Below are 144,179 nucleotides of genomic sequence, written 5' to 3' on the forward strand. Positions count from 1 at the left end.
TCCCCACAACCCATTCTTGCTATGTTTGTCTCTATAGCTCTAAGTCGTAGAAATAAGGAACCTTCAATAACTTGCAAAATCTCTTAATAGGGCCTATTGATTCCTTATATACTTTGTTTCTATTGACCAAGGCTCAAGTATTTTCTAGGTGTTAGGTATCCATTGTGTTTGTATATTAAATTTTTAGAAAACCCCTATTTTGTGGGTTTCAAGGGAAAAGTCAACAATCCAACTTCTAAAATGGTCTACGCTATGCATCAGACCTTCTCCTCTAGTCTATGGACACCTAGAACCCTACTCCATAGATTCCCAATCAAGATTGGCATGTGTTAACCCTCCAATCCATCTATAACTCTCTTCCAAGCATCTTCGAGCCTTACCAAGCTCCCACTAGCATGCCTAGGGCTTGCTTACAAAAATAAAAAATTGACTCCCACAACCTCCAAAATTGTTATTTACATAATGTACATAGAACATTACTTTATTACAATGGAATTTCAAGCTTTATCCATTTTAGTGAAACCCCATCAAAACTGAGTAGCAGGAATGAAGAACTTAAAGAAATTTAATAAACCTAATAAAATGAAGACTAGTGATCAAAAAAAGAATGTATAGAGTTGTTCCATGTTCACAAGATATTGATCCATCCAAAACTGAAAACAAATCAATCTAGTTCTTGAACTGATCCTTCAAAAACTCATTTTTTGTTAGCAATTCCTCCTTCTCACATGAACAGTCCATAAAAATGCATAACTAACCCATTGTAAGGAGTTATTTCTAGTTTAAATAGACTTCTGTAACTACCTAGACCCTTGTGTCAAATTACCTACTTCCATCTTTCGTAAATGGGATTCTCTATCATGGATCCCCTTGGGATAGAAAACTACTAACCCTTAAACAACAGATCAACCTGTAATGTATATTCAAAAAATGGACTATGGAAATAATTTTCAAAATTTGTAAGCCTCTAAGAAATTAGGATCCTCATCATACATGTCCTAGAATACCTTTTTCCCTATGCTCTATAGCTTGAATTCTTGAACTGTTAAAAATATTTTTCTTAAAGCATTTGTAACCTTGTTATTAGTGCCCTTCTTGTGTTTGACTGTAAAGGTGTAGGATTGTAGGAATTCCATCTATTTGATTTCCCTAAGACTAAGTTTCTCTTGTAGTTTATTAAAACGTATTTTTTGTTTTTAGTGAAGATGACAAACTCCTTACGAAATAGGTAATGCATCTATTTCTTAAGGGCTTGAACAATTGCATAGTGTTCTAAGCCATATGTTGAATATCTTGTCTTTGCCTCATTGATTCTATCATAGAAAATTGCCATAGGCCAACCCTCTTGGCTTAATACTACCCCCACTACAATGTTACTAGCATCATAGTCTACCACAAATGGTTTCTTAAAACATGGCAAAACCAATACTAGCTAGGCTAGTAACTCCTTCTTCAACCTTTCAAAGCTCCCATCTATAGCTTTGGTCCATGAAAATTTTGTGATCATGCCTCCCTTGATAGTGTCATTTATCGGTACAAAAATCTCACTAAACTTCCTCACAAACTCCCTATAAACTTGTGCTAGGCCATGAAAACTTTTGACTTCAGTAGTAGATCTAGGAATAGGCCAACTAAAGATTGCCTCTACCTTACTCTTATCCATTTTTAAGCTTCCTTGAGAAACTACAAAACCCAAGTACACTAGTTGTTCTTTGATGAATTCATTCTTCTCAAGGTTCACTAACAACTTCTCCTCTTGAAGCTTTCTCAACACCATTTCTAGGTGTTTCATATGCTCCTTTTTTGTCTTGTTGAAGACAAGGATGCCATCTAGGTACACAACAACAAACACTCCTATATAATCCTTCAAGAATTCATTCATAACTCTCATGAAGGTGCTTGGTGCATTGGTAAGACCAAATAGAATTACCAACCACTCATAGAGATCCTCAATAGTTTTAAATACAAAATTCCATCCATCACCCTCCTTCATCCTAATCTAGTAATAGCCACTCTTATTATCAATTTTATAAATGTATCTAGCTCCACTAGGACAATCCATTAGATCCTTTGTGCTAGGAATAGGGAATCTATATCTAGTTCTAATCCTATTGGTTTTGCCAGAGTCTGTACACATTCTCCACTTAGCTCCCTTTTTAGGAGCAAGGACAACTAGGACTCCACATGCATTGATGCTCTTCCTAATCAAGCCTTGATCAAGCAATTCTTGGACTTTCCTTGCTATCTCCTTGTTTTGATATGGTGTCATCTTGTATGTAGCTTTGTTTGGCAATGACACACCTAGTATGAAATAATTTTGATGACTTATTGCTCTCTTTGGGGGTAATTTTGGTGATGCTCCATCACATATGATATCCTTGAACTGATCTAGTATTTCTTATACTTTTTTAGGTATAGGTGTGTGTGTGTTGATGACCTCTCCTCCTTTGGCTTCATCATGATGACATACCCTAATCCTTCATCTTCCTTTGAGTATTTGAGGAACTCTTTCCCACTCATCAATAATGTCTTAGTAGTAGCCCTCTCTACCTTTTCTTCTTCCAAAAATTATTGTATCCTATAGGTGACTCTATCCTTTTTGAAGAAATATTTTTTTTCCTTCCCATGATGCTACCGCTCTATCATACTACCAAGGTCTTCTAGCAGTAGATGGAAAGCATCCATTGGAAGTACATCACACTGGATCTTGTCTTGGTACTTGCCAATAGTGATTTCCACCCATACTTGTTCATTCACCAATATATTCTAGCCTTTATTTGGCCAGGTTAACCTATATGGACACACATGTGGAATTCTTGTCAAACCAAGCTTGTGTGCTACTTTCTCTAATATCACATTATTAGTAGACCCTGAGTCTATGATCACCTTACATACCTTTCCAAGTTCCTTACATGTAGTCCTAAAAAGTGCCCTCTTTTTTTTAGTTTCTTCCTCTGCTAGTTCTTGACCAAACATCTATTCATCATTATGTTTTCTCCTTTCTCCAATTCAAGATCAACCTCATTTTCCTTTTGACTACCATCTTCTTGCACATATGTAATTTTATTCTCACCATAGGATTTTGATGCTTTCTCTGGATACCTATAGGTAGGATGCCCCAACTTGCTACATTGGCAACATTTCATGTTGCTAAAATAGGATTCCTTACTACTATTCCCATATCCCACCATTATTGGGACCTCTTCCTCTATTGGTGCTTCCACTTTGATTGGTCTCATTGACTTGCTTAGTCCACTTAGAATTTCCATAGCTCCTTTAATAATTGTCCTTCCACTAGAACCTCCCCTTAAGTTACCTCTAAAATCTTTACCTCTACCCCTACCTTTAAAGCTTGAGTCATTCTTCTTTCTCAACTTGTCTTCCATTTTTCTAGATATTTGGAAACAACTATGTAAGGTAGTTAGGTTGAAAAAAATTAGTTCATCTTGTATAGCCCACTTAAGGCCACTTAGATATCTTGCCACCTTGATTTTTTCTGCCTCTTGCACCCTTGACCTTAGAGCTAGTTGTTGGAACTCTTCAGTGTAGAAAGCCACATCAAGGTCCTCTTGTTTGAGATTTTTCCTTTGCTTGTGAAGTTGGATCTCATAATCCTTTGATAACTATGTCACCTTGATCTTTTCTACTATAGCCTTCCAGTTAGCTATTTTTTTCTTTCATTCACTCTCCCTAGTTTCCCAATCAATATTAGCATGTGTCAATCCTCTATTCCATCTAGAACTCTCTTGCAAGCATCTTTGTGCCTTGGCAAGCTCCCATTGGCTTTTCCAGAGCTTGCTTACAAAAACAAAAAATTAACTCCCAAAACATCCAAATTTTTTATTTACATAATTTAAATAGTCAATTACTTAATTCCCAAAGGTCATAGATTTTCAACAATAGGAATTTAGGCTTTAGCCATTTTAGTGAAACCCTGTCAAAATTGAACAATAGGAATGAAAAACTTGAAGAATTGTAAAAACCTAATAAAATGAGGAATAGTTATCAAAATAATAATTCAAAGAGTTATGTTCACAAGGAATTAATACATCCTCAAAATAAAGCAAATCAATCTATTTCTTGAACCAATCCTTCAAAAACTCATTTTATGTCAACAATTCCTCTTTCTCAAATGAATTGCCTATATACAAGAATAACCAACCCCTTCTAAGTATTTCTTTCCCATTTAAATATCCTTCTCCAACTCCCTAGACCCTTATGTTGAGTTACCAACTCCATCTATCCATTTCCTAGAAAAGAGCAAAAATTGTTAGTGCATTTTTGTAAAGTTTTCAATGAGCAATTTGACATCTTTTGTCAATTTTGCATTTTCGGCCTCAAAACTTATCTAGTTTGGGTTCAACCATTATAAAGTGATCCCAAAACTTTTAATGACCCTTCCTAAACACTTCTTGGCCCATTTTAGGCATTTTTCCATATTTTTCCCTTTAGAGAAATTCTGAGCTTTTATAAGCATAACAAGACCTAAATGCTCAAAACATGACTCAACCCTAACTCCTACTTAATCATACCTCCTAAAACTACCAAGGGACTTTATCCTTATTCCTTATTCACTATATGGTTGGCTAGATCATTTACATGCCAAAAATGTACTAGGGATTTGCCCTTCCCTAAGGTGCTTCTACACCAAATATGATTTTTCTACCACTCATATTTGAGTATGATAACCTCTTCTAATCAAGCTTCTAGTTTTCAAAATTTTCTTCCATAGAGAAGAGTTACCATTGGATTTATTCTTGCTACAATATCAACAAGAAGGTCCATAAGATAAGTATTTAGCCTTTAGGGTTTCCATCCAATCTTTAACTCCTTCTAAAGTTAACCAACCAAACTTAGAGACAAGAGCTTTGTTCATACTTTTGATATTTTTGACACCCAAGCCACCATTCATATTGGGTTTGTGAACTTGATTCCAATTTATAAGAGCCATTTTGGACTCTTTTCCTATACTCCCAACCACAGAAATTTATTTTGAATTTTTTAAAGCATATCTGCCACTTTTGGAGGAATTAAGGAAAAAGACATAAGGTACATTGGAATACTTTGGAGGAATACTTTAAGAAGAAGGAACTTACCATGAAAACTCAAAAATTTTCCTTCCTATCCAAAAAAATTCTTCTAAAATTTCTTGATGACACTATTCCAGTAGTTATGGTTGGGTTTTTTTACAAAGAAAGGGAGACTGAGATACATATTTGGAAGACTTTGCATTTGGCATTCCAGTTCAACAAAAATTATTCCTTGCATGTCTTGTTGAGTATTGAAAAAGAATATTTTTGTTTTATGAAAGTTTATATATTAGCTAGAAAATTTGGCATAGTTATCTAACTTGAACTTCCAATCCTTAGCTTCAGAAATGATAGCTTCTCCAAATAGGATAGTGTTACCCACACATTTGTCATGATCTAGTGGTGGGGATATTGGAGGCCACTTTGACACCATAGATAGCTTTAGAGAGTATTAATCTATTCAATTTCCTAATTATGACATCCACCACAATTATAAATAGGTAAGGGGAAAGGGGTTCTCCTTGTCTATGGCTTATACCAATAGTAAAAACCCCTAGGGGACACCATTGACAAGAATAAAATAGCTCCTAGAGGTGACACAATTCATAATCATCTTTTGGAGCTAACTAGAGAAGTTAAATATAGTTAACACTTGAGCAAGGAATGACCATTTCACCCTACCATTTTCTATAGAAATGTTGAGCTTGAGAACCATTGGTGGTTTAACATTGGCATTCATAGAGTGTAAGGTTTCATGGGTCATAATGATTGCATCCATAATATTCCTCCCACCAACAAAACCTTTATAGTTTTTTGAAATGATATTTCCCAAGATAGACTTCATCATGTTCACTAGAAGCTTGACTATAATTTTGTAAATAGTACTACAAAGGCTAATAGGGTGAAAGTCTTCCATACAAATAGGACCAATTTTTTAGGAATGAGCACAGTGTAGGTTTAATTTATTTTATTTTCCATATTACTTGTTTAGAAGAAGTGATAAATGACTTTGAAAACACCCCCACCCCCCACAATGTCCTAGTATTCATGGAAAAAATTTAGGGGAAACCCATTGGGGCCTAGATATTTGAAGCCTTGGAAGGAGAAAGAATCAATTTTGACTTTTTCACTATCAATCTTTTTGGTCACTGCAACATTCTCCTTGAGAGAAACAAGATCATGAACACAATCTAGCAAAACATGGGTGTCTTCATCAGCATCATCAAAACCACCTCTTTAATGAATGTAGTTAATGAATTTAGTATTGATATCAACTTCATTTGTAACCACCCTACCATTATCTACTTTAAGAGATCTGATTTTGTTTCTATTCTCATGTTGCAAAGTGATATGATAGAAGAATCTAGTATTCCTATCTCCTTAGTAATCCACTATATCTTAGATTTCTAGTTCTAAAAGGTTTCTTCTTGGGCCGTGATGGAGAGACATTGGTCTCTATAGGATCTTTCCAAAATTTGGGAGTCTAAATCATTTAGATTATCTTCTAGATTCTTCTAGGATATTAAAATTTTACTTTCCAAGTTCTTTTTCTTATGAAATATATTTCTAAAGGATAGTTTATTCCACTTCATAACCTTATCTTTGATAACATCCAACCCAAAGTTAAAGTTTAAAGGAGGAGGAAATTTCACTGGTGTCTTCCACCATCCATCTATTAGGTCTCTTAACTTGTCATTAGATTGTCACATTATCTCAAATCTAAAATCATCGACTTTTCTTTTTCCTACTTTCCATTCCATGATAAAGAGATATATGGTCAGACCCCATTCTAGGTTTTGCCTTGAGGAAGAAGCTATGACAAGGTAAAGCTATTCAATCGAACCTAGATTAGGATTTTTCCTTTTCTTTGATTGGATCATATAAACCTTTCCCCTTTGAGGTCCACATCTAATAAACCAATCCCTTGAAAGAAGTCTTCAAGGTTTTCCATAATACTAGCAAAGTCCTTAGAGCACCCCAATTTCTCCCAAGGGAGAAGAGTAGTGTTAAAATATCTAGTTATGATCCATCTAATATTTTGGTTATTTTTCATCACATTTCCAAGGGAGTCCCATCATTTTTTTCTTTTCCCTTTTGAGTTTGAAGCATAGATGTTCACTAAATTCAAATACTAACTAATAATAATGTCATGGAATACTAAAATAATGGATTTCACATCAAATTAAAAAGGACTACCTAATATTTTTTTCTCATTCCAGATGATAGCCAAATCTATAGAAGTCTCATTGGCCTATTGAGAGACCCATGATGTCATTGACCAATGTAAGACATTGCCTTGTCGAAGTTATCTTTACTCATCTTAGTTTCTTGAATGAGAACCATATAAACCTTAGAATTAAGCAAGGCTATTCAGTCCTCTAACATTTTTTAACATATGCTTCTTAAAGTAGCTATTCAGTCCTCTAACATTATAGGAAGGTATTCTAACCATAAAGACACTAGTGAATTCACTTTAGTTTTCTATAATAATCTAGTAGTTAGAGGTGTCATCTTTATCAGAAGTTTTCCATGGTAGTCTAGTAGTTACAAGTGTCATATTCATCACAAGTTTTCCATAATAGTCTAGTATTTGGAGTTTCCATCTTCATCACAACATTTCCATGAAAATCTAGTATTTCTAAGTGTCATCTTCATCATAAGTTTTTAATTATGGTCTAGTTCTAGGAGGTGTCATCTTCATGACAAGTTGTCTATGATAGTCTAGTAGTTGCGGGTTCCATCTTCATCAAAAGTTTTCCATGATGGTCAAATAGCCTAAAGTGTCATCTTTATAACAAGTTTTCCATGACAATTTAAAAGGTACTATAAAGGAGGGGTCCTAGTGTGTCAAAAGGGACATTAGGACCTCTTAATATCTCATAAGATCCTTTAAAATTTTGTTTCTAAGTACTTGTGAAATTTCAAGACCTATCAATACTTGAGCTACTAGTTGATGGTAAGCATTCATCATCATCATTGTTTCACATAGGCTCACACGCATCATGTGTTAAGTGAAACTAAAATGAATGTTAACTAGGTCTTCCCAAGATTAACAATCTTAAGAATGAAAATATTACCAAATTATTCATGATTTAGATACAAATCCCATGTGGTTAATGGAAAAGAGTTAGAAGAGACTTTTGGACCCATGATAGAAGTTACTAATGGAATATTAGGACAGATAGGATGCTAATAGTGAGGGGAGGGGGGATAAATCAATATCCTCTAGAACTTAAAATTATAACAAATTTAGTATTCTCCTTGATTCCTCTATCATGTGGTAGTCACATAACATTTACTGGATAGTTCTTGTAAATAAAATTAACTTTCCTAATTCAACATGCATCAGTCACAAACTTATAAACAGTAAATCATAACACATAAAACACATATTTGGTTATCAAGAAACACTTAGTCAAAGGGAAAATTGCAGTGGGTATGATACCCACAAATCCATCACTAGTGCAGTAAGAGTTATCCTTCACATGGATACAATGTTTTTGTAATGTTTGGTGGATTACTTTATTAGGAGAATAAAATCAGATCTAGTAGGATCTACCATCTTCAGGGATTTTCCAACACTATTCCAAGTGTGTACTCAATTAAGAGATTTATATAGAAAACTATTAAGTCTACATTATTCAAGGATTTAGAACAACTATAGTGATTAGAAAGTAGAAACAAATGATCAGTATGATAGAAACTTACTTTTCTTGACTAGATCTCACTTTTTCTCATCTTTTTATCACCTTCTATGAGTAATTAATGATTCCTCTTTGTACAACTTGTGTCTTTGACCTTTGATATCCTCAAAACTTCACTCTATCATGAACTTATGTTTCTCACTTCAAAACTCATCTCAACAACAACATAACTTTTTTCTTGTTAGGTCCTTTTATATTTTCCCCTTATCTCTTTGATCTCTAACGTAATTAGAGTTTGGGAAATTTCTAGAATACATCATTAATAAAAATCAATAATCTAGAATAATCCATCATTCCATACTATTTCCTTTAATTAGTTTCATTGGTATTTTCTTCCTTAGAATCATAAAACAATCAAAACACATTCTTCAAGAAATATTTGCAAATCTTTACCTTAAACTATGTAAATCATTTTTCTATTCAATATGATCATGTTAAATCAAATTTTGTGCCAAATCAAACTCATATGCAGCTATTTTTCACTTGATAAATGTTTTTTTTCTTTCTACTACAATTGGGTGTTATCTCTTCTCTATTACAAGTGTCTAGATCGATGATCTCTTGCCTGACTCAGCGAGGTCTTATGCTTGGTGAATACTAATCTCGATATAACTATATAATTATCATTATCTTACATTAAAGACATGGTAAATATGTTCATCGACCATTATTGGCTCTTCTTCCTTTCCATATTTTGACACTAAATGTCAATATAATTACCAATGGGCTTATCAATTACATATAAATATATGAGGAATTGGGAAGTTGAAAATAGTAAAGAAAAGAAGTAAGATATGCACGTGAGCCTAGGTTAGGTGATAATAAAGATGATTACTTTCCCAATATACTAGTATCTAAAGTAGTGGTAGAAGGTCTTTACTGCACATGCACTCAAAAAGAAAATTCAGATAGAGAAGTGAAAAGTTTTGTGGAATTACTTATAGAGAAATTTGAATCTCTCTCTCTCTCTCTCTCTCTCTCTCTCTCTCTCTCTCTCTCTCTCTCTCTCTCTCTCTCTCTCTCTCTCTCTCTCTCTCTCTCTCTCTCTCTCTCTCTCTCTCTCTCTCATGCAATGGAGCTTGGTATAATAAGCCTTAAGAGACTAACTAGACCTTAAGATCCTTTTCATTGAAGGTATGCCCAATAATAGTGCCTTTAGTTCTTCCATAGTGTTCAAACACCAATCACAAGTGCTCAATAAGAGGTTAAGGTTATCACAACCTATCCCCATCCAAGAAAATTCCAATCATAAGGAAGACCCTTACATAGAAGACAACCTATCACAAGTTACTCTTAGTAACATAATGAAAAATTTGACAGAAGACCCCAAAAACATAAAATAGAACTAGGAGAAACTCAATGGTGAACTTGTGGTTTATTTAGGTCCATTACAAGGTTGATTTATGGTTAAAACCAAACTATGCAACATTTAGACACTATTTTCTTTACAAACCCACTCTTTAATCTTATGGCCCTTTTTCATGAAAATGAGACTTAATTTCAGAAATATCAACATAACCCCATGAAAAAATCATATCTTTAAAGATACCCTTGTGGGGGTTTCTAAAAATATAATAGCACTAGGATTAGAAGTTGTAAGTAAAGTAGGTTAGACCTAGTTTTTTCTCCGATCAATTAACCCTATTAGGTCTCCAAATAAAAAGAATGTATACTTTCTAAATGCCCAAAATTTAGTCTAACAATCAGATGATGAAGGGACATGCATAATTTTTTTATAAAACTGATTATAAGGTCTGATGACTCTTTCGGAGCAAGTTATGGGAGAGATTGACCAATGCTATAAGCATGCACATGGGCCTTGCATGCCTAGGGCATCAAATTTCTCTTTCTCACCCACACATACAAACCTGACACCAAAAGCATCATAATTTTCATGGTTAATACTTGGATTTCAGCAAAGGCCATTAGATTTCCATGGTGGAATCCCAAGTTATGTCAAATTTTGACTGAAACCCTAGGTATGACAACTTTTTAGAATTACTTCTACAAAAATTATAATATCTCGAGTTAGGAGATTGATCAGGACATTAGACCAAGTGCATCTAAAATATATTTCATCAAAATATCTAGAAATATACATTCATCCCCATGGTGTGTCTGTGCATGTTCGTACACATTGCTACAGCATGAAAATTATAGGAAATTTGAGTTATTTTATTGATTAGAATGAAAAAGTACATCATGTTGTCCTACCACCAACCTGAAAGAGCTTATGTAGGCATCCAAAATGTTCACAATATATTGTAAAACCAAAATTGGCTATTGGGAATCAAATTACAAGATTATGCATTTTTTTGCTAAAAGTTGCTTGACAACTTTTTAATAATTTTTGCATTTTATGCAACTTTTGTAAATTATGATTCAAACATGGTCGAACCTTATCTAAATGATGCAATTAGGATCAAAATATGCGAAAAACATGAAAATATGAGATATCCTAAGATTTCAAGTCATTTGGATAGCTTTGACCATAGTTGACCAAGGGCTTATAATTATGCCAATCTTTGAACTAGGCCTTACAGATAGGTCCAAATGCTTCGATACTATTTCAAAAAAATCCTATAAGTTCTTAGGGCCTTGAAGATGTCTTTGAGTGTATCAAGGTTCTTCATTTGTTATGGGTGCCCTTGTACCATACTCCACTTTTTGAACTCAAGTTCCCACTTAAGGTTAATTTCTCAACAGAGGTACCATGTTGCTTGATTTGTTTCAGCAACTTGGTGTTCAATATGGCTTCCAACTCAACTAGTCTTCTTTGATGGAGGTTAGTAACATATTTTTCATCAACTTCAGTATGTTAACCTTGTTCACTTGTTGAACCTATCATTCCTTTGTAAGTAGTGAGGTTTGCAATACTTAATATTGGAGAAATATACAAGGTAGGGAGAAGAGATATCTCATAGACATTCACACCCATTTTTTTGAGTATAGTACATGGCCCAACCTTCTTCATGTGAAGTTTTCTATACCTACTCTTAGGCAGTCTCTCTTTCCTCATGAATGCCTAGACCTTGTCTCCAATCTTGAAATGGACTTCTCTTCTTCTCTTATCTACCCATTCTTTGTACTTCATAGTGGATTTTCTTAATACTTCATTCTACACCTTGGTGATTAGCTTTTCAAGTTCATCTCCTTGTGGACTGACTTTGAAATCCCATGGTAACTCTACCAAATCAAAAGGACCTTTAGGAAGAAGTCTATAGATAGTTTGGAAAGGGTTTTTTCTAGTTGACTTATCATTTAGTCATTGAAGGAAAATTCTACTTGAGGTAAAAGAAAATCCCAACTTTGAGATTGTTTCTTGGTTAGGCATCTTAGGAGGTTACCTAATGACCTATTTACCACCTCAATCTACCCGTCAATTTGTGCATGAAAAACAGGTCTATAGATAAAATTAGTTCCAAGATTCTTGAAAAGAGTCCTCCAAAAAATTACTTGAAACTTTACATCCTTGTCTAGTACTATAGTTTGAGTTAGGTGATGTATTTTGACCACTTATTTGAAAAATAGATGTGCAATATGAGATGCATCATTTGTGCTTTTGTAGTGTACAAAGTGGACAATCTTGTTGAAGTTATCTAGTATGACAAAGACACTATAAAATCCTTATTTTGTTCTAGGTATACCCATTACAAAATCTATTTAAATTGACACCCAAGGTCTTATGGTAATTGGTAAAGGATGATCAATATGATCTTTGGTTTTTGTATACTCCTTTTTCGTTTTGAAAAATTGTACGAGTTTCAATGAATTTCTTGACATTGTTCCCCATCTTTGGCTAAAAAAACCTAATCTTTACCATGTATGTTGTCTTGTCTATTCCAAAGTTACCACAATTCTTCTCCCTAATAATTTTTTACCTCATGGAACATTTAAGGATGCATAGTTGAGCCCCCTTGAATATGAGTCCATTCTGAATCAAATATTCAGAAAAATAAGTATCATACTTACCAATCATTTTAGTAAAAACTTCAAAAGCTTCTCCAAAATCTAGATCATTGGCATACAAGTGCTCTAGTGAGTCTATTCCCACACTCTAGAGTTTTTCTTTAATCAATCCAACTCTTCTGCTAAGGGCATCTGCCTTATTGTTTTCCACTCCCTTTTTGTGCTTGATATTGAATGTGTATGCTTGTAGTTGTTCTATCCATTTAAGATTCTTGACTAATAACTTTTCCTAAGAATTAAGGATACTTAATGCATGATTATCAATATAAACTACAAACTCCTTAGGGATTAGGTAATGTCTCCATTTATTTAGGGCTTGTACCATGGCATATAACTATAGATCATATGCAGAGTACTTTTTCTTTGCCTCATTGAGATTTTTGAAAATAATGCTATAGGTTTACCTTCTTGGATTAGGACTACATGCCAAGTCACTTGCACCAATCTCAATAGTGAATACCTTATTGAAGTTTGGGTGCACCAAGATTGGATATTGAGAAACTCTATTCTTCAAGTATTGGAAAGCATCACTAGTCTCTTTTTCCTAACCAAACTTGTTCTTCCTTCCTCCTTTACTAGTGTCTAGCATAGGAGCACATACATGACTGAAATTCTTGATGAATCTCCTATAGAAAGTGGCAAGTCCATGAAAGCTTTGTACATCACCTTGGTTCTTTGGTGGAGACCAGTTGACAATGGCTTTTACCTTCTTAGGGTCCATTGTGAGGGTGCCTTCTGAGATGACCAAGCATAGGAAAACAAGTTCCTTCTTCATGAATATGCACTTTTCCAAGTTGATTACCAACTTGTGCTAATGAAACCTCCTCAAAACCTATTCTAAGGTTCTTCTCTTCTATAAATAAAGATTAGTATACCATCAAGGTATACAAAAACAAATTTTCCAATGAAATCAATGAACATCTCATTCATGAGTCTAATAAATGTACTAGGTGCATTACTTAACCCAAAAGGTATTACCAACCATTCAAAAAGGCCTTTAGTGGTTTTGAATATTGTCTTCCATTCATCTCTTGGATTGATCCTAATTTGATGGTAGCCTAAATTTAAGTCAATCTTTGTAAAGTAGCAAGCAGGTCTCCTAGTTGATCTAGAGGGTCCTCAATCCTTGGCATGGAAATTTGTACCTTATACCAATCTTGTTTATAGCCTTGCTATTAGTACAAAATCTCCACTTTCCATCCTTTTTAGGAGGAAGGAGTGATGGGACTACATAAGGACTAAGACTTCTCTAAATCAAACCTTTGTCAAGAAAATCATTGACTTGTTTTGCAATCTTTTCATGTTGGGCTAGAGTCATCTTATAGACTGATTTGTTAGGAAACGATGAGCCATGGATCAAGTCAATTTGATGACCAATATCTCTCAAGGGAGGGGGCCTTGAGGGAAAATCACAAGTAGTCACATCAATATACTTATGTAGAAAATCTTTGATTTTGTTTGGTATAGGCTCTTTGTCTTTAGAACTAATGTTTTTCTTAAGCATAGAAATAAGTATGAATCCTTGGGACTAAGGTTCTTTCAATTATTTTAGAATTTCCTTCTCTCCTATGGTGACTATAGTAGACTCTACCTTATAATTATGCAACGGTTTCATTGTGAAGGTTACCCCATTCTTTGTTATGGAACAGTTTTTCTTCCTACAATGGTGTCTAAAATCTACATCAAATTTCTAGGGCCTACCAAGGAGAATGTGGGAGGCATCTATCTCAACCATATCACAAAGAACTCTATCCTTAAAGTCTGCAATAGAGAACTCTACCCAAGCTTTTTTAGTTACCAATGTTTTCTGACCTTTTGTGAGCCAAGAGAAATGACAGAGGAAGGGTGAGGATTCTTAGGCAACTTAAAATTCTCAACCATTTTAGAGGACAACAAATTTTTAGTTGAATTGAACCAATTAAAAGACTACACACCTTGCCTTAGCATTTGATCTTTTGTCTGAATAGGTTCCTCCTTTGGGTTGGCTCTTGGGTTTAAGGGATTTACAAGAAAGCCTATCTCACCATCAAACATGTTCCTTGTTTAGGTTCAAGATCTTTGTTGTCGTGTTTATCTTCCTCAATGAGTTGAGCTCTCCTCTACCCTTGATTGTTGTTCCTTTTTTTAGGACACTCAACTACATGGTAATCCAATTAGTTGTAGTTGTAGTATTTGATGGAGCTATTGTCGCTTCCTCTACCTCTATTGAAGGACTTATCTCCTCTATAGTTCACTTTAGAACTAGACTCTTCCTTATCCTTGTTTTGATTAGAAGTCTTATTGCTATTATTCTTACCTTTGCCCCAAGATTTTTTTTTGACCTTGAAGTTCTTATTAGTGTTATGTTCCTTCCCTTTTATTTCTTCTTTCTTCATTTTCCATTTCTCCTCTAATTTGTTGTCTAATTGATAGCACTTATTCATAGAAGTAGGGGTGTGTAGACTTAGTTCCTCTTGGATGGGTACCTTGAGGCCTTTCATGTATCTAGAAAAATTTTATTCCTCATTTTCCACTCTATTTGTTTTCATACACAACTTTAGGAACTCCTTTGTATAGGAACTCACGTCTAGGTCTTTTTTTTAAGACTTTGCTTCCTTCTATGGAGTTGCACCCCATAGTCTTTAGGCACATAGTTTTATTTGACTAGTGTCACCATCTTATCTCAAGATGAGATCATGCTTCTTCCTTTCTTCATCCTTTCAGTTTGGATGAAGTTCCACCAAGTTAGAGTTTCTACCTTCAACTTGGACTTTTCCATTTTTACTCTGTCTCTCTAGAATGTCTTCAAATTCAAAGAAACTTGTCAAGGCCTCAATCCAATCTAATGGCACATCTACATTCATTTTTCCATTAAAAGTTGGTAGTTCCAACTTTCTTTACATGGTCCTCTTATCCATGGATTTGCGAGAATTCGATAGAGGTCTCTATTCTGCATGCAATTTACCATTCTAATCAAGGTCTTTTGCTTCTTCATCCCTGTCATCTTCATAATGTGTCTCTTTGTTCTTTTCCATCTTGCTTTCAAGTTCTTTCAACCTGTTTGCTAGAGCAGCATTGGTTATCCTCTATTCTCTCATGATCTTTCCAAGTTTTTCATTTTATACCCTTGAAGGTATTTCTTCTTCTTTAGTAAGAGACATGGCTTTCATATCACTTCATGCAATGGGGCTTGGTATAGTAAGCTTTAGGAGACTAATTAGCCCTTAAGATTCTCTTAACTAAACGAATGCCCAATAACAATGTCTTCAACCTTGACAAAGTGTTCAAACACCAAACACAAGTGTTCAATAAGAGGTTAAGGTTATCACAACCTATTCCCAACCAAGGAAATCCAAATCACAAGGAAAACCATTACACAAAAGTTTCTCTTATGAACACAATGACAAATTTGACACAAGGCCTCAAAAACACACAGAAAGACCAAGTGAGACTCAAGGGTGAATTGGCGGTCTATTTACGTCCACTAAAACATGGACTGATGGTTAAAACCAAAATATGACACATTTAGACACTAGTTTCTTCACAAATCCACTCTTTAGGCTTGTAGCTCCTTTTCATGAAAATGAAAATTAACTTCAAAAATATCCACATAACCCCATGAAAAAATCATATATTTAGATACCTTTTTGGGAGTTACTAAACATACCAAAGAACTAAGAATGGAAAGTGTAAAAAATGAAGGGTATACCTAGTTTCTTCTCTATGCAATTAACCATATTAGTATCCAAATAAAAAGGAGGTATACATTCTAAAGGCCCAAACTTCAATCTAACAATTGGATAATGAAGGGGCATGCATAAAAAAGTTATAAACCTAATTACAAGTTTTGGTGAATCTTTTTGGAGCAAGTTATGGGAGATGTTGACCAACACTATAAGCATGCACATGGGTTTTGCATGCCTAGGGCATCCGATTTCTCTTTGCCATCTGCACATACAAACTTGAAACCAAAAGCATTATAATGTACATGGTTAATACTTGGATTTCACTAAAGACTATTACTCTCTCTCCTCCCCTGTATCTCTTTCACCCCCTCTCTCTCTCTACATGTTACTCTCAATCTCTCTCATAGCTTTTGGCTATTCATAACCTAATGGGGTATAGAGAACTTGATGCAATTATTATGGCTATTCATAATAGGGTCTCATTTTACTAGATTAAAAAAAAAGATTATTTTCTTTTCTCATTAACGAGCCAAGCCCTATTTTTAAAACTGACGAAATATACACAAAAGTAATCATGTTATTTGTACTTATGACTAATTTTTCATGGTGTCCACATATTTGCATACAACCTTGGTGCATATTCCCAATTAAAAAGGAGAAAAAATATTGAATGAATAAGGAGTAAAAAGATAGAGGAAAGTGTTGAAAGGAGATTATTTAAGTGAAGAATATTGATGAAACCTATTATGGAACAATCATTATTTTATCACTGATGTCAAACTTGATACTTTTTGGTGAGACAATTGCTTACTTTAGTATGAATACTAGATCATTTGATTAATTAATGAAGAGGATTTTAAAAGAAAGAATGACAAGAGAAGTTAGAAATAGGTTGCGTTATATGGTGTATAAAAAGAGCACTAAGACCAAAAAGGACTTTGATGATATAGTGTATTATTTATCTACTTGAGGCTATAATGAAAGGATACTTGAGCAAAGACTCCAAAGAAGAAGGCTAAGTAAAGAAATGTGTCTACCAAGACTCATTGACTAAATAATAGAAGTTGAGTAAGTTAATGCGGGTCGAATAGAAAGTTAGTGGAAGAAGTAAGTTTAGTATGTGTCAAAAAAAGAGAAATTTAATAGGTGTTAAGTGAAGAAATCATAGTATGTGTCGAGCATCAGAAGATGGCAATAGTGACCAAAATAAACTTAATGTATGTTGAGCAACTCAATGTTGACTGAACATCAAAAGACAATGTTTATTGAGAAAATAACTTGCTATTAAAGAATACTAGTAAAATGAGTTACATAAAATATTTGATTAATCTGAGCCAAAAAAGTTGATTTCTTGAATTGTAGGAAGCATTTAAAGATAACTATGATGAGTTGGTAGCACATAATTCAAGATAAACAATTTTTAGATGAATTCATAGAGGATTATAAAGGAAGTTTCTAGAGGGAATAAAATGTAAATATGGGAAGATTCAATGAATTTGACGTAACCCTAAAATGGACGGTTGTGGTTAAGCAAAAAAGACCTAAATTCACTATTTAAGGAGACAGCAAGCCATAAGCAACTTGTAATGTGTAAGAACCTAAGAAAGACAAGAACTCTAGGGTGTTTCTTCATACGGTGGTTGAATGAAAGAGTTTGTAGTTGGCATACTAAGAAAGAAGGATTAAGGAAATGAATGCTTGAAGGGTGAACAAGTAGTCAAAGATGAATAGGATGAATTCCCAATAGGATGAGAGTTCTGTAATCTACAAGTGATTTGTTTCATTATCAGATCAAGTCATGTTTTTACTCTCTAGAAATTGTATTGATTTGGATAAATCCATTGGAATAAGGTTTTCCTAATAATCATTAGGAAATCCTTTAATGGGGTGATATTCTAATGGAATGTTCTAAAGTTCTCTAACAAGGCTCACTCCTCATAGGGTGATTGAAATTCTTTAACAAGGTCACATTTAACAATGTGCATTGTAACCTTTAACATGGTTGGCTCCTCACAAGGATCACTTAAAAAGAGTGAAAATTTTTAGCATGTTATTGGTGGGTTTTCCTAAATTGGGTTTTTGCATAAAATTCTCATGTCAAAATGTGTGATTGATCTTATGGTATTGCATATTTATGTTTGTGCAAATTTATTTTGACCTAGGATAACAATATGCATATGTGTAAGATATTAAATGATCAATGCATGCATAAGTACAATTTGAATTACTAAAAATTTGGATTTGTACATTTAGACATTGGATAACCAATTCACCCCCACACCCCCCCTCCCCAAGTTATTATAAACATTCCAATAGAAAGAAGCCATTTTACATTGTTGAGGAAGAACATGTCATGTCTAGATCAGATGATAAGAATGAAGGTGAGGATATTGTATATGTATTTGTAAAACAAGATTTAGATGAGGAAAGGTATGAGAATAAAAAATCCCTTATTTCTCATAATAGAAAAAATGATAGATGGATTATTGATAGTGGTTGTTCATATCAGATGACAGGTAATATTGATAAGTTTTATAGGTTAGAAAAATATGATGGTGGAACTATTATGTTTGGAAATGATATTTTATATCTTGTGAAAGGTAGAAGATCTTTGATGTTGATTGATAAGATCAAATTTCATGATTCTTATATGGTTCAAGTTATGAAATATAATATTTTGAGTTTTCATAGTTGATTAATATATGCCACCAATTGGAGTTTCTGGACATAAAGATGAAATTATATGATGCTGATGGAAAATTGGTTGGAACTGGAGAATACACAAGAGGTAACTTATTTTATCTAGATTCTACTATAAGTGCATGTCTATTTTATAAAGTTGAGCATGCATGTTTGTGGCATAAGAGACAGTGTCATATGAACTTGGATAATATAAATAAACTAATTAGAAAGAAGAAAGTGATAGATTTAGAAAACTTGCATAAACCTGGTAATGGTATGTGTAAACAATGTCAACTCGATAAAATGAAAAAGTCTAGTTTCTCAAGAAAGTGACATTCATATTATGATATTATGGAGTTAGTTCATACTAGTTTGTGTGGTCCTATGAAAGTTGAGGTTTATTATGATTATAGATACTTTATTCTATTTGTTGATGATTATTCAAAGGTGATGATTGTGATATTTCTAAAAGTTAAATTTGATGCATTTCAAATATTCAACTAGTATAAGGGAAGAGCTGAGAAGGAAATAGGTAAACATATGAAATTTTTGAGATTTGATAGAGATGGTGAGTTTGAGCATGGAATTAAAAGGTAATTGTTAGCACCAAGGACACCACAACAAAATAGTATTGCAGATAGAAGGAATAGACCAACTATTGGTTATTTTAGAATACCACTCATTGAAAAAGGAGTTGGAAATATATTCTAGAGAGAAATTATAAGCGCTACACTATACACTCTCAACTAAATTGAGTTGAAGAAAGTAACAAACATTATATGATATAAACTTTGGTATGGTCATCCACTAAATGTAACTTGTTTCAAAATCTTTGGAAATAGGTTTTATATACAAAAATATGAGAGAAATGGATAATTTAGGTGAAAATGAGATGAAATTATATTCCTAGGTTACTTTACAAGGAGAAAAGCATACAATTTTTTTAATAAAGTGACTAACATAAAGATTGAAAGTGCAAGTGAAAGAACTAATCAGTTTGTAGATAAGAATGATGAGGAGAGAAACAAAGAGCCAAAATCTTACAATAGATATATTTATGTACAAGATGATGCACATGATACTATACCTATGCACCTAACCAAGTCATTACAATTACATACAAAGTAATAAAAAAGAGAAACCAATAAACAACAAAGAGCTACTAAACAACTGCCTACACTACCTGAGCCATAGATAGAACAACTCGAGAAGAATGTTGTTCCCCAATTGAGTGATGATAATGATGGATAAAATAGAACCAAACCTATCTTAGAAAATTATGTGAGAAGGTACCTTATTAAATATCAAATTATTAGAGATAAGAGTTTTAGAGTGATGACAAGAAGTAAGCTAAGACCCAATACATGTTAATATGATCCTAGAATTGTCAGAGGCGCTCTTGAGAATGATGATTCAATTAATGTAATGATGAGGAGATAGATCAGATTGAAAGGAACAATACATGGAAAATTTAACCAATATATAGAGATAATATTAAAACACAATGGATGAGTTAAGACTAGTTGGAACCCCTATGGTCAATGGATGCAAATTATCTAAGGAAGACAATGCTACTGAAGTAAATTAGACATGTAATACATATCAATAATTAGAAATTTATAGTATATACTAGACAATAGACCTAATATTGTATATGAAATTGGTACATTTATAAGATTTTCATCCAATCATAAGGAAATAGATATAACTTCAATAAAATCGATATTCAAATATTTTAAAGAAACAAGAATTTAAGGATTATGGTATAAGAAAGAAGGTGATTTTGAGTTAAGAATTTATGCTAATGTTGAGTGGGAAGTAAATATTGATGATAGAAAGAGTACAAGTGATGGAAGTTTCTTTTTAGAAGAGAGATTGGTAACATGGATGAGTAAGAAACAAAGTTGTATTTCCTAGTTCACTAGTAAAGCTAAGTATGTTGTTGCTACTATTAACTATTCAAATATTGTATGGATCAAGAAATTATAGGAAGGTATGCAAGAGTAAGTCATAAAATTTATTACTATCTATTGTGATAATACAAGTGCTATTAGAATATGCAAGAGCCCTATAATTCATGGAAATACAAATCATATATCTATTGAATTATCACTACTTGAGAAATAAAGTTCAATAAAATAAAGTTAGATTAGAGTATGTAAAGTCCAAGAATGAGATTAGAGGTATATTAAAAAAAAAATTCTCTAAGGATAAATTTAAATATATGTAGGTAATTTAGGGGTCTTTTCCATATCCAATATTCACTTAGAAAAGATGCATGTTGTATCAATTCAAGGATGATTGGAATATCTTAATGGATTTGATGAAGGAGTTCATTCTATAGGGGCAATTCCTAGAGTTGTGAAAGTGTTTATAATAAAGATGATATAATCAACAAATGCAAGGTTCTATAAGTTTTCAATTGAAGCTTAGAGTTAACTTTCACATTGATTTCAAAGGGGGGAGAAGTAGAAGAAGGTTCAAATGTATGAAAGAAGTAGAAGAAGGAGAAAATGTATGAATAGTGAAGTGTTGAAAAGTCAAAGGGGCTGAGACTTCATGAAATACAAGAAAATTAGTATGGAGATGAGTAAAGGGAGAGAGTATGAAATAGATTGATTACTAATGTAAATGAAACAAAGATGCAAAATATATGAAACAAGAAATATGTTTATTTGCATCAATGGGGGAAAGAACATGTTGTAGAATATCTAGTACACCCAAAGGGATAAATTATTGATTTATACTATTGAACGAGTTTAGTATATCCGAAGGCGGAGCATAAGCATGTTGTAAACTAAGTTGATAACCTAATAAAGAATAGAGGACCTAAGTGAAGTTAGAGAGCCAAAGATGTGTTGGTATGTTGTTTCATAATAGATTTTCATTCAATAACATCTTGTTCATGTCATATATTTTTATCAATTCTAAATGGGGAGATCATTAGCCCCAACTGATAATATTGCTAATATATATGAAAGAGTGATTTAAGTTTTTATGTTGTCATTCATGTTAAGCCTTAATTGGTGAGGCATTATGCTAATTTAATACAGTGCCATATCATTTTATTGATGAAGATGTTTTGATTGATGAGGAGGATTTAAAGTAAGTATAATGATGATTTAAGTGTTGATAAGTGTAAGGTATTTAATGGGAACTTGATGAGTTAGACTATGAGATTACCATGTTTGTTTAACATTTTAACATTATTTGATTAAGTGCTAAGATCATGTATAAGAAAGATAGTTTGGTTAGTGAATGAAGAATCCTAGTATTAATGGAGCTACTTTAGTTTTCAGCAAGTACATGATGATGAAGTGATAGATGTCGAGTACTGATTGGTGAGAACAATGTTAACCAAGTGTAGTATTGACTGAGAAATGAAAGGATGATCATTTTGAAAAATATTTAGTCTAAGTCCTACATTTTGTAACAATTAAGATTGTTTGAGTAGTTTTGAAGATAAGTATGTGGTTAGTTATGATATCAATGGATGGAAAAAATCAAATAAGATTGGGTGAAAGAAATATAATAATTTGAATTGAAGCATAAAGTTCAAGGTAAAGGTATGAGACCCAAGTGTCATGATTTAATAAATTTGAGATGGATGACAATTAGACAAGTTTCATTAAGCCAAGAAACATGTGACAATAAGGTGAAGTAGCAAAAATCTCTAACCATTGTATTAGAAAACCTCTTAACCAAGTAAACCTAATAGTCTTAATAGAAATTCCATTGTATAGATGCATTTTGTTGAATTTTTTGTAAGTCCTTTAGAGTAAGTCATTCTATAGATATTTAGGAGTGATAAACTCTAGATGGTATTTGGTAAAAACCCTCTAACAATGTCGCATTAATAATGTATTTATAACCTTTAACAAGGTTGGATCCTCATATAGCTCACTTTAGAAGAGTGACATTTTGGGGTTGCTAATCCTAGGTGTTTTATTTGTTAACACGGTTTCCATGTTAAATACTTATTTCAAACTATGTGGATTCTTATTGTGTTACATATTTATCTTAATTTTTCAAATTAGTATAAACATAAAGTTTACTATAATACTTGGTATATGAAATGAAGGATTTATTGGATGATTAAGTTTCAATGTCTTATATTTTTACCAAGTTAGTGATTTGGAACTTTAGAGAGTTAAAGTTTTTACAAAAGTGTTTAAAGGCATGTAGGATATTAGTTATAACTAATTCACCCCTGCTCTCATTTATCTAACATATTTTCATCCATATCCCTCTACATAAGGTTATGGAGGAGGCATTGTTCTCTTGGATCTCATGGAATATCTTAAAAATGACATCACTTGCCTCTCAACCTTAATAGGAAAATTATATTTTGCATATTTTTATGCCACTCTACTAGAATAATGGATGACCTACCTTTAAAAACTATCAATCTCTTTGATCAACTAATCTATGTATTAGTCCCTCTATGTTGGATGACTCTAAGCTATTACTAGTTGAGTCTATGGTTCTCTCCACTCACTCTTTAGTGATCTAGTGACCTCTTCTATTCTAGGACCATCACCAACTATCTCATCTTGGACCTCCTTATCATTTACCATGAAAACTATTTCATATATATGTTTTCATACATGTTGAGTAGCCTTCTTAGCCATGAGAAAATCTTCTAGTATCCCTATCATGATATTTGCCTAGTTTCTCAATGTTGAAAAAAAAAAACTCTTATAGAACCTAGTGTACTATGCTCTCCCAACTACCTCTACACGCATCTTGAAGGCTATGCAGTACTACTAGAACCTAGGTGTCCTCTTTTTCCCTTGGTAGAAATGTTTCCTAGAACAACTCTCTCATGACTTAGAGGTCTCTTCTTAAAAGTCAAGCATCCTTATTCAATACAAGGTTCTCAAATTATTGGGTATATAGGCCTTAGAAAGGAATATATAGAAAAATAATACCTCTAAGGTTGTGTAGCTCTAGCATATACAATCTTAGGTAGGTAATCCCACCTTTATCGTACCAAGTATTTAATCTCCTACTCTACCTCTAGGAATGATAACCAAGGAGCCTAGCCTAGGTCCTCAACCTTTGTAAATCTGGCATATGTGGTAAATGTGACTAAGGAATACTTCATGTAAACACACTATGACCAAACCATTGAAATTAAAAATATTTCCATGAACTATGGAACATATCTAGGTAAAGTTCAAGAAGTAAACATATAGTGAAGCTAGGACTGGGCATCATTTTAGGCCTTTGGTCCACTATATGGCCACCAAAGAACATATATAAAATTATCCAACTTCCTCTATCACTAAGAAGTCTTCTTAATGTGAGGTTGATTAATCAAAATAAATTAATTAGAAATATGAGGCTTCCCATCATAATATTGATTGTCAGGCAATAGTCCAACAAGAGGAATATGCTCCCATGGCCATATGTGCAAGAGAATATTATTAATTTCTATTTTCTTTACACCTTGGTAGGTGACCTTGTACATCTAATGATACATATTGGGAAGAATAGAAGACCCGAAAGAAATGATAGTAGGAGGAAAAATAAACCTCTCTAGCATATGAACCCACAAATTAAAAAAGAAAACCTTGTTGGCCTCTTTCTATAATCCCAAAGCACCTAATGAGTCTAGCTAGAATATAATTAAAGAGACTATGTGGATCATATCTCTAGATGATGTCATCCCCAATAATTGATCTATTGAGGATGATATTTTCTTGGACCATATGTTAAAGAGCCTTTATACAAATACAAGTCATCGAGTCAAAATCTTAATATTTTCCATAAAATCCTATATATGTCCTCCAACGTGATCATAGGATCACTTGTGTGAGGTGAAATATATTTTCTTTATATGGAAATTGTGTACAAGCATGGTAAGTAATCCATGATTCACCTAGCTAGAGACATCTGAAATAGATGCCTAAGACCAATGTATCAATCTAACCTAGATATGCATTTGAAATGTCTCTCACCAACCTCATAGTTGTAAGATATGTCTATATAAACTTAAAATATAGCATATTAATATACAAAATAAGAAAATTAAATTCAAATGAGAACATAATATATATATACCTATAAAAATGTTGAAATCAAATGTAACAAACACATGGAAAGCTTCTAAACATCCCACAATATGTGTATATAAATTTTAAATGAGGAAAAAATGTGATAAACTAGCTTAAAAATAATAACTATTTTTTATAAAATAAACATGTTCGAAAAATTTTCTCCAAAGTCTCATAGAAGTAGTTACGAGATATAATAAAACTATAGGTGACAAAACAATAACAATAAAATATATACACACTTAGATTATATATGAGTAGTTTGAGAATGAAAATTTTAATGGGTTGAAATGATAAATTATTGCATAAAATCTCTAATGAAACCATACCAAAAACATTATAGGTTAAAAATGATAAGACATAATTTCTAATCCAAAAATGCAAGAAACATAATTTTTTAACAAAAATCAATCAACAAAGGATTGAAATGAAATTTTCAATGGTATAGAAAAGGTAGGTAAGTGTGGGGTAGTTATTCTACCAGTATGTCTCAAAATGATGGCTCTCCAAAAGCTCCCTAAAAGTAAAGTTAGTGAATAATTTGAAAATGATATTTTTGGACCTTTTTTATAAATTATGACCTTATTTTGAAAGGGCTTCAATTACATAAAAAATCACACCCCTATCTAGTCAAACGATCCTAGTCCATTTTATGAACAAAATTGATATCTAAGATGATTTACCTAGTCAAAATCATGATTTAAAAATTCAGCTCAAAGGTTGTTGAAAACTTGTGAAATCAATCTACATAACATCTAATTGGTCAAGGAATTTCATCATTTCATTTTTGGATTATTTGAAATAGATCAAATGTCAAGTGGGCAACTTGGTCAACCGAGGTTGAAAATCTAGTTATACTTTGTCCATAGTACCTCAATAAATAGAAGAACACATTTTTAAAGTGTTTTTGTTTTCACTATAGATCCAAATTTTGCACACACAAATCTTTAATAAAATACCCTTTTTAGGCAAAGATCAGCTACATAAGGTTATTTTTCCCCTTTTTTTCTCCTCAATTGTGTCTTCTTAGTATTAATGGAAAAAATTGAAACCTTCTATCATCCACAGTCATGAAATAGAATTTTATAATCTTCAAATATATGAAAGTATATCAGAAGTTCTAGTGATACTTCATTTATCATTGGACCATTAATATTGGGATTGATGTAGACCATATTAATCTATTATGTATTTATATTCAATTCAAAAGCTAGTATAAATGAATCACATTGAACAATTGCAACACACATTCTTACAATATAGATTAATAGATAATTTCAATGGCTACCCTTTTTTGGACTATAAAAATTTTCTACTAGACTACACTTTCTAAATGAAGGAAAAGATATATCTTTAGGTGAATTCATCTTTCTCAGCCTTTCAAATTCTCGCACACATCAATGCACTTTTAATAATCCATTGATAAAATTATTTACCAATATAGAAAGAATATAAACTCTAACTAAATGACAACTATTTGCCAAGTATATTAATTGTAATTTTAGATTCTCTACCAAAATTGATTTTCTTTCTTGAATAAATATTAGAGATGATCTTTTTATCTTAAAATGCAATTAGAAATTTGACAAAAATTCAAAATGTTTATTTGATATAAGAAAAAAGTATTTGAAATAATGATTTCTTTCTAAATGTTTACTTGGTATGTATATTTTAGTGGTATAGAAATATTATAATATATGGTCATACACAAAGTGAGATCTCTTTCAAATCTAGTGAAATGGAACTCACTAATATTTTCAAAATTATATCTCAATAAAAGTTTGAATTAATTTTCAATTGAAATTGGGTTTTTGTATAATTTGAAAAGATATCTTCATATATCTACATATTGACAAATATTTCTATCTTTTCTGAACATGCACCCATTTGCTATTAAATACCTATATTCTAATAAATTCATCCTATGTTTTAGTTTAGCACACAAATTTTTACATAAAGAATGTAGTTGTAATCTTAGATAGCTCAGTTTTTTACCTATACAAAATTTAATAATTGGTAAACCACTTGTATTTTACTATCTTAAATTAGAAATTAAATTTTTGACTTATTGGTTCCTTATATTTTATTTCCCCAAAGGTGCTAACTCCACAATTTTCTTAAATTTGATGCTACTTGCTCGTTTTCAAAAGTATAGATTATTGTTGACCCTCTCTCATCTTATCCCATTAAATCATTAGTCAATTGAAAAAATGCTTACGCACTACAAGGAGTGACAAATATCCCTACCCTATTCAACCCTTGCTTTCATCTTTGACCATCCACACAAATTGCAAGTCTTGCGTGTATTTGACTATGAGAACATGTTTTCTAACAACATACTTGTGACTAATTCCAATATTTTTTGAAGTATATGAAATCATTATCTATAATATAAAAAGAGTCTTCTATATCAAGTTAAGGCAATAAAATATTAAATAAAAATGTCTATTTATTAGACCTAGACAAGGAGGAGTTTGTGACTATAAATTTGAACCAAACAAATAGATTAATCATAAACATTACATTAATATAAATATAAGATAAGTTCTATGAAAATTGTCTAAATTCAATACCATATTATCTATGGAAAACACTTGACCAATATCCATTTTAATCAATAGAAAACCATTTAATTTTGCATTCACATTTTATCCAAGTGATAGTCTTACTGATTGTCTTAATCTTTGAAAAGTTTGTATGGACAGATTTAATAGTGGCATATTGTGATGGTTAAGTTATTGAGTTGTTATCCTTGCCATCAAGGTTCAAATCTTGCAGAGATGAGGTCTCCTGTTTGTGGCCTAACTAGTTCATAGCTCAAAGTCAAAGCGTTTGCGTACACGTTCTATTCAATTGATAGTCATACTAATTGTCTTAATCTTTGAAAAGTCGGTAGGGAAGGATTTAATAGTCATCAAATTTTATTTCTGTTTTGAACGAGTTCTAGTTTTTCAACTCTTCGCCGTAGATTCTTTTGGCGGTGGAATGCTTCGAATCTCAAAGGTTCAATATTATGAATGCGAATTTGAACTTGAACATTATATTTGAATAGCGTTATTCATTTTTGCTTGGTATTTTGGACCCCAATATAAATCAAACGACATGGAAGCTTCTCATAAGTTAACGTAATCGTTTAAGACGCAGCTGCAGCTCTCAGAATGTTGATCGGGAGTGAAAGGAGGGCCCAGATGACAACCAAGTTCATGGTTATTATCCGTTTCATAGGAAGAGATTTAATTGTATACAATATCTTTACAAACCTGGTGATCTTTGGAGAATATTCAGCATTTCGTAGGTTGACATAGACAGTTGACAATGGAAGGAATGGATATTCCAGATCTATGTTTCTGAATAGTCATACAGGTAGGATTGCTTATTGAAATTTTATCGAAATTTTAGGGCCACACTTTATTTCAATGGATTGTTTATCTTAATGTACTTGAGACGTGACAAAGATATTCTTGTTTACATAAACATATTTGATCTAAATATTATGAAAGTTGGTATATTATATTTTAGATTCATGGTAAGGACAAACATAGAAATTCCATTTCGTTAATTTACTAATAGTTTCAATATGTAGGCTTTTATATTTTTAATATTAAAATAATAATTAAAAGATATTATTGTTTTCTAAGATTTATCAAAATTCATTTTTAATACCCTTTATCACTTTTTTATTAGAAAGTTATTTTAGGGAATTGTTGGAATGATTGTTTTGTAATGAATAGTAAAATATGAATTTGAACATTTTGAAATATTGTTATTATGATAAAAATTATATATTTATTTGCAGTCATATTTGTATTATATATATCAAGTGTAGTACTAGATCATTTCTATGCCAATAATGAATCTTTCTTAACTCTTATTATTTAGGATTGATCTATTTGTTCACCACTATTAGGACATTTATCCACAAGTATTAGTGATTTGTGATCATTTACACGAGTGATTATTGATGTAAAGTGGGTTCTCTATCAATTGACACATTCTTTTACCTTTTTTGATCCTATCACATATAGTTCCCCTTATAGAGTGCATTGTTATTGGCCAAAAGTAAAAACCTACATAGACAATAAAAAAGAATCATAACAATCTGATATAGTTTTCCACCTCAATTAAGCACACAAAGTTAGTGATAGAAACTAGTATCCCCTTTTTGCTAGAACATTAAATCAAAAAGTAACTATATGTATTGGTTTTGTAATCTATTGGCAGTTTATGTGAAGTGATTAATATGAGAGCATTGATCTCTCTTTATCTTTATTTTAATCTATTCCATAAAAAAAACCGATATCACATTTGTGTACTATGCATTCAAAGTTTATTGTCATTCTATTGTTTCCTAATTTTCTTACTTCACTTTTATCCTCTATATGAGCACTTAAAAAAAAAAAAAGGATTTAAATTTCTATGAATGAGTAACAATGTTAACATATTAAGGAAACAAAACTTTAAGTATCACATAACATTACAATAAACCTTCTCTTATTTTAAAACTTTTAGTTTTGTATGTGTACATAGGATAGAAAGGAAGGCTTCTTTGTGCATGGATGTTTAAAATCATGACATGTATTAGAGAGGACATTGAGTGATTCAAAAGTTAATGTATTATTGGCCATAAATGCACTTTAAAGACAATAACAATCTCGCCATTGTGGTTTAAAATTTGTAAATATAATTTCCATCTCTTAAATTTGTAATACGGTTGCATACAATGACATATAATATAGCTTAATTAGTGATTCTAACTCTTATTTATCTTATTTTTCTAGCATACATTCATAACTCTCCTTTTCAAAAGAACGGTCTTGTATCCTATGCTCATATAATACAAATGACCAAAGATGTTTGTTATGTTGTCTACAATTTCTCAAAGTGAAAAATTGATAAACTAAAATATATTGTCATTATTATTTTTCCTAAAAAGGGATGGAAAAATCATTAATGATAGAGATAGGAAATCACAAACATTTGAATTCAAGTCAATTTTAGGTATACTAGAATCTTGTACATTACAATCCAATAAGAAAAGAATTCTAAAAATGTATGACAAATAATAGACCTATCCAAAAACTAGAACCTAGAGGAAAAATTAACATATAATAAAACTAACTTAATGAAGGATACAAGAGAACCCAAGTTTCAAATTAGAATGTATAAATAGACTTTATCCTACCACCATTTATACTACCTTTCTCACAATATGAAGAATAATTTGGACATGTGAATCTGTAAGGATATCTTTGTTGAGATGAGATAAGATACTCAAATTGAGAAGGGATCTTAGGTCAATAATATGGATAATAAGGTTAGTGTAGAAACACAAAAAGGTGTCAGAATAAGTATATGGGAAACAAGATATTGAGAGGGGGAAGGGATGGGTGAATCAGGATCTTAAACTTTTCACTTCAAAACCATTTTCATAAATCCACACTTGATTCATCTCACATAATAGATCTACCATTAAAATTGTATTATTAAAACATAAATGAAATACACCACATCCATAAAATAATTTAACACATAACACAATGATTTTTCAATCTAGAACACTTTAAGATGAAGGTAAAACTAGGGTGGGGGTTAAACCCACAAATCTTCACAATTACAACAATAATGTTAAACTAATAGGGTTACAATGTTTGATCATAAGATATGATCTGCTGTGTGATGGGGCTTCCTTGTTAAAAGCTTAAGAGATTATTAGGTCTCACCTTGTTAAAGGATTTTACACTCACAATGAAGTAAGGACTATGTTAGGAGATTTAGATAGGTCTATTAAGACCACTTTGTTAAGAGATTTACCTTGTCTCAATTAATAATAACTAATTTATTATCTCACCCTTGGTTTTCTTTGTAAGATGATCTTTGGTCTCCTCTTTATTGTATCTATCATCTGATCTAATCTCCTGATAACCCTATTCAGTCCTTCATTATCTCTCTCTCTCTCTCTCTCTCTCTCTCTCTCTCTCTCTCTCTCTCTCTCTCTCTCTCTTCTATGTGGTCTATAACACCCCGCTCGAGAACTCAAGAGAAATTAAGCTAACATGTTACAATATTTACTAAACTATTTTTTTTAAAGGTTTAAACAACATCAAGATAACATTAATGTGGAACCAATATGAACATACATATCAAATACACATTAACTATTATAGATATATTTTCAATTTCTCAAGGGTTCCTTTATGTTGAGTCACATTTAAGAAGTTTAAATTAATTAGTTTAAGTTTTCAAGTACAATGTCTCATGATCATAAAGAAATAATAGATACATAATTGCGTAAGCAAATACATAAGTATATCTAATACAACGAAAGTACATCCAATTAATAAAATCCACTGCACATGTTGCAAGGTATGTGAGAATAGATACAATACATCAAAATAAATGATAGCATTATTACATTAACTGAAAAGAAGTCTATGAGATAAGAAATAAGAATGATAAAGATACATCTTCTACAATGAATATCCATCAGTTGGCAATATGAGGGAAAACTTAAATGGTAAGAAAACACTACCTCCCAGCCATGTGGTTACCTAGTCAAGCTTCCACTCCCACTGTGCAGGGAAGATAATGAATGATCCACATACGACTAATCAAACATAAAACATTCCTAGGCATGGAATACCTAATAGCCAAAACTACCTCAAAGGTAACACATGCTACTCAAGAAAATAAGATAATCCAAAAAGAAAGAACACTCATTCCAATACCAACACCACATAACCAAACATCATAGATGAACCTAGTATAAATTGAATACCAAGATCATAAGATAAAGTCAACAAATTATATTCATCTCAAGTCAAAAGCCACATGTCAAAAGTACATCATCCATGAATCACCAATCATCATCAATGAAAGTAAATAACCACAATAAACACATCAACAATAAGTACACCACCAGAGGTACACAAAATCTACAAAAGAGACTCAGGCTACATACTAAGGAGTGTCATCACATGGTCAAACTACTTGAGTTACCCTGGACTGGTCTCTCAATGTACTCTGGACCCTCAAGTGTTGAGTTACCTTGTACTAGTTACTCTGAACCCTGGACCCTCAATGTGATACATGTGGAACTAGAAAACCCCTCTCAAGAAGATGATACAACCAGTAATACTGTCATCCCATTCCCATCCTTAGTCTATACAAGCACTCAAGGCATGGGTGGATCAAATATCTCTAACTTATATTTTCAGTGTATTTTCCCCCCAAAATATTATTTACTAGTTTATCACTTATTACATAACTTACAATAGGTTACCCTGGCACTAACCACTTTGGGTCTCTGATCCCTACTGCAAGCCACTCCCAAGTCATGTACCTAGACAACCTCTCCTAAGAATATAAAACATAGTTATGTCCCATACCACAACACCCATAATGATCAAGATTAGTTCCTTAATAGGCAACCTAAAAACAAGTTGGTTCTCCAAACCTAAGTACACATAAATGCTCCACAAAGTAAACCTCATAAATAAAATTTCAATTTGAATCACAAGACATATTATGACACCCATCCACATAAATGGTATAAAAGAAATCTCACAAAACCTCTGGTGTACAACCTAAACTAGTCAACATCTAATTACTCCACAATCCAAAATCATAGATAGAACAAACAAACAATACAGTTCATAGTTGGGTTTGACTTTGAAAATACAGAGTTGAGTTAAACAATAAGGATTTACCCCATAATAATTTAAATCAATTTTCTACAATACTCTAAGGGTAAATTTTGTTTAAACCATTAAAATAATAACTAAAGAAATAGTCCCAATCCTATTGAAAATCATTAGCATTATAGTATGAAATCAATTTCATTACATACTCCCCTTTTAGTATTTAAACCTAATTAAACTAGGTTTAAATTAATGTTCATGCAATTTAAATCCCTATATTAACATTCTTAATAAAGGCTATGTTTAACAAATTTAAAATAAACTCATTAAAATCAGATTTATTAATAATAATGAATTAAATTTAAATCTTTCCCGACATCTTATTAATTATTAAATATTAATAATTAATATTAATCTATTTAATAATTAATTTAATAATTAAAAACTTATCTAACAAACATTATGATATTAACACTTATCAATTTATTTAATTTAATAATAACGAAATTAATATTAACATTCATTAATAAAAATTTGTTAAATAATAATTAAATATCAAGAAAGTTTTTTAATAAAATTCATTAATCAATGTTTAACTAAATTTAAATATAACAAAAAATATATATTAATTAATTAATTAATAAAATGTTTTAATTAAAATTATTATTAAAATAACATAATAATTAAATTTTAAACAACTTTAAAACAAAATATAAATTAATTAAATAAACTAAATAATACTTAAACTACTTTTACTTTCTTTTCTTTTAAAAAATAAATAAATAAGGGAGACCTACATCTGCTTTTTACCTCCTACTTACGTGGAGTAAGAAATACATGAGCCTTGATCTTTTAAAAAGGCAATAAATTTTAGTACTCCTTCTGTCAATTTATCGTCCAATAAGTTCGATGTCGGATACAATGAGATTTGATTTATGTTTTATTTAATTTTTTTTTTTTGTTTTTTGTTTTTTTTTTTTTTAAATGTATTGAAATCTATTTTATAAAAGGCTTTTCAATAATTTTTTTTTTTTTTTTTTGTGCAGGTATAGATTTGATACAAAAACTTTCCACCAACCTAGTTTTTTTTCGTTCTTTTATATCGAATATATATATATATATATAACAAGACTACAATTTAATTGTAGATCAATTTTCTTAATTTTTTTCAAACAAACAAGAATAATTCTAAAATAAGTTGTAAATTCGAAATAATCATATTTTAACCAAACCCTAGCTCACAATTTCATTTTCTCTTTAAATTTTCTTTTATAAAATAATGAGAAACTAATTTCAATCAATCAAATCTGGAAAATAATCAACATGATAGACATAATTTCAACCACACAATCAAGCATGGATCAAACAGATCTTTTCCAATTGAAAATGCATTCATGTGATTTCAAACCCTAACTCACACCGATGCTAAACTCTGACAATTAGATGAAAATTCCTACAATAGGCAAAATCCTTCAAGTCATGAAAAATTCCCTTCATTTCCAAACCCTCCAAGTTGTTCTCCAAAACCTATGTGTGTCCTGAAACTTGTGTGTGCAATAATGACCCGAAAACCGTCTAAAATAAAATCTAATTAACTATTAGGGTTTCTGTCTCCACAACTCTAAAATTATAATTGTTTTATTTAATTATTTCCTACATGCACAATTAGTTAGCTTTTTAATTAAAATATTATTTTATTATTCCTTTCATGAACATCAATTAAATTATTATATCACTTTACTTAATGCTCCACTTGACTTAGCTTTAAATTAATTTATTAACTTTTTAAAATCTCATGCGCACTTTAAAATATCTTTATTAACTTCACATATTTTATCTTTTAATTAATTTCCTATATTTTTAAAGCTCATGCACGCATCATGCGAACTTATAACTTTTTCATAAATTTAATATCTTTCTCCTTTTTTTATATTTTTGAAACTTAATTGATAAAATATTTATCAACTTAATTAATAATAATATTTAGCATTTATTTAAAAATGAACTCTAAATATATTATTATTAAATTAAATAAATATTATATAGTTCTAAAATTTATTCTTATAACTTTTATCTTCGAATTCAATTCTTTTTATTTAATTAATTTCTCAATCAATTAAATATAATTAAATATTAAAATGTCATAATAATTTTCCATTAAATTAAGTCATTAATTTAATCTTTTAATTAGACTTAATTAATAGAAAATTCATCAAAGTGTCATAAAACAACATAAACACAAAAGACTCATGGGTTTTAAAAAGGGTAGAGAATCTGTTACGAGTCCTCCTTGCAGGACAAGTATTTTAGGCTATGGCTGGGATTGGACCTGATCATTATCTTTCCATTCTCACCATTTGAGTATTTGTAATTGGGCACGCTCATCCTGACAATTCAGGGAAGTCAATGCCTCGTACCTGCAATCCTGCATAAAAGATGAGCATGTACATGTATATAATATATATCTAAACTAAACAGACAATGGCGGGGAGTGGTTCAACGTGTAGATCCTGACTAGTAGGTGACTACGACTCCCTCCCTTAATCACATCAAACACATTAGACAGAAAGATAAAAAAAACATGTGCACCATACACATTCAAGTATGGGGTAAGTATCATGAAAATCAAAAATCTAACATCAAATGCTCAGGTATAGTAATGCATCTCTATCAATACAAACATAGTCATCATTATGGACATCACGTTAACATTGTTATGAAAGAAACCACATTTACTGATTAGGAATTATCAAGACATCATTAACAATACGTGAAATGAAATCAACTAAGCAATTATCATTGGTATATCACTAATCCAAGTCATGAAATAATATCATAATATTGTAAATCCAATATCTCTAAAACTAATCAATGCACAAAATTGGCCTAAAAAAATTTGATAATTAGAACATAAAAGTAAACTACAGGTGGACATTACATGGTCTGCTTTGAAACTTAGTCTCCCCTTCTTCACCTGCATAAGAATACTCCTCCTTCTCCTTCACGCACATAATTTTTTAAAAAACTTTTCTATTTTCTTTAAAAAAAAGAAAAATTGGTATTTTGACCATCAAAATTGGGATCAAATGATCTCCTACTATAAATCAATAAATTTCAAATTGTGCCTTTCAGAGCAAGCTTTCCAATGACTATAGTTTCAATAGGTATTACATTCATTAAGAATTTCAAAAATGAGTTTAACTCATTATAAATTTATTAAGGATTAAACATCAACTAACTTCAACACTTCAGGAAAAATTGTGAATTAGGTCTTTTTTTTTTGAAAAAAAATCTAGGAAGTAGGTTGTTGAGATAGCTTTTTCTTAAAAAAGGAAAATTTGATTTATGTTATATTGAGTTCAAGTTATCCTAGTCAAAATGAACCTATGTTTGAATTATGATTAATGTCACTTCAAACCTTCATAAACTATACAAAATTCAACCAAATGCATCCTCCAGATGTTGATGTTACAAATCTAACATTAAAAGAGTTACCTCATTATCATTTCTAGAAAAAAAAGTTATGCCTATCAAGTGGAATGTCACTCTTTAAAACTTTAGATTTTTTATATGTAACACTTTTTGAAGGAGAAGAAAAAATTGACTTCAATCATTTTTTTATTATAAAATTAAATAATATGATTACAAAGTAGGGATAGACTACTAAAAATCACTAGTTTACATCATCTTCAAATCATTCATATTTTGAGAGATATAGTCACTTGAATGTGAAATTTATTTCAAAAATATTGATTTTAGTGTCAAAATTGGTCAAAAAGAGGAACCCATTATTGTGGGAAAACTTATAGGTTGTCTAGACCCTTCTCCTTGCTCCTTATTTCCACCCTTAGAAACATTTCTCTTTCTTTGCTTCCCTACTTTGGGTGTGTTAGATTCAATAGTCAAATTGACAATTAAAGTTTCATATGTGTCAAATTGCTTGGCACTAGCATCTATGTCCTAAGTTAAAAGTGAAGTAATTGCTACACTTTGCCCATCTAAATTTACTTTGGAGGGCATTTTCCTTAGCCATGTTACCCTTGGCACAACTGTTTGAACATATAGAAAATCTATATCTACAATGAAGCATACTTCATCATAGTATTTATCCACAATTGACTTAGGAGTTATCATTTTATTCTTCATATTTACCTTGAATTCTTCAAACTAGTTATCCATTATTGCTTCAAAGTTTTCATCCAATCTATTGATTAAATCACTTATGTAATGCCCCACCAAGGAACCGAAAAGAAATTAACCTAAAGTTTCACAAATTTTGTCAAACACTTAAAAAAGAAGAAGATAATAACTTAACAACAATAGATATAACTGTAGCGGAAGCAATAACATATACATAAGCACATACCATAAAATAAATTACAATTCTTAAGGTCCCATGATGTTGAATCACATTTATGTTTAATACATACTAAAACAAATTTATAACACATCCACAATAAAGAATAACTATAAGTATAAATCCATTTACATTATATACAATTATAGGATGTCACTTGGCAATAAATAGAATGCACAATCATCCATTGTACAAGTCACTAGTTATGAGAGGCTAAAATAATATACATCATGAAATAGATTACATCATCTTGTAAGATCTATGCAATCAAATACAATACACTTAGAGTATAACTATCCATCATAGAAATAAAAGACAAGTGAAAAGGAATATTTGCACAATCACATCCACCCAATCTCAATGGTATAAGAAAATTCACTACCACTCGACTTCGAGGAACCCAAAAAGGTCCACTCCCACTATGCTGAGGAGATTTAAACTCAAGTCCCAAATAGGATAACAAACTCAAAAGTCAAAATCAACAACTAGGTTCAAGGAATCACCTAAAAGAAAACTATCTCAATGGTACCAAGACAAAAGTATCAACTAATCCTAGAGATAACATAGACACATAGGAAATCTACTATGCAAGTGTGAAAGTGTCATCACATGAGCCAAATCTAAGGCTACCCAATAGTGTTTTAATTCTCCAACCCCCTAGTGTCTCTATGTGATGTTAGTGTCCTTTCGTATAGACAAGGCATACTAACAAGTCATATCTAAGGTTACCTTGGTAGTCTTTTAATACTTTGACCCCCTAGTGACTTTCTGTGGTACCAATATCTTATTAATTCATTTTAAACCCATTTAAACAAATATTACTACTTATTAAAATAACCTACAATGGGTTGCCCATCAGCCTCTTTAGGTCCTTATCCTCCATTGCAAGCCACTTCCCAACATGATGTACATAAAACCTACCCTAAGCTTAGAAAAAGGAAAAGATCTCAAATGATTATAAACCACACATTAGTTCTTAGACAAGCATCTAGAAAGCACGAAAATATTATTTATCCTTGCAAATAAAATACACATAAACTAAATCCATGTCATAACATGATGTCACTAAGAAAATAAATTATTTAATCACATTAGTCCTATACAAGCAATTGGGAAGCAATCAAGGATAATTGATCAAAAACTCAAAGGTTATATTAGGAAAGACACATCATCCACCTCAGTTCTACACAAGAATTGGAAAGCACATCAAAATATCTAATCAAACTCATCATAGCACACAACATAACACATCACCATGATCAGGTATAAAAGATCATAATCAAAACATCATCATGACATCACTAAACAAAACTCCCAAGCCTCTAGTAAACATCCTAACTGGTCAAAGCTAAGTCAACCTAAGCCCAACATTAGTAAATCACACATCACATATAGTACATACAATAGTAAGTTTCATATCTCATTAGGTTTTCAAGAACACACAAGTTTAATTTTCACTTAAAGATTTTCAAGTTTTCAATTTCATTTTCAAAACACAAAGATTAAATAATAACAAGGGTTTTACTTTTTTTTCCAAGTATTATTGTTTATAGAGTTTTCAATTCCAAAGAGAGTTCACATTTTTTTTTTCATTTCCAAATATTATAGTTCAAAAGATTTTTGATCTCAATTAGGGTTTCAATTTCCATTTCTCTAGTTACTAGGTTCGCTATGATTTCCAAGTTCACTAGAATCCTAGATGATTCAACTAATTCATCTAAAGTTGTTTGAAAATTGTTTCATAGTTCAATTCATTATCAAAACATAAGAGTTCAATAAACATACACAACAATAATCATCCTTTTAAAGTATTACACTTGTTAATGGTTTTTGAATAATCAAAAGATATAATCAATCTCCCAAAATAATAGAAATCATTTCCATAAAGACATCATCAAGTGAAATCCAAGTTTACTTCTAAATAATTATTTCTCAAATTTCAATTATCAATTTACTTTTCAAATCCTTTTTAAATACTCATAAATCATTTCATATCTAAATTAAACCATCAGGTAAAATCTGAGTTTACCAAACAATCAATTTCCCAATTTCTAGTTACCATTTGCCTCATAATTATATTGTAATAATAAATGAATTAGAATTTTAATTAATTATAATTAAAAAAATCTCATAATTAAATATTATTATTAAAATTTTATTATCTTTTATAAAATTATTAATAGTAATAATTATTTAATTTATTAAAATACACACACACACACATATATAATATTATTTGTTAATAATAATTATTAAATTAACTAACATAATAATGTTAATAAAATATTGATAATAACAATAAACTTTATTTATAATAATACTAATAAGTAATAATTATTAATTAAATTATTAATTAAATAATAATAAAAAGCACAAAATGCTTCATGCGATTACAAATTGCATCTCCTAATAATTGGGATGGCTACCTAGGGCCTCGACTACCCAAGGTATCATACACTACCTTGGCAGCAATATATTGTCTTTAGACAGTGTCAAGCTGCCATAGCAGCGTGCTCTCCTTAGGATTGTCACTGCTTAATGGTAGTCAAGGGTGGGGGATGGGGTCCTCGCCCCCCTACAAATTATTATATATATTTATTTTTAAAAAAAATAAACAAACACCCCATCCATACAAAATTGCAATGTAGAAAATTTAATTTTCATTTCTTTAAATTTAATAATGTGATTACATAGTAATTACAAATTTTGCTATGAAATTACATTACTTTATATATGAGTGTGTGTATATGTATATACATATATATGTATGTATGTATATACATATATACGTATATATATATATATACATATATATATATATATATACATATATGTATATATATATATACATATATGTATATATATGTATATATATATATATATATATATATGTGTGTATGTATATATATATATATGTATGTGTATGTATGTATGTATGTATGTATGTATGTATCTATATATAATACATATATATGTACACACACACACACACACACACACACACACACACACACACACAAACGCGCCAATATAAACCTGGTATACAAATCGAGATTAAATAGTCAAAATTCATAATAATAAAAAATTGGTTTTCATCAGAAAACCCACATCCCGATTTCAAACACTCAAACAAGGGTTTCAAAACTAAAATTCATCCACAAACATTTTCAAGAAATGAAGAACAATAATTTCAATATGAGGGTTACAAATTTCTAATTTACATATAGATGATCTCCAAATGAAGAATAATAATATCATGAACAAAGGTTCCAGATTCAATTCATAAGTTGAGGTCTCTCAAATCAAGAACGATAGAATCACATACAAGAGTTTCAAATTCAATTCAATTTTGGAGAAAGATTCACAAACATGGAGAAGATAGAGAAAAAACAAGAACAAGCATCCACTGCTCAAACCTGCAAGATCCTCCATGGATCTGATGCGAAAATAATGAACATACAAAACATACAAACAATTCCCTTTCCTTTCAAAAAATCCCTCCTCTTGGAAATTGGCACCTCCAAGCCTATGTAATTTCACAATGAGCTCTAGATCTCTAATAAAGAGTTTTACCCTAAATTTTGGGCTTCGATTGTGCAATCATGCGAGAAGACTCATTGATCAATATCTTTTATTATTTTTAAAATTCTATGCACACCCTTTTTGGCAATTTAAAATATTTTTATTAAATTAATTTTCTTTCTCGCTTTAATTAATTTATTATATCTTAATTTCATTCATATGCTTTATACAATTTAATTAAAATAAACTTTATTAAATTTATGTTTTCTCTATCTTATTAAAATCATGAAAATGCTTTTAATATAATATTCATTAATTTAACTAACAATATTATGTAGAGTTTACTAATTAAAATAAGACTCTTAAATAAATGATTATTAAATAAAATAAATTATACAAAACACCAAAATTAGAACTATAACTTTATCTTTAAATTTAATTCTTTTATTTAATTAATTTCTCAATTAATTTTTTATGATTTTAAATATTGTTTTTTTCTTATAAAATTTCCATTAAATTAAATCATTAATTATCTTTTCATTTGATTTAATTAAAACAAAAAACATCACATACCCACAAGACTAAATATGAAAATCCATCATAAAGTACATAATACCAAAATAGACTCTAGGGTCAAAATCTTGAATTCATGTCACCTGATGAATTTGGAAAGGTAAAATTAACTCAGATACCTATCCTATTTTCTAGGACAATTGGCTTAGGTTAGGATTTTGACTCAAGAGTTATCTCCCCACTTATACCATTGAGATATTGTGATAGGGTATGCTCATCCTAACAATTCAGGGAAGTCAATACCCAGTACCTGTAATCTACATAAAATTTATGCATGTACATAAACATTTATTCTAAACTAAATAGGCAATGGTGGAGAGTGGTACATCATATAGATCCTAACTAGAAGGTGACTATGACTCCCTCCCTCGGTCATATTAGGAATGTCAATCATAAAGTAAAATAGATAGGTACACCATACACATGTAAGCATGGGATAAGTAACCATAGAATCGCATATAAGTAATTCATCTACTAATCATCATGAGATAAATGAAAGTCATTAATTGAGCATATATATCATCATCGAAGCAATCATGAAATAATTGAAATAACTAACTAAACATACATATATCATCATTAAAAGGATAAGCATAAATACATGAAATAACTGAACAACTCATCACATAAATCAACTTAATATGAAATGACATGTAATCAAATCTAGTAATCAAGTACCAATAATCATAAAACACAAATAGAATACTAGCCTAAAAGAATCTGACAATACAATAAAAAATGTCAACTAGGGGTAGGCATTACAACTTATATGTTCCATAGTTGTTTGGTTTCTATCCCAATAAACTATTCCAATCATAGGAAAATTATTTTGTACATAGAAAATGTACAAACTAATAAGGATCAAAACTTACAAGAGGTATTCTTCACTTTCTTCACTACCTCTAAGTTCTCTATAAGCTAGTGAAGTTACACCTTGGCAAGATCATAGGAATGATCCTCCTCCACAATTTTGTAGCACAAATCCATTGCTACACAAGGTATGTTATTCAACCTACTAGATTGATAAAATTTGTGTGCTATCACATGGATAAAAAATTTAATTAATGGGTCCTTAATTCCATCAATTGACATACCATGACCATTCCACTTTTCCTTGGTCATATTTTTAATTTCATCCTTGATTTTGCTTCTAATAATCTTTGGTTGATCCAAGGTAGGGTACCTAGCTACCCTGTGAATGATAGCCTCATTGATCTTGATCGGCCCACCTTCTAACCATATTTTGATGTCATCAATATCAATGAGCTTAATCTTTATCCATTCATCTTAAAAGCTTTTGGAAATCCTAGGACATGTGTAATCCCTTTCTCGGCAATGATCTTGTATTCATCCTTCAGAATTTCATCAAAACATAGTTTATTATAAGATGCCCTAATCTCAAAATCTCCAATTTCTCCAACTTTAAAGAGATAACATGATGTTAAATCTTTAACACTCAAAACTCTAGGTAAAATTGATGATAAAGCTCCAATATCATTAATAGTATTTTTGAGGTTAACTAAATTTCTGAATTTAGGTAGAGGACTTTGATCATTTCTTATGATTTGTGCATTGTTGTCATTCATCAGTTCACTTCCAGATGCCTTTATGAACTAGGGTTTTAAAAAATATTTTGCAAATATCTTGACCAAATATTTAACTTGACACTGAGAATGATACTTATATTTTTTCACAAATTCACTAATAAACAATTGTGATTCTTTTGCTTTGGTTGCTAAAATTTCTTATATCACCTTGAAATATTCTTGTAAGCTCTATAATCTCTTGGTGAATAAAAATGAATGTCCAAATTCTTTAATTACCTTCAAGCTTTCATTTTAGGTCTGGAATTAATGTCTTTGTACTTGGTTGGTGTATGACAACTAGCTTGGTCTCCCCTTTAGCTCAGTTAAGGTTAGCCACTCATCCATAACTAATTCATTTAATCAATATATTACCTTCCTTGATCACTCGATCTATACTACAAAGCTCAATCAATATAGACTTTACCACTAGTGCTCAGTACTTTATGATTTTCTTTTTCTAATATTCTTAATGCATCTTTACTTATGCAGCCATGAACTTTGATGACTTCTATGCTAGGAACTAATGTAAAATATAATAATGAGTATATAATTACTACATACCTTCCTTCTTTAGTGAGATGTGATGTGATCACCTCTTCCATTAGATTGGGTGATCATAGTTTGATTTTTTGTACTACTTTTAGCACTTACTATCTCTATCCATATTTTATTTCCTTTAGGTTTTTCACTTTCATTAATTGGTGCTAGTGCTCACATTTTAGTTTTGCAATTTCTTTTGATGTATTCAACTTTGAGACAACTGAAACATAATATTTCTCTATTTAGCCATTTCTTGTAATTTTCTCTAAAATATTTTTTGATGTGATTCTCTAGAACATGTCCATATTCTCCACAATAGTGACAAGTGTACCATTTATTACAATCCCAATTGTAGGAGTTGTCTTTCCTTGATTTATGAGTTTGTTTTTCAGGTAACTAGTTTGACTTTTTCTTGTATTTGCACTCATGAGCTCTATGTACATACTTTTGAAAATTGTAGCAATGACCTTGGAATTTAGATACCTTTCTGGTTGAGTCATTATTCTTTGATCTACATTCATGTGCTTGATGTCCTCCTTTCTTGCAATTAAAACAATTATGACATAGTTTAGGTTTAGGAATTTTCTTACCATTTTTTCTTCTACAAATTTTAGTTGTGTGACCAATATTTCCATAGTGATGCCATGTAGGTTTTCCTCTAGATTTTGTATTCTTTTGTTTTACACTTTTAGATGATTCTCCTTTTCTTCTCAATGAAGAGTGCTTGTTGTATCCAAGTCCATAGGTATCTTTTTTTCTAGGTGACCTAAACATTTCTTCAAAGTGTTTGATTGCTTCATTTGGTTTATTTAATCTCTCAATGAGTTTCTTTTTATGCCTTAACTCACTTTTCAATTGCTCATTTTGTAGCCTTAGATTTGTGATCTCAAAATATTTCCTATTTGCTTCCTAATTTATAAATACTAAATAATTTATCATATCCAGGTGATTATTTGTAAACTTTTGTACTTCAAATGATCTCTCTTCAAGTTTTCCAATCATTTATCTTTTGTATTCTTCATCCATAAGATTTTCTTCAATTGATTTCTTCTTTTGTTTGATTGCTTCACATAGTGTAACTAATTGAATTTCTTGTTCTATATTTATATCTTTTTCTTTTTTTGCTAGAGCACTATTCTTCTCTAGCAATTATGTCAATGCTTCATTATTGTTACCAGTCTTTCCACTATCAAGAAGTCCTATGTCAACTTCTTTATATTGAGTGTCATTTAGCTAAATTGATATCTCTTTTCTTCTTTTTATGGTTTTATTTAAGTCCTCTTTTGCTTCTTCTAATTATTGCAATAAAATCTAGATCTAAATCATTTGATTCTCAATGATTTTTCCCATCTTATACACTTCAATCTCTATGATCTAATTGATGAAGGAGCATCTTGTGGTGTAAGGGAAATCATGTATCACCCAAAAATATGCTTAGTGTTAGTTTCTATTTAATGTTTTTTCATTTTGGGATACCCATTTGAGTTCAGTAGAGATTCCAACACTCATAGTCCCACTACTGGTTTTTTGGCTTAGAGTTTTTGAGCACCTTGGAATACCTTCCAATGCACAAAATAGGTTATTTTATAATTGAGCCATAATTATGATGATTTAGAGGGTGTAAATTTGAGGGATGACTATAATCATAATTTAAAGCACTCCAAAAAAAAAAAAAGGTCAAAAGGCTTTATGGTTTGAAAGTTATTGTACTTTTAAGTTTCTTGGAGACCTCCTAAGAGCACTTCAAAGTTAGATTTGAGGGAGTAAGCAGCCTTGTACATGCCATAAAAATGGGGGATAAACAATGTTGGTATATAGAGCTATAGAGCACTTGGAGATCTTTCTAGAAATGTAAATAGTTCATCAATCAGTGTCCTGGATCAAAAGTTATGTCTCCTGAAAGTTAGCCTACCATTTTTGGATTCTTCAAATTTTATACCAACTTTTGATGAGATGTCTAGAACCTTCTATTTTGTTAGTGGATGCCAAATAGAATATTATAAAATTTATTCCTAACCCTAAACCTAATTTGGGTTACTTAAGAGCATTTCTGGCATTATAAGTGATATTTTTGGTGGAGTTTGGGAGAAGGTACTCAAGGAGGGTTTTCTCTATAATCAAACAATATTGTAAGCACCTAGGGCATGTCATTGGGTTTTTTTTCATTGTACTAAATGTAATAGAATATCACTTTTGATAATAATATTTCCCTTTTCTTGTTATGTTCATTTTGGTCTTGGATTGTGCACTCATCAAGTGGTATCAGAGCGAGTTTTCCTTAGTGTGTAGACAGAGTGCCGACTGTGAGGTAGTTTACACCATGACTATGTGGTTGTGAAATTTTATATAGTGAGAATATGCCTCTGTGAGGAGAGTGTGGTGATAGGGTCAGAGTTGTTCCTCTTGAGGTTAGAGCCCTCCAGAGACAAGTTTAGGCATTGCAAGAGGAGATCTATAGAGGGATGAATATTGCCATTGGCAATGGAAGTGAGGAGGAAATGAAGAAGAAGGAAACATTGGGTAAGAATGGGAAGGAGATAGAGAAGTCGTAAAATAGGTAGAGGAGAAGCTTTTTAGGCCCATTTCCAAGCTTGGAAAAAGACCTAAAATTGATGTTAGCATGTTTTCAGGAAATCTAAACCTAGATGAGTTGATTGACTGGATCAATGAGCTAGAGGAATATTTTTAGTATGAGGATATTGGGGACCCTGATTGGGTTAAGTTTGTAAAGGCCAAAATGAAAGGCCATCCCAAAATATGGTGGCAAGAGATTTAGTTGAAAAGAAATAGAAGAGGAAGTGAGAAAATCACAAGATGGGATTGCATGGTGCAAAAACTAAAGAAGCAGTTCATTCCTATTTATTATGAGCTTGATTTGTTCAATAAGATGTAAGGGTTAAAGTAAAAGGGAAAATCTATCTAGGAATACATACATGAATTTTATTGAATACTTATTAGAGAGGGGCATGTAGAAGAAAACAAGGAGAAGGTTGCCAGTTACCTTAATGGGTTAAGATCTAGCATTCAGGAGGAGTTAAGTTTGGTTAGAATTACTAGCATTGAAGAGGCATACTATTTTTCTTTGCAAGTTGAGGAGAAGCTTAAAAGAAGGTTTGATGAAAGGAAAAGAGGGCTTAGTCAAGGAGGAAGGGGTAATGGTAGGTCATTTGGGGGCTGAAATGAGAACCAAAAAAAATGAAGATGTGGGTATGATGTAAGAGCCTTCTGGGTTGCCTTGTTATCCTGCTCATTTTTGTTCATTCTGCAAGTTGGTGCCTAGCAAATCCTTCATGTGCCTAGTAATTTGTTCATGTACTTAGCAGTCCTTAATGTGTCTAGTAGTCCTTCATGTGCCTAGCAATTCCTTCATGTGAGTAGCAGTCCCTCATGTGCCTAGCAGTTCCTTCATGTGTCTAGTAGTCCTTCATTTGCCTAGCAGTTCCTTCATGCGCCTAGAAGTTCCTTCATGTGCCTAGTAGTTCAGTTGCTTCATGTGCCAAGTAGTTCCTTCATGTGCCTAGTAGTTCCTTCATGTGCTGAGTTATTGTAGCAATTCCTTCATGTGCCGAGTTACTGTAGCAATTCCTTCATGTGTCGAGTTACCCAGTGTATGCCGAGTGACTCTTCATGTGTTGATTTATCTAATGTATGTTGAGTGACTCTTCATGTGTTGAGTTATCTAGTGTATGTTGAGTGTCATTATTTGGATGTGATTTCTACGAGATGACTTGTGAGATCTATTTTGATTGTGACATTTATGTTAAGATCTTTTTTTAGGGATGTGTCCAAACCATTGTTGGGTTGGTCCTCCTCTTATTTAATTTTCTAGAATAATTTGTAAGCCATATTGGCAAGTATATATAGAGCATTTAGGCTTAGGATTAGGAAAGTTTTTGGGAAGTAGATTGGGGAGCAGAACTGAAAGTGTGAATTCACAGTTGGATCTTTGAATGTGAATGTATTCATAATTGGTCGTAACCTAGAAGGCCTTATAGTTGGACATGTACGTTGAGTACTTGAGGAATCAATAAAATTTTATCATCCTTTGCCTACATCAGTTGGTATCAAAGCTTGAGGTTCATCCTTGTGGAGGTTGGATGGTGTAGATCCTTGATTCAGATTTGGTTGTAGGGTTGTAAATTTGTGGATTTGACCTATAACTTGCAAAGGGTTATGATCTTGTAGGAACCCAATTTGTAAAGATGGTTCATGGGAGAACAAATGTTGATGATGCTATATTCGATTAGTTGAGACAAATTGCAGCCATATTAGATGCTGTTGAGATAGCCCAAAGGAGAGGAGCACATCTTGATGATGTAAGTGATGATGAAACAGTAGCACCAAACCATAATCCAAAACTTGCATAAGATCAAGATGAGGAAAGATTGTTGCAAACATTGTCTAGGGAATATTCAAAGCCTGCTATGGAAGTTGTTCCTTATGATGGAAAATTGGATACCAATGTTGTGTTTGATTAGGTCTCTAATATGGAGAAGTTCTTTGAGTATGAAAACACTCTTGATAATAGAAAGGTGAAGATTCCAGTTATTAGGTTGAAAGGTCATGCATCACTATGGTGGGAGCACTTCAAAACTGATAGACAAAGAAGAGGAAAGGAGAAGATCAAAACTTGGCCAAAGATGGTAAACAAGGTAAAGAAAAAATTCCTCCCTACTAATTACCAAGTTAGCTTGTTGAGAAAGACACAAATTTTGAAACAAAAGGACATGACTGTGAAAGAATATACCAAGGAATTCTATAGATTGGACATCAGGTCTAGACATGTGGATGATTATGTTAAGAAAATTGCAAGGTACATTAATGGATTGAGATCTAGAATTCAAGATGAAATAAGTTTTGTGAAGTTGGAAAGTGTAGAAGAAACATATCAATATGCCTTGAAAGATGAGGAGATCTTGACAAAGAAGCATGGACAAAGACAAGAGGTACAGGTGGCAGATTCCAGAGAGGCAGAGGTAGATCTTATGGAGAAAGTAGTAGATCCGACAGTTCTATGCAGGATAAAGGCAAACCTGAATGGAAGAATGATGACAAAAGAAAGACCAAATGGAAAAGTGGTAATTCTTATCAAGGAGGCACTAATTATTACTGAGGAAGAGGTAGTTCCTATTCTAGATGTGGATTTCATGGTAATTGTTTTAGATGTCGTAAAGAGGGACATAGATCTTTTGAATGTAGATCCTCTGAAAATAGGCAAGGTAACAGAAATGCTATGATTCAATAAGATGATGAGGGTTCACCAAGTGGACTTGAGGCTGGAAAAAATTTGATCATGAGAAGAACCTTATGTAATAAGGGAAGTGATGAGGAACCTAGTTTAAGGAGAAATTTTTTCAAGACAAGATGTAAGATGGTTGGAAAATGTTGCAAAGTGATCATTGACAATGGAAGTTATACAAATCTGACATCAAATGAGCTAGTTAAAAAGTTGCAATTTAAGAGGCTGAAACATCTCAAACCTTGTCATATTTCATGGATCAAAGATGAGCATGAGATATTGCTAAGTGAACAATGCCTTGTGAAGTTCAAAATTGGACATTGCTTTGATGAAGTTTTGTGTGATATTATGCCCATGGATTGTTGTCATATTTTGTTGGGTAGACCTTGGCAATATGATGGATATGTTGTACATGATGGAAGATTGAATCAATATACTCTTTGGGTAAATGGGAAGAAACAAATATTGCTGCCTTTAATTGAAAGTCTAGATGAGGTTAATTGTATTGCTGTAAAAATTTGCATGGTTAATTGGAAACAATTTGAAAAGAAAATGAAAAAGAATCAAGTATGTTTTGCCATAGTTCCTAGAGGACCAAGTGTTGCTAGTAATGACCAAGCAACATAAGCTAGTAATGACCGAGAGACAGTAGATAGTGATAGCCAAGTACCAATAGAAATTATAGAATTGTTGAATGAGTGGAAAGATGTTATTGCTAATGATATTCCTGACGGTTTACCTCCAGTAACAAGTATAAGTCATTGTATGGATCTGATTCCTAGAGCTAGTTTGCCAAAAAAAGCACCATATAGATTGACACCTATAGAGAATGAAGAACTTAATAGACAAGTGCATGAGTTGTTGTAGAAAGGTTTCATCAGAGAAACCTTGAGTCCATGTGTTGTACCTATTGTATTAGCACCTAAAAAGAATGGAGAATGGAGATTGTGTATTGATTCCAAAGCAATTAACAAAATCATAGTGAAATATAGGTTTCCTATGCCGAGGATGGATGGAATAATGGATTTTTTGAGTGGAGGAAAGTATTTTACCTAGATTTATTTGAAGAGTGGCTATGATCAGATCCGAATGAGAGAAGGTGATGAATGGAAGACTACTTTCAAGACAAAAGATGGTTTGTATGAATGTTTGGTTATGCCTTTTGATTTGACTAATGCACCTAGTACTTTCATGAGGTTGATGAATGAAGTTTTGAAATTTTTTTTGGGTAAGTTTGTGATTGTTTATTTGGATGATATTTTGATATTCTATAAGATTAAGGAAGAATGTCTTGATCATATTAGACAAGTATTGCAGAGGTTTAAAGAGGAAAAGTTGTTGATTAATCTGAAAAAGTGTTCTTTTATGCAAGAGGAGATTATGTATTTGGGATATGTGATTTCAGCTGATGGATTGAAGATGGATCTTGAGAAGGTTAAAGCAATTTTGGAATGGCCTACACCTAAGAATGTGGGTGAGGTAAGATCATTTCATGGTTTGACTAGTTATTATAGAAAGTTTATAAAGAATTATAGTGTTTTTTATAATGCTATGACTAAAACAATGAGGGGAAATATAAATAAATTCAAGTGGACATATGGAATTGATAAGAGTTTTGAGACTTTGAAACAAAAGGTTGCTGAATTACCTATATTGGCTTTGTTTGATTTCAACAAAGTATTTCAAGTTGAGTGTGATGCAAGTGGTAATGCAATAGGAGTTGTATTAAGTCAAGAAGGTAAACCTATTGCTTTCTTTAGTGAAAAGTTGAATGATGCTAAAAGGAAGTATTCTGTGTATGATCAAGAGTTTTATGCTATTGTCCAAGCATTGAAGAAGTGGAGACACTATTTGATTCCTAAGGAGTTTGTGTTGTATACTAATCATAAAGCTTTGCAATACTTGGGAAGTCAACATAAATTGAATCAAAGACATATGAAGTGGGTTGAGTACTTGCAGAGTTTTACATTTGTCATCAAGCATAAGAGTGGAGTTACTAATAGAGTTGCTGATGCATTGAGTAGAAGACACTTATTGTTGACTAAGATGAAGTTGAACTTCTTGGTTTCAATGAAATGAAAGAGTTGTATGAAGTTGATCCTAATTTTTCTATGGCATGGAGAGAGTGCAAAGTACCAAATTTGACTAATCACATAAGTAAGTATGATGAATATTTCATTCAAGAAGGTATGTTGTTCAAAGGCATTCAGTTGTTTATTCCTAGAAGTTTTATGAGGTTGAATATGATTAAGAAAAAGTATAGTGGTAGATTAGCTGGACATTTTATTATTGACGAGACATTGAGTTTTCTGAAAGAGAAGTATTATTGGCCACAAATGTATAAAGATGTTCAGAAATTTGTAAAGAGTTGTGGAGTTTGTCAAATTGCAAAAGGGGTGAATCAAAATATTGGTTTGTATACACCTATTACTGTTCCTGAGAAACCTTGGATTGACATTAGTATGGATTTTGTTCTTGAATTTCCTAAGATAGTATAGGGGTATGATTCCATATTTGTTGTAGGGGACAAATTTTCTAAGATGGTTCATTTCATACCATATAAGAAGACATCAAATGTTGAGCATGTTGCTGAACTTTTCTTTAAAGAGATTGTGAGATTGTGTGGATTACCAAGAAGTATTATTTCTAATAGAGATAGTAAGTTTGTTGGTTATATTTGGAAGACCTTATGGAAGAAGATGGATATTGAGCTGAAGTTTAGTTCTACATTCCATCCACAGACAAATGGATAGACAGAAGTTGTGAATAGAAGCTTGGGTAATTTGTTGAGATGTTTAGCTAGGAATAAGCCAAGTAATAGGGAGGTGGTATTGGCACAAGTTGAATTTTCATATAAATTTTTTTTAAATAGGAGTATAGGGAAGACACATTTTGAGATTATTACTGAAATGCATCCTACAGGTATATCAAATTTGAGAGATGTTGCTAGTGAAGAAAAGAGAAGTGCCATAGGAGAAGAATTTGGTAATTTTATGGAGTCTTTGCATAATAAAGTGAAGTTGAGGTTGGAACAAAGTAATCATAAGTATAAGGAGAATGCTGATCAGTATACAAGACACCATGATTTTCAAGTTGGTAATGAAGTGATGGTTCATCTAATGAAAAAAAATTCCTAGCTGGAACATACAGTAAGCTGAAGATGAAGAAATTTGGACCTTGTATGATTTTGAAGAAGTTTGATAGTGGTAATGCTTATGAAGTTGAGTTACCTAATGACATGGATATATCTCCTATATTCAATATTGCTGATTTGTATAAGTGTCATGAGTCAGAGGATGAAGTTGTTGTATCAGATAATTGTCCTAAGAAGCAGATTGAAGAAGTTGAATAGATATTGGATCAGAGAGTTGGCAAGAGCACAAGAGGAAAAATTACTACAAATACTTGTTGAAGTGGAAGAACAAACCTATTAAAGATGCTTCATGGATTTCTCAATCTGAGTTGGATTCAACTTAGGTTGTGACATCTCAATGATTCAAGAGAATTATTTCTTTCAACCCTGGTTGTCTAATGAAAGAGCATCCTAGGTTGCCTTGTTATCTTGCTCATTTTTGTTCATTCTATAAGTTGGTGCCTAGAAAATTCTTCACATGCCTAGTAATTCCTTCATGTGCCTAGTCGTTTAGTCCCTTCATGTGCCTAGCAGTTCAGTTCCTTCATGTGCCTAGTAGTTCATTCATGTGCCTAGCAGTTCCTTCATGTGCTGAGTTACTTTAGCAATTCCTTCATGTTTTGAGTTACGTAGTGTATGTTGAGTGACTCTTCATGTGTCAAGTTATCCAGTGTATGCTAAGTGACTTTTCATGTGCCAAGTTATCCAGTGTATGCTAAGTGACTCTTCATGTGCTAAGTTATCTAGTGTATGATGAGTGTCAGTATTTGGATGTGATTTATGTGAGCCAACTTGCCAGATTTATTCTGATCATGACATTTATGTTAAGATCTTTTCTTAGGGATGTGTCTAGACCATTTTCAGGTTGGCCCTCCTCTTATGTAATGTTCTAAAATAATATATAAGCCATTTTGGAAAGTATATATAGAGCATTTAGGCTTAGAGTTAGGCAAGTTTTTGGGGAGTAGATTGGGGAGTAGAACTGAAAGTGTGAATTTGTAGTTGGATAACCCAGAAGGCCTTTTAGCTAGGCATGTATGTTGAATATTTGAAGAATTAATAAAATATTTGTAATTGGTCATAACCCAAAAGACCTTATAGTTGGGCATGTATGTTGAATATTTGAAGAATCAATAAAAGTATTTCATTCTTCTTCCTACTTTGGTTGTTTTTCCTTGTGTTTTCTTTCATTGTGTTAACTCTTGCAGGGTGGTTTGGATAGCTAGGTGAGCCTTTTGCCCTAGTTATTCATCCTTTTCCTATGTCATGGTACTAGTTGAAACTACAAGAATGAGAGTTTCAACTACTCCCATGATCAAAAATTTGGAGATTAGAGAGGAAATGAGGATGTGGACAATGTTCAGGAAGAGGAGGTTTCCATGGTACCTATTTTCATTACAATGAAGAAGGTCATCATGCCTACAAATGTTGTTAATGCCAAGGAAGGACAGATAAAAGAGTTGATGGTCAAGCAAGTATTGCTCATGTGAATGATGATGCACAATTATGGAATTCAGAGGATGTAGAAAAAAGAGAGGTTCTAGTTAATGAAAGGGTCTTACTAAGTGATGAGACTGAACCTTGAAAAAGGAGGAGTTTGTTTCATACCAAGTGCAAGTACAAGGGTAAATGTTGTGATGTGATTATTGATGGTGGAAGCGCTGACAACTTGGTGTTAGAGGAAATTCTCTCAAAGCTAAACCTCAAGAGGGAGAAACACCCCTAATCCTATCATATTGCTTGGGTACCAGATGATCACAAGGTCTTGGTTAGTCAGCAATGTTTGGTAAAGTTCAAGATTGGGAGTTACCATGATGCAGCTCTCTGTGACATCATCAAAATGGATGTTTGCCATTTATTTTTAGGAAGGTCGTGGTAGTTTGGTAGGCATGCTATACATAATGGTCGTGCAAATACATACTCTATGACAAAGGATGGAGTTTGACACAAATTGAAGCCCTTGATAAAGGAGGGTGAAAAGGTATGCAATAGTGCTATGGTATGTGTTGTTGATGGAAGAAAATTTCTAGATGACATGAAACATCAACATATGTGTTATGATTTAATTCCTAGAAAGGATAAGGAAGGTAGTAGTGAAGTTCCACTCGAAGTTTGAGTTCTATTAAGTGAGTATGGAGATGTCATCTATGATAATTTTCTAGATGGGTTGCCACTAATAAGACAAATTAGTCATCAAATAGATTTAGTCCCTGGAGCTAGTTTGTCCAATAAGGCTTCTCATAGGATGACTTATACTGAGGCTGAGGAGCTAAGCAAACAAGTTCAAGAACTATTGGGGAAAGGTTTAATTCAAGAGAGCTTGAGTATATGTGTAGTACCTATAGTGTTGGCACCAAAGAAGGATGGAGAGTGGAGAATGTGTATAGACTCTTAGGATATAAATAAAATAATCATCAAGTATAGATTTCCTTTGCCAAGGATGAATGGTCTTATGGATTGCTTGAGTGGAGCTTAGTACTTCACAAAGATTTTTCTCAAGGGTGGTTATAACTAGATACAGATACAAGAGGGAGATGAGTGGAAGAATGCATTCAAGACTAAGGAGAGTCTATATGAGTGGTTAGTCATGCCCTTTAGAATAACCAACACACCAAGCACCTTCATGTAGCTTAATAATGAGGCACTAATTTAATTCTTTTGGAAAATTTGTTATTATTTATCTAGATGATGTTTTAATTTTTAGTATGTCTTTGGATGAACATTTATTGCACATTCATATTATTCTTGAAAGTTCTAGGGAAGTAAAGTTGTTGATTAATTCGAAGAAGTGTAGCTTTGTCAAAAGAGAGCTAATCTATTTGGGGTTTGTTATATCAATGAAGGTTCTTAAAATGGACCTAGAGAAGGTGAAGGTCATCTTGGAATGGCCTAATCCAAGGTTTTTCACTGAGGTGAGGTCATTCCAAAAACTACTAAATTCTTTAGTAATTTCAATGGTATATGTGCACCTCTAACTAAAATAATGAGGGGGGATAGAAAAGATTTTAAGTGGATTATAGGAGCTACAAGGAGGTTTAAATTTCTGAAGAAGAAGGTGACAAAGCAACTTGACATAGGGAGAACCACCATGCAAGAGTTAAGACAATGGAAGCAAACACAAAAGAGACACCACCAGAGAGAGAGAGAGAGAGAGAGAGAGAGAGAGAGAGAGAGAGAGAGAGAGAGAGAGAGAGAGAGAGAGAGAGAGAGATTATTTATTGATTCATGAAAATATCATCATACATGCCTACTTGTAAGGCCTTCTGGGTTATGGTTAGATACAAAATACATTCAAATCCCAAATCTAGCTTCAAGTTTGGATTTCTAGACACATATGCTCTCAAATTCCTATCCTCCTATCATCTATATTTTTCCAAGATGGATGAATAATAATCACTAAAGACTTCACCACAACCCCTACTTATACAAAATTAAGCTAGAAGTTTCCCCAAAATGCTAAGAACTAAATAAACCTAACGTTAAATACTTAGATAGCCACAAGTCAACCTCCAATAGAAATTAAATGTCTAAAAACTAATACTTGAGAAAAATCATGATTTCTCCTAGCCCCAATTGATTTATAACTTTTTCTTTGAACTAAAAGTAGTACTTTAGGTCCTCTACAAATCCTTAAGGGTGCAAAGGCTCATTCACCAAGGATAGGTGCATATCCATTCCAAAAGTTAAGAATAGAAACTCATCGCGCAAATTGTTATAAATTGATACCCTAGGAGAATTTCCATATCTCCAAACTGATAATGAATTAGGACTTGGACTTTTGATAATAGGGATTTCTCTAGGCCCTTTTCAATATCTAAAAATTTCAGCCTCTAACTCATTGTACAAAATGAGTTAGACAACCCACAACAAGCACCTAGAAACTAGAAAAGCATAGCTCCAATAGCAAGGTAAAAACAACTCAAACCTTAACATAATAACTCCAATCTCTTTGCGCACAAAGGAAAAGGTTCCCCAATGTGCCTCCAACACTTGAAAACTCAAAAATTCAAGAAATTACAACTTTAAAAAATTAGTAAAAACGTAAATCATGCAGAATAGCTATGCAACCCAAGATGCTCCTACATCACAACCTATGTTGGCACTTCCTAATTTCAACAAAGTGTTCTAGGTGGATTGCAATGCTAGTGGTAGTACTATTGGGGCTATGTTGAGCCAAGAATGTAAGCCTATTGCCTATTTTAGTGAAAAATTGAATGATGCAAAGAAGACGTATTATATTTATGATCAGGAGTTCTATGCAATAGTCTAGGCCTTAAAGAAATGGAGGCATTATTGTTGCAAAAAGAATTTGTTTTGTATACTGATCACTAGGCATTGTAGTACCCAAATAGCCAAGGTAAATTGAACCAGAGACATTTGAAATGGGTAGAGTTCATGCAAAGCTATATATTTGTATTAAAACATAGAAACAAAAGGTCTAATAAGGTTGCAGATGCATTCAGTAGGAGACAGTTGGTGTTGATAGTAATGCAGGTTGAAGTGGTTTGGTTTGGTGAACTCAAGAATCTCTACCCTAAGGATTCTAATTTTGTAGAGGCTTGGAAGGCTTGTAAAGAACCCATTACTCTAGATAGGAGTAGGTGGCTAGATTACATGATTTGGGATGGTATGTTGTTCAAGGGAAGTCAATTGTGTATTCCAAGGAGTTCCATGAGAGAGAAATTGATCAAGTAGAAGCATAGTGGAGGGATGATAGGACACTTTGGTTGAGATAAGAGCATTTCCATTATTAAAAAAACATTATTTTTGACCTCAACTATCATACGATGTGAAGAAGTTTATGTAGAGTTGTCAAGTATGTCTTTCAACCAAATGATTCAGTCAAAATACCTGACTTTATCAGCCATTGTCTGTTCTATCAAAACCTTAGGAGAACATATGTATGGATTTTGTTCTTGGATTTCCAAGGACATAAAGGGGAAATGACTTAGTATTTGTGGTGGTTGATAGGTTCTCCAAGATGGAATATTTCACTATGTGCCACAAGACTCGTGATGTAGTGCATATTGTAAATTTGTTTTTTAGAGAGGTGGTGAGGCTAAATGGTCTCCCAAAAAGTATTGTTTTAGATAGAGGTACTAAATTTGTTGGGTATTTCTAGAGGACTTTGTGGACGAAGTTGAAAACATAATTAAAGTTTAGCTCAATAAATCATCCGTAGATTGATGTACAAATAGAATTAGTAAATAGAAGTCTGGGAAATTTGCTAAGGTGTTTAGTAGGAGATAAGCCAAAGGAATGGGATTTGATTCTAGTAAAAGAAAAATTTGTTTACAATAATTCTATGAGTAGGAGTACTAGTATATCACCATTCCAAATTGTGTATGGGAGTAGTCCATGGACTATACAAGATTTGAGGAAGATGGAGCAAGTGGAGAGGACAAGTGTTGAGGCAAAAGACTTTGTTGAACATGTCAAGAACCTACATGAGGGGGTACATGCACATATTGCAAAATGAACCTATAGTATAAGGCTAGAGAAAATCAAAAGAGGAGACATAAGGAGTTCCAATTTTGGGATCTAGTTATGGTATACTTAAGGAAGGAATGATTTCTAGTAGGTATCTACAACAAGCTGAAGATGAAGAAATTTGGCCCATACAAAATTTTGAAGAATCATGACTCAAGAAAGGCATATGAGGTGGAGTTGCTAGAGGGGATTCACATTTCTCCTATTTTCAATATTGAAGACTTAACATAATATTTTGATGATAGTGTAGATGAGGAGTTGATGCTAGAGCCATGTCCAATTCCTACTTCTGAAAAGGAACACATTGAAGAAATTTTGTATAGTCGTGTGGGCCAAAGTAACAAAAACATGTAGTATGAAGAATACCTGGTGAAGTGGAATGGATGACCAGTAGAAGATTCAACTTGGATATCCGTAGTGGAGGTTTCCCATTTGGGTTTCCCTCTAATAGCTATAAACTGATAGGGTCACATTTCAATCTACCCTAGGTGTTTAATGTAGGAACATCTAGTGGTGTAAGGGCAATCCTATATCACCCAAAAATATGCTTATTGTTGGTTTCTATTTGATGTGTTTTCATTTTTGGATACCCATTTGGGTCAAATAGGGATTCCAACTCTCATAGATCCACTATTGGTTTTCTAGTTTTCTAGGTTAGAGTTTTTGAGCAGCTCGGGATATGTGCCAATGTAGAAAATAACTTATTTTATAAATAAGACATAATTACAATGAGTTAGAGGGTGTAAGTTGGAGAGATGATTATACTCATAATTTAAGCTTTAAAGTTTAAAAGTTATTGCAGTTTTAAGTTGCTTAGAGACCCCCTAAGAGCACTTCATAGTAAAATTTGAGGCACTAAACTACCTTGTACAGGATTGAAAAATGGGAGACAAGCAATGGTTTTCCATAGGGATATAGAGTGCTTGGAAAGCTTTCCAAAAATGTAAACAATTTGTCAATCGGAGTCCCAAATCAAAAGTTATGTCTCCCAAAAGTTGGACTACCATTTCTGGATTCTTCTAATTTTACACCGACTTTTGACGAGTTTTCTAGAACCTTCTGCTTTGATAGTGGATTCAAAATTAAATATTAGAAAATGTATTCATAACCCTAAACCTAATTTGAGTTACTTAAGGATATTTCTATTATTGTAAATGCAGTTTATTATGGAGTTTGGGAGAAGCAACTAGAGGAGAGTTTTCTCTAGAATCAGACAACATTTTAAGCCCCTAGGGCACATCATTGGGTTTGTTTTTAATGTACTAAATGTAATAGCATATCAATTTTGATAATAATATTTTCCTTTTCCTATTTTTTTCATTTTGGTCTTGGATTTTTCCATCATCACTAATCCTCTAAAGTTGTTAGGCTTCCTAATAAGATAATTGAGGTTTCATACAAATTTTTGGAGAAAGGATATGGGAAGAAAGATATTGAGGAGTGGGGTGAATCAGGATCTTAAACTTTTCACTTCAAAACCATTTTCATAAATCCACATCTAATTAATCTCATATAATATATCTACCATTAAAGTTTTAATGCTAAAACATTAATGAAATACATCACATCCATAAAATATTTGGTTATTCAGAAACATTTCAAGATGAAGGTAAAACTGGGATGGGATGAAATCAACAATTCTTTATTTTTGCAACAATAAATTTAGCCTATTAGGGTTACAATGTTTGATCATGAGATATTATCCACTCTGTGAGTGATCTTCCTAGTTAAAATCTTAAGACACTATTAGGTATCACCTTGTCAAAGGATTTTACACTAACAATGAAGTAATGACTCTATTAGAAAGTTTACATAGGTCTGTTAAGACCACTCTATTAAGAGATTTACCCCATCTCAATTAATGATAACTAATTTAGTATTTGACCCTCAATTTTCTATGTAACTTGATCTTTGGTATCCTCTTTGTTGTACCTTTGATCTAATCTCCTAATCTAATACTTGTTTTTTAGTCATTCACTACTCTAATTTCTCTCTCTGATCTTCTTTCAAACTTAGTATTTTCTTCTTCATTCACATAAGGATACTCTTCCTTCTCCTTCTCTCTACTCACATATATACATGATTCTAGGGTGACAATTGTAAGAATTTGTCTTAGGAAAAATTCATCCAATACCAAAGAATTCAAACACAAGCACAACTGTAGACCAAAAAGAGTATGATCAATATATCATAGCATGTCTTGATACATCACTATGTGTTTAGATGAGAGTATAAACTAGGAGTGCCTGTATATAAAGGCCTCTAAGATGCATCTAGAATGTCTCTAGAAGGTGCCAAGAGATAAACTTGAAAACTAAGCACACGTCCTCCATTGTGCATGAACTTGCATGTAACAATGAGAGGATAAGCATGACAATGTGTCCCGCATGTGGAGATGTTGTAGACACCATGTGCTGAAATCAAGTGCTTACTTATGTGTTGTAGACACCATGCTTATAAGGTGTGAACTCCTATGTTGTCAACATGACAACTCACAAGAGTATGCATACTCCTAGGTGACTAATAAATAAATATTAAAATAATACATTAACCTAAGTAAACTTAAGTAAGGGTAAATAGTAAATACTTATTTACACCAACACCCAACCTTAAGTGTAACTTAAGGGAATTCCCTTAAGCTTAAAAAAACTAGAATGAAATGCATAATGGGTCCCAACTACTAGGTCATGTTAGGTACCCATGTACATAATGTAATGCAATCTCTCATAAAGCGGAGAAAGAGGGAAAACCTCATGGGAAAAACCCTCCACAAAAAAGAGAGATGAAAAGGGTTGCATGGATGGATGAAGTAATCAAGATCCCCTCATTAAAAAATACATTAAGTATATACAAGAAAGAAATGGGAGGACAAAACCTCTTAAGAGGAAAAAGTCCCCCCCATAAAAGAGAAGAAGAAGGAGACAAGGTAGTCCCCCCCACCTAAATGTAAGGTGCCAACTAGTGAGAAATGCTCTAATGTAGAAGCTGATCCATGATCATTGAATAATGTTTCTCCCCTTTGGAAGAAAAAATGGCAAAGGTACTGGAGAGAGGCTTCCCTTATGTGTGGAAAGAATCTCAATGATGAAAGGTGTCTTTCAAACTTGTTCAAGTGTCCCTATGTTGATAATAATGGTGGTTCCTTCTGAAACTACTAAGAAGAAGTGTAGATCTAGCAAGGATTGTTATAGAACCTATTTCAAAGAACAATCTATCTCCTTAATTGATAAAGAGACCTCCTACAACTGTTGCACATAAGAATCCACAACCACATCAAGCTGTAAAGATTAATCATGTAGAGAATGGACATGAGGGTCAAAGTGAGCCCTCACAAAAAATGTAGAAGGATCATTCTCATCAAAGAGAAGTGGTATATCATCAAAAAAGTCTCCCAAGTCTGTGATGTGTGACTCCACAAAAAAACTTGAAATGTTAGTCAAGAAGTCATTATCGAAGGTTGGAACTAGAAGACAAATTGTACCCTACTATGCTAAAGTACATGAATTGGTCACTGTGGCAATAGATGATGAATATCATCAATGGTGTCTCCCACATCTTCATTGTGAGACTCTAGAAATAGACTTGCAATGTCTAGAAGGAAGTCGTGGCATGAAGGTAAAGTAGGAAGACATAAAGTTTCCTGCTGCACTAAATCCAAAGCATCTATGACTGGAACAAGATTAGTAGGAGCAATAGGAGCATCTGGAGGTGTGATCTCACCTAGAGAGGATGAAGCTACAATTTTAGGTACAAGATCTTTGGGGAATGGACGGATGTGTGGATCTCCATATGTCTCCCAAAGATAAATTCAAAAAAATATGGATCAAATGACTTAATGTCAATTAGTGAATCCAAAATCTCCATATCCACATATAGAAAGAGAGTACTAGTAATGATGGAAAAAGTGTCAACATCGTATGTAAGTCCTCTTGCATATGGTAGTGTATTGTGTTGATTGAGATATTTGATAGCCAATTGACTCCATTCTTGATAGTTGTCTAGTGTCAAGATAATTAAATCTTCCTCTTCCATGATGTACTAATCAATGTAACCCCCAAAGATGCAAAAAAAACCAAGGAACCCCCCCCCCCCCCCCCCCCCCCCCCCCCAATTGAAGATTCAATGCTTTGTAGGTGGTGCATGTACAATAGGCCACTCCTTAAAATATACAAGATGAACTTCTAATTTTTTGGTTACAACTGCCTTTTGAGGCCTAAATTTGGAACTAAGCATTGTAGCTCAAATGTACAACAATTTTGAAAAGAAATGAAAAAAATACAATGTAGAAAAGGCCCTATGTTTTGAAAGTGATATTTCTATCCACACAACCCTATTATCCAAGTGCAGATCTAGAAAGTAGATGAAAAATAACACACTTTCAAAAAAATAGAACCTAAAAAGGAGGCCAAATGAGCTCGTATAGTGCATTTCAAGTTGTAAATTGTAGGATTGGATAGGTAAAGTCCCTAAAAGACACAAATTCTAACAAATTCGTGCGCCAAAACTAGAAAAAAACAAAACCAATGAAAATTTTAGGAAATTCTACCCAAAAAAAAAAAAATTGTACCTAATTTAGAGTCTAGATGACTAAGTTATGGCCTCTCCAAGTTGGGCTACCAAATCAAAACTACAAATAGAGAGGGGTTTGGGTAGAAAATTGTAAGCTTGAATTTGATTGTCAAACAACCATTATAGTAGTTTAAAAATGCCAGGAAATGATGGTTAGATGACCGTCAAATTTAGCTTCATGTCTAGATGATGTCAGCCAAAAAAGATAGCTACTTGGGTGAAATGGAAAATTTGTACTGTACAATCACATGAGGTGGCACTGACATGGAAGCTTATGTGGACACCTATCATACACTGACATATCTAGGTCTACATGGTAGTCCATGTGACAGAGGGGCTGTCTTGGCCTAAGCTAGCTCATTGACAACTAATGGTCTTTTCTGAGTCACTATGGCTAAGCGAGGATTGTAGTCTACATGGACAGAGGTCCATGCCACATGGCAAGGAGTTGATCCTGAAAGGGAAATGTGGCCAAATCGTATGTTACTCTAGAAACAATAGTAGCACCTTGGAAGTCCAACATGGATGTCTTTCACGAGGCTGGAGATGTGTAGTCTAGCATGAGGTTTAAACTATTGACAAGAGCTAGATGGGCCAGAGGAAATTTTCTAGCAGAGAGAACTATAATGATCACTTAAAATTTGGCAATACTTTCTAGGAATGGAGAGTGCATGAATCTTCAATGGAAGGACTACATTAGAGATGCAGTGAGCACAAAAAAATTAAAATGTTGCAATGCCAGAAATATGTTTGGCAGATGCCAAGATATTATTGCAAGTGGGCTGAAATTTTTTTTAAATGACATTGAAAAAATGTATATCAGAGTCGGGGGTTTATCAAATGTCAAGAAGAGCAAGGTATCACTGATGGTGTTAGGATTTAATCCCACATTGCCTATGTGAGCGGGCTTGGGAATGTTTAAAAGGCATCGCACTCGGATACTGTTGTCACAAAGGTTTGTACTCATATCCAAAGTTTTTACCTAAGGACAACCTTGTGAAACATGGAAACAACCTCCAAGTTGTGGGACTTGAACTATGAGGTTGAGTCTCTAGAGAAGGCTAGCTTCCTTTACCATTAGGGTGCACCTAACTACTCTTAAAGAGGAAAAGGGAGAAGGAATGCATGAAAAGAAAATCTACCTATTCTAACCTAAGTGGGTGATGCACCAAAATAGAGTGTTCAGACCAATCTCTGCCCATACATGCACTATTGAATCATCATGACACAAAAAGATATACACATTCAGACTTTCTTTAATCTAACAATCACACAGATCAGAAAACCCAAAATGAATGACACAAGAAAAGAGAAGATTCACTTATATATCATTCATAGGCCAAAAGAGATATAGTCATGTAGATTGCAAATCTCTACAAAACACCAATGAGAGGCAAATAGCTCTAACACTTTCACATTAATGGATAAAGGAGATAAGGTAGAATGTCATACAGTTCAGAGGCAAAGGAAATTTACACTGAACTTGTAGAGCAATATTAGAGAAGTCAAAGAAGAGTCGACCTTTACAAAATTTATAGAATTTTCCTTTATAGCTCAGGCATAACTAAGATATTTTATAATTGAAATTACTCTACAACTACTACCATTAAGTCCTACCAAGAACAATCATGTAAATCTCAAGAAAATCTTATCTGAGTACAGATCCAGATGTAATGATATCTGATCTTTGTTGGAACAGGGCCTTGAGAAGACATAAATAGCACCATTAAATTGTCTGACCAAGTAGATGGGTTAGATTAGAGGTGATGGAGTGTTTTCCCATGTTTACTGAGTTCAACATTTATCTAAGAGTGGTTGGCATTGATCACAAGGATGAGATCACACAAAAAAACCTTGATATCCCCTATATCTAGCTTGTGAATCAACAAGATTAGCAGGTCAACCAGATTTTGGCACCAGGATGAGCTATGTGGACCAATGATCTTCTTTTATTTTTCCACTCTGCAAAGTTTCTACATGGTTGACCATATCTTTATACCTGACTATGCCACCTCCTCAAACCCTAATTGCATTGTAACTACCAACCACCGACCTTAACTACACTACCTTCACTGTTAATCCTTGGCCGGGCCCACTAGGACACGTGTCATTTAAGTGCTTGCCTACAATATTTAACTTCCTGGTAACTTCAAAATGTGGGAAAGCACTGATTGTTGATCTCTACGAGATCAATGACCATGAAGATTCTCCATATACTATGCCTATCTTTCAAAATTTTGGGGCCCACAAAACACTTCAACATCTGACTTAGCCTAACCTGGCCCCAACTGGCATCACTTTGGCATACAATTGGCACCACGTTGGTGACCCACACAAGATATAGGTCCCACAGAGACACGCGACAGCAAGGTGCTTGCCCACATTATTTAAAGCCCTTGCATCTTTATCTTGCGAGAAAGTCCCAACCCTCAATCTCATTTGAATCTATGGCAATCAAATCTTTGCAAGATTGCATACCTAACCAACTGGATAGGCTAACGAGATCCCATCTTCATTCCACCTCACTTGAAAATTGCCATGGAAGACAAGCTATTTAATTTCCTTCTGAGAAGGGTGGGCCCCATGATGTCACAATAGCCGCGTCTCGCGAAGGTGCATACTTACATCACTTAAAATCCTCACATCTTTATCTTGAAGGAATGCACTAGTCATTGATCTAATCATAGTGGATGGTGGAAGGTGGAGTTGGGAACATGTGAGGTTGTGGGATAGGTGTCACAAAGGGGCATGCCCACAATGTTTAATTTCCTTGCAACTTCATCTTGTGGGCATGTGCTAGCCATTGATCCTGGGAAATTTGACGGTGCTCATAACATGCACTTTTTGCACCTCTATGACTATCCTCTATGATTTCATATGGATGTATGTCACTAGGGCACTTGCCTGCATTATCAGAAAGTCTGTAAAAATAAAATGCGAGAAATCGGGTGCCAACCAAACTGCCAGCTCACCCTACCACCTTGTCTACCCTCTACAGCCCACAAGAGAAGATGGACCCATCTACCATGTGGCAAAAAAGAACTTCCTTGCATTACATAAAGGTCATGCATTTGGAGAATGTGGGAATGCGCCCATCGTAGATCTGCAGAAGATTTGCCAATGCAGAAAGCATAGGCCAGCAAAAATAATATAGAAAATAAGGAAATACCATAAGGTTTTTCTCATTTTAATTTTTTGATATTTCTATGTCATTAAATAATAAAATAGTGGGAAGTAGCCATTGGGTGAGGCAAGCATTCAAATTCAAATTTTGGCAGGAGGTAAAATGGGTAACATTTCTGGAGACTTAAAGAGGATGCAAGCCTACTATACGCGTGACCAGTGGCCTTCTACATCCATTGGGCTATGAAGTCATAAAATTTTTGGATCTATCCATTGTAAAAACCCTAACCCTACCTCCATGGTAGCAAAACATTGAAAGCTCTATCTCTGCAACCTTCAAAATTTCAAAAAATGGCTGCCTCACAGAGAGACAACTTGTGCTCGTGCACTTTCTAGAAAATAGGAACTACAAGAAAAAAAAATAAGCTACATATGTACATGAAACTTCAAACCTTATTAGAGGCACGGCTTGATATGGATCCCATTGACTAGGATAGGTAAAATTTGACCACCAGGCTTGCTTAATTGAAAAGCATTGGCCTGCTTGCAATCAACAATCAGATAGGGACCACTCCATAGTACATCAAATTTTGAGTGTCTACTAGGTTTTTCCCTATCTTCATCCCATTTCAAAACCAAGTCACCTTCTATAAAGGTTCTGACCCTAGCCTTCTTGTCAAAACTTTTTTTACCTGTTGTTGGTGTGTTTATGGCATCTGCATGGCCTGACCTCTTTTTTCTTCTAGCTCCATCAACTCTGCCATTCTTATTGTCATGGCATCATCTTCAATTAGCTCTAGTTGATGAGCTAACTCTAGGGATGGGAATTCTAATGAAATTGAAAGCCTTGCCTCTCTGCCATATACCAACATAAATGGTGAATTTTTTATTGACCTCTTAGGGGTTATTCTGTTAGCCCATAGTGTAGTCCTTAACCTTGGATGCCAACACCTCTAATTATCCTCTATATTTCTTTTCATAATCCTAATAAGGATTTTGTTAGAGGACTCAGCCAAACCATTGCCCTGAGGATAGTAGTTTGAGGATGTGCTCAAGTAGATATTATGATCAATTGCCCATGCACAAATCTGAGCTCCAACAAAAGATTTTGCATTATCTGAAATGATAGTTGAAGAGGCACCAAACCTAGTAACAATTCTATCAAGGAACTCAACAACTAAAGATTATGTGGCATCCTTCAATGCGACTACCTCTGTCCATCTAGTGAAGTAGTCTGTAGTAACTAAAATCCATTTGTGACTAGCACTAGAAGGAGGATTGATAGGGCCTATGAAATCCAATCCCCATTGAGCAAAAGGCTGGTCCACCTAAATGGGATGAAGAGGAAGAGTTACAAGGCTTTTCTTGCTAGAAAAGAATGCACATTTTTCACACCTTCTCACATACCAATGACAATGATGGAATAGGTATGGCCAGTAGTAACTAGCTCTCATGACCTTCATTGCAGTTGTCCTTGCTAAGACGTCACCACCATCAGGACCATCATGAAGCTCTTTGATCATTTTTTTAGCCCGTCCCTTGTTAATGCACCTTAATAGGGCTCTATTAAAATCTCTCCTAAAAAGGATACCATCAACTATGGCATAAGGGATTGAATGTAATCTATATTGTCTTCTTTTAGTTCTATCTAACCCTTGAGGATATCCATTGCCTAATAAGAAATTCTTCATATCATCCATCCAGTTCCTTAGGCCATTACTTCTTGCTTCTTGTTGCTCTATTAGTATAATGACAACTTCCTCATCTGATTCTTGAGATGATATCATTTGTTTACACAACCCTTTCCCTCTTACCAACTTGGTGATCTAGATGTCAACATCATATTCCATTACTTTAGTAACCCAACTAGCCCTTTTCTCACTAATATCTTTGCTCAAAAGAAAATCCTTTACACTGGCATGGGGTACTAACAAATGGAACTTATTATGAGATAGGAGGTGTCTAAATTTCTTTAAAGCTCTAATGACTACAAGGGCTTACTTCTCAACATAGCTATATTTTTCTTCATACTCTTTGAGCCCTTCACTCAAGAAGGCTATGGGCTGCTCTTCATCTTTGTCATTTGTTTGAGTCAAGACAGCAGAAATACTTGACTCACCACCCAGGGTATAAAGGATAAAATCCTTTTCAAAGTTTGGATTAATGAGAGTAGGGGCTCAGGCTATGGCTACCTTGATCTCTTCAAAACTTTCCTTCCCTTCCTTGGTCCATGCAGAAACCATACTTTTCTTGAGCATAGCTATAAGGGGTTTTAACATGGTAGCAAGATTAGGGATAAATCTTCTCACAAAATTTATCCTACCAAGGAAACTTTGCAACCCTTTCTTATGTTTAGGAAGAGGGCTCGAGCAATTATTTCTTTTGTTCTTTCTGGATCAATGGTTAAACCATCCTCAGATATAATGTGTCCTAATAATTTTCCTTGATTGGTGGCAAAGACACACTTGCTTGGGTTAAGGGATACCCCAAACTCTCTACACCTTGAGAACACCTATCTTAAATGATCAAAATGATCTTCTACACTCTTTGAATATACTATGATATCATCAAGGTAAACTAATACAAACTTCTTAATCATGTTTTTGAAGGCCATCTCCATTGCTTTCTGAAATGTAGCACCTGCATTGGTTAGCCCAAATGGCATCTTACAATAAGCATAGGTACCCCATTTGGTGGTAAATGCAATCTTGTACCTATCAGAATCTTTGACCAACAATTGATTGTAGCCAAAAAATCCATCAAATAATGAAAACCTCCTTGAACCAATGACCTTGGAAAAAATATGCTCAATGGAAGGGAGAGGATGGTGATCTTTAAGGGAAGCTTGATTAAGGTCCCTAAAATCCACACACAATCTAATTTCTCCATTCTTCTTCCTAACAGGGACAAGATTTTCTACCCATGACAAGTACTTGATGGGGAAAATTATATTGGCCTCAATCAATTTTGATAGCTCTTTTCTCATTAAGAGTTCAATTTTGGGATTTACTGGCCTCTGTTTTTGTCTTACTAGTTTGACATTATCAATTAAATCTATGGTATGCTGAAACAACCTTGGGTCAAAACCCTTTAAATCATCATACGTCTAGGAAAATACATCATTAAATTCTTGACATAGATGAATAAAACTTTTCTGCTCAGTCTCAGAACATACCTTCCCCATGTTTAAGAATTTTCCATCAGCAATCATGACTAGAGTTGATCATCTTGGTCAGTAGCTAAGTTCATGAATTTTCCTCTTACTTGGTCATCAGGATTGAAAACACTCTCTAAGGTAATGAGACCTTTAGGGAATTTTTTGGAACTTAGGTTAATGATTTGATCACCATACTGATCCTATAGTCTTGACTTGTTTCTATCTAAAATTTTTTCTTCATTTTACAAGAAGCTCACAATTTGTTCATCATATTCAAACACTTGCCAATGGATGTTATTGTCAAGGATGGTAGGTCTTACTACCATCCTAATTTGTTGCTTCCTCTTCTCCTCAAGATTCCTTGGCACATCATAATATGCACCTATTGCTGCAAGTCTATTAACATGTCTATATTCTCTTCTAGAGATGCTTTGGATATTAAATGCATTGAAACCTTCAAGAAAATCCCATACCCTATGTTTATAAGACTTGAGAAAACCATTCTTGGTGATATTCTAATTTCTCACTTGATTAACCACCAACCCACTATCTCCATATACACTTAAGGTTTGAATTCCTCTCTTTTGGGCAAGTAGGAGACCCTGAATCAAGGATTCATACTTGGCCACATGATTAGTGCAACTGAACTAAAGCCTAAAGGAGAAGTAGTACCTTACTTGTGAAGGAGAAATCAACATCACTCCAACCCCTTATCCATTCTTATTCCTTGAGCCATCAAAGTACATGCTCCATATCCCACTCATATCTTCTTTAGTCTCCACAAGATTGTGAACTAGAGCATCCCTCTCTAATATACAATATGTAATGAGGCCTATCTCAAGGGTTTCTAACATAGGATCAAATTAATATGCTTTAGCCAATTCATATAATTTAGAAAATTAGGTATCTCTACTAGGGAAGTAGTGGGCTCATTCACTATGTCATTCTCATCCATTTCTAGGATAGTGCAATTCATGTTGATGAGATTAGGGGTGTAGGGTTTAGTATAATGGAGGGCTAGAGACTTTGCTCTAATTGAAGATTTGGCCCCATATCTGGTCCTAAAAAACATATATGACCAATTAGAAGATATGTAACCACCTATTTGGGTAGTGAAATCTCTTGACAGACGGATAGCAAAATGTGGCTTGACTTCAGCAACAGATATATCTTGAGTTATAATACAACTAGGAAATGCATGTAGAGCCATTTCCATATTCCTAAGGATCCCTATAGTCTTGACAATACTACCATCCAAGTGTAACACATCCTTAACAATGGGTTCATATTTCATTCCCAAAGCATCAGCAACACACCTAGACATCACTAAACTACTAGCCCCTAAATCAATCATGCAATTGTGGATTAGTTTATCCCCTATAATTAAAGAAACATAAAATGGAGGGGGTCTAACCTTTTTACTTGTTTCTTCCTTCCTTGATGGTTGTACTAGGCATGTGGCACTTTTCATGCCAGGTAGCTGATCCTTTTGTTCAATACTTTCCAATTCTTGCTGCAGCAACCTCTTTTGCATAGTTATAGTAGCAATAACATCCCACATGGAAATATTCACATTTGTCTTCTTCATTTTTTATACCACACTAAATGGTCCAGGAGGTGCTTTGGTAGAAGCCTTAGGAGTTGCATTTGTAGGAGGTTGAGGTGGAACAACTTGAGGATCATTCACATCCTTCTTGCCATTATTTTGCCACTACTATTGAAAGATATTTGATTGATCATTTGTTGATTGATCATGGGGTATTGCATTTTGAAGTTGAGGCCTGATTGGGAGGAGGAGGGGTAGCATCTTCAATAGCTCTTCTTTTTCTCCTAGTATTGTGAGCAATGGAATCCTAGTTTACATTACAATGTTCCTCCACTTGATGATTCATAAAAGAGCAATCTCCTTGTCCTTGCATATATGGGGCCTCTTTAAATTGGTCCTCCTTGTATGATTGTCCTGTTGTAGGCCCTCAGATGGTCAAAGACAAATAAGATTTAGCCTTCTGACACATACAACAAGCATAGAAGTAGTTATAGGAGGGACAAAAATATTGATCTTGGGCCATGTTGTTTTTAGGGAATATGGCCCTACTTTGGTTTACATTTGAGATTGAAACATGACTACTCTGCCTATTCTGGTCAAAAGAATTGTTCCCATAATTATGATTTGGAGGCCTACCACTGTTCATAGTTTGATGCTGTAATGGATGAGCCTTACTACCTTGAGCTTGTTGTCTTTCTAAAGTCACCACCTTATTAATCATTTTCAGCATCACAAAGAAACTATCCTCCAACTTCTTCTCTTGGCACTGCAATCTCTTATTTATTTTTCAACATCATAGATTTCATCATCTCCTTGATTTTATCTATTCCAATTGAAGATGTGGAAGCTTGAGGGACTAGACCAAGGGATTGTGATGTGGAATTTGTGGGAAGAGGAGCCATTTTTGGTTGGTGCTTCGAAATATCAGGGAAGAAGGGCATAGGAGGCCTTGGAGCTAGCTTACCTCCTTGTATTAGGATATTTTCTGACTTTATTGCTATATCATAAGCATTAGGCAAGGTATCTCCTCCCATAGTTTGGATTATAGTGGCAATGTCACTGTTAAAAGCTCTGAGGTAATGCAAGAAGGTGTTGGTGTTTGAAAATGTTACCCATTTCTAATTACCCTGATGAGAACAAAATGCATCTAGGGGCATCTAACTCCCATTATCAACACATCCATTCAGACATCAGGCCAACTATAAGGCTATACTCCTTCTGCACTTCAAGCTCTACAAAACCTAGGTGGGTGAACCTATAGATTCCTTATATGGTACCAGTTGTCAAAGCATACACTAAATGTAATAAGAAGCAGATAAAGCCCTTATTTCTCCTATTAACTCATGAAATAACATCAATCTACAATAGCTAAATGCAAATCTAGGAATTTTAGAAGCTGAGTGAGGGCATTCTATTATAGCTCTTCAACATGAAAGGGAAAAGCGTTTGATTAATGATGTTGAGTATCAACAAATCCTCAAACATGCAGCAATATAACAAGTGATCTTAAAACTGATCAGTGCCTGATCCATTGGGAAAATCCATGAATTCAAAACATACATCTATGACATCAGGACATATTTTATATACCTAGATATCAGATCTATCTATTCACCTTGTGATTCAGACATCTGTGTTCATTTAGATCTCATTCTCACAAAATATCCTTCTCAACATAACCAGTAACCATGTCAAACACATTAAGCATTTACTTGGCAGTTTGTTCCAATAGCAAAATATACTAGACATACAACCTTAAGGGGAAGAAAATTGATCTCAGCTCTTCGTTCTAGGACCACATAAGACTACAGATTACTGAGACGGGAGATGAGAACCAGAATGAAACTAATGAAATGATTGCTCATATGTATTCATTTCCTTGAAACAATACAATCAAATGCATGAAATTAAAACATGAAACAACCTAATGTATCAGAACTATCTGTATTATCTGCACTACTGCTATTCACATGAGAGAAATTCCTGAAGAATGGAGGTGGAATCACAGTTCTGGATCCAAAGAAATGGTCTCACAGAATGACTGCCAATTCTCTACCAATAGTGGTCTGACAGTAACCAAAAAATTGGAACCCTTCAAAATGGAAAAAATAAAGAAAAATATAGGATAGATGAATTCTCGGATTGAAACTGAAGATGACAAGTGTCCACTTGGAATCCCATCTTGTGCAACTGAAAACATCTTTCATCTTTTACCCATCTAATCTGATTTTCTGTTTCATCATTATACTCTAACTAATTGGAAAATATCTTTGTTCAAATGATGAAAACCTTTTATGCATCTAAAATATTTGAAACCTTATGCAATTCTAGTGAAATTGTAAGTTTTTACTAATTTTAATGTGATCAATTCAACCCCAACTGCATTTTTACCATCTTTAATCCATATTTAGCTCATTACCATGCTAGAAATCAAAATTGAATATTGACACCTAAATTCGATTGCAATCTGGGATTTTGAAAGAAAACCTCTTGTAGCTTGAACTAGATACTACATGTGCAAAAACTAACCTTGGAATTAGAAAATTTAGATTCTCTCGATTTCGGTGATATATAACATTGCCTATCTGGCCTTCAAGAAACCCCCTGAATCTCATTTTGAAAAATGCCTCCCCTAGCTATAAAACCTTGTTTGCATTCCTTTGAAATTTAAATTTCAAAAAATTTAAATTTATCTAAAGTAAAAACTTTAGGCTAAATGTCCCCTTTTGCAAATTTTTCTTTTAAAAAAAAAATTTGAACATACCCACTTGAAAAAACAATAAAAAATATATATTTTATCATTTTCAAACTTTTACCCTTGCCCTTCAAATTTGGTGTCAACCCATGGTTGACTGAGCCTCTCTGCCATATGGAAATTTTTGATTAGTTAACCTCTGATGCTAGACTGCCTCGTCATCACCTTGTCTACAGTGCCACGTCAGCGCCATAGGGACCCAGTGCCACATGGCACTGAGGCGCATCCCCACATTATTTAACTACCTCGCAACTTTTTTTGCGAGGATGTGCATGCTGTCGGATCAATCCATGTGTCAACATCTGCAGCGATCTATAGTTTTGGCACCACATAAGTGTGCTTGTACTCTAGTTTAAAATTTTTCAATGGCTTCAAATTTGGCGTCATCTATCCAACCACGGACCCCACCCTCTGACCTACATCTTCTCAAAAGCCCCTGCCTTCAATTCACAATGCAATGTGACTGCTTTGGTATTTAAAATTTTTAAAAGCTTTCCTCCTGTCAAATGTGGGATATTAGCTTTTATTGTCCTTGGTTGTCCTGCGGTTTTCATCTTTTAAAACAAAATGCCTTCTTTACTTGTTGCGTTGACTACCCATCTTTAGATGAGGTGCCCCTGTTTTAAGCTGGTGGATACTCTTCTTTTAAAACGCTGGCAACTTTGTCTTCACTGCGACTCTTTCCTCTTAATATGCTAATTTTATCTCCTCTGGTGGCATGTGAACTTCAAACGCTGTGAGCTCCTTTCCTGGCAGATGCTATAAGGCATGGACTACATTTTATTCAACAATACGTTTGACCTGCGGGTTCTATTGTTAAACACTACCCCCTGTTCTTCAATATGCCACCTCCAAATGCTCTTGTCGGCTGCTCAAAATTTCCTATTTTTTGTCACCCTTTATACTACATGTTGCATGGGCAGTTTGTTAAGAGGCGTGAGTTTTTGTCCATGGACGTGGGCTCTTTGTTATTAACTGGAGTCCCTCACACCTTCTGCCTGCGTCTTACTTGGTGTTAGGTCACTCTGTTTTTCCTTTCGTAGGGTGACTTTTGTTTGGCCATGGTTGCTTGCATACAACCTTTGTGGTTTTATGTGCCTTTCAATGGAAATAACATATTTTGGAACTCATTTTGAAAAGACTAATACAGATGTCTGCACATAATTCTTTACTCTTATTTGCAGTCATCTATTCAACATCCTTGTTGATATTATTACTTTCTTTACTATTTTTCACTTCCCCCCAATTGCTCTCTGGATTCTTGTGCTGATGCATGTAATCCCGTAACCAAAACAATCCAGCCCTCAATAGATCTCTGTGGGCCAAAACCACCATCAGGATCAAGAGAATCAAAGTCTCAAGCTGCAAATCGGGTATTGCATTCAACATCAATTTCTTCCTTGTAACCCTCTCCTTTTGTCTTATTGAGTGAACCTTGCTCATGCTTATCAACTTATATCATAGATGGGGCTGTGATAAGTTTAACATTAAGGTTTTCTCTTCATCGTGGGTGCTGGTCTGTGGAATCCCCTACTATTTTTTATCGTGGGTGGCTTCTTTCATTTACATGTCGCTTCCTGTCATTTCTTTGTCTTCACTTCGATGATGTGTGGCTCTATCAATCAATATGGATGTCTTTTATTTACATGAAATCCTTATCACTTTGAGATAACAAGTGTGGCATTCATCATCCATGCCAATGTCGTGATGTCATAAATCTCATTTGTTACTCTATTACTCTCCATTACTTTTAGGCCAATTAATACTTGCCCCAATTTTGAGGAACTGTGTATAAATTTGTTAGATGGACACAAGGGCGTAAGCCATGATTGGATAGAGCCTTTCATAAATGTTTTTCTTCTTCCTATGTTGAAAATTTTTGATCCCTGGTGACTTGTTCATTGGATGAATTTAGCTGGGCCTGAAAGTGGGTCTGGCTAAAAAAAATTTGAATTCAAACACCTGAAAAGCTGAACTGATCTACTGCTCATCTCAGACTTATTAGGATCAACTTTGATCACTGACTAACTGTTAAAAACTTATTTTATTACTTTTTTGTAACTGTCACTTTTGTGCCAGGAGGCCTGTTGACTGGCCTTAAAAACTAATCCAAACACCCGACTGAGCTCCAAAAAATGACCCACTGAATCTTTGTTCTGCATTCTTCCATCTTATCAAATCTCCTCTCATGAAAAATCCTTGGTCGAAAGATATTGACTGTCAAAGTTGCCCTCTCAAATTTATCTGCAAGAAAACAAGTCAGAAAATAATAAACTAGGTTTGAATTAGGGTTTGAAAACTGGGCAAATGGACACTTTGAAAGATGAAAACTGGGGCATTGGTTCTCTGTTATGAGGACATTATGGATGTATGACTTGGGATCATGATGAATAATAGGGCATAAATGGCAAGCGTCTGAAGTTGGCTACTCAGAATTGCAGGACAAGAGACAACAGTAGAAAAAGTGTTTTTTGCAAATGAAAAGGCCCTGGAAAAATGTGGAAACGGATTCATCAAGTTTTATAAACTGACACACTTAGAGTATTTTCAAAGGATAATACAGGGGTAGAATCCATTCGATCTTACCAATCACGAATCTCAAGTTATAATGTCTCGAATAGGGGTCCTGACAAATCTGCAAATACTGACACCAGTAAAAGGTTACAAATTGCATTTGGAATTACGTTGAAAAGCATATCAAATGGATTCATCAAGACTTAAAAATTGAAACATAGGAAGTCTGTAACGTCTAAAATGAAACACAAGAGGAGTTTTAGCATTTTAGTTAACTGGTCAACAGTTATAACTCGTCAAACAAGGCTTCCCATAATTATGAACATTTTGCAAATGTGTGAAAATAGTAACTGACCAACTTTGAGGGATTCAAAACCTAATCAAACGAACTCAAAACAACTCAAAATCTGAAACATAGGTTCTCAAGTATGGACATTAGATATTGTCAAAGTGTTGAGTCCTAAAACATTTATGGGTATGAGATATTCATTAGCAAACACAACCTCTTGTCATTGTTTGACACTTAGGTGAAAATGCAAATTTGGAACTAGCTCAAAACAAGACTTTGCCAAATAACTCGGAATGACAATTGATCTTCATGGAATGCATAAACAGGCTGAATGGAGGGTGTTAGAAACATTAAACACCTCAGGGACCTCATAGGTACAACCAGGTACACATGCAATTATGGGCATTCATAGGGCTTGATTTGACTCAAAATTTTAAATGGTCGCTCAAAATGAGAATGCAATTTTGAGCACCAACAGAAGGCATTACCAGGGGAAGGTTTTACTGAAGCAGGTATTCTATCCCATGTCTTTTAAAATCTATAGTTGAAATCAATCATACATTCATGGGGAGCTCTTTTTATAGTAGTCAACTATTCTAAAAGTGACAAATGATCACTTTTGTCCTCAAAATGTTTGCATAATCCTACTCCTAATCCATCCCAATCTATTATAGAACCATGAGCCAAACCTCTATACCATTTTAGTGCTTTTCCTTTCAAGGATGAAGCAAGAAGCCTAACTAAAACATCATCCTCTATAATACCATGGATATTATAGACATTCACAACTTCTTGAATGTGTTATGAGGGAGAGATAGAAGTTTCACCAATAAATTTTGGTATACTTTTGAGTGCAGCTATTGGTATGTCATGTCTTTAAGCCAATAAAAGAGGACTTCCACCATTAAAGGTGGCAAAAGTATGGGCTCTAGGTTGTGCCATATAGACAAGTGATCTATTGATATGTGTTGATGGCAATCTAGGCTAAGATCTGGCAATAGGAGGGGTAGAGATAGATCTTGTAGGTGTATTCATTGCTATTGCACTCCTAACTAGTGATAAAGATACTCTAGTCCTCCTTCTTCTAGGATTTGAAAATGAAAGCTCTTGGTATTGAAGCTTACCTCTAGAAGATTCCCTTGTTTCAACTTTGGGCATGAATTATTGCAACTTTGGTCTGGAACCAGATGTATTTGAAGCTCAGAGTCGCCAAGTACTTGAAGAATGAGCCTCTTGAAGGTTTGAGCACTGAAGCTACTACTATCTCTTTAGTATTAATCTTGAAATCTTCTTTTTGACACCAGTAGTCTTAAATTTCTTTGAATAGAGTCCCACCAGGCATGCTAAAAACTGTTGTGACAAAGGTTTCCACCCACGTCCAAAGTTTTTACCAAAGGACAACCTTGTGAAACATGGAAAGAACCTCCAACTTGTGGGACTTGAACTATGAAGTTGAGTCTCTAGAGAAGGCTAGCTTCATTTACTATCAGGGTGCACCTAACTACTCTTGGAGAGGAAAAGGGAGAAGGAATGCATGAAAAGAAAATCTACCTATTCTAACCTAAGGGGGTGATGCACCGAAATAGAGTGTTCGGACCAATCTCTGCCCATACATGCACTATTCAACCATCATGACACCAAAAGATATACACATTCAAACTTACTTTAATCTAACAATCACACACAAATCAGAAAACCCAAACTGAATGACACAAGAAAATAGAAGATTCACTTATATATCATTCATAGTCCAAAAGAGATACAGTCATGAAAATTGTAGATCTCTACAAAACACCAATGAGAGGAAAATGATTAATGGGTAAAGGAGATAAGGCAGAATGTCATACAGTTTAGAGGCAAAGGGAATTTACACTGAAGTTGTAGAGCAATATCAAAGAAGTCAGAGAAGAGTCGACCTTTACAAAATTTATAGAATTTTCGTTGATAGCTCAAGCATAACTGAGATATTTTTTGATTGAAATTACTCTACAACCACCAGCATTAAGTCCTACTAAGAAAAATCATGTAGATCTAAAGAAAATCTGATCTGAGTATAAATCTAGATGGAATGATATCTGATCTGGGTTAGAATAGGGCCCTAAGAAGAAAAAGAGGTCACCATTGAATTATCTGACCAAGTAGAAGGGTTAGATCAGAGGTGATGGAGTGTTTTCCTATGTTTACTAAGTTTAGCATTTATCCAAGAGTGGTTGGCATTGATCATGAGGATTAGATCATGCAACAAAACCTTGATATCCCTTGTTTCTAGCTCGTAAATCAGCAAGATCAATAGGTTAACCAGATTCTAGCACCAAGATGAGCCACATGGACCAGTGATCTTTTTTTATTTTGCCACTCTGTAGAGTCTCTACACAGTTGACCCTATCTTTATACCCAACTGCACCACCTCCTCAAACCCTAACCACAATGTAACTGCCAACCGTCAGCCTTAAATTGCGCTACCTTCACTGTTAATCCTTGGCTAGTCCCATTGGGACACGTATCATTTAGGCACTTCCACACAATATTTAACTTCCTCATAACTTCATAATGCTAGAAAGCCCTAATCATTGATCTCTGCGAGATCAATGACTATGAAGATTCTCCATATACTATGCCTATCCTTCAAAATTTTGGGGCCCATAAAACACTTTGACATCTGACTCAACCTAACTTGGCCCCAACTGGCATCACTTTGGCATACAACTAGCACCACCTTGGTGACCCACACAAGAAATAGGTCTCACAGAGACACGCAGTAGCAAGGTGCTTGCCCACATTACTTAAAGCCCTCACATTTTTATCTTATAGGAAAGTGCCAACCCTCGATCTCATTTGAATCTATGGTGATCAAAGCTCTGCAGGACTGCATACCTAACCAACTAGACGAACCAATGAGATCCCATCTTTGCTCCACCTCACCTGATAATTGCCACGGAAGATGAGTTGTTCAATTTCCTTTTGAGAAGGGTGGGCCCCATGACTTCGCAACAACCACATGTCATGAGGGCACATACCCGCATCACTTAAAATCCTCACATCTTTATCTTACAGGCATGCGCCAGTCGTTGATCTGATCACTTACGATGGTGGAAGATGGAACTGGGAACATGTGAGGTCATGGGATAGGTGTCACAAAGGGGCATGCCTGCAATGTTTAATTTCCTTACAACTTCATCTTGTGGGCATGCGCCAGCCATTAATCCTAGGAAATATGACGGTGCTCATAACATGGGCTTTCAGCACCTCTGTGACTATCCTTTGTGACATCATATGGACGCATGTTGTTAGGGCTCTTACCTGCATTATAAGAAAGTCTATCAAAAAATAAAATGTGGGAAAGTGGGTGCTAATCAAACTACTAGCTCACCCTACCATCTTGCCTACACTTTGTGGCCCACAAGAGAAGATGGACCCACCTGCCACATGGCCGAAAAGCACTTCCTCACATTACATAAAGGTCATGCATTTGGAGAATGTGAGAATGCACCCATTGTAGATCTAAACAATATTTGCCAGCACAGAAAGTGTAGGCCAGTAGAAATAAAATAGAAAATAAAGAAATACCATAAGGTTTTTCTCGTTTTAATTTTTTGATATTTCTACGGTGTTAAAATAATAAAGCAGTGGGAAGTAGCCATTGGGCGGGGCAAGCATTCAAATTCAAATTTTGGCAGGAGGCAAAATGGGTAACAAATACAAAGAAAACAAGCAAGGTAGTTAGGTTTGCAATAAAGTTATCTGGTCGTCCAAATTTGTAAGAAATACCACTAGATTTGTAAAGCCATTATGATGAACCCATTGAAATGTAGAAGGAATATTCTACACAGGGCTGATGTGTGACTGCCTGATACTTGTGCAAAAGAAATTTCTCTACAAGGCTACCTAGCCTAAATTTTTTTCAAAAATTCTATCTTAAAAAAGCAAAGAAAAATTAGATATAAAAAATAATTAAATAGATCTAAAAAATTACCATACCCAAATTGCAAATGGGGGCCTTTGGGTGTCGATTTGCAAAAAACATTTGCCTCACGATCGACTTTAGTCTAGGGTAGCTAAATTTATAGTTGATTTTCACTGAATTGACATTCTGGATGTAATGGCAAGGTCAGATCTAGCTCTAGATGCTCCCAATGACTGTGATACTCCAGATTCAGGCTGAGGTGCTTAAGCAAGAAAATGGTCTTGAATGGCTATGTGAAGAGAGATTCTCTAAGAGCTTTGATACTATGTAAGAATTTATCTTAGGGAAAATTCATCCAAGATCAAAGAATTTGAACACAAGCACAACTATAGACCAAAGAGAGTATGATCAAAATATCATAGCATGTCCTGATACATTACAATGTGTTCAGATGAGTGTACACACTAGGAGTGCCTGTATATAAAGGTCTTTAAGATGCATCTAGAATGTCTCTAGAAGGTGCCAGGAGATAAGCTTGAAAACTAAGCACACGTCCTCCATTGTGCTTGAATTTACATGCAATAATGAGAGGATAAGCATGACAAGGTGTCCCATGTGTGGAGATGTTGTAAACACCATGTGCTGAAATAAAGTTCTTACTCCTATGTTGTAGACACCATGTGCATAAATAAGGTGCAAACTCCTATGTTGTCAACATGACAACTCACAAGAGTACACATACTCCTAGGTGACTAATAAATAAATATTAAAATAATACATTAACCTAAGTAAACTTATGTAAGTGTAAATAGTAAATACTTATTTACACCAACAACAATCTTTCTTAAATAGGTATTATGTTAAGGTTCTACATATTGATCGATAGTTTAAACTTCATCATCTTTTGTCATTTCTATCGTATTTTCTAATTGGTTGAATAAAAAACCTTGGGATCATTACCTTCTAAAATGGCATGTGATCATCTTCTTAGCTAGCTCTACAAATGTTAAATATCATAGAAAAGTCAGCCAAAATGGTTTACATATGTGTTTGTGTCATTACAGACTTATATGTCAAAACTAAACTACATGACACTTGAATGCTTTGACAGTTGGTCATGCTTCATGTTGTGGCTCATCTTTTATATTCCTACATGCTCGACACTTAATAAATTGTAAACACGATTGTTCTCAACTATAATGCTAGGTGCGTACATCTTCTTGATCACTACTGAATGCTCAATAATCACTATCTTGCTTGGTATAATCATTGTATGCTCGACCTTTACTAGATAACTTAGTCGCATTAATGACCTTGTAATCTTGCCTAGTTAATGACTAAGTATTTAGACAGTAATGGAAAACATAGCCTTGGAGATCAACAAAAGGGACATAATCTTTTTATTTCCTCTAAATTTGAGTATTTGCATCATTTAATCATTCTCTGATATTAAATAACTAATTTTATTAGAATCTAGTGAAGAGCCTATAAGACAACGGTAATTTGTGAGCCTCTCACATGAGAGGTCTTAGGTTCGAATTTGCTTAACACATAAAAATAATTAATTACAAAAAAAATTTAATCTAGGCTTCGGCTATTTACCAATAAAAACAAAACTAATTTTATTAAAGTCTACATATAGTGGTAAATTGTCATCTTCTTATCTAAGAAGTCTTGTGTTTGAGTCTATAAGAACTTAACAATTAATAATAATTAACCTTGGTTTCATGCTATTACCTATAAAAACAAAATTAATTAAATAATTAAATTAAATTAATTAATTAATCTTTAATTAAATTATCATTATCAATTAATTAAAGTAAATTTCCATTTTCCCATAATTTCAATTATTATCATAAATTTTTTATATTAGCTAATTTATTCTTCTTAATTAAATTAATTTTCAAAATTAATTAAATTAAATTAAATCTCAATTTCCCTCAATTTCAATATCTAATTAATTTCATTCATTTTCATTTAATTTCATTTAATTCTATCTTCCTAATTTAATTGAGTTATTTTATTTCATTAAATCTTCTAAAAAACTAAAAGATCCATTTTCAAAGGAATTATAAATTTTAAAAATTTTAAAATCTTTGGAAACCTTTTTTCTCTAAAATTGAAAATATCTCATACTTAATCCTCTGCATTTTTTACTTTAAAATTTGAAAAGCTCCAATTATTTCTCTAGTTTTTAAAATCTTGTCTAAAGATCACAATATTTCCAAAATCCATCTCAACCAATTATGAGTGTCTTGAAAATCTATTTAAACAACCCTCCTATCTCACAATCTCATCACTAACTTTTGCATCTAACTCCTATCATTTTAGTATGATTTTTCTATCGTTTGAAATCATATCTTTGATTATTTTGTAGAACTCGGAATCTAAATGTTGCCAAAATCACAACTGAGTTCAAACTTCATACAAAAAATGGAGAAGTAATTGACGCTTGAAGGGCTTATATATTTGAATGCATTCGTTTGTTTGTATTTTATTTTTTTATGGCCATGCTTTCATTTTTGTTGTTTGTAGGGTTAAATAATTATGTTATTTTAGTATTATGATTGAATCAATGCTACTTATAGTTTTGTTTCAGTCTCGTAGATTTCCCCTACAATAGTCAGGAATATACTAATGATTTGTTTTGTGAGAATGAAAATTCTAGCTAGAATCTTGTTGGGGTGTCATCCCCCATTTTTTCCCCTTTTCGTTAGGATCTATTTAGAGTTTTTGGTTTGTTTTTTTGGTTATTATTATTATTAATGTAGTTGTGGGTTTATTTGTTCTTCATTGTAAAACTAGTTTTCCTTTAATCAATGACATATGATGAACATTATGATTTAGGTTGAACAATTAAATTATGGATTACACTAGAGGCTAAATAGAAATTTTATTATCTAATGTAAGAAAAATAAATAAAAGGACAAAGAATCACAAATAATTACAAATGACTACAATTGAATTCAATATATTTAGACTACACTTTTCTAGGATTATGAATTTGATCATGCTAAAGTAGAGAATCTAGTTGGAAGAAAGGAAATAGAGAGAAAATATGTTGTGAAGTCAATAAGAAGAAATCCCCAAACCTTAGGACCATATGAAATTACACAATTGGATTAAAAAGGAAATATAAAAGTACAAGAAAAAAAGTAGGAAAAAATGACAAACAAGAAAAGAAAAGGACACACAAACTAGTTAATACCAAGAAAAAAGGCCCCAAGCCAAGAAGAGGTTAATTTTATGATATGAGTTATCATTACCTTATAATGAGTTGCCTATTGGAATAAAATCATTGATGAAAATATTAATAATATCATTTTCCTATTAAAAATATCTAAATATAAATGAGAAAATAATAGTTTATTTCAACATCATTTGCCATAATAGTACTAAAGGTGGAACACAAAAAATTTACCAAATCATTTATGAAATACTAAAATAAAATGCATGGCAAGGACATCCTTTAAATTCACATTTTGTATCACAGGAAAATGTAATGAATCATTATAAGTAATGGTAAATTAAAATGCTTCTTTTAGTCAATGACATTTGTAAAAGTAACAAATTAGCAATTTAATCAATTTGGAAGTGGAAACACATAAATTTTAGCCATAATTGTGAATTATTTAAGAGTAATTTCATATAATGTCTATTGATCTATAAGAATATATTATATCAAAATCTAGAAAAAATGATGCATATTTTTTATTAAAGGAGAGACGATAAGGGTTGTAAACTTGAGTAACAACAAATAACCAACATAACTTTTATGCTATGGGTTGTTCCATCCATGTAGTAGAAAAGACCATCTCTAACACAAACCTCTAGAGACCCACCAGAGAGAAAGACCTTTATAAAAAAATAAACTAAAGTACTCTAAGAATCATAGTATAAATTATCATCCAAAACATTGTTGATAAACCAAAAATATAATTGCGTCTTAGTGTACTAGTCATTTAGAATATCTAGATTTAACATAACAATTTTAAAACCATGTCCCAAAATTACAAGAAGGATCACAATGATTATAAAAAGAAAGAAAATTGAACTACTCATCGTTAAAGCATAATATAAAAAAAATTTAAAAGGCCCAAAAACATGTGGGTTAACTGATGTTCAACAAGCATTATGAAGCAAGCTGATGAAATGACATTTCTCTATCAGTTAGAATAGTGACATGAAGATGTTATTTATGCTAGAGAAAAGAGATGAGATGCATGTGAATGCCTGATCTCTTTTGCATTGTTGTCAAAGAGTGAGATGAGTTAAGGTTACCATTCATATATTGAGATGTGCAGTTACTATTCAGAGGAAAAATCTATATGATGTGATTATTGTCAAGGAGATAAATGTTGCTAGAGGTATTGTAGTTATCAGTAAAAGGGAGATATGATAGAGAGAGAGAGAGTATGCGCTAAAATGATAGAGGGAGTATCATATAGTTGATACTATTATAGTTTATTTTATAGGGAGAATCAAGAGATTACATTCAATTAGAATCAAAATGAAACTAATAAAGAGAGAACAAACATAGAGGGAGCTGGAAGTACAAGTTTAGAAGCTAAAAAAATGAAGATTTTGGATTGCATTGTAACTAGAGGTATTTCCATCCATGCCAAAGATGGATATTATTGGAAACTTTAATTGAAACAATTCTTATCTTGTCACTGACATCAAAACTATTGGTAAGACATTATCTAACCTACTGGAGAGACATTTACTAACAATGTAGAGTGCGATATCTATTGATGGATAAAGAGGATTTAAAAAGAAGAGATAACAAGGTGAGCTAGTGATGTTGTGTAGAAGAGAGAAGTTAAGTATTCTAGAATTATGATAGGCATTGTATAAGTTTGACATTGACAAAATAATATTTTTTTTAATCATTACATGGAGTGAAGAAAATAAATGAAATTGATGCATCAATAAAATTAGAAGAGTTATGTTAAACTGTAAGCATGTCCAAGTATCAACATTGGTCAGTCAATGATGGAGATCAAACAAAAGATTGAGGATCTTAAGAAGAAGTTGAATAAAGAGTATAACCCGAGTGATAGTTATTGCCAAAAAAGTTGATGAAGGAAGGTTAGTAATGACTGAACATTGTAATAACTGAGTGAACTAGTGAACACCAAGTGAAATATTAGAGTGTGTGCCAAGATTCATAGTGATGACCAAGATAAAGAACTTAGTGATTGCCAAGAGAAAATGCAAGTTTTAATTTTTAAAAGAATCAAGTTTGAGGCCAACACAGTTAATTTTTTGGATGATTCAAAGTACATGCATAATAAGAAATGATGAGATGGAGTATTTAATGCACTAAGATATTTTTTATCTGATCAAATAAAAGTATTTGATCAAAAGTTTCTAGAAGTATCAATAAAGGATAAGGAGAATATAATAATAGAACGATTCCATAAATTTGACCTAACACTAAGATGTATGGTTATAGGGTAAAAGCACAAACCTGTGTCACCCTTTTGTAAAGGAATGAGCTAACAAAAGTATAATTGTTCACCTTCAGTGACATAAAATGAGTATTACTATTTTGAATTTGAAACTTAAATAAACTAATGAATTGTGTAGAAATGGATGAAGTTAAGGATTATAATTATTAATAATTATTTGGAATAAGAATTGATATAGTTTCCTAATTTTTACAGATAATTTTTGAACTGCTGAAAAATGCTAAAAATTAGGGTTCTAGTTCCCACCATAAAACTATATGGAAATAATATTATATCCCTTTGATCTTAAACTATGTTAGAGATAACATATATAGCTAAAACACTCAAAAATTAAAATCGACTTTAGACCTATATTTTCTCTTTTATAATGATTCAAATTTCAACTCACTTGAAATTGATCATTTTCATCTCCCACTATATTTTTCAAAACATATTTATTCTAGCTAGGAGAAAAAATATGCATTCTAAAAGAGGACTCTCTCCTCTAGAACATCATATAATTTTTAAGTTTATTCCATATGATTTAATATTTTTTCTTTTCAAAAATCATCATCTTTTCGAGTGTTAAAATGTGTACTTGTAGATTTTTTCATTACAATATACTTTATCTAATTAAAACACTGTAAACTCTATATGAGAATATTCTTGACTCTCATCTCTATAAAATGGTGTTTATATGTTATTAAAAAAAATATTATAGAAAATAGTAAGACTTATTCAATTGTCACTTTTTTGAAATAATTGTATTTCTTTATTGATTGGACACAAACTAGTATAAAAACATGCATTTAATAGACATTTCCAATTGGGAAAGTGTGAGAACATAAATAACTTAGCTAGAATGAATTTATCTATATCATATGTTTGAACAAAATTGACTTTTAAATACAAATACTCAAATTCAGTCATTCTGATAAGTCAGCCTAAAAGCTGATATGACTTTTTATATTTACCCTATATTTAAGAGGAAAAATATCAAACTTACCTAACTAAGGAGGCATAAGAGAAGATTTTTGAGGTTGGTTCATTTTTTACTAGAGATCTTAAGGAGAAGTGAGGTGCTAGGAAGAAGAGGAGAAGTGTGAAGAGATTAGTGTGTTATGAATGCTTGAAGGGATGTCGAGAAGATTAGTGATCAAGATAACAATGAAGGGTAGTAAATGAACCACCAGATGAGTGAATGGAGATATGATTTGGGTGGAAGCAAGAAGTTGGGTCTCAATTCCATGCAAGTCTATAGATTAAGATCATTCTCTTTTAGAAATGGGTACTCAGTTTTAGAAAATGGGCACCCATATTAGGCTTGGGTGCCCAATTCTAAATTGTAAAAATGGGTACCTATTTTTGAAAAAATAGAACAAATGATTCTTTTAGAAATGGGTACCCATTTTTAAAAAATCAAGTACCCATTTTTTATGTATAAATAATGGGTATCCATTTCAAAAAGAATCATTTTTTTAAATATTCGGGGCATTTTAAATACTACTTTTAATTTTTCAAAATGGGTACCCATTTTTTAATTTCATATAATGGGTGCCCATTTCTTACAACATGGGGAGGGATTTTTTTTCTTACTTCAGATTTTGGTTCAGGATAGGCTTGTTGAGCCCAAGTGTATCCCTTGACCTCTCAAGATTTGGCTAAGGCATTGAACTCACAAATTAATACCTTGCCATAATTTTTAGAGGGTCTTCCTGATCAAATTTTTTTATGAAATAAAAACTAACTAGAGCTCTCCATTTCTTGATTTCAGAAATATAAATTCTATAGTGTTATGATTTTATTTACTATTTTTGCATTTCTTTTAATCAAAGGTGGTACCTAAATATAAAATAGTGAGGTTCACAAAAACTTTACTAACTTTTTAATTTTATGACTTTTCTTAAATTAATTTATATATCATCAATCTACATACAATTCTTTTGAAGTTAAAAAAAAACATTGAAAAAGGTAAATTTTTTATCAAATTATGTTTTCTGTACCCGAGAGGTTCTAAAATTTAACTTTATAGAAAATTAATAATTAATAATAAAAAAATTATGCAATGAAAAATTAAGAAAAAATACCATCTTCTATATTTGGTGCATTCGGTAACTTTGTCTAAAATGATTTACTTGAAACTTCATTTATTTGTGTCAAATTATGGTGTTTGTACATGAGTGTGGTATGGTCTTGAAACAAGCATTTTGAAAAAGTGATTTTTAAAGATCTATATCATAAAAAAATCTATCATATAAGTACATAAATAAATTACATATTCAACAAATAGATTTCAAACACTACAATTTTTATTACTAAAGTTTTTTATATTTATTCTCTAAAAGCATCAAAATTTAACATCAATTGACAAGAAATTTCAAAAATAGAAGAAAATACTTTCACTTTTTACCCAAGAGTGAGACCCAACTTATTGCACTTACCCATTTTGCAAATTATTTATATATATATATATATATATATATATATATATATATATATATATATATATATATATATATATATATATATATATATATATATATATATATATATATATATATATATATATATATATATATATATATATATATATATATATATATAACTTGTTACATTCTAACCATTGTGATGGTCAAAATATTTTAATCAAGCTTGACCTAATAGTCATTTTGTAAATCATTAAATCAAGGTGAAATTCTATTGGAATGATCCAATGTCCTCTAACAAGGCCACTCCTAATAGGTTGTCTAACTCCTTTAATAGGGTCACATTTAACAATGTGTTGTATAACCTTTAACAGGGTTGGGTCTTAAAACTAAGCTCACTTCAGAAGAGTGGAAAATTGGTAGCATGTTACTTTGTCATTTTTCCATATTGGATTTCAATTTTAAATCCTAGTGTCAAAGTGTTCCTTACATGTATAGATTTTATTGCTACACATGCTATAGTTTTACAGTAGTTTATTCATTGGTAGTTGGCACATATAGGAAATAAAGAGTTAAGAAATTGTATGAAAAGTTATTTAAAAAAAAAAAAGCAAAGTAGACAAAGCTACTATGTATGTATGTATGTATGTATATATGTATATAAAAATGTATGTATATATATATATGTATGTATATACATACATACATACATATATGTATCTACACACACACACACACACACACACACACACCTAGTTCAAAGGCTCCACAGGGAAAGAACTAGGAAGAAAACTTTTCTTCTCAACTCCATTACAAAAAAGATATACACAAATACAATATTTAGTATCAAGTTAAAGGATAGATTACACTTCCCCAAGCTTCATACTAACTAAAAAAATAATATAAGAAATTGACGACATCAAATTATAGCTTGCTCCTTAAATGTGATGGCTACTAGCATGGGGTGTAGATAAAGTACCTTATCCATGTCATGGTCTACAATTAAAATGTCATCACAACCTAGGTTCAAAAGATGATCAGCAATTGAATTACCTTCTTGCTATATATGAGAAATAGTACTTGAATCAATAGAGTCAATAAGTGTCCAAATTTGTTATAAATATAGGTCAAGATTTTGTTAACAATTTTTCTATTAATACATGCATGAATAGAAATCATGGAATCCCCTTCAACATGGATATGAGTGCATCCCAAAGAACTAGCAATCATTAACCCATGTAATAAATAAAAAGCTTCAACCACATTATTCATACCCTGTGGGATGGGAGATGAATATAAGGCAACAAGAACTCCAAGATGATTTCTCAAGCAAACCCCAATGCTTGACTTACCTAGGTTCTAGCATGAGGCTCCATCAAAATTAACCTTAATAACTCAATTTTCTAGTGAGGAACATTTAACCTCTATCCTATCAATTCCTCTTGATGCCTTATTAAAAGTAAGGAAATTTGCAAGAGAAATATATTTCCACTACTTGATTGTAGCATCATCCCAATTAGAGAATAGGATGTGTGAGGAATTATTCTTAATATTGGCTAAAACAAGTTCTAAAATAGACTTTTCAATAATAATCTTCAAAACATCCATTGTGGAAGGGGATTGCCTAAAGATACACTTGTTTCTCTCCCACCATAATGACCAAATGATTAGAGATGGAGAAAATATCTAGATAGATGGAAGGAGAGACTTAGTATACAATTTAGGCCAAGATTCAAATAAATCCCAAAAGGTATTAGGGAGTGGCATAACAAAATTCAACTTATTAGGAACAAATTTCTAGCATTCCTACACAAACTCACATTGTAGAAAAATATGATCTGCATCTTTAAGATCTTGTTGTTAGAGGTGACATCTAAACCTCTGAGAAATGTTGAATTTTTCCAGCCTATCACTAGTGAGTGGTCTCTTTACGAGGGCTAGCCAAGAGAAACATCTAGCTTTAGGTAATGTGCAATCATTCTAGAAAAATGAAAATGCCCTACTTTTGATTCTAGAATCCAATACTCTAATGAGAGCCATGTACCTAGCTTTAACTAAATAATTACCATCAAATGCTGGGGCCCAAAAAATTGAATCCCTACTATCTTGATAAAATTCTTGCCTATCTTTTAAAATATTCTTGAAAAGTTTGACAAAAAAATTAGAAGCAAGAAGAATACTAGGCTCCTTCCAAGTTACCTAATGTGACATTGGATCCACATGATCTGTATAGTTGTTACGATTAACCCCAGACAAAAATATATTCTACATGCAAATATAACCAATATCAGAAAATAATAGATCTCACATGAGAGAACACAAGACACCAAGATTTAAAGTGGTTCACCAAATCCCCAAGCTACATCCACCAACAACAAGTCCAATATTATTATGATCTAGTGATTACAACTTGATTACAATCCATAATCCCTTACAACTCAATACCACTGCAAGCAACAATTTTCACATCACACCTTATGAAAATCCCTAACTCTAAGTCTTTTTATACAAGCTTTTTTGTTTCTTAAAAAATTAGGGTTAGAATAATAGAAAAATAGTAGCCAATGCCTTTTACAATAAAAGGTCATTTTTGGCTTCCAGTTGGGTGTTTCCCCTCGACCTGGCCTTGTATATTTGGGAGAGCACACCTAGGGTGCTGCCCTAGGACCCCGTAGGGGCATTTCCCCTTGACCCCTTCTTAGGGCGACTACCCCCAAACCTTCATAAAAATAATCTAGAGGAAAACCATGCCGAATAAACCTCATGTGCTACCTAACCCATTGACCCCACATTTAATATTGGAAATTTAATTTCTTTTCCCAAATATTAAATAATTTAATGAACTATTATCAAAATGTTATAATACAACTCATCAAGTATATCCCATGGGAATCTTTACATGTTGTACATCCATCTAGGTGCAATATTACATAATAAAATAAAATAATACAATATAACAATATTATGCAATGTGTGCAACATGCATTATCTCAGCAATAGTGACACACCTTATCTTCCCAAGAGGATTTTAAAATATTAATAGAATTAAAAAATTTAGGAATACTTCCTAGAGGGGGGAAAGCCATTCCACGAATCTACCCAAAAGCATGCCCTCCAGCCATTATTAATTTCCCAAGATATCTAATCACCAATAATTTTCCTAGAGGCAGCCATAAAACTCCATTTCTTAAAGCCTTTGGTAGAGAAGTAGTAGATGTAGACACATAAAAATTCTTTAGAAAATAAAGTATTTTTATTTTCTGGAAAAAATCCCTGAAGACATCATCATTTATTAATTAATTAATTAATTTTAATTCCATTAAATCCATTTATCTTAATTAAAAATATTTAATTAAGAAATCCCTCCCAAAAATGTTTAAACCTTATTTAAACATTATTTCCTTATTTATTAATTATTTAATCAATAAATTGACCAAAAATCCCAAAATAAATTTTTTTTTTTTTTTTGCGCAAAATTTAATCAATTTCCTTAAGACCACTAACCTCTTCCAAAATCTTATAATCCTTCTTTAATTTCAATTAAAGGCTAATCACATCATTTCCTACCCCTAATCCCAACTCAAAATATTTAATTAAGATTAAATATTAATCCTCATATTTATTAAAAATATTTTAATAAATATCTCCTCAACCCAAACTCTTGAAATAAATAAAACTTTATTTATTTTCTAAAAAACTTTATTTATCATCATCCTAGAAGCCTAGACTCTTCTAGAAGATGTCTATTCTAATCCTAATCCCCCCTCTAACCTTGTCACATTCCCTAAACAAGGTTAGCCAACTCCTAAGCTAATCCTAATCCCTCTTCTAATCATGTGCACAACTTAAGCAAGGGTTAAGACTTGCTAACCCAAGCCAAAGTCAACAATCTCATCCTCCTCCCAACCATCTCTATTTATGACCCAACCATCTCTATTTGACCCAACCATCCCCATTTATGGCTCAACCTCCCTCATTACTCCTTTGACCAACCCATATCCTACCCTCTCACACCCAATCACCCTGTGACAAGTGTCACCTCCTAATTGGCTTTAAATAAGCACAATCCATGTGCTCCCCTTTGAGTGCATCCTAGCCCTCCCTCACCATCTTGCCATCCTTGCATCTAGACTGTCCATCCTTCCACCCCTTGGCCTATAAATAGAAGCCTCTCCCTTCACTAAAATCATCCACTTTTGAAGCAAACTTATAATCCTATTTTGAGAGCCTAAAAACTACCAAAATACTATTATAATGCTAAAAACCCTCCATACCTTCATTGTTGAATCATTCATCCATACTCATATTTGATTATGACTCATCCATTTGGAGCTTGAGCAAATCGTGAGCATACATCCACTATCCATCAAGGACATAGCTTCGTCATCGTGAGAAGCACTTGAGGAGTTTACCATCTTTGCTCTAGTTTCCTCAATCTTGTCTTCTTTAGTCCTATCTTAAGTGTTTACTTGTTTTTAGGATTGAGAATGCTTTTTATAGATTAGTGTTCATTTTACTCTATTAAAATAGGTGATACATTTTGGCACGCCCGGTGGGACTCCACTATGGGTCATTCCTTCATCCATTTCAATCCATATTCGATCTATTTTTTTTGTTTGTTTGCAAACTAACGATCTAACATTTGTTGTTGTTTGAAGGTGTTGCAAGGTGTTTTGTTTGTTTGTGCAGGTTGAAAGATGCATTTAGGAGGAAAACATATCCTAAAATTTAAAAAAAAAATCGCATCTTCTCTCTTCTTCAAATTTTCTTAAAAACAAAAAAACCAGAAAAAAAGAAAAAAACAAAAATTTGGGTACACCTTTTTTTTGTGAAAGTTTGGTAGAAATATGCATATTCATATATATGTGTTTAAAAAAAATAAAAAATCAAAAAAGTATAAAATACGTGCTTGTCTTTTTGGAGTGGCACAGATTTTGGCCCCCAATATTTTTCAAATTTCTTGCAAGTACCATCCAGACCCATCCAGACCGACTTGGCAGCCACCACAACATCATTTCTAGTCACAACCCATGGCCTTTGAAGACCACCAGAGACTGTTGCTCTGATTCATTGGGTTTTAGCTATTGTAGTAAAGCATCATCATCTTAAAATCACTATCTAATCATGCATAGTCCATGCCCATTGGATCTACCATGTTAGCAGGTCAATTTTTGTTTATGCCTATGACAGCCATATGGCCATGAAATTCAAACTTGCACTTTGATGATGTCAGCATGACATCATTTCTACATGCCCTTTTAAGCCTTGAGAAGCAACATTTTGTGTTTTGCTCATAACTTGAGCATCTAGACTCTGTTTTTAGAAAATGAAATATCCTCGAAAAGCTGGTTTCGAGCCCGTCGTGATGGTATTTGTTTCTATCATTTAAATATTTATTTTTACTATCAATGACTAAAATTTGATGGTTTTTGCAAGGATATTTGCTAACTCATGCATTATCGGTTGAAGACTTCTATGAAACCAACTAATCACGTTTCTTGTAGGTTCTCCTTACATGGTTTAATGCTCTTGGAAAATGAACTTGAAAGTTTAAACACTTGTCTTTGAATACATGTTGCTAAAATGAACTTGAATGTTCAAACACTTGTCTTTGAATGCATGTTGCTAAAATGAACTTGAATGTTTAAACACTTGTCTTTGAATGCACGTTGCTAAGATGAACTTGAATGTTTAAACACTTGTCTTTGAATGTATGTCACTTAAATCAATCTTGAATGCCATGGATTAAAATCAAGTTTTTCTTGGAATGCATGCTTAAAATGAAAAACACAATCTTGAATGCAAAAGGTCAATTAATCATTACAATATCTCACACTTCATCTTTTGGGGCATAAAAAGAATCCACATTTTAGAAACTTTCTAATTTATAAAAACCAAATAAAGACGCTTTGAGTGAGTTTATTGTTGGACTCACCTCCTTTAATCACCCATCATTCTAACCATTGGTTGCAATCTCAGCACCATATATGGGGATGGGTCTACCTAAGAGGGTGTTAAGTGCTCCACAAAAATCAAACTCCACTTACTTGTATTTTTATTAGCTTTTCTAAGTTAGAAAATTCCTTGAATGCACATTAGTCTTGCTAACACTTCATTTGGGCATAAAAAAAATTGAACAAATCTTGACGTGGAGGGCCTTTGGGTGCACGCTTGAAATCGAATTTCACACATCTTTGTTTTGGGCTTAAAACAAACTCACACTCAATCTTGAATGCCTTCAAGAAAAATCAATTGATACTTGACGTGGAGGGCCTCCGGGTGTGCGAGTTTACTTTTGTTGACCCTAAATCTTCTTTTTGTATTCATTCTTTGATCGATTTTACTTTTGTTAATGCTTCAAGTTGGAATTGAACATCTGCATCCTAAACATGTGTGTTTGCAAGGTCTATATCAGAAAACTTAAGTGTTAGTTGGAAAAGAATTCTGTCTTTTAGCCTAAGATCATCCAAGTCTTCTCTCCCCTTGTCATCTTTCGAGGCCATCTTGGATGCATAAGATTAGGATCCAAAATTGGTCAATCCTAGCTTAGGGCATACTTAGCGTAGTCATTGCCTATTCCAGAAGTTGAATGAGTTGAAGCAAAACAACCAAAATACCTCTAAGCCAAGCACATTCAGGAATTTATGTTAGAACAACCCAAACCCAAATAGAAGTTTCACAAAGTCAAACTCAAGCCATCTCAGGCATACCAAGAACTTTTAGCCAAGAGAAAGGAAATAACACCAAGCCCTCAAATTGCCAAACTCCACAAAGAAGAGGACAAAGCTGCTGACGAAGCCCTTCAAGATGCCTAGTTAGATCGCACTATCCAACTTAACCAACATCCAGGAGTTAACCCTACTTATGCATTACCAACTAGGCATGATTTATATGATTAGACTCCCTTGTTTCTCCACATCTTCCTACATAAGTTTCACTTTAGGGTCATCTTTGTAGGAAAGCCAACCATTCTAGGTTATCCCTTTAAGCATTTTAGCTGATCCATCTCATTTAGTTCTTTTCTTTAGAACCAAACCATCTAACTAGTAATCAAAAAAATCACATCCAAGCTTTCAAAATTGTTGTCACCTTGCCAAAATTTTGCCATTCCTACCATCTTGCAAATCTACCAGTCTCACCAAGGTTATCCCTCTGATGGAGCTTTGTCTAGGGTAATCTAGGCTTGTCACTTGTCATCCCTCATCACCTTGAGCTAAAGATTGAGATCCACAAGTGGTTAATCTCATGTTTTTCCTAAAGGATCATCAATCTATCCTTAAGTTGACACAATCACCACCAAGCTTACACATAGGAAAGTAAACCTTTCATGCTTTGGCAACATATCTTTGAAGTTAGAATCCCCAACCCAATTCTGCTTAGGTTTGTCATGTAGCTTTGCCTCAACCTAGGAAATCATTTGCATAGAATAGCCTTCCCCCTTTGCATCCATCAACATTGTTGCATCTCATCCCTAGGAATATTCTGCATTTTCATGCCACCCACCACTCGTTTTGGTAGAAACACAAGGAAAAAGGACACTCATTTTGGTAGAAACACAAGGAAAAAGGACATGGATCTTAGTCATAGTAATAACACATCTTGAGCTCAGCCATACCCCATAGTTTCCATGATGCCACTAGATCCACCACCACAAATCCTCAAAGAGACAAGTTCCTCCATAGACATTGATGCTTTCATGAACTAGCCTGGTCATGCCACCATTATTAATGCCATAATAGACCGAAACAAGGAAACCATCATGGCAAATTTCTTAAGGGATAATGTTGGTTCCTTTGAATTTGGGCATCCACCACCTATCGACATTTCAGATCCTACACACCCTATGTTTGGGTGGCAACCAGCAGTCACAGAGTCATCTGTTCTTACCAATCCTTTCTCTGGATGTCAACCACATTAGACAAAACCTGTAGACCCGAATATACCCTCAACCCAAGTGCCTTCTCCTATTCCACAAAACACCCATCCCATCCTCACTCAACCCTTAGTACATGCTACATCCCAACCAACCTCGTGTGTATCATCTGCCTCTGCTTCAACCACTCATTTCCCTGCTCCCCCAAATCCTCTGTTTACATCCAACAACACTACCTTTTCACTTCCACCTCACAGGACACCTAGTCTATTTACTACTCAAATGCCACCACTAGGGTCAAATACCTCATCTTCCATCCCACCCAACATCACTATCAACCCCTTTGTAGCTAGCCAAAGCTCTTCCACCTCATTTCCTTTGGCACATTGGAATCTTGCTATAGTGCAAGGACCTACCACTAGTCTTCCCCCTACCACTACAGCCATGTCCACCCCTCAAACACTTTCATCTACCACTTCACATTGTTATTCACTACCACCCCTTACCAACTATCTCTCCATGCCACCTTTGGGAAATAGCCAAACCATCCCACCATTATAGTTCCCTATGATGAATACTCTACCACAGAATAATTACCTTCTGCCTACTCATAATCATTCATACTCTCAAGTAGGAGTGCAACCCACATATATCGGACATGGTATGTATTCCCAAAGCATGGCACAGGCATTAACCACCTTACCACCCTTCCAGCAGCAGTCTTCACACCAACAATATGCTCAAGCACATACACAATGATATCTCATAGGGTAGCAGCCTCATACTTATCTTCCCCACCAACAAACTTCTCAACAAATGCAACAACATACCAAAAACACATTCCAACAACCCATAACATCCATTCCTCTAGCTATGCAACCTATTTTTCCATAGACGCCATATGGAAACTAGGGCTTTCCATATCAATCACAACCGTCAGATCTAGGTATGTATCCTACGCTAGGGGCACTCACTCCCCCACCTATAAACTCTAAATGGGAAGAGATGAAAAATTCTCTCAAAGCCCTCAAAGATGGGACAGACTCCAAAACTTTCAAGTTTGAGAATGATTTCCCATACCCGTTTGACAAAACCATCACGATGATACTGTTTCCTAAAAATTTTGAGTCCCCCAAGTTTGAAAAATTTAGAGGGAAAAGTGATCCAGTCACACATGTTAAAGAATTCTATATGCATTTTCAGGAGGTAGCTTATAATGATATGTTCCTTATGCGACTCTTTCCCAAGAGCCTAGCAGGACCAACTTTGGAATGGTTCTTTCATATCCCTCAAGGTACTATTAAAAAATTTGCAGAACTTTCTAAGGCCTTTGTTGCTCAGTATACCCATCTCGTTGAAACTAAACTGTCTGTAGTAGACCTAGTTCACACTAAACAAAAAGGTGGAGAAAGCATTACATAATACTTGCAACGCTGGCAGATCCTCACAACAAGGATCTCTTGTACCATCCCTGAGCGTCATCTTGTCAAGATGTTCATAAACAATGCACACCCAAGCCTTTCTCATCATATGGTTATGAATTTTTTGCAAACGTACAAGGACATCAAAGAAAAAGGAATGGGCCTTGAGAAAGGCCTCATTAAGGATGGTGTCATTAGATTGTACAAAGAAAACACCCAAGACCAAGGTCGAAGCAATGAAAAAACTTGATATTGGAACAAAAACAAGAATACGGTAACAGATGGTGCCACTGACACTCGATAGGTCCATATTGTTGGGACAGCTACCAATGTTCCCACCACGTTTTGCCAATAACAAACTTATCAACAACAACCCCCTGTGTATCACCCCTCACCCATACAAAACAATCAACAAATACCTGCTCATCATAATCAAACCAATGCTATCACACTTTCGGCGAGTACTAAACCTCGTGTTCAAAGACAACCTCATGTATACACCCCATCGGGGGAACCTCTTGATGCAATCTTTTAAAAACTAGCTAAGGATAGTCTTATTTGACATCCACCAACACAACCCTTGGAACCAAACCAATCTAGGGCATCTTGGTATAAAGATAATGAGTTCTGCAAATTCCATTGTGTCAAAGGAAATACCACTCTCAAATGCATGCAACTCAAGGACTATATCCAAGACCTAATTGATCAAAAGGAAATCACAGTGGGGGCAAAAACTTCACCCAATGTAGGATTGATGATGTATCAAAATGATTTCCCTCCTCATAATACAAACCTAGGAAAAGCACCCGCAAATCCACCTATCAACAAACTGAACAATACTCAAGGCAAACAAGGAGATAACTGAGACAAGTCTCAAAACTATACCTCAGTGTATTTAGATTATGGAAGCCTTATCAATTGCATATCACGGGTTGATCCATCCATCAACGTCATTAACATTAAAGGCCCAGATACCCAATGTGCAGTTGCTACTCATCAGACTTGACTCATTATAGTTGGCCCACTTATTTCTGCACCATCAAGACGACCTCCATCTAGAGCATCTCCATCAGAATCATCCTCATTAGGGCCACAATATAACATCTTGAAACATCTTGGAAACACGCTAGCCTAGATATCCATTCTGGATCTCTTACGAACAAGCCCACTTTATCAAGAGATTGTCGACAGTACTCTACATGAGTCACGCATCCCCTCTAATGTAAATGCCACCGAGTTTCACAACTTGGTTGGCCATCTTTCAGCCTCATGTGCCTTATCCTTCAAAACCACTAATATCCCAAAAGTTGAACCAGATCATATCCTTCCACTCTGCATAGCCATCATGGTTTCTGACTTTGTTGTTAAAAGGGTCATGATAGATAATGGATCAGCTTTAAATCTATGTACTTCAAAGTTCATCAAATAGGAAGGATACACTGAGGTAGATGTCATTAATGAACTAATCACCTTCAAGGCCTATGACAATCTGGAGCACACAACTGAAGGAACCATCTTTCTCCCTATAAGAGTTGGCCCAATCACTCAAGAAACACTTTGCCATGTAGTTGATCATAACCTTCCATACAACATCCTCCTTGGTCGCCCATGGATTCATGCCATGAAGGCCATTCCATCAACATATCATTAGTGTATCAAATTTTTTCATAATGGCACTGAGATAACCATCCATGCAAATCCTGAACCCTTTGCTTATTGCAATGCGCTTGAAGCTTCATACACCAATCACTGTCCTGGGATCGAAATTGGCACCACCACCGCCAGTTCCTCTGGCACCTGCCATGATCTAGACACCATTTTAGCCTCCACCCTCTCCACGGTTAAGATCAACTACCAAGGTTGTGGTGAGTATAGTCTTACAGATGCTTTTGTTGTTGGCACTCTACCACTTGATCCCCATACTCAAGGATGCCCAAAACATCAAGGGCCTATATCAAAATACACCTCTCAACTTCAACAAATGGGCCCTACCATATTTATTACCAAAGGTATTCTTGATGGAGAAGAGAATGCACCAGGCATTAACACATGGCTATACAAGGAGCCCACTCTTAAAAGTGAAGCAATTCTTGATCACTTTAAACAAAAATATCCCTGGTCACATCGTTTGGCCACAGAGAAATGGGATTATCAAGGAGGTGGTTTAGGCTGCCAGGAATCAGGTATGAGACAGCTTATAGAAGCACACTAGGGGCAGAAAACTCAAGTCTTGGGCTATGGACTCCCTGCAACTGGGGGCACTACAACGGAAGGCCACGCCTTTATGAACATCCAAAACACTCTTGTTGAGGTTGAAGACGTCCCTAAGGAAGTTGAAAAGAAAGCTTACAATGATATTTTCCTTGAAAAAATAATCCTTGGAGCCTCTGTGCTCTGCCAATTATCCTTGAATCTCATAGACCTCCCGCTCGCTCACCCCAAACTCATAGATTGGGACCAACCAAGTGTCATTCATGTTGACAAGTTCTCTACTAAGCACGTGCTCCTTAAATTCATGGGGGCAAAAACACCACATAAATGGTCACCACCACCATCCGCATATGTCTACAAGCTAGATCCTATAGGTTACTTCAGGGACGAGGAAATCTCCAATTGCAAAACATAAATACAAAAAGAAACAAAAAAGCAAAAAATAAAAGGAAAAATGTCCTCTGGTGAAAACTCCTCTGGAGCATCATTAGATAAATCAAAAAATGAAATAAAAATAAAGGATGTATCTGATGGTGAAAACCTCTCTGAGGCACCTGAAGATGGAGATTTCATCCTTCCCCCGCAAGAGCATAGTCATCCTATCTCTTCAGTTTTGACAGAGGAAACTTAGCCAGTAAATATTAGTTTGACAGAGATCCTACATATCACATACATCACAACCTCTCTACCACCTGAACAAGAAGATCTTCTTATTGAGGTTCTCCATGAAAATATAGGTTGCTTTGCATGGTCATATTAGGACATGTCGGGGTTGGACCCCAAACTAGTCATGCACCATCTAGCAGTGGATCCAGGTGCTAGGCCCGTTAAGCAAAAGCTCTGTAAGATGTACGCCAAAGTTGCTTTATTGGTTAAAGAAGAGTTAGAAAAATTGTTGGAGGCAAAAATCATTCACCCAATAGATTATTCTGAAAGGATTTCTAACACGGTACCTATTACCAAGCCTTCTGGTGATATTAGAATCTGCACGGATTTTAGAGATCTTAATAAGGCTTGTCCAAAGGATGACTTTCCATTACCAAATATTGACATGATTGTATATCTCACCGCAGGTCATGAACTCTTGTCACTAATGGATGGTTTCTTTGGATATAATCAGATTCATATAGCAGAAGAAGATTAGCATAAGATAGCATTTACTACACCTTGGGGCACATTCTACTATAATATGATGCCATTTGGGCTAAAGAATGCTGGCGCAACCTATCAACGTGCCATGATGGTCATCTTCCATGACCTAATTCATAAGATTCTTGAGGATTATGTGGATGATATTTTAGTAAAGTCTATCAATGCTCTTGATCACTTATTTCACCTTGAAGAAGTGTATAATCATTTGGCAAAGTATAGTCTCATGCTGAATCCAAACAAATGTGTCTTTGGTTTCACCTCAGGCAAGCTCCTAGGCTTCATTGTGTCACAGTGTGGTATTGAGATTGACCCTAAGAAGGTCAAAGCCATCATGGATATCGCTCCTCCTAAGACACTCAAGCACCTTCGTTCTTTGCAAGGAAAACTCCAATAAGTCTGACAGTTCATTTCTCAACTTGCTGATAAGTGTCAACCTTTCACTCACTTGCTTAAGAAAGATCAGAATTTCAAATGGGACTCAGCTTGCCAGCGCAATTTTGAGCTCATCAAGCAATACTTAGCTAATCCGCCTATTTTGGTTCCTCTAGTTACAGGGTGCCCACTCGTATTGTACATCACTGAATCCAAAAATCCAAAAAAAATAATAATAATAATAAAAATTTAGGAAAAAAAAAAAAAAGGGCTTCCTTCTCTCACAAACCTTTTCACACACACCTTACTTTCCACAATAAAGGCCTTGACATGCGACAAACACCTTTCACAGACCCTACATAATGAGAAACCAATAGAATTACAACGCTTTCACATCGACCTCTCGAAGAGAATCTTTTGGAGTTGTAACCGTTATCAAGGCCCATGCTAGTTGCCTCACCCCACAAAAGGAGAACCAACCCCATCACTCCTCTACCGACCATCGATACATCTAGAAAATGAAGCCAAACTCGCTCTTCAATTTCCTCTATCGGATCACCAGAGGATTATGCACAAACCACCCAAACACTTAAACCCACAAGGATGGAGGGAAATACAGTGCTGATAGCCAATGCAGTGATGGAAACTATAAAAAAAATACCAAAAAAATTCAAAAATCACCCAGCAATACCAAAAAAACTCAAAAATCACCCAACAATACCAAAAAAAATTCAAAAATCACCCAAAAATACCAAAAAAATTTAAAAATCACCCAGCAATACCAAAAAAATTCAAAAATCACCCAAAAATATCCCAGCAATGCCAAAAAAATTCATAAACTACCCAAAAAAGACCAAAAAAAATCACAAATCATCCAACAATACCAAAAAAATTCATAAACTACCCAAAAATACCAAAATAATTCAAAAAATTGACCAAACAATATCAAAAAAATAAAATAAAATTTCAAAACATTCGAAAGGGGGTCATAAATACCAAATATGGCCATAAAAGCTTGAAACATTAAAATACCACCCCAAAATTCCTCTTAATTTCTAATATTAAGAAATTGATATTAAGAAGAAGTGTAGTAATGTCCTAAAACATAATTCCAAGCTTAGGAAAATCCAGCACAACTCAGATAGCAAAAGAGATACCGCGAGGCCGATTATCGCCTTCCTTCCAAGCAACCATTATTAATGTGAATCAAGAAGGATTTTGAGTCTTATTTAAGTTGCAGTGGCCACGTTTAAGTCTACCCAATTTCAACAGATATATCAATACTGTCTCAAAAGGAACATGTGTCCTTTTTGGACCCCTTTAGCGCCTTTCTAGGCCTAAAAGCCTTTTTGAAGGCCCGCTCAAAGATCCTTGGAAACAAGGATTCAAATCAAGCCAAGATATTTTTTTTTTTACAAGTATGAATGCACAAGACAACATCATATAGGGATCACAAAGATCGCAACTAAAGACTTCAACACAATCTCGGCAACCAACGAATCTCCAAACGCCACTACCAAACTGACACACACAAACAAAGCCAACAAAGACAATGCACATGATGAGGGCACAAGAAACAACCACTCATCAACAAAACACCAAGCTGGGGTAAAATGCAGAATCCCAAAATTTGGCTAAGCCTGAAATCTTGAAGCCCTAAAAATTGGCTAAGTCTGGATTTCTGAAGCCCTAAAATTTCCTAGAATCCATAACTTATCTCCGAGAGGTTTGAAACCTATCTCAAACAATTTGTCGCATATATTAAAATATATCTTAAGTATAACTTATCTTAAGTATAAATATACGTCAAATTATACTTAAATGATAGATTTTAAACCCCTAAGAAATCTGTTTTGAACCAGGAAGGTGTAAAAACCAAAAGGGTGTCCAAAACCAACTTCCAAACTTTCATCCGACAAGCCTAGATAGCCCCTATTTCTCGCACGAGAAAGAAAACTGGTCTAGAGTTTCGCACGAGATCTTTCACCGCTTCGTGTGAGGACTACTGAGCTTCACGTGAGGATTCACATTCTTACACGAGGATTCCTACATGCCATGCAAAGATTTACATTCTCGTGCGGGAAGTGTATTCTTTTGTGCGAGGAACAAACAGTCTCACGTGAGGAAGAAATAGTCTCGTACGAGGAAAATACAATCTCGCGCGAGGAAATAATTCAGCGCGACACAAAACACAAACAAAAAGCTAAACAAATAAGGAAATCTCCACACCAGGGAGTACCGGATCCACTTAAATTGAGGAATGAACACTCGAGAGCATTAACAGCAAGGAAAGAGGAACATCTAACCATCTAAAACATAAAAGCAAAGCACATACTAAAATAAACATCGCAATGAACAAAAATACATTTCAGAACTAAACAACCAAATAAGTGCGCAGTTCCTCCCAACTGTCAATAGCATCATAAGACCATCGTGGGTCCTAGCCATCCCCCGTGCATAACATCCCAAGCCACCGACCAAATCGTCGGTACTGTCGTAATAGGGACGTCACTACTAAAAACATGCAACAATATAAGTACAAAGAAATCTAACATGGTAGTGATAACGCATAAGATAATCCTACAGTAGATAACATCACCTATCACATGCTAAACAACAGTAAGCAATAGATGTACTACTAAATCAAATAACATCATCTAATCATATGCTAAACATCATGATAAGGGAATGCGTCAAGTAAACTAACATCATCTAAACATAATATCTAAGCATTCCAATGAAAGCATAAATCACAAGAAAACATACTTTGAAATCCAAAGTACCAAGTGAAGACATCCAGCAATGGTCGCACTAGGAAAAAAGATCGTCTCTGTACACCGATCCCTAGCAGTGGTGAAGGTAGCTAGGCCTCCCAACCACATGGCACCCATAGGTCCACACCCGCCGTGCTGATGGAGATAATGATCCAACCACAAACACACACAAAGCACAACATCCAAGGCTAACACTCACGCCAGACAATATGATGGCTACAACCAAGAACCTAAGACAATGCAAGGAGTAAAGGTCATGGTCAAACACTCAATAGGCTACTATGTAGGGGCTGACATCTTGGAGAGTCACTTGGCATCAAAAAGCCCAAGCTTGGATCATGTGTCCTCAAACTTAAACGGGTGCTCACACATTGTGTCCTCGAACTTAATCGGGTGCTCACACATTTTACTTATCTTAAGTTTTATTAACAATCACACATTTTATTTAATTATCACTTATATAAAGCTTCCTCTGCCAACCCATGATGCCATGATCATCGGGCTGCGAGATAGAAGCCCCCTCCATATGCTACCCTACCCTACCCATGCTCATCCTATGACAAGTGCCCGTGGGCATGCATACTCCCATTCCAACCCCAATGATCATAACATCCGACAAATCCACGGAAGATCGAGCCTCGCAAGTCACCCAACAAATGTACATGCACGTACTCATGTGTGGCGCACCACCATCACAAAGATCATAACACAAGGATAGGAATGAGAACACAATGCAAAACAACCACCCAACCGAAAGCAACTCAAGAGGACAAATTCTACACAAATCCCAAAGCCAATAAAATTGTACATCATGAAATCACTCAACCGGCCTCAATTCGAGAGTATGGATTCTACACGAATCCCAATGATGTAACAAGACCAAACATCATGAACTCACTCGACCGGCCTCAATCTGGGAGTATGGATTCTACATGAATCCTAGTGTTCACGAAACAAAAGCAAAGGTCCAACAAAAACCATAACAAGTGGAAAATCACTCAACTGAACACAACGTCGGGAGTACAGATGCAACATGCATCCCAATGCAACATAAAAATGCAAAAGTGGTCTGATTGATATCCAAACGGATCATCAAGGTCCACGACCCACATTGTGCCAAGAAAACTTGAGAAAATAGGGTAGCACGCAAAACGAGATAAAAACCCCCAAAATTTGAAAAACTACAAAATTAAAACCCATTTGGCCTTTGGGTTCAAAAACTCCAAAAATCTAAAAATAAAAGAAATTAGACACCCTATGCAAAAACGGCCAGCATAACGGTGTAAAACTCCAAACCCTCATCCCAAAAAATAGAGAAATGTTCATACCCGCCCAACCGGGTAGAACTAACATACAGAAACAGAGGGGAACACTAGTTCTCAGCCTCCAAACAAACGGCTACCAAAAATAGAAGTAGAAATAGAGCAAAAACAATAAAATAGGAAAGCCCTACCTCATAGCCAAAAGGGCAAAACGAGAATCCAAACCATAAAATAAATATCTTGCAGAATTAGTTGAAAATCGCGGCAATCCAAGGCTTCCCCAAGCTAGATCCAACGAGCCCAACCTCGTAATGATCCCACGCCCATAGCTCCCACAATGAACAAAATAGTAAATCCTCTTGAAGAGGATTTTGTGTTTTTCTCTCCAACTTTCCAATTTGAAAGTGAGAAGTGAGGAATTAAATTCCTTTTTGGATACTTATTCACTTTTTGGGTGAATAATCGATTAGGGCATTTAACCACCCAATCTAGTTGAACCCCGAATCGACCCAAACGAAAATAGGCTATTCCTATAAATAGGAATTCATCTATGGAAAAGCTGCTAGAAAATAAAATAAATCAATTAAAAAGCCCGAAAACCCCAAAACACATAAATCTCCTTAATAACTTTTGCGACAATGCGAACCTCTAAATGCATAAACATGCTTACTGGTCTAATCACTGAATGCAAATGAGTTTAGATCTAATAATCACCAAAAGGTTTAAATTAAACATTTTAATAAAGGATACGTTGACCATATAAGGACGGCATTGGTAAAATATGAATGGCTGAATCACTAACTCCATGTGCCACTGCCAGGGATATAAATCCTGCACACTAAACAACACGATCAAGTGCAATTGCATATAATAACATAGCCAAAGCAATAATGCATTAAATCACCTAATTTAACCATTTATTTAATTATATTAAAACAATCTATTTACATCACTCACATTTGCATAACAACTCAGGAATGAAGTAAATAACCATAGCATTAAATCCATCACATAACAAAATTAGAGGTATGTCCAAATACCAGATAACCAGATATCATCATAAAACACACTGTCATCTCAAAATAGCATCATCATGCAATATGATTAATTGAACAACATAGTAGTCTAATATCTATGATACTAGAATCAAAGAGTAACATTTAACCCTCAGGTCATCTCAAATGTAAAACATCACATAAGAATAGATATCTCTTAGATCAAAATAAAATAAGGTAAATGTCTACAGCACATAACCAAATAATCCAACAAGAAAAATCCATTCTAATTACTTAAGCATTTAATAATGATTTATTACTCTACATTAAAAAGGCATTTAAAACACATAAGAAAACATAGTCAAAAACATGACTAACCACTGCTACAGGAACCTAGTCTAGTGTAGCATGGTAAAAAGTACACAGTGCAATCTCTGCACACATCTCAAGATAATCATGGAACCACCTCATGATACCACATCAATCCTGGTAACCACTGGCACAAACCTCAGTGAACCAAAAATCACATCATAATCTCAAAGATTTGTCAAAAGCATAATCAAAGTAACTGATAAAGAAACATAAACCCAAACACCTCAACGGTGTAGACCACTCAGGGTCACAATCATGATCCATCACAACAAAAGATTAGGAAGGCCCATGTGTCCTTTTTGGACCCCTTTAGCACCTTTTTAGGCCTAAAAGCTTTTTTTCAAAGCCCATGTGTCCTTTTTGGACCCCTTTAGTGCCTTTTTAGGCCTAAAAGCTTTTTTTCAGGGTCCAGGTGTCCTTTTTGAACCCCTCTAGTGCCTTTTTAGGTCTTAAATAGCTTTTTCAAGGTAAAAATGTCCTTTTGGCCCCCAGAATGCTTTTTTAGACTCAAAGCGCCTTTTTTAAGGCCCTATTTTGACCTTTTCAAGCCCCAAAAATGCCTTTTTAGGCCCAAAAGCCTTTTTCACTACCCTATTTTGATCCTTTTGGTCCTGTTTAGGCCCAAGTGCCTTTTTCAAGCCCCTAAACTACCTTTTTAGGCTCGAACGCCTTTTTTAAGGCCTTTTTTTAAATCCTTTTTGGCCCCTGAGATGCCTTTTTAGGCCCAAACACCTTTTTCAAGGCCCTATTTTGATCCTTTTCAGCCCCCGAGACACCTTTATAGGCCCAAGCACCTTTTTTAGGCCCTCAAACTGCCTTTTTAGGCCCAAACACCTTTTTCAAGGCCTTTTTTTTATCCTTTTCGGCTCTTGAGATGCCTTTTTAGGCTCAAGTGCCTTTTTCAGGCCCCTAAGACATTTTTGTTGGCTCACCTGTCTTTTTCTCAAGGACCTCTTTTAGCCATCACATGCCTTGCGTAGGTCCCACAGCCTTTTCCACGCCTCATAAACATCTATTTCATTACGCACTTAGACAAATGTCCCCACATTTTGTCTTATTATTGTCTGTCATACTTGCTAAATCTAAACAGAAATTCTCACCTATGAGTCATGGTTACCCTTACTCTACTAATTTTATTGTTCCCACTTTTACAAGTGTCATGCTATTTCATTATTTATCCCAAAAACACAAAAACATTCAAATATATATCAAACATCCCAAAAACATTTAAATATTTGAAAAAAACACAAAAACATCCATATATCTTCCATAAAAATCCTAAAACCAAAACATGACATTACATTATGAACAACATCTGTTGTCCCTTTGATTGCCACAATAATAAGCACAAACTTTCTATTCTCCTATGACAGCAACACCAACATTCCATTTAACTAATAATCTTTGGCAGATTTTTTTTATTCTGGCCTCCCAAGGAGAGGTGGCAAGATAGGGTGTCCAAACAATGGCATTCTTTCAGGCATAGTCCCAAATGATGATGCCCCTAGAGTTATCCTCACACTTGCCCAAAGTGTATCCATGGGGATCAGGATGTTACTACACCTCAAGAGTGTGTTTATCTGCTCCATAAAAAAAATTTCAGAGTATACGACTCTCCTCCTTTGCTCCAAAGGGATCGCTTGTGATATAATCCCATGTAATAGGCTGCCTCTCGTGCAACCCTCACTAATTGCTCCATGACATCTTTCATTTCTGCCCATAGTCTTTTCACTCCTAGAAGAGTTGTTGTCCTTTGCATAATATTGCATTCTCTTTCATATCTATTCGCTAGCATTTTCATTGACTCCCTCTCATGTTTGAATGTATTCCACTAATTTTGGTACCATGTAATGCATGCATTACTTGCATTCAGCTGCTCTTGTGCCCTCCGTGCTAAACTATTGGTCTACACTGCTGACTCCTTGAATGCTTCTACTTGTGATTGCAAGAGCACTAATTCATTTTCACATCTCTCCATTTCCACTCTCTCTGCTACCAAAGTTGCCTCCACAGTCTCCACTCTTGTTTTCTCCATCATTAACATCATCCCTAGGTGCTCAGCTTTTGTTCATGCACCATCCTCTTGCGCTCTTTCAATCAGGCCTTGAAAGAAATTTGCATCTTTCTCCACCTGGTTAGCCGATTCTTTTTCCATTGAGAATGCTTTTTCCATCACCACCGCTGCATCATGAGCTTCTTGTAGTGCAACATCATATTGCAATGCTCAAAATGGCCGAAATGTAGACAACATTGGGTCACCCTTTTGATCCCTAGAGCTCTGCATCATATCCCCTAAATTACTTTTTCTCTTCTTCCATTCGATCACTGTTGGTCACATCAGGGATCTTTGTTTCCCTTTTGGAAGAGTCTCTTCTACAGATGGCTGGTCTTCTGCACTTGCTCCCTCTAACCACACTTACACACTTGGTAAGTTTGTCTCCTTCTCTTTTTCGATTGCCTCTGTTTGTTGCATCGCACCTTCTACTAATAGTTGCAGCAAGGTCAGATCTTCTTCTTCCTCTTCTGGCTGATTTTGAGCTGGATTACTTTTGCTAGCCTCAACCACTCCCTAATCACAGCACCACACATTTTAACATGGCAAAGTTTCTCTTCCTTCTTGTTGGCTCCACTTTACTCCCCACTTCTTCCCTCGCACCCATTTCATTTCTCCTTGGCTTTCATTTTCCTCTTCACTCCATCCTCCCGTTCCACCTTCTATCACCTCTGGCATTTTCTGCCTCTGCTCTTGCAAATTGGCCATTGATATTTCACTCACAGCTTAATTCTTCACTCACCCTTTTCTTATGCTTCAACTAACACTTCTTGTTGTCCATCTTTCACCAAATTCACTCACCTTTTATAGAACCAATCACATTCTCCATCGCTTCCATTACATGCTATCCATATCTTCGGCAACTACTTCCCTCCTTTCCATAGCTTCCCTCCCCTATCATAACAGTATGCTATATCCTACCTCTTTCCACTAGCTTGTCATGCTTTTCATCGCACTATCTACTAATCTTCTCATTTTCATCTTTCCCACCACTATCCTATCACACTAACCTTTTGTATGGTAATCCCTTGTCCATATTTTGGTTTATCCACTATATATTTCTTGCATGTTAGTCCTTTGCTTGGTATCATTGTATATTTCTCATCTCTTCACATCCATTCATGCTTGATCAACAAAATCAAATACAAATAAACATTTTTTGTTCTCTTGGTTAGATGCCTTCGTGAGTCCTTGAACGAGATCCCTTTTCATCAAAATGTTGCCCTACATAGTTATGATTTCCCAGCTCATCCTAGTTCTTGATATTACCAATAGATCCTTGCATGTTGCATCCTTCCTCTTGTTTGATCTTGGTCTCTCAGTATCCAGTCCTACCGATCTCTTTGGAAAAAGGTTACCTTTTCTGGATTACATTTTCTTTTGATTTATTTTCTTTTCAAGATTTCACCTTTAGTTCTTAAATTATCTCTTCCAAGTCATTTGGGTTGTTCTCTCCTCATGGTCACCACGATCTTTTATATCATGGTGTGCTATGAATGGGGCAATTCAAGAACAAGGTTTTGATCAATTCTTTTTCTTTCTCTTTTTTGCATGTGAGTTAGTCGAATATGACCCTTGCATAGTCCAAACATGTGATCACTTGTGGTTACATGGTACACTTTGGAAATATTGTTTTCTTGTGGATTACCCAGTATCATTTCCACTCTAATTCTTTCAGGATTCCAGTGTGATGTTGGGGCAATCCTTGCATGTTTGTTTCATGTCAGTCCTATGTAATATTGGTATAAAGGCCTTGATGTTCTTAGTAACCTTGGCATATTCCAAATATTCCTATATCAAAATAAGTGCTCAACTACATGGTGGTGCTCCCCTTTGGAACACCCACACGCTCAAGCTTCAATGGATTTCTTAATCCTCCCATCTTATCCAAACATCCCATCCTATCCAAGCATCCCATCCAATTAGTCTTACAATCCTAATCTAACAGTTTTATCCATAGCCCAATCATATCTCCTATCAATCCCATGGTATCTAATCTTGTATCAATCATAATCATAGCTCCTTCATCAATCATAATCATAGCTCCTGTATCAATCATAATCATAGTTCCTTCATCAATCATAATCTTAACTCCTTCATCAATCATAATCATATCTCTTTCATTCATCATAATCATAGGCTAAAAGCATAGATCCGTGTCACTGTTTGTGATACCAAAACTTGTTTTGGTTTGGTCAAATCTCATTTCTTTATCAAAACTCAATTTTTTTTCAAAAACTAAAAATACCCTTTTATAGATCTCAGATTCAATATCATCATTATATAAATTTTTGAGTGTTTTGATTAGTTATAATATGTTATAATCTCAAAGTATTATAAGTTGATATTTCAACATTTCAGAAGATGCTCCCTCAAAAATGGAAAAAAAAATAGTAAATCATATCAAAAAAATTTAAAAATTATATTTATCTCTAAAGGAGAGAATCCTCTTCATGAATATGTAATTTTTTTTCAAGAAGGTATAGATTTGATAGGAAAGTTTTGACGGGAGGAAAAAACTGTTGGATTCTGATAAGGTCAAACTTGAATACTTATAAAAAAGAAAATATATATAAAAAATAATTATTTCTTTTTTTGTACACTAGCTATACATGTCATATATAAGATATTTTCAAATCAGAACAAAAAATTATGATTTGCATATACTTGTTTGATGAGAACTACACCCTATATTTTTTATAGTTATAAAAGGGACTTCAAAATAAAATAAAATGAATAAATTCCTATTCAAAAAAATTATAAAAATTATAGGCATAAAATTCATCCAATTCTACTCATTTGATCAGTTTACATCATCTTCATATTTTAAACACAAATACCATTTTTTTTGTCACTAATGTTGAACTGTCACATTCTGATATCACGTTTCTTTATAAAAGGTGACACAAGTTTGTGCTTTTACCCCATAGCTCCTTCATCAATCATGACCATAGCTCCTTTATCAATCATAATCTTCACTCCTTCATCAATCATAATCTTAGGTGCTTCATCAATCATAATCTTAGCTCCTGCATCGATCATAATCATAACTCCTACATCAATCATAATCTTAGTCATCACCAATCATAAATCCTTGAATCATAATCTCCCCAAATCTCCCATCTTCCAACTCACTTCCTTGGGTTTGATTTAGAAAACCAATCACCCTATCCCCTCTCCCTAAAGCTAGTGTTCTTAACCATTGGTTATCCTTGCGCACAAGGTTTTCCTTTGTATCATTCTCCCATAGCTTCCTTGAAACATCTCTCTTAGCTATCCTCAGTCCTCCTCTTGTCCTAGATTCTTGTACCTTTCAAGAAGTTATCGGGCCTCCCCTTCTCTCCCTGCCATGTCCTTGAGGGGGCATCACACAGTGCACTCTCTCTTCTTCTATTCAAGACTGGGGCAATCATGTTGCTTTCAAAGTCATCTCCATGTCATTTATATCTGAACTTCTTTGAAATAGTATTGGAACAATACTATCTCAAAGAGGGGCAAAATGTAGACACCTAAAAATTGTTTAGAAAATAAAGTATTTTTATTTTCTAAAAAAAATACCTAATGACATCATCATTTATTAATTAATTATTTAATTAATTAATTAATTAATTTTTATGCCATTAAATCCCTTTATCTTAATTAAAAATATTTAATTAAGAAATCCATCCCAAAAATGTTTAAACCTTATTTAAACATTATTTCCTTATTTATTAATTATTTAATTAATAAATTGACCAAAATCCCAAAATAAATTATTTATTTATCTTTTACCCAAAATTTGGCCAATTTCCTTAAGACCACTAACCTCTTCCAAAATCTTCTAATCCTTCTTTAATTTCAATTAAAGGCTAATCCCATCATTTTCTAAAAAACCTTATTTATCCTCATCCTAGAAGCCTAGACTCTTCTAGAAGATGTCAATTCTAATCCTAATCCCCCCTCTAACCTTGTCACATTCCCTAAACAAGGTTAGTCAACTCCTAAGCTAATCCTAATCACTCTTCTAATCATGTGCACAACTTAAGCAAGGGTTAAGACTTGCTAACCCAAGCCAAAGTCAACAATCTCATCCTCCTCCCAACCATCTCTATTTATAACCCAAGCCAAAGTCAAGAATCTCATCCTCCTCCCAACCATCTCTATTTATGACCCAACCATCTCTATTTGACCCAACCATCCCCATTTATGGCTCAACCTCCCTCATTACTCCTTTGACCAACCCATATCCTACCCTCTCACACCCAATCACCCTGTGACATGTGTCACCTCCTAATTGGCTTTAAACAAGCACAATCCATGTGCTCCCCTTTGAGTGCATCCTAGTGCTCCCTCACCATCTTGCCATCCTTGCATCCTGATTGTCCATCCTTCCACCCCTTGGCCTATAAATAGAAGCCTCTCCCTTCACTAAAATCATGCACTTTTGAAGCAAACTTATAATGCTATTTTGAGAGCCTAAAACCTACCAAAATACTATTATAATGCTAAAAACCCTCCATACCTTCATTGTTGAATCATTCATCCACACTCATATTTGATTATCACTCATCCATTTGGAGCTTGAGCACATCGTGAGCATACATCCACTATCCATCAAGGACATAGCTTCTTCATCATGAGAAGCACATGAGGAGTTTACCATCTTTGGTCTACTTTCCTCAATCTTGTCTTCTTTAGTCCTATCTTAAGTGTTTACTTGTTTTTAGTATTGAGAATGCTTTTTATAGATTAGTGTTCATTTTACTCTACTAAAATAGGTGATACAGTAGAGATGATACGAGTGGAATCCATAGAGTCTAGCTATTTTGATTGCATAATCCTACACCATATGCTATTTTATTTCTTCCTCATCTACCAAACCAACTTTCCACCATATGCTTTGTTTCTAAGAGAAAGATCATAAACACCCACACCACCACAATGTTTATCTAAAGCCATCTCCTAGAGAGAAATTAAAGGAATTTTCCACTACCCTAACATATTGTTTTCCCATAGGAAATTGGTAATGATTTTCTTAATTTGTTTAATCACTATTGTTGGACCATAAGGAACACAAATCAAATAATTTGGTACAACTGAAAGAATAGATCTAACTAAGATAATTCTACCTGACAAAGACAACCACTTGACTTTCTAGGCAGAAATTCTATTTTTTATCATATCCATGATGGTCTTCTAGTACATAGTTTTGTTTGTACCTACAAAAAAGGGAACTCCCAAGTAGACTAAAGGAAGAAGATCTTGCTAAAACCCCAAAATCTGAACTATCTTAGAAGAAATAATTGCATTTTTTAAGAAGATGTATAGTTTCGACTTAGGGGAATTAATGCTTTGTCCTGATACTAAAGTGTACAAATCCAAGAACTTTTTCATAATTCTAGCTTCTTGCATTGTTTCATGGCCAAATAGGAGATTTTCATTAGCAAAGAGGGAGTGAGTGACTAAAATTGTAGATCTTGGAATTTGTATCCCCCTCCACTAATTTTGAGCATGTTTGGAAGAGATCAATCTATTGAATGCTTTGGCCATAATAATAAAAAGTGATGTTGAGATCAGATCTCCTCACCTCACCCCTTGGGAGGAGGAGAAGAAACTTGAACGAACCGCATTTATAATTACTAAGAATTAAGCCCCTAATAAAAATGCCTTGATCCATTTGCACCATTTAGAAGAAATGACAAATTTTAGAAGCACTTTAATGAGGAAGTTTCAATTAACTTTATCATAGCCTTCATCATGTCTAATTTGGCTACAAAGGATGGTATTTGATGAGTATTTGACAAATGAAGAACCTCAAGAGTGACTAAGGAGACTTCCACTATCTCCTTCCCTGGCACAAATCTTCCTTGCTCCAAATAAATGATTTTGCACAAAAGCTTTTGGAGCCTAAGATAGATTTCTTTGGTGAAAAATTTGTAAACCATGTTGCACAAAGAAATTGGTCTAAAATCTGTAAATGTGTTAGGGGATTAAGACTTTAGAATCAAAGAAATATTGGTGGTGTTAAAATTCTTGATAATAAAACAATGCTTCCTAGATTATTCCATTGCTGCAAGTAACTCAAAACCAATTAAATCCCAACATTTTTTATAGAAAGTATCAGTGTATCCATTTGGTCCTAGGGCCTTGTCCACAGACATATTGAAAACTACATCCATAATTTCTACTAATGTGAATGGTTTCACTAATTCTACAATATCTTGAGGGGTGACCAATTGAGGAATGATAGATAGTAAATCTTCTTCCAATTGAGGAGATGGTTAAGGGCTTTGAGGTGTGTTTAAAAGGGTTTTAAAAATTTTAACACCCTCTTCTTGAATGTCTCTATCCCCCTTGAAGATTAAGCTAGACTTAGAATTCTCAATTTGAAATATAGCATTAGCTACCCACCTTTGTTTTACTAACATATGGAAGAACTTAGTGTTTTTATCACCATGTTTAAGCCATATTTCTCTCAATTTTTGCATCCAAAATCCCCCCTCTCTCCCACAAATCTCTTCCCATTCAGCTTGTAGCCCCTTTTTTTAGCAAAATGATCCAAGTCCAAACCATACTAAATAATATGACGATGAATCTTCTCTAACTGTTTAGCCACCTTGTCCTTTTGTGTGAAGATGTTATTCAGCACATGCTTGTTCCAACTCTTGATATTTTCTTTAACGTGCTAAAGTGTTTAATAAAACTAAATCATTTTAGACCCTGTCACAAATCATGCACTAAACCACTACTTCTTGAGTAATGACAAGAAGTGTGCATATCTAAACTACATGTTTTGGAATTTGAAAGAATATGTGGACTTGGGGACTAAGAGACCAACAAAAATATTCAACAAAATTGAATAATGATTAGACCCAGTAAATGGTAACACTTCTAAAGATACATCAAACTGAAACAACTTCCAACTTTGGGAAAACAAAAATCTGTCTAACCTTTTAGCAATTTGTAGGAAACCTTGTCTCCTATTAATCCAAGTGAACATCCCATTATCTAGAACAATATCAATCAAATCATTTTCCTTAATCAAGTTGGTGGAGATATGCCACCCTACTTTTCATAATGGGACAAAATGGCACTAAATTCCCTAGCCAAAACAAATTTTGTATGTTTGTGGTCTTACATTAGTTGAGAGAGTAATAACCAAAGTTTTCACTTATCCTGTGTCAAGGTAGGACCATATACATTAACCACCATAAAAGATATTTCGAAATGCTTAAAATTGAGAAGTTGCCAATTAGCTTCTTGTTGAATAAGGAAACTTGAAATTGTAATAGGATTTCAAAGCACTATAATAACTCCTAAATCAGCTAGACCTTGGGAATGAGAAGATTTCCATATTGACCACTTCACAACTTATTTTTGGAAAACTTGTGATAATTTGGTTTCTTGCAAAAGAACAATATCAGGTAACAAAGAGTCCAATTGTTGTTTGACCCTTTGCCTTTTGTGAGAGGCATTAATGCCTCTGACATTCCAAGTAAAGAGCCTCATTGGGGCTAAGGAGAACATATTGTTCTCCTCATAACTCTTTGCATTATTGCAAATTTACCATCAAGCATAGACTAAGTACCTAATGCAATTTTCTCCTTAATCTTTGAACTCTTAGGCTTGTGAACTCTATTTTTTGAAGTTTTAATCAAAGGTGAATCTTGCAATCTAGTCTAAGAAATAGAAAACTTTGTGGATAATTCAAAATCTGAACCTAACCCTATTTGAGAATTTTCCTATTTTTAGGACTCCACATCCACCAACTAAACCAAGGAAACCACATTGAAATCCTTATACTCTTCAAGGAAATAAGGGGTTTCTTCAAATTCCTCCACCTTGTGCAAATGATCAATCAAAGAGTTAGGGTCATCGTACTAAATTTTTAATTCTGTATGAGCTATTATCAAAGCATCTTTGCATTTGGCATTTGAAGGCTTGTACCAACCAATCAAAGATGCAATAAGAGGTTTTTCTACTAGGATTAAATTATCTTGAAGCACTGAAGCACTGCATCAAAAACAATATTCAAGTACATTTTTTGAATCTCATCTATAATGGAAACTAGAAGAGGTGAACTAGCCAATTTGAGAACAAATGAATCTAAAATAACTCTTTGTAACTTGTAGTTATCCAAGGCTTTGTTTGTTAAGATATCTATATTTTATGCAGGATAGATATGATTTTGATGAACACCATTATGAAGACCAAGAAAGTTTTTTTCTTCAGCTATCTCATAAAAATACTTAGGAGCCATTGTTATAGCTAAGTGACTTTCCACAAAATTAAGTTTTGCTTCCATAGGTTTCGTGTGTTTAGCTTTCTTTTATAGCTCACATAACATGTCCTCCCAATTACTATTCTTACACAACTCAAGTCACTGTTTAAGTTGTTTGAAGTTAGTAAAAATTGAATTGACACATTTGGACCTATGTGTAATTGATTCACACCCCTCCAGTTATTCTAAATCATTCTAACAATTGGTATTAGAGCATTGGTGCTTGTAAGGAAAGATTTAAGGAACTTAAGTAAAAGATCAAGATGAACAAAAGAGAGATACCCAACCTTAACAAGCACAACATCCTAGCATGGAAAAACTTGGTGAGATTACACTTATCTTATATTGCATATTCTACATCATAATACTTGGACAATGAAGACATTGACATACCTAGACCTATGATAATTGAACAAATAATACAAAAGCAGGAGCACAATGAAATGATGATTGAACTTTCAAAAGACCTACGTTATGATAGATTTGATGATGTGAATGAATACACTATGAAAAAGAAAATGTGGCACAAATTAGCACAAGTCCATAGAGGATACAAAAATAGATTGAGAGCTAAGGAATAAGTTTTATGAGGAAAGTTTCATGAAATGAGAATGAAAGAAGGTGAAACCATTGGACAACACTGTGGCCAAATGAAAGAGGTGTTGAATGATATTAGATGAGATAGAGGAATCATATCTGATGAGACTATGAGAAGTAAGGTATTGAGATTTTTACTTCCTATCTATGCAATTAGAGTATCTACAATTCAAGAACTCAAATGTTCAGTAGGTAATGATCTAACCTTTAATACTCTAGTTGGTAGACTCACTACATCTAGACTATCAATTTGGATAATTATTCCTCTTCTAGTGTTGAATCATTTTTTAAGGCTAGACTAGCCCTTTATGGATCTAAGGTGTTAGTAAATAGATTTTTCTTCTTGAAAAAATCATCACACTACCCTTGAATGCCAAAATTAGATGACACATAGAACTAATAGTTGATTCCCTTGCAATGATTATTTGCAAGTTCTCTTTGAGATTTGATATGAAGGCTCAACTCCCTTCTTTAGATTTGCAATGAATTAAATAAATCATCATGTCTTTAACCTTACGACATGAAGGCTTTAGCATTCATCCAAATATGAAATGAATCTAATTATATAATTTACAGAAAAGGAAAGAAACAAATAATTGAAATCCTTCATGTAATCTTCCTACAATATAAAGGTAAAGGAGATCTTAATGTTTGTTTATAAATGTGAAAGCACCAAGCATACAAACTTATGATATGAATATAACTCTCAAGATATGAGACAAAACTATATTTGAGAATGATTGAATTCATCCATAGATATACTATGATCAAAAAATCACACACTAGAACCTATTGATTCAAATATACAAAAGTCTCTTTATTCTTAGGTATTTGATAAAAGGACAAATAGTTAATTTTATTTCTACCCCTTCTCCATTAGTTTGAAAATCATATTGAGAGTTCCCCTCCCCACCTATTAGAATTAACACAAAATTATTCTACTTCCCCCAAAGCCATATGAATATTTGGAAAAAGAAGAACCCTTGACCTTTCTTTCTTTGACATATGTATCTTTCCTCTACCCAACAACTTCTTTTAGTTTCAATCATTGTTTTCTTTTTGCCTTTATCTTCTTTGTAAGGTTTACTTTCTTTTTTCCTCTTTTCAAGTTTGATATACTTATAAATATTTATTTTAAATTTTATAAGAGTATATCTTAACATAGCTGAATTATATTTGAATAAATGGCATTTAAATATGTTAATAAACACAAAAGTATTTCTTTTGTTGGGCCAACAAAAAAATACTGCTACCATTAAAAATGGGTAAATTTCTATTGGAAACTATAATTGGAACAATTTTTATGTTGTCATTGATGTCAAACCTTATTGGTAATAGAATTTTCTATATGATTTGAGTTCCATAATAAAATTAGTGATGAAGAGGAATTGAAATGATGGACATAGCAAAAGCACCTAGAGGAAAAATTGAGTTATGAGAGTAAACTACAATGGGCACTTGATGATACAAGAGATTTGAGCTTGGATTTTGGTGAAGTTATAGTTTTCATGATTGGGTATCTATTTGAGACACATTGGGGAACCTTTCCTCATGAGTGCATAGTGATTGGAGTTATTGTGTTGAAGTTAGAGTCATTTTACCACTTGGTTGGAGTTGTATTTTCTAGTTTTGGGTTTTTGTTACGGGCTATGAAACCAATTTTTCATAATTATTAGGAGACTAAAAAATTACAAGACTAAATAGGGCCTAGATTACTATCTATGTTCCAAGGTAAAAATCCTAATTCATTATGAGTTGGGAGATATGGAAATTCTCCTAGGAGATCGATTTTCTGTCAGTTTTCATGACAGGTTTCTATGTGTGACTTTCAAAATGGATGCAAACTTATCCTTAATTTATTACCCTTTGCAAAAATAAGGGGTTATATAGGATCAAAATTATTACCTTTAGTTAAGATAAAAATTCTTTATTTAGTACTAGTGAAGAGATATTGTCCTTTTCCTTGGGCATTAATTTTTGGGCAATTTTTGTGGAAACATGTGGAGTTTTCATCTTGCACAATTTTGTATGAGGAAATGGGATCTTCTTGAGATAAGGACATGTTATTGGGTCATGTGTGGACCTAAATATAACTTTTCATTTAGTTTTCTTGATTTTTGTTATATTTTTTGTGTACTCTTCCAAGGTGGACCTATATTATAATTAAATGCTTGACTAGCCAACTTGTGGGTTAGCTGGCTACCCATAGTTTAGAAACAAGGAGGTTGCTTGGTGGCTTGGAAGAAAAATTTGAGATCTTGGAGGTTTCTACTATATTGTTGTTGTGTTATAGATATGGGCTAGCTAGGATTTGAGTTAGATCTTTAGGGATCTTGGAGAATTACTATTATAATTTCTTTTGTATTTGTCCCTAATTGGGAAGATCTTATGATTTGACACATTGCATGTAATCATCTATTTCATGAATAAAGAGTTGTGAATTAGTATCAAATCTCTGTGTTTTTTTTAACATTTCACTATGTGGTTATTTTCATAGGGCAAGGACATCTCCTTTGGGGATTATCTTTCCTTGGACTACATCAGGTGGTATCAGAGTGAAGGTTTCATCTAGGTAGTTGATCTTATTAGAGCATAGTTGTTCATGAGTATGTAGATAGATTACCAAAGTTCAGGAAATTTGCACCAGGGCCTTGGGTTCATCTAAGAAGATTTTGATTTGGTGGTGATTGTGTTGATGATCAATTTCTTTGGAGTCCTAGTTTGTAATTCTTGGTGTGGGTTGATAGATTTTGATCTAACCTACACTTGTAGAGGATGTGCAGATGCATCAATGGATGTGAATATGGAAGGTTGATCTTATTAAGGCATGATCACAGAGAGTTTTTGGATTGTAGATTTGTGTTTTTAGACTTGCAATTTGGTTCTTGATTATTCCTACAAGGTGGGAGGTTGTGATATGACATGCAAACAATTCAAGATTGTCACAAGGAGTAGGGGAAGGATTTTTTGCATAGGGTTTGCAAAAATTTTGGAAGATTACTTTGAGAGGATTGGACTCTAAGATGATTGCAAAACTCTGTGATGTGGTGGAGAGAAGGACTAATGAAACACTAGCTCAGGTGGATGCTATTGTGGATGCTACTTTTTCTAAAAGAGTTGAGAAAAATAAGAAGGAAGTTGTATTCTACTGGAGTTGGAGTCTACCAATCTAGAAGAGAGTTATTTGGCCAGTTAAAAGACTTATTCAAGAGAGAAGATGGCATAGCAAAGTCAAGAAGGAAGAAGTTAGTTTTGTTGATCATTTTGTGGAGTTTGATGTGAAACCTACAGAGCAACTTGTGGTTGTTACTAAGGATATTCCTAATTTTTTGATGTTGGGATGGAGATTTGTTTTCACAATCAATTGGTAGAATCTAACATGGAAACTATAGAGCACTTCGTTGTGGATAATCAAGTTATTTTTGGTGATGAGATGCATGTTTTAGAGAATCTTGTTGTGAGCAATGAGTTTACTAAGATTGTTGATTACGAGGATTTGCATATGCTTGTTGATATGGATTTGAATTCATATGTTCTTTATGAGATTATTTAGGGTATATATGTACCTGTTGATGTGGAGTTTGATGTTTCTAGTGTAGATTCACTAGTTTCTAACTTGGTTTTGGAGTTACATGATATTTCTAGAACATGGAGTAGATGTTTGAGGATATTGTTGTTGGTGGTTGTGATCAGTTGCAAAGATTCTAGGTGAAGCATTATATTTAGTTTTTTCATAGGAGTGAGCATTATGATTGGGTTATTGAGATTCATTTGATTCTAATGTTATAGTAGATGAAGCATAGATGCTTTATTTTCATATTTTTTCTATTTACTTTGATGGAGTGTAAGCCTTTGGTAAAGACGAAGTTGGTTGCAGATCATTCTTCGAACATCAAAGTATGGGACACACTTTTCTATTTACTTGGGGAGTCTAATGTAGGATCATTCAGCTTGGATTTTTTTATATTTATAGTTTTCATGATTGGGATGTGTTTTAGAAACATTGGGGAACCTTTCCTCATGAGGACATAGAGATAGGATCTATCATGTTGAAGTTAGAGTCATTTTACCTCACTGCTAGAGCTGCATTTTTTGGTTTCTTCTTGTTGTTGTGAGCCATGTAACTAATTTTGCACAAATAAAAAGAGACTGAAAGCTTAATATATTTATTAAAGCCTAGATTAATATCTATTTTCTAAGGCACAATTCATAATTCATTATGAGTAGGGAGATGTGGAAATTATCTTGCGAGATAAATTTTCTAATAGTTTTCTTGATCGGTTTCTCTATATGACTTTTGGGATGGATCTCCACTTATCCTTAATGGATCAGCCTTTGAAAAATTAAGGGGTTGTATAGGACCTAAATTAATACCTTTAGTTAAGAGTGAAATTCTTGATTGAATTGGAGTGAGGATATATTTTTGTTTTCCTCGGCCATCAATTTTTGGGTAGTTTTCACAAAAACATGTGGAGTTTTCATCTTGTACAATTTAGTATGAGGAAATGGGATCTTTTTAAGATAGGCACATGTTATTGGGTCATGTGTGGACCTAAATATAATTTTTTATTTAGTTTTCTTCATATTTTTTATAGTTTTGGTGTACTCTTCCAAGGTGGACCTATATTGTAATTACATGCTTGACTAGCTGACTTGTGGCTTAGTTGGCTATATAAGGAGCTTGAGTTGATGTATAAATAATAATAAGAAGGAAATTAAGTTCACTATGGGAGCTGGAGATAAAATATTTGAGTTGTAATGTGAAACAATGAGTTTGTGAGAAGAGCTAATGATTGTTGTTTATAAACAAAGAGGTTGCTTTGTGGCTTGCGAGCACAAGTTGAGATCTTTGAGGTTTCTACCCAATTTTTGTTGTGTTATAGATCTAGGCTAGATAGTATTTAAGTTTGATAATGAGGGATCTTGGATAATTACTATTGTAATTTCTTTTATGTTTTCCCATAACTGGGAAGGCCGTACAACCCAACACATTGCATGTAATCATCTATTTTATGACTAAAGAGTTGTGAATTGGTATTAGATCTCTATGTTTTTGTTTATATCCTATTTTGTGGGTATTTTCTAGGGGCTAGGACATCTCCTCTATGGATTCTCTTTCCTTGTACTACATCACTTGATTAGTTAGGCTTTGACAAGATAGAGTGATTGTTTAAATCATGCTACAAGTGAAGAAGATAGTTGCACTAAAGCCCTAAAGAAATGATCAAAGAATTACTAAAAGTATAGGCTTAAATAAGCAACAAAGGAGAATATTAAGGGACTTGAGATATATATTGAGCAATGCTAGTGTTGATTGAGTGCTAGTATGTGCTAAGAAAAGTAGTGTTGACTGGGCATCTGTATTGACCAAGTGTAAGTATATGTTTGGAACAAAAATTATAGTATCCATTGAGGAATCTAGTGATGACCAAGCATCATAACATAGTGTTTGTTGATATAGACAACATTTAATAGTTTATGAGGAATCATGATTTTCCGTAGAAAGAGTTGATTTCTTGAAGTATGTAGAGCATGTTGAAGATAAGGAATGATGTGTTGGATCATTTAATTTAGGGGAAACTATTTTTGCATGTTTCTATGCAAGAATTCTAAATGAAGTTTGGAGAAGTTTCTAAAAGAGAAAAAATATCAAAATTGCCTATTTAAGAAGGGACAATAGCTAACCTACACTGGTTGGAGCATTTGTTGATGATATTTAAAGTAAAACATAAGCTAGAGGCTAAGAAGAGTTGTGAAGAGTCAAAGTGTTATTTCTTGAAGGAGTGCCACATGTATCAAAGATTGAGATAGTAGTGAAGGCTAGTTAGTAGATCAACATGTGAGCCAAATTGTGATATTTATATGCAAAGTGAGTTGTATTTGTTAGATCAAAACCTACTATTACTTTCTAACCATTGTATTAGTATTGAAATCCTTTAAACAAGGTTGACCTACTAGTTATATATAAATCCTTTAGTCAAGGTGGCATTCTAATGGAATTTTCTAAAGTAGTCTAACAAGGCCACTCCTAATAGGGTGATTGTATCCTTTAACAACATAATATTTAAGATTTTGGTTTCTAACCTTTAATAGGGTTGGATCCTAACACAACTCACTTTAGAAGAGTGAAAGATTGGTCACATGTTACTCGTGGTTTTTTCCAAATTGGATTTTCATGTTAAATGCCAGTGTCAACTTATGTGGATTTTATGTGTGATGATATACTATTAATAATTTATATTCTTCAAGTCTATCATTATTAGGATAGTGAATTTTTATTTTATGTTATTGATAATATTCTATAGTAGCCAAACTAATGAATTCTTAGATTTGAAGTAGTTGAAGTATTTAATTATTTAATTGGTACATCTAGGCGTTAGATAACTAATTCATCCCCCACTCAATTATTCTAAACATTCTAAGAATTGGTATTAGAGATTCTTTTCTTGTAGAGAAAATTTTGAAGGTACTTGAAACTAAATATCAAGATCTACAAAAAGGAGGTGCCAAGGTTGAACAATGAGAACTTCCATACATGGAAGTGTTTGATGAGGCTACATATGGTAGGAATTGGAAATGGTTCAATACACCTTTTAGATAATGCATTGTAGAGATAATAGTTCTTCCTCTAATTGCTCTATAGTTTAAAGAGAAGTAGGAACACAACAAAGATATGTTGGAAATTGCATCAGCCCTAAGCTACTTGGATTTTGATGATAGAAAAGACTACAAAAATATCAAGGAAATGTGGGATACATTACAAACCATGAATGGAGGAGACAAAAATGTCTTGAGGGTAAAATTAGAAATCTTGAGAGGTAAGTTTGATGAAATCTAAATGATGGAAGGTAAGAATATTGTCTAGTATTGTGGAAGAATCAATGAGTTTTTTAATGTCATAAGAGGAGGAAATAGAAAAATTGATGATGAGACTATGATTAGCAAGGTATTGATAACTCTACTTCCCATTTATGTTATTGGGATTTTTGTAATGCAAGAATTGAAATGTAGTCCTACTAATGGCATAATTCTAGAAGGTGTGATTGGTAGGCTTACTTCTTTCAAAATGTCAAATTTTGATAATTTCACCCATACCACTATCGAATATGCTTTCAAATAAAAATGAGTTATTAGTAAGAAAGTAAAAGGAAAATGTGTGAAAATTGGCAGTGATATTTCAGATGATGAATTTGATGAGATTAAAGCACTAATGGCTAGAAGACTTCCGAAAGGTAGACGAAACCACAAAGGTAAACTTCCTATAATTTATATTTCATATAATTTTTTTTTCATATTGTTGCAAGATGTCCTAATAGAGAAGATGAGGTGAAGAAAAATGGGAGAGAAAGTACAAAGGAGGAAGAGATGAATGAGACAATAAGAGAAGCAAGGACTAAAAAGACAAAGGTAATAAATATTGGTACATTTTTGAAGAAGAAATTGCTAATGAATTTGAAAGTCATGATGAAGAAGTTGTTTATATTTCTATGAAAGAGGATTCTAATGAAGATGAGAAAACTACATTAATCTCATAAGTGGATAGAGGTGATAGGTGGACAATTGATTGTGTTTTTTCACATTAAATAACTGGTGATAAGACTAAATTTGAATCCATGAAAGAATATAAGGGTAGTTGTGTCAAGTTTGGTGACGATGCACCATGTCTTCTGAAAGGTAAATAATTAATACAATTGACTAACAAATTAAGTATGATAATATTTATTTGGTTAAAGGACTTAACTATAACTTCTTAAGGGTTTCTCAATTGAACAAGCTAGGATACAAAGTCGAATTCCATCACAAGAAGGCCAAGATATTTGATGTTGCTGGTGAACTAATTGATAGTGATGATCAAACAAGAGGTGGCTTTTTCTAGCTAGATTTATCTGATGAGGCATGTTTCATTGCACAATCTGAAGATATATGGTTATGACATAAGATGTTATGTCATGTGAACCTTGATAATTTGGTAAGCATTATCAAGATGAAAAGAGTAAGAGGTTTTCCAAAATTTAAACCTAAACCTTATAATGCTATGTGCAAACAATGTCAATTGGGAAAAATGACAAATTCTAGTATCAAGAGAAAGACATATTCATCTAATTATATTTTGGAAGTGGTCCATACTACCTTTGTGTACCTATTGGAGTGCAAATCTATTGTGGAGACAAATATTTTGTTCTATTTGTTGATGACTATGATCTTTCTTAAAGAAAAATTTGATGCTTTTCAATTGAAAAGGAAATAGGTAAGAGTTTAAAGTCCTTGAGATCTGATAGAGGTGGACAGTTCATCTCTAATGAATTAAATATATTTTTCAATGATAGAGGAATAAAAAGGAAGATTCCATCACCTAGGACTACTCACCAAAATGGAATAGCTGATAGGACAAATAGATCAATCATGAATTGTGATAGAATGTTGATGATGGAGAAGAATGTGTCATAGAAATACTAGAAAGGAATTATAAGTACAACAATTTATACTTTGAATAGACTAAGAGTAAAGAAAGGTACAAATGTTACACCCTTTTAGTTTTAGTATGGATATTCACCTAATGTAAAGTATTTTAAACTTTATTGATATTCCTAGGATATTACACTAAGAGAAAAGTTTATAAGTGTTTGAACTCTAACAACAAAAAAAGTTGTGGAAAGTGCAAATGTGAAAGTTGATGAATATTTAGAAAAGAATGAAGTTTAATGCAAGACAAAACTTGAATATTATAGCACATTCAAATATGTGAATGAAGGTTCTCCCTACACCTTACTTGAGCAAGATGAAAAAGATAGAAATCAACAATAAAATGTGAATGTCAAGTTACAATAGTAGGCTATTGAGAAAAATACTACAAGTGCCAAGCAATAGAAAACTAATGTTGAGGTACATGCAGAAGCTATAGATTATCAGGAAGACAATGACAAGAAAGAAAAATACGAACTAGAGAGACAAAATGATCTTGAATTCCTTTTACAAGATTAACCTCTACACGGAGAGAGAAACAAAGAACCTATACTAGAAAAGTATGTGAGAAGGCATTGTGCATCTGAGAAAATTATTGGTAACAAAGAATCTAGAGTTATGGAAAGGAAAAGGCTTATAAGTCATGCATGTTTACTTTGTGATTTTAAACCCAAATTGAATCAATGAAAGTTGCTTTGAAGAATGAGGATTGGATTTATGCAATGAATGAAGAAATTGAATAGATAGATAAGAAGAAAACTTGGAAACTAGGACCTATACCCAAGGAAAAAAATGTTATTGGAAAAAAGTGGATATTTAGAAATAAGCCAAATGAAAAAGGCGAAGTCAGAAGGAACAAGGCTAGATTGGTATGCAAAGGATATGCACAAGAAGAATTAATTGACTATGGGGAAATATTTTTTGCAATCACAAGAATAGATGGAGTTCGAACATGAGTTGCATGTTCTTCTTATAAAGGATTTAAATTGTATCAAACTTATGTCAAATATGCATATTTGAATGGAATATTGGAATAATAAGTTTACATTGAAAAACTACAAATATTTGTTGATCCTAACAAGAAGAACATGGTAAATAAACCACACAAGGCTATATATCATTTGAAGCAAGATCGTAGAACATGGTATGAAAGACTTGACAATTATTTGATGAATGGTTTTACAAGAACTAATCATTACAAAAATATATACTTGAATATTTTAAATATTTGTTGATGATATCATATTTGGAGGAAAATATGTCTTATGCAAAGCATTTGTAGATCAAACAAAGAAAGAATTTAAAATTTCTATGTTTGTTGAGATCAAATTCTTTGTTAGTTTACAATTATATAAAATCAAACAAGGTAACTATTGAAAACCTTTAGAATATTGAAAACCTATAGAAAAAATTTGGAATGGAAAATTCAAGATGAGTTATTACATCCATGACCACATGCCATAAGCTATCTCTGAATGATGATTCTTCTAATGTGAACAAGACGTTGTATAGATCAATGATTCAAAAGTTCCAATATGTTGTTCACAATAGACCTAATATTGCATTGGTAGTTAGAAATGTTGCATGATTTTTTGTAAGCCCTAAGGAGAATAAAATAATGGTAGTGAGAAGGATACTAAAATATAGAAAAGGAATAGAAGACTATGGCTTGTATCACAACAAGAATAACTAGTTTGAGCTGAAAGTGTACATAGATGTTGGTTGGCCACAAGAAATGTTAATGACAAAAAATCTACAAGTGGAGGATATTTATTTCTAGGAAAGAGACTAGTTTCACCATCAAGAAAGAACTACAGCTACATTTCTCAATCAAATGTAGAAGCTACATATGTCATACTAGTAGTGAAGCTACAGTTTTTGAAAGGGATTAAAAAAGAGATCACTAATCTAGTTGATATCTAATATGACAATAATAGTGCTATAAAAATATAAAAGAATCCTATGATGAACACAAAGACAAATCATATTGCTACCAAGTATCATTACTTGAGAGAGCTAGTTCAAGATAAAGTAGTGAAATTGGAGTATGTGATTACTAAGGAGCACATAGCTAATAGTTTCACTAATTATTTACCTAAGGATTCTCATGAATATCTAAGAGGAAAATTAGGAGTGATTCCCTTAGACAACGCTACTTAAGCTGAGATGGAGTTGTGCATAAATTGTGTTGGTTAGAATATCTTACAACTTGATGCATAAAGTCCTAAGTTTCCTAAAGTAGTAAAGGAAGAAGCAGAGAGTGAAGGAAAATGATAGATATGAATTTAGTACTGATATAAGGATATCTTCATGATGAAGATATATGTGATAGAAAAAGTTTCTTTTACATTGTTGTCAAAGAGGGAGAGATTGAGTTTCCATATAAAGGGAGAATATATCAAGTTAATAATGAAGAGAAGTCATGCATGAAAGAGAAAGAAACAATATTCAACAAGAGGTGTTGCAAAGAATAAGAACTTATATGAGGTTTTGAGGAAGTATATGGTCTTATGTGAGCTTCATGGATAAAAGTCACAATAAAACTAAAAGAGAGAGAGAGAGAGAGAGAGAGATTTTTGAACAACTATATGCTCAAAGCAATGCATGTTTTGTATTGCATGATAACTAGAGGTGTTGTAATCTATGCTCAAGAGGGAGATTGTTGGAAACTATCATTAGAACAATTATTATATTGTCATTGATGTCAAACATTTTTTGTAAGACAACTTTCTATTTGATTTAAGTATCATATAAAGATGATTGATGAAGAGTATTTGAGAAGATTGACATAACAAAAGCACCTATCTAGGAAAGATTGAATTATGAGAGAAAACTATAATGGGCACTTGATTATTTAGGCTTTGAAAAGATAAAGTGATTGTTTAAACCATGGTACAAGTGAAGAAGACTTTTGCACTTAAGCCTTGAAGAAGTGATCAAAGAATGACTCAAAGCATAGGTTAGGCAGAGCAATAGAGCAGAATATTAAGGGACTTTAGGTATATACTAAGCAATGCTACTGTTGTTTGAGCCCCAGTATGTGCTGAGAAGAAGTAGTATCAAATGAGTTTCAGAATTGATCAAATGTCAATATATGTGCCAAATAGAAATATTGTTAGTGATTGAAGAATATAGTGATGATTGACCATCAAAACACAGTGTCAGTCAATGAAACATATTTAATAGTTAATGCAAAAATCATGATTTCTAGCTGATACACTTGATTTCTTGATGTATGTAAAATAGTTTGAAGAGAATAAAGGATGATTTAGATCATATAATTGAAGGGAAACTATGTTTTCACATTTCTATGCAAGAATTCTACACAAAGTTTTGAGAAGTTTCTAGAAGAGAAAAAAGGAGAAGAAATGTTGGAAGGATTCGAGGAATCTGATAAAACCTTAAGATCTATGGTGTTGGTTAAGTGACAAAACATTGGAATTACCTATTTAAGTAGGTACAAGGGATAAGCTAATGTGTTTGGAGCACTTGTAGATGCTATTGATAGGAAAATTTAAGCTGGAGGCTAAGAAGAGTTGAAGTGTAATTGCTTGAAGGAGTACAAAGTAGATAAGAGACAAAGATGCCAAAGAAGGCTAGTCACTAGATCAATGCGTGAGTCAAATTATGATCTATATAGTGAGTTGTACTATTTAGAGAAAAATCGATTGTTACTTTTTAACCATTATATTAGTATTGAAATCCTTTAAACAAGGTTGACCTAACAATCATATATAAATCCTTTGATCAAGCCAGCATTCTAATTGAATGTTCCAGAGTCGTCTAACATGGACACTCTTAATAGGATGATTAAACCATTTAATAAGGTGACATTTAACAGTGTGTTTTTTAACCTTTAATAGAGCTGGCTCTTAATAGAGCTCACTTCAAAAGAGTAAAATATTGGTGACATATTAGTTGTAGTTTTTCATGAATTGGGTTCAATATTAAATCCTAGTGTCAACTTTTGTGGATGATATTTGTGATGATTTATTATTAATGTTTTACATTCTATAGGTCTTTTATTATTAGGAAAAGAGACTACTAGTTGATGTTATTGATATTTTTATAGACATTGAGCTAATAGATGCTTATATCTAAAGTAGTTGAATTGTTTAATTATTGAATTTGTACATCTAGACCATTCTTGAATTGTTTAATTATTGAAGTTGTACACCTCTCCACTCGCCTCCACCAAGTTACTTAAAACATTCTAATAGTTTTGGGGGGAATTTCATTTTTTTCCCACCATTGGATCAACCTCATTTTTGGATATGTTTTCCTAATCCCAATTTTTTCAATTATGACCCAATGGATTGGAAAATAATCACTGAGTCAAAATATATAAGATATTGAGTGTGGGTTTGTGGAATTTTTATAAAGTCAAAATTGGAAAAATATATGGTTTCCAACCACTTTCACATCCTTTGCAACCCTCCATGAAGGCCTCTTTAAAGACTTATATCTTTTTTGATATGAAATCCCAATAATGATATGGGTTAGACATAACATAAGTGGTTATTGATGTATTTTAATCTTCCCACCAAAATTCACATTTCATATTTTCCCTTCCCGCCTTTGAAATATCGATAGCCAAATACCTGTGGAAATATTAAAATACCAAGCTTCAAACCTTATAACATATTTTTTGCGGCCCGCAAGTTCTCTACCGTCAGATCTGAGGAAGATCGACAGTTGGCGCTATCTCGCCATTGGAAGTTGCATGGTTAATACATTAGCGACATGGCGCCCAGATGACACATGTCTGATGGGTCTAGCTTGTAGGGCAGACATATTTCGGTGGGTCAAAAAAGTTCCACGGGACCATGGGTCCTATGTCGCTATCATATGTTGACCAAAAAATATTCATAGTGACATAGTGCCCAACGGAAATGTCTTTCAGCGAGCAAGTTACATCACACCGGGAAATGTTCATGACGAGCGATTAGTTCCACAGGCTGGGAAGTCAGAAAAGTTGGTGGGGTGCCATGGCCCCATCAAAAAACTCATGAGTTTTTCGATGGCGACATAGCACCCAAATAGAAATGTCCATCGCGATGAATCGAAGACAGATGGGTCCCATTTTGTACCTCATCTGCCCAGTTAGTGAAATCTAGTGCCATGGTGGCGAACCATTTGAAGACACGTGCAAATCAGAATACATGTCATCAGTTGGGCACTATGGCACTATGGGGATTTGGCCTTGATTTCCTCATAGCGACATGGCACATAGTTGACACGTGGCCGCTCTGTGGGGTCAAAGTCTTCGATCTACTAGGTTGGTGCTTTGAAGGCCAATAGGGAGGTGCCAAGTGTATGAGTCAGAGCATATGTGGTTCATGGGCCCAAAAATTTTCAAAGGGAAGGATGTGCAGAGTACGAGGTGGTTCTGATCGTCAGATTGAGATTGATCTATGATGGGTGCTATCGCGCTATGAGGAACTACTCGAGAGATATCAACAACGACATAGGACCTAGGCGCCATGTGTCCCCTCAGTAGGGTCAAAGCAGTACGGACCCTCTAGGTTGATGCTTTGTCAGACCAATGATTTCCTGCCAGGGTGGCACTTCGTTAGGACAATGGGGGACTACTACGTATGTCAAGTCAGAATACAGATAGGTCATGGGACCAAATCTTCAACATGATCAATGCAGTAAAAGGTTAAGTTCTTAGCCGTTAGAATAGGGCAGATCAATGGGAGGCGCCATCTTGCTATGGTGAAGTTGTGCGATCTTTACCATAGCGACATGGCACCCTTTTGCCATGTGTTAGTGGGGCTAGGTCTCACCAAGGTGCGGTCGCTGAGGTAATGCCAGGTGTGCTGACAATATTTGACAGCCTAAAAGATGAAAAGCAAGCACAGAACATGACGAGTCTTCATGATCGCCAGATCAGGGTAGATCAACAGAAGGCATTGTCTCACTATGGTGAAGTTGTACGATCTTTACCATAGCGACATAGTGTCTTGTTGACACATGTCTCGCTGGCAGACCAGGGTTGACTATTAACAACTGGCATTCGGTACAATCATCATAGTCAACGTGGCAGTTAGTTTTGATGTTGCGGCTAGATGGTGGAAAGGTGGCATAGTCAGGTTGGTGATGACCATGGTTAGAGATAACAGTGGGGCGCTATGTCACAATAATGACCCTCGAGGCATGGTGCCCATAGTGACATAGTGCCCAGTCCAATGTAAGGAATGGTCAGCACGTGGGACCTTGAGGAGGTGACAAAGTAAAGAGAGATGATTGGCCTACGTGGCCTAGTTGGCACATAAGGAACTGTTTGACTTGCTTTGACCTTATGGATTCATGAGCCAGAAACAATGAATCAAGTGTTTTGCCATGAGATTTTGATCCTGTGATCAATGCCACCGACTCAGAAGTGAATGCAAAGTGCAAGGACATTCTACCACTATTACAGATCTATCTACTATGTCAAGGGATGTTTTCTAGTGCCATTATGTCTTCTCCAGGCTCATTCTTAGAGGAATATTAGATTTTTGGTACTCAAAACCATGTTCAAACTAGATCTTTGATTGGATTTTCAGGGTGAGAAGTTAATGCCAGTAGGTGAGAAGTAAATGTAATGCAAAAAAATCCTCAGTTATGCCTGAACTATAAAGGCAATTTTGTGATATTTTCTGGAGGAGGACTCTTTTTCTGATTTCTCTGTTACTGCTTGCAGGTCTGTAGTGTAAAATTCCCCTTGTTTCTAAGCTATATAACATTCTATATCATCTCCCTTAGCCATCAATGTATATCTGCATCCATCTTGCCTATCATTGGTGTATTATTGAGATCTGTAGCTTGCATACTGTATCTATTTTCAACCTATTGGATAATATATAAGTGAAATCCTTTTCCTTGTGTTATTCAATTTGGTTTCCTAATCTGTATGTGGTTTTTGATTGACATAAGTCTGGGTGTGTATGCCTTGTAATGTTATCTTCGTTTCATAGTGCATATATGGGCAAAAATCAGTTTGAACACTCTATTTTGGTGCATCACCTCCTTAGATTAGACTAGGTAGATTTGCTTCCGTGCTCTCCTTCTCCCTTTTCCTCTCTAAGAGCAATTAGGTGCACCCTGATAGTAAGAGGAAGCCATCCTTCTCCAAAGACTCAACCTCACAGTTCAAGTCCCACAGCTCGGAGGTTGTTTCCATGTTTCACTAGGTTGTCGTCGTGCATAGGCCTTGGACAAGGGTGCAAACCTAAGTGACAACAATTTTTGGCATGCCCGGCGGGACACTTTTTTCAAACAAAATTTAAAGTCTACTAGTGTCAAGAAGAAAGAGTTTCAGAGATTAATATTGAAGAGGTAGTGTTGGCTTCAGTATTTGAGCCTTCAAGAGGCTGATTCTTCAAAGTACTTGGCGACTCTGAACATCAACAAATCTGGTTCCAAGCCAAAGTTGTAGCAATTCATGCCCAAAGCTGAAATAAGGGCATCTTCTAGAGGTAAAATTCAATATCAAGAGCTTTCTCTTTCAAATCCTAGAAGGAGGACTAGAACTTCATTATCACTAGTTAGGGGTGTAATAATAGTTAATATACCTGTAAGATCTGTCTTTACTCCCCCTATTGCTCGAATTCAGCCTAGATTGCCATCAACACTCATCAATAGAACACTTGTTTACATGGCACAGCCAAGAGTTCATGCTTTTTCCACCTTTAATGGTGGAAGTCCTCTATTATTAGCCCAAAGACATGATATACCAGTATCTGCACTAAAAAGTATACCTGATTTTACTGGTGAAACTTCCATCTCCCCTTTAGAGCATATCCAAGAAGTAGCAAATGTCTATAATATTCGTGGTATCACAAAGGATGATGTTACTGTCAGACTTCTAGCCTCATCTTTAAAAGGAAAAGCATTACAGTGGTATAGAGGCTTAGCTCATGGTTTTATAACTAATTGGGATGGACTAGGAGCAGGGTTATGCAAACATTTTGAGGATAGAAGTGACCATCTGTCACTTTTAGAGCAGCTGACTACTATAAAAAGAGCCCCCCATGAATGTATGACTGATTTTAACTATAGATTTCAAAAGACATGGGATAGAATACCTACTTCGGTGAAACCTACCCCTGGTAATGCCTTCTTGCATTACCTTAGAGCTTTTAACAGTGATATTGCCACTACAATCCAAACTATGGGAGGAGATACCTTGCCTAATGCTTATGAGATAGCCATAAAAGTTGAGAGCATCCTGATACAAGGAGGAAAGTTGGCTCCAAGGCCCCCTATGCCTTTCTTTCCTGATGTTCCCAACCACCAACTAGCAATAGCCCCTCTTCCTACAACTTCTACATCACAAGCCCTTCCTCCAGTCTCTCAAGCTTCCACATCCTCAAATGGGATAGATGAACTCAAAGAGATGCTCCAAGGTCTAGTGGTAAATACAGATAAAAGAGAGAAGACCCTGGATAAAAAATTGCAAGAACAGGGGAGGGAGTTGAAGGACCAAGGGAAGAGATTAGAGGATAGTTTTTCTATAATACAAAAAATGAGTAACAAAGTGGTGGCCTTGGAAAGGCAGCAAGCTCAAGGTGGCAAGCCTCCCCAATTGCAATATCAAGCTCCAAATGGTGCTAGGCCTCCTAACCAGTGGAATAGCTCTTTTGATCAGGGTAGGAAAAATAGTCATGCTTTTGCTTCAAGCTCAAATCAGAATAGAGCTATAGTCCCTCAAAATAACTTGGCCCAAGATCAAGATTTCTATCCTTCCTGCAACTATTCTTATACCTATTGCATGTGCCAGAAGGCGGAATCTTATTTGGTCCTGACTGACCAAGAACTTGCAAAGCAATCATACAAGGAGGATCATCCCAAGGAGGCCTCATATATTCAAGGACGTGATGATTGCTCTTTCATGAATCATCAAATTGGGGAGCATTGTAATGTAAACTAGGATTTCATTGCTCATAACACAAGAAGTAAGAGGAGAGCTATGGAACATGCTACCCCTCCTTCTCCTAGGCAGGCCTCAACTTCAAGTGCTGCACCTCATGCACATGCAGCAAATGAACAAACAAGTGCTTCATAGCAGCAAAGGAAAGATTCTAGAAAGAAAGATGCAAGTGATCCTTATGTTGCCCCATCTCAACCTCTTATAAGTGTAGCTCCCAAAGTTTCTACCAAAGTTCCTAGTACACCATTCACTGTGGTAGAGCAAATGAAGAAGACAAATGTGAATATTTCTATGTGGGATGCTATTTCTGCCATACCAATGCAGAAGACGATGCTGCAACAAGAGTTGGAAAAGATTGAACCCAAGGATCAGCCATCTATCATGGAGAATGCCACAAGTCTAGTACAACCAGCAAGAGATGTGGAAAAAAATAAAAAGGTTAGACCTCCTCCATTCTATGTTTCTTTGATTATAGGGGGAAAATTAGTCCACAATTGCATGATAGATTCAGGGGCTAGTAGCTTAGTAGTGCCTAGGTGTTTTGTTGATGCTTTAGGAATGAAATATGAGCCCATTGTTAGGGATGTGTTACAATTAGATGGTAGTACTGTCAAAACTGTAGGTTTCCTTAGGAATGTGGAGATGGCCCTACATGCATGCCCTAGTTGCACTGTGATTCAAGACATATATATTGTTGAAGTCAAGCCCTATTTTGCTATCTATCTTTCAAGAGACTTCACTGCTCAAATTGGTGGATTCATATCTACTAATTGGTCATATATGTCATTTAAGACCAGATATGGAGCCAATGCCTCAATTAGAGTAGAACCTCAAGCCCTTCATCACACTGAATCTTACAACCCCAATCCCATCAACATGAATTGCCCTATTCTAGAGATGGATGAAAATGACATAGTAAATGAGCCTACCACTTCCATAGCAGAGATTCCTGATTTCTTCTTGGATGAATGGGCTAGTACATATCGGTTTGAGCCTATGTAAGAGACTCTTGAGACAGGTCTTAGTATATATTGCATAATAGAGAAAGATGCTCAAGTTCCTGACCTTGTTAGGACTAATGATGATATAAATGGAACATGGAGTATGTACTTTCATGGCTCAAGGAATAGAAATGGATCAGGGGCTGGTGCTATGTTGATCTATCCTACACAAATAAGATACTACTTCTCCTTTAGGCTCTAATTCAGTTGCACCAATAATGTGGCCCAGTATGAATCTTTGATTCAAGGTCTCTTACTTTCCCAAAAGAGAGGAATTCAATCCTTGAGAGTATATGGGGATAGTGAGTTGGTAGTTAACCAAGTGAGAAACTAGAATATCACCAAAAATGACCTGCTCAAGTCTTACAAACACAGAGTCTGGGATTTTCTTGAGAGCTTCAATGCACTTAATATTCAGAGCATTCTTAGGAAAGAAAATAGACATGTTGATAGACTTGCAATAGTGGGTGTAGCTTATGATGTACCAGGGAATCTTGAGGAGAAGAAGAAGCAACAAATAAGGGTGGTAGTGAGGCCTACCATTCCTGACAAAAACACTCATTGGAAGGTGTTTGATTCTGATGAGCAAATTGTGAGTTTCTTGCAAAATGACGCAGAATTCTCAGATAGAAACCAGTCAAGACTGCAAGATCAGTATGGTGATTAGATTATTCATCTCAGTTCTAACAAGATGGCCAAGGGTCTCATTACCTTTTAGAGTATCTTTAATCCTGATGATCGAACAAGAGGCAAAGGAATGAATCTAGTTGTAGAAAAGGATGATCATGCCCCAGTTACAGTTGCTAATGGAAAATCTCTAAATATGGGGAAGGTATGTTCTAAGACTGAGCAAGAAAACTTCATTCATTTATGGCAAGAATTTAATGATGTATTTTCTTAGACATATGATGACTTAAAAGGGTTTGACCCTAGTTTGTTTCAACATACCATAGATTTAATTGATAAGGCCAAACCAGTAAGCCAAAAATAGAGGCCAGTGAATCCTAAGATTGAACCTCTAATGAGAAAAGAACTATCCAATTTGATTGAGGCTAATATAATTTTTCCCATCAAGCACTCATCATGGGTAGCCAACCTAGTCCCTGTTAGGAAGAAGAATGGAGAAATTAGATTGTGTGTGGACTTTAGAGACCTTAATCAGGCTTCTCTTAAAGATCACCATCCTCTCCCTTCCATGGAGCAAATTCTGTCCAAAGTCAATGGGTCAAGGAGATTCTCTTTTCTTGATGGATTCTCTGGTTATAACCAGGTGTTGGTTAAGGAATCTGATAGATATAAGACATCATTTACTACTAAGTGGGGCACCTATGCTTATTGCAAGATGCCATTTGGACTAAAAAATGCAAGTGCCACATTTCAGAAGGCAATGGAGATGGCCTTCAAAAAATTAATTGACAAATTTGTCTTAGTATACCTTGATGATATAAATGTGTATTCAAAAAATTTAGAAGATCATTTTGATCATCTAAGACAAGTATTTCTAAGATGTAGAGAGTTTGGGGTTTCCCTTAACCCAACCAAGTGTGTCTTTGCTACAAGGCAAGGAAAATTATTGGGACACATTGTATCTAAGGATGGGCTGACCATTGATTCGGAAAGACCAAAGGCAATACTTGCCCTTACTATTCCTAAACACAAGAAGGGGCTGCAAAGTTTCCTTGGAAGAATAAATTTTGTAAGAAGGTTTATTCCTAATCTTGCTACCATGCTGAAACCTCTTACAGCTATGCTTAAGAAAGGTATGGTCTTCTCATGGACCAAGGAAGGGAAGGAGAGTTTTGAAGAGATCAAGATAGCCATAGCCTCAGCCCCTACTCTCATGAACCCAAATTTTGAAAAAGATTTCATCCTCTACACTTTGGGTGGTGAGTCAAGTATCTCTAATGTCTTGACTCAAACAAATGACAAGGATGAGGAGCAACCCATAGCCTTCTTTAGTGAAGGGCTCAAGGAATATGAAGATAAGTATAGCTTTGTTGAGAAGCAGGCCCTTGCGGTCATCAAAGCCTTGAAGAAATTCAAGCACCTATTATCCCACAATAAAATCCGTTTGTTGGTGCCCCATGCCAGTGTAAAGGATTCCCTGTTAAGCAAGGATATCAGTGAAAAGAGAGCTGGATGGATCACTAAGGTAATGGAGTATGATGTTGATATTTAGATTACCAAGCCAGTAAGAGGGAGAGGATTGTGCAAAGAAATGTTATTAGGCCAGGATTCAGATGAAGAGGTTGCTATGGTAATCACAGAGTAGTAGGAGGTAAGAAATGCTAATGGTCCAAGGAGCTGGATAAATGATATGAAGAGCTTCTTATCAGGGAATGAATACCCTCAAGGATTGGAAAGAACTAAAAGGAGACAATATAGACTACAGTCCATTCCCTATGTTGTAATTGATGGTATCCTATTCAGGAGGGATTTTAATGGGACCCTGTTGAGATGCATTGAAGTGGATCAGGCTGAGAGGATGATTAAGGAACTTCATGATGGCCCTGATGGTGGCCATTTCTCTACAAGAACAACTGCCATGAAGATCATGAGGGCTGGTTATTATTGGCCATCTCTGTTCCATGATTGTTATGGATAAGTGAGAAAATGTGAGAAGTGTGCTTTATTTTCAGGCAAAAAGAGGCTTGCAGCTCTCCCCCTTCATCCTATTCAGGTGGATCAACCCTTTACCCAGTGGGGGTTGGATTTTATAGGCCCCATTAATCCTCCATCTAGTGTAGCTCATAAATGGGTTTTGGCTGCTACTGATTATTTCACTAGGTGGATAGAGGTAGTTGCCTTGAAGGATGCCACAAAACCATCAGTTGTTGAATTCCTTGATGGAATTGTATCTAGGTTTGGTGCTCCTTCTACTATCATCTTGAACAATGCTAAGTCTTTTGTTGGAACCTAGATTTGTGCATGGGCAATGAATCACAATATCTACCTGAGCACATCATCAAATTACTATCCCCAGGGTAATGGTTGGGCTGAGTCTTCCAACAAGAACCTAATCAAAATCATGAAGAGGACAATAGAAGACAATCAGAGGGTCTGGGATAAGAAATTAAGAACTGCTCTATGGGTTGATAGGATAACACCCAAGAGATCTGTTGGGAATTCACCTTTTGTGCTGGTATATGGTAGGGAGGGCAGACTCCCAATTTCATTGGAATTCCCATCCTTGGAATTGGCTCATCAGCTAGAATTGATTGAAGATAATACCATGTCAGTAAGAATGGCAGAGCTGATTGAACTAGAAGAAAAGAGAAATAAGGCTATGCAAACCCTAGAGATACATCAGTAGCAGATGAAAAGGAGTTTTGATAAGAGGGCTAGGGTCAAAACCTTCAGAGAAGGAGATTTAGTTCTAAAGTGGGATGCAGATAGGGAAAAACAAGGAAGACATTCAAAATTTGATGCACTATGGAGTGGCCCCTATCTGATTGCCAGTTGCAAGCAAGCTAATGAATTTCAGTTGAGCAGGCCAAATGGTGAAATTTTGCCCATTCCAGTCAATGGGATCTATCTGAAGCCCTATTTTTTAAAGATTGTGAATCCATGTACATAAGTAGTTTAGTTTATTTTTTGTTGTTTCCTTCTTTTCAAGAAGTGTGCAGGCATAGCCATCTCCCTGTGGGGTAGCGGATTTTGAGGTGTCTTAGGTTGCAAAGGAAGTTTTGTTTTTTGTGTTTCCAGTTGCAGTTGTGGAGCTATGGTTTTCAATGTTTTGATCTCCTCACAAACAGGTTAGGGTTTTGCAGTTCTTAGATTCATAATTTTTTGTCTCCATGGCCTACTGGATTATTTACAGGCACTGGTCATGCATCGAGCAGGCTCATGCCCCCTGTGAGTCGCCAGAAATGTTGTATTTTAATCTTCTTGCCAAAATTTATAATTCATATTTGCCCTTCCCACCTTTGAAATATCCATAGCCAAATACCTATGGAAATATTAAAATACCAAGATTCGAACCTTATAACATATTTTTTGTGGCCCACAAGTTCTCTGCCGTCAAATCTGAGGAATATCAATAGTTGGCGCTGTCTCGCCATTGGAAGTTGCACGGTTAATACGTTAGCAACATGGTGCCCGAAGGACACGTTTCCAATGGGTCCAGCTTGTAGGGAAGACATGTTTCGGCGGGTCAAAAAAGTTCCATGGCATCGTGGGTGCTATGTCGCTATCATATGTTGATCGAAAAATCTTCATAGCGACATAGTGCTCAACAGAAATGTCTTTCGATGAGCAGGTTACGTTACACTGGGAAATGTTCATGGCAAGCGGTTAGTTCCACAGGCTAGGAAGTTAGAAAAGTCGGTGGGGTGCTATGGCCCCATCGAAAAACTCATGAGTTTTCCAATAGTAACATAGCGCTCGAATAGAAAAGTCCACTGCAGTGAATCGAAGATAGATGGGTCCCATTTTGTACCTCATCTGCCCATTTGGTGAAGTCCGGTGCCATGGTGGTGAACCATTTGAAGACACGTGAAAATCAGAAGACATGTCATTAGTTGGGTGCTATGGGGATTTAGCCTCAATTTCCTCATAGCGACATGGCATGTAGTTGACATGTGGCCGTTCTGTGGGGTCAAAGTATTCGATCTGCTAGGTTGGTGCTTCGAAGGCCAATAGGGAGGTGCCAAGTGTATGAGTCAGAGCATATGTGGTTCATGGGCCCAACAATTTTTAGAGGGAAGGATGTGCAAAGTATGAGGTGGTACTGATCGTCAGATTGAGATTGATCTACGATGGGTGCCATCGTGCTATGAGGAACTGCTCAAGAGATATCAACAGTGACATAGCGCCTGGGCGCCACGTGTCCCCTTAGTAGGGTCAAAGTAGTACGGACCCTCTAGGTTGATGCTTTGTCAGACCAATGATTTCCTACTAGGGTGGTGCTTCATTAAGACAATGGGGGATTGCCACGTATGTCAGAATATAGATAGGTCATGGGACTAGATCTTCAATGTGGCTAGTGCAGTAAAAGGTTAAGTTCTCGACTGTCAGATCAGGGCAGATCAACAGGAGGTGCCATCTCACTATGGTGAAGTTGTGCGATCTTTACCATAGCGACATGGTGCCCTTTCACCACGTGTCAGTGGGGCCAGGTCTCACTAAGGTGTGGTCACTGAGGTGATGCCAACTATGCTGATAGCATTTCGCGATCTAGAAGTTGAAAACCAAGCATGGAACATGACAAGTCTTCACGATTGTCAGATCAGGGCAGATCAATGGAAGGCACTATCTCGCTATGGCGAAGTGCGATCTTTACCATAGCAACATAGCATCTTGCTGACACGTGTCTTGCTAGCAGACCAGGGTTGATAGTTAATGGCTAGCAGTCAGTGCAATCATCATAGTCAACGTGGCAGTTAGTTTTGATGTCGCGGCTAGATGGTCGAAAGGTGGCGCAGTGAGGTTGGTGACCACTGCAGTTAGAGATAACAGTGGGGCGTTATGTCATTATAATGACCCTCGAGGCATGGTGCCCATAGCGACATAGCGTCCAGTCCAACGTAAGGAATGGTCAGCGTGTGGGACCTTGAGGAGGTGGCAAAATAAAGAGAGATGATTGGCCCGCGTGGCCTAGTTGGCACATAAGGAACTGTTTGACTTGCTTTGACCTCACAGATTCATGAGCCAAAAATAATGAATAAAGTTTTTTGTCATGAGATTTTGATCCTATGATCAATGCCATCGACTCAGAAGTGAATGCAAAGTGCAAGGACATTCTACCACTATTACAGATCTATCTACTATGTTAGGGGATGTTTTCTGGCATCTTTCTTTCTTCTCCATGCTCTTTCTCAGAGGAATATCAAATTTTTGGTACTCAAAACCATGTTCGAACTAAATCTTTGATTGGATTTTCAGGGTGAGAAGTTAATGCCAGTAGGTGAGAAGTAGATGTAATGCAAAAAAATCCTTAGTTATGCCTGAACTATAAAGGCAATTTTGTGATCTTTTCTGGAGGAGGACTCTTTTTCTAATTTCTCTGCTACTGCTTGCAGGTCTGCAGTGTAAAATTCCCCTTATCTCTAAGTTGTATAACATTTTGTATCATCTCCCTCGGCCATCAATGTATATGTGCATCCATCTTGCCTCTCATTGGTGTATTATTGAGATCTGTGGCTTGCATACTGTATCTATTTTCAACCTATTGGATAATATATAAGTGAAATCCTTTTCCTTGTGTTATTCAGTTTGGTTTCCTGATTTGTATATGGTTGTTGATTGACATAAGTCTGGGTGTGTATGCCTTTTGAATGTTATCTTGGTTTCGTAGTGCATATATGGGCAGAAATGAGTCTAAACACTCTATTTTGGTACATCACCTCCTTAGATTAGACTAGGTAGATTTAATTTCATGCTCTCCTTCTCCCTTTTTCTCTCTAAGAGCAATTAGGTGTGCCCTGATAATAAGAGGAATCCGGCCTTCTCCAGAGACTCAACCTCACAATTCAAGTTCCATAGCTTGGAGGTTGTTTCCATGTTTCACTAGGTTGTCCTCACGCATAGGTCTTGGACAAGGGTGCACACCTAAGTGACAATAGTTATCATTATAATTCCATTTGTATGTGCCATGTACACCCTTAAGAATGTTCCAACTATTGCCATGCTCAAGTCAACACTATGTCAAACAATTTTCATACATGCCAATACTCTTCTCATATCTATATTAATTTCTCAAAAGTTCTTTTCCATTGTTGTTAATGTTGGAGTGTATTTTAATTCTATAAGACAACCTTCTCCACTAAAATATAGCTAGCTTTAATTATGAATATGAGTCATGAGGGACATGAAGAATCTAACAATCTCTGGTAAAAGACCAGTGTAAAACTATTGGGAGTATAGTCATTATAGCATAAACGATAGGGAACTTCTTATAGGTAGGGGTAGAGGCTAGGGAAAGATGCCAAATAACTAAATTACCAACACCACAAAAGACAAAAAATAAAATTAAAAACAACAAAGAAAGTTACATTGAAACAAAAAAGAATAAAAAAAATGTACAAAGGATAGGGCAAGAAGCCCATACCATGAAGAATTAACATAGTTTCTCATGGAAAGAAATTAGTTGGTTGTAATAAATTGATTGGAATATGGGACACATCACTCCAATAAACCACAATGGAAACTATAAAAAAAGATATAATCATTGTGTGTTGGACAAGCCTTTGAGACAACATCTCAAGGCAAAATAGTCATTCTTCTTTGTATAATTTCTTTTGTAACACTTTGGCATAATTTTTAGTGTGTTGATTTGTATCACAAACACCCATAATATCTTCCATTTTAGAAGAAGTCAAATGTTTGACAAGAGGAGGGTTGAGATGCAGTGCAAAGGCATTCTTACCAAAATTGAAAATCTGACTTGTAGAGAACTTGTCCCCAATGGATGTTTCACCAAATTTATTCTCAAAAAAAAAGTCTCCATTATGGAAGAATGACTATTCCATTCATCTTTGTTAACTTGGAATACCCCAATCTCAATTTGTGTAAATGATAACATAGGAATAGATAAGCTCTCCCTACTTACCTTTTGAATATGTTCCTTAATCTCCAATGCTTCAAGATAAAAGAATTTTTCTTTACATGATGTCCAATCAAATAAGAAGGTCTCATGTTCCACTTGTTCATCAAATTAAAGAATACATCTTGTCTCTTCTTTGTCAATATTTTCTTGTTCATATTGATTTATTACCCCCTCTTGGTTAAAATCATTTTTTGAATGTATATTAGATGTGTCAAGTCTAAAATATTCCAATTCTAAAAAAGAAACATTTGAAAAAAAGCTCTCACTTGAGTTAGCATCAATAAATTTGTGTTCACTAAAATATGTACCTAAGCATATTAATGTTACTTCTAGGTGTATAGAAAGATTAGCCATGCCTTTTGAAGAGTCTTCATTTTCCTCCAATAGTCTAGGCTAAAAAATATTAACACCTTCTTGTGTAGGCTGATTCATATCAACACTTTCAATGTTCCACAATATTCATAGAAGAAAAAGAAGATTTTTTGTTGTAAAAGCTTCTTTAAAGACTGTAAGAATGATTAGCTAGAAGATTCTTATCTAAATATGAATTTTCCCTTTTCAAACATCCACATTCCAATAATCTATCATCCATATCTACTTCAAAATAAAATGACCTAGGTAAAGGACTGCTACCAATCAACCCATCATCACAACCTAATTCAAACATATATAATCTAGATTGTGTGCATGATATAAACACAGGGATAAAAGAATTTTCCTTAGCTTGTGTTTCACCCTACTCAAGATCTTTGAATAATTTGGGATATAGCAATTCTTCATTGATTTCCATGTGATCAATTTGAAATTATTCACAATCAATCTATGAGAATTTTTCTATTTTTTAATTATCACCAATTACATATAATTGATCTTATTGATTTGTTTTAATTTTGTGATCAAAACCAATAGTTGGAAAAGTATTAGATGTGTCAAGTCTTGAATATTCCAATTTAGCCAAAGAAACATTTAACAATAGACTTTCATTTGACTTTCCATCAATAAAGTCCTTCTTATGGGAAGAGGTTTCCAAGGATCTCATTGGAGATTATATAGTGTGATTAGCCACATCATCTAATTTGTTTTGATGCTCAACATTTAAAGGATAAATCCATATCCCATTAGGAGGTGTGCTTTTTATCACATGTAAATCTACATTATTAAACATTGTTAGATTTTGATGAGATGACATAGGTAGTGCTCATTTTTTTGACTTCATGATGAGATTATTTTGCCAAGGCTTTAAATTTGGATATTGTTGTTGTTGATAGAGGTAGCCTTCATATTGTGAAATTTCTACACACTTTACCCTACTAATTTTTGTATCATCATCCAACCCAATGGCCTCTCTTTTTGCATCTTGTAATCTTTTCAATTTAGATACTTTTACAAGAATAATATACGATTGTAAAGAAGCAATGAAAATGCACAACTGATTATCTTCACTTGATTGAAAAGCTTGAGGACTTTTATCAATGCATCTATTAAACCTATCTATGAAACCCCTCAAAGTTTCACTTTGATTCATTTGAATTTGAAATAAATTTAATAATAGATTGGAAATATCAACTATAGGCTTAAAATTTTAAACAAATTTTACCTTAAGGTCATTCCAAAAAGTGACACAACTTTCTAGGAAATTCTAGAACCACTCTACCACACTTCTAATGAGGCACCTAAGAAATAGCCTAACAAAGATTTTTTTTCTTGCACACCAATAATCCCATAAGTGACTCTAATTATTTTAATGTGATCATCTAGATCATGAGTTGTATTAGCAATAAATGTTGGGAAATAGTCTCTTGATCTTTTAGGAAGAGTTGAATATCAAGGTAGAGAAACTACTCCAATCTGAGCCCCACATGGATGGGCTACAACCAAATCCATACCACACTATAATTCTCTTACCAAATCAAATAAGAGTCACCAACATCCATCCTTGGGGAGATACCTTCAGATGTCTAAGGAAAGAAGGCACTAGAACCTTTCTT

The sequence above is a fragment of the Cupressus sempervirens genome, chromosome 1 (genome assembly GCF_028749045.1).
Source record: "Cupressus sempervirens isolate cs-2001-9-10 chromosome 1, ASM2874904v1, whole genome shotgun sequence".
Taxonomy (NCBI): Eukaryota; Viridiplantae; Streptophyta; class Pinopsida; order Cupressales; family Cupressaceae; genus Cupressus; species Cupressus sempervirens.